This window comes from Aristolochia californica, unplaced genomic scaffold (genome assembly GCF_029961685.1).
Source record: "Aristolochia californica isolate CCGP_79_NKW_82.1479 unplaced genomic scaffold, dmAriCali1.0.hap1 SCAF_2, whole genome shotgun sequence".
In the NCBI taxonomy this organism is placed as follows: domain Eukaryota; kingdom Viridiplantae; phylum Streptophyta; class Magnoliopsida; order Piperales; family Aristolochiaceae; genus Aristolochia; species Aristolochia californica.
In genome coordinates this window covers 7,252,385-7,375,246 of record NW_027181881.1, presented here as the reverse complement: position 1 = coordinate 7,375,246, position 122,862 = coordinate 7,252,385, and the positions used below count along the sequence as shown (strand labels likewise).

General features: G+C 37.5%; 2 protein-coding genes across 2 annotated transcripts in view; both read left to right on the top strand.

Moving 5' to 3' along the window:
• Positions 1-4,829: 4,829 nt before the first annotated feature.
• Positions 4,830-75,870, top strand: LOC137956423 (histone-lysine N-methyltransferase ASHH3-like). Its single transcript, XM_068803911.1, has 17 exons — positions 4,830-4,949; positions 5,670-5,766; positions 6,489-6,624; positions 7,189-7,300; positions 7,530-7,629; positions 11,954-12,088; positions 12,181-12,273; positions 22,252-22,330; positions 22,502-22,673; positions 22,748-22,828; positions 22,990-23,179; positions 23,469-23,496; positions 23,920-24,010; positions 56,559-56,621; positions 56,764-56,848; positions 75,158-75,238; positions 75,323-75,870. The coding sequence occupies exons 2-16, from the start codon at positions 5,749-5,751 to the stop codon at positions 75,227-75,229; spliced, it is 1,455 nt and encodes a 484-aa protein (XP_068660012.1). The 5' UTR covers positions 4,830-4,949; positions 5,670-5,748; the 3' UTR covers positions 75,230-75,238; positions 75,323-75,870.
• Positions 75,871-117,644: 41,774 nt separating this feature from the next.
• LOC137957119 (uncharacterized) overlaps positions 117,645-122,862 on the top strand; it is a 21,072-nt gene continuing 15,854 nt past the window's right edge. The window contains exons 1-2 of the mRNA XM_068804841.1: positions 117,645-117,895; positions 117,971-118,023. Of these exons, the coding sequence (XP_068660942.1) occupies positions 117,805-117,895; positions 117,971-118,023 (144 nt within the window). The 5' untranslated portion in view covers positions 117,645-117,804. The remainder of the gene's footprint in view (positions 117,896-117,970; positions 118,024-122,862) is intronic.

Genomic DNA, 122,862 nt, shown 5'->3' with positions numbered 1-122,862 from the left:
GATGTTAAATTTTATGGCCTTGAATCATGGTGGTTTAGGTTTAGAAAAGAGAGAAAGGAGGGAGAGAAGGAAAATAAAAGAAGTGGCTAGGTTTAATGTTGTGAGAAAGACAAGCCAAAAGAGAAGGAGCTCACTTGGTTGTGCTAGGTCATGCTCTCCTCTATCTTTATTTATAATGATTATAGGGTTTACAAACATTACAATTATGCACTTAGGCCAATAATGAAAGAACAAGAAGTAATAGGCTAGAAATAGTCCAAGTAAACAATGTCTAAGTAAACCTTATAATAATCTTTTTAACATTACCCTTCAAGCTAGTGTGAAAACATCAAATACACCAAACTTAAAACATTAGTGCTCAAGTGGACATGTTGCTACCAAATTTATTCAGATATCTACAAGTTGGCTCTTGGAGGGAATGTAAATATTTCATGCTTTAAGTTTCTCTAGAATAAAATGTGTTGATTTTCAAGATTTTGTGATTTAGCTCATGGAGAAAAGGAGACACGACATATTGGGAGAAAATAGGAGGAAGAAAAATGTTATGGACTTGTGTCTTAATCCTCCCCCTGAGGCTCAATTTATAGATGAATAAAATTATAATATTATTATAATACCCCTAAAACTTAAACTAATTACATCAATTCCATCTCTATGAGATAAATCTTTATTTACCGTCGTGTCCTCACTTGTAGGCTTGTGGGCCTTCTCCTTGGTCTGTGGGTTTGAGCCCATCTTCCATCTCTCTTGGATGTGTGGGTCTTCCTTGGTCTTATGGTCTTGAGCCCATATTCTAACACACTTGAATGTGTGGATTGTTGGAAGATATGATGTAATTAGGGTGACACTTATGTAATTAGTTTAAGTTTTTTGTCTCTTTTTAATTCTTATTAGGGTGAAGGGTATACTTGTAATATTGGTATTCCTGGAATATATAAATAAAGTTGACGGGGGAGGGTGTGAAAGTATCTACCTTAATTATTCTTCCTTTTTCTCAACGTGCGCTCTCTCCCTCTCCTTGGTCTTCTCTTTTCTTTTTCCTTTTACTTCTCCTTCTTTCTTCTATCTATTGCATAACAATGTGATATTTGGAATCCTATAAATGAACATGGTATCAGAGCAGTGATATTTCAGGATTCTAATTATTTTTTCGTGTTTGGATTATGCGTCATGAAGGTGTTGTTATTGTGCTGAAATTTGATGGAGTCTTATTCTGAGAATCGTTTATTCTCTGTTTTGTTTGTTTATTGCTACTCAATGGATGATCAACACAATGATCAATCTATCTTGTTTTTTTCTCTGTCTTTGTTTCCCTTGCGGTTTGGTTTATGGATATTGATTTCCAGTAACCTTATCATCGTGGGTAAAAAAATTAAAAAATAATTTTGCTACGTTATGGAAGTTACAGCAATTACCTAGAATCTTTATTAAGTCATTCTCAGTTCTGTTTTCTACTGCTACTGTTAACATTGTTATGCTTATCATCGATCGTATCTTACTTGGTGTAGGCATTGAATTTGGAAATCACCCGTTGATGCAAGTTTTGTTGTGCTTCAAAGATCTGGATTAACTCCAGACAATTGTGTTTCTGATTTTGAAACTTATCTGAATTTGGTATCTTGATCTTGCTAAGACGTTGGGAAGTTTCCTTACTACTGCTGCTCAATTTGAGGAAAGTATATACAACTTGCACTTACTTCTTATCTCTTGCCTTAAGCACGTTTTTTAGAACTAGTTTTAGTTCTGTAACTAAATATCAACATTATTATTTCACCTTTGCCCTACATACCGATTGCAACAGTAGTGACCAAGAGATATAATTTTTCTTACGTATATTCCAATACCAAGGAAGGCACGTTGTTGTTTCTCCAAACAACAGAAGTTACTCTAAACATATCGATTCTAGCAGCAGAGATTATCTTATGAGAAGCATAAGGAAGACATTACTCTTCTCTGTTGGTATTGCTACTATCTACTGCTTACAACAAAGTTTATGATCAAAGTTTATTTGCTGCTAGCGCCAATCTCTTGAATCTTGTCCACCTTTCTCTATTTGGAAAAGTATTTGACATGTATTTTTTGAAAAAATTTAAATGTAAGTTGGAGCACGAATTTGAGACTTGTATTTTTTGAAAAGTTTTAAATGAATGTTGAAGCTCGAGCTTGGCTCGAACTCGGTTAAAATTATTAGGCTTGAGCCTAGGCTTGGCACGAGCTAGAGTTCAAAATATTTAAATCAAGCTCGGCTATAACATAGGCAGGTTCGGGCTCGACTTGAATCGATGCCACCCCTACCTCTCGGCCTCTCTCTCTTCTCCCTCTCGGCGTACCGTCACAGCGCCGCCTCCGTTGCTGTTGCCCGCTAGCCCGCCGTAGTCTCCCGCCATTATCAGCACTGAGGAAGATGACGTGCACTGTGAGGAAGACAAAGTGTTTAAGTTTTCCTAAGTTAGGAAAAATTAAACTAGCGTCATAAAAATAATAATCTATATTTTTTATTTATTCAATATATTTATTTTATAAATTTTGTATTAAATTAATGATTTAATAGGCATAATTAAAATATTGTTAAAATAAATATTTGATAAATTGTTTTGGTTTAATTATCCCATTTCTATAATTAATTAAACCAATGGTTTTAAATTTTGTAACAATATATTATCAATTAATAATACGCAAACATATATATTATGTTATTGATAAAAGAATATATTTATTTTTTATTATATTAAATTTTTATTACTGTATTAAATTAGTGGTTTTTAATGTTAAAATATATCTTTTCTATTCATAAAAATAATAATCCATATTTTTATTTATAAAATAATTATTTTTATTTATTCAATATATTCATTTTATAATTATTGTATTAAATTAGTGATTTAATAGTCATAATTAAAATATTGTTAAAATAAATATTTGATAAATTGTTTTGTTTAATTATCCTATTGCTATAATTAATTAAACCAATGGTTTTAAATTTTGTGAAAATATATTATTAATAAATAATACAAAAAAATATATATTACGTTATTGATAAAATAATTTATTTATTTATTATATATATATTTATTACTATATTAAATTAGTGGTTTTTAATGTTAACATATATCTTATGTAATTACAAAATTTTTAAAATTTTTATTACATTCACTTATGTTATTTTTTACTTTTTTTATAACTTATTTTAATCACACCTAATTATTATATTCATTTTTAATAAACTGTAATCCTTAAGTAATATAATATAGTCTTTTATTAGTTTATTAATATATTTTAATACTACATATTAAATCACTTATAAGTGTAGTAACCATGCTTATTTTGGTTAATTATCTGTTTAGGCATATGTTCTATTTAAGTATATTACAAAAAATTACTCATTCTCTTGTTTATATCATATTTTTCATTTTGCGCACTAACACTAGAATTTGTTTTCCAGTGCACTTGAACTCGTCTATACTAACACCAAGGATGAGTTGAAGTTGAATCAATTCATTAAAGATGAATTGAAATCGTCACTTCATTTCAAATTCATTATAGACTAACTTCCCTATATAACAACTCCTATATTGGATTCTTCTTTAAATATCTCATTATCCTTTCAAGTGCATGTCAATGAGAAAATTGAGTTTGATGCACAAATTGACTAATAACACTTAGAACGAATGAAATATTTGGAGTAGACTATTAAGTAATTCAACTTACAAACCGGTCTCTGAAATTTTCCATCATCAACTTCATTTCCAGTAATGCACACAATTTTATGTTCAAGTCCATGGTAGTATAAGGGGTCAACGGCCAAATACTCGTCTCTTTAAATAAGTCTAACAATTCAATTCCAACGTTATTATAAATAAGTCTAACCAAGTACGCGAGTGAGAGATTTTTTTTTTTTTCTCTGAGACCCTCATTTGACAGAGCCCTCCTAACATCCCCAACCCGAACCCGATTGTAATTGAGGGAGGGAAAGTGAATACAGAGGGGTCGAGCTTTGAATTCACTTTCCCTCCCATTATGCTTAAAATGGGGAAAAATTAAATATAATTGTATTTTACTTTCCCCCTACACTTACGTTGGATAGTAACGACTTTTGACTTCTTTTACATAACGTAAGTAAAATAAAGAAGGCACTAGGGCTTAAGTGATTCGATAGGATCCCCTCCCCACCTGGCGGTGGTTGACCTAAATGTAACCTGACATAGCGACCTTTTGGGGTCAGAGTAGGATCTCGTTTTATAACACTTAATGACAGAAGTATATTCTTGGAGATATTACAACTTTAATTCATAGATTCATGTCTCTTTTGTTTTAGAGTCAATGCTAAACTCATTATTAACAAGGCAAAGATGAATCTGTCAATTTAGATAATTTTCTTATGGCATTTTAATCCTTGGTGGAAAAAATCGTCCAACTTAGGGTTCAATTAAGTTGTAATCCGTCCCAGGATCCAGATGTCGTTCCAGAAAATGAGCGTAAAGTCGGGTAGTCGTGTGATGGCAGCGTACGGCATACTCTAGATCTGTCCCATTCAAACCCTGCAGCCTCCACACGATCTGGGCGCGCTCTGCAGCAGTTCAGCCTTTACTTGAAGTCGGGACTCGTCAAGTCTGGTGTGCGACCATGACCAGTGCCGTGGTTCGCTTCCCACTTGCTTCTTGAACTTGAAAACCAAAACCCGATCTGGGCGCGCTCTGCAGCAGTTCAGCCTTTACTTGAAGTCGGGACTCGTCAAGTCTGGTGTGCGACCATGACCAGTGCCGTGGTTCGCTTCCCACTTGCTTCTTGAACTTGAAAACCAAAACCCGCTTATCATCCCTCCCTTTCCTTTCTGTGTCTATTACCTTCACTTCACTTCCGGACTGGTCAAGCAAGAACTCCTAACTCCTCTAAGGCCTTCCACCGACGAAGAACGGACAGGTTCAAGATCTTGGACCTGGAGGTGCAGAGTATGTCCCTTCGGCTTGCGTGATACTTTTCCTTTTCTAAATTCTCTCTGTAATTTGTCGAGTTTCTGCCTTTGGTTTGAATACATATCTCTTTTCTTGTCCCATTTTCTTCAATATATTTTATGTCTTATGTTTTCTTGATTGGTGTATCACTAGAAGCTTTGTGTTCGACTCTTGGACTTGCTTTTGTTGTTTGCAACGATTTGGAATTTTTCCCGTGATTAACTTAAACTCCCCATTTCTTTGTAATTTATAAGGAAAGTTTTTGTTTTGGAATTAGTTGCAATTGACATTTATGAGCGAACTGGGTCATGGGGAAGAAAAGTGGGTAACTTTATTTCTTACTCATACGGTTGATTTGATCTGAGACTAAATAAAGTTTAATGTTGATCTTTTCACCTATATATTTTGAAACAGTAGCGATGCAAGAAGCTTCCTAAACAATAAAAATATGATGGTATTTCTATAACTGAGTTATGGAGCTGAACATTGCTGATTTTTCGGGTGCTTTTTTTTAACCCTATTTTTGTAAGACTCTTTGTTCTTTGTCTGTCATTAAACATTGCTCTGCTAAATTTTTTAAATTATAGAAGTATGCTGTCGTCTAGCTCTGTATCAGTTGCTATATCTATGCCCGGCTTATACTGATTTTGTATTTCAACTGTTACGTAAACTGGGAGTCAAAAGTGTAAATATGGTGCTAAACTCTTTCATCTTCAGATTATATTACCAGGTGCTATGGTTTGATGCTCTCGTGTCCTTATTATCTTGTGTAGGTGGCTTTATTAGGTCAAAAGGCATGCCGGCCATGAAAAAGGTAGGATGTATGGTATCTCTTCTTCTTTACTACCTGTAGGAAATGAGAAGAAGCAAAAGTTTCACTTAGTCTTGCAGTCTGTATGCATATGCCAGGCAGTTTATGGCTTTTTTTTTTTCTCTCTTCATCAATACCCTTGCCATAGTTACTATTTACAGGTGACCTGGAAACTGTAAATAGACAGTAGTTACCTCTTTAATGTCTGGTTAATTACTTCAGTAGGTTTTCACTAGTTCTATATTCAAACCTGTTTGTGCTTCTCTCTGATTTAAAAAAAAAAAAGAAGAAAAAACTAATCGTGTTTTCTGACATCTAAAATCAAGATTACCTGGTTACAAAATGGTAATTGTATGATTGAGATGCAGAGACTACTGGCAGCATGCGATGAACAATATAAAACACTTCTTTGTCAACTAGTTGAAGTCCTCAAGCAGTTTCTATTGGTATAATCACTTACCACTGGCAAAATCATAGCTGATAATTAGTTTGAGGGCTGCCAAATGTTACTTCATGGTACTGATACCTTGTCGTGTGATATGTGAAGACTCAGTTGATGTAGGCAATCTTATTTCACTGGTATATTGATTTCAGTTATTTGCTGTCCGAAATGATTTTTTCTTGTTAATTTTGTCTCTACTGAGAGTAAATTTTTGGAAGTTCTTTTATTCTGATTCCATGTTCTCTTGGGGTTCCTGGATTATTCCTATTGCATTGTACATCAGAATCGTGAGCAAAGCAGCCCTGAAGATATGTTCGAAAAGCCATTGCAAGAGCTTGATCCTGCAAATCCTATTGAATTTCAACTTCCAGACTGGTTGAAGAGAAAGAAGCCGCTGAATTATACTACTATAAGGCGAAGTATCCTGCCAAAGGGAACTGTGAGATTCCTATAATTTATGAGATTACTCTATTTTGTTTACAGTGATCTCAATTATCCACACCATTCTTGCTGGATATCTGGTCTGTGATTCAACTGTTTCTTGTTATTACAATTGAGATGTTTATATTTTCTGATACACTTAAGATAAAAAAAATTAGAAAATATTAATGTAACAAATGATTGGAGATTTTGACTTCTTCTTTTTTTTTTTTTTTTGGTAGTATACTTTTAAAATCCTTGTTTGTGATGAGTGTAGAATTGATATGGTGAAGCAGCTTTGTGGTTAAGAGTAAACACGTTGGAATGAACAATTAGAAAAGAAGAGGCAAGAAAATGTTAATTGTCTATAACATATTTTCTGTCAACAATTTTGTTATTGCATGATTTTTTTAATGTAATTTTGATTGTCTTAGGAAATAAAACAGAAAGGCTTGTGGTAATTTCCCTGAGAAAAAGTGATTTTTGTTAGAGTTTCCTATTTATGAGAGTGGTTAGTCACTGCTCATGTCCATCGTATTTGTGGTGGTCTTGACTTTTCAAAGATGTATATCTCACTAAAAGGATAAAAAAGCGTACTGAGGATGATGGCATATTCTGCTTCTGTAGTCCTTTGTCCAGCTCTTCAAGTGTATGTGGGAGAGATTGCCAATGTGGGTAAGCAGCTGTTTTTAACCATGAATCTTCTCTTATGTATTACGAATCCTTCTTATTGGTTCTAAAGCTATCATTCAGATTAATAGCCTTTTGGATATAGGCTATATGCTGTTAGAATCAACTCATATGAAAAGATTTTTTTTTTTTAAAGTACAGACTACCTGGTTCCTTACTTTCTTTAGTATCCATCTATAGTTACATTTGTTTTAAGAGAAGGTGTCTTTTTCAGAATGCTATTGTCTAGCTGCTCAGCGAGTTGCAAATGTGGAAACTCCTGTCTCAACAAACCATTTCAAAATCGTCAAGTAAAGAAGATGAAATTAGTTAAGGTATAGTTTTCTATTAATTTATTTCAGTAGGTATAGTTTTCTTTGGATTGATTTTGTTATTTATTCTTCTTCTTGTTTTTTTAACTTATTTTTTCTGAATTGTGATTATTATTTATTACTCTTTTTTAAAGTGGTTTTATTACTTGATCATGAAGAATTTTTAGTGTTTATGGTTTTGTACCTCTGTTCTTTTTCTATAAGCAGTTCTTTGTAATTTAATTACCTACATAGTTTAAGTTCCAAAAACTATATTTTGAATGTGGGTTAGCTTATTCACAGGTTTTAGGAGTTTGAAATGGGATTTTGACTATATTCTGAATGTCACTGTTTCTAAGGTCATTATTGAAGATATGGGAGTCTTACATGATTCTCACAGAGCCAACATTAATATGGTGAAGTCTTACAAGTATTGAAAAAACAAGTACATGGGTATTTTAGCCATTTCATTTTACCTTTATTTAAATGTCTTGATGTAATCTTGTTATGTATGCCCAATTATGTCTATGGTCCAAGTTTCATGTAAAGAGGACACATAAAATGGGAGATATAAGGAGATTAGGGTTTTTCTTAAGTAAGGGCATATTTGTAATTGTACTCAAAGCATCATTATAAATAGAGGTTGGGGACGTGCACATCCCCCAACGCAGATCATTCTTGAGATTTCCTCTTCTCCACCTTCTCTCCCTTTCATGCTCTTTCTTCAACTCTCTCTCTCCTTAATTGTTTCATAGTATCCGAGCAGTAGATCGCATCTGGGAAGACCTTTCATCAAATTTTCATCCATATGAAGCAAACATCTACATAAAAGAAGGATCTTTATCCAGTTTCTCGGCTATTGGTTGGTAAAAATCCAATCTTTTCTCATTTTTTCTTTGCCATAACCTTAGGGTTACTTGTTCTACTATTCTAAGAACAGATTTTGATGTTTTAAATTGCCCAAAAGAGGGTTTCTTTGCTGATCTCGAGATGCGTACCAAACCCTAGGCCTATCTGTGCTAACATCATCTTCGGCACTTGCTGATGTCAGCCCTCTTGCTGCACTTTTTTGCATTGTTGTTCTGGAATTTTATTCTTGTACTGGATTTCTGGATTTTTTGACTTGAGAACATCATCTATTTGCCCTAATCCTAATTCTACGTGGTGGGGTCCACCTAGGTTGGTTGATTTGAAATCTTTGGAAGGTTTATTTGATCGGTTTGGTGTTTCTATATATCTGTTATGGCTGATTCTAGTGAGGTTTACACTCCGTCTAAAGAATCATATAATCCGGATAGGAAATATATTATGACAATCACCTCTGAAAAGTTGATAATTATCTTACTTGGTCCAAATCTATTAGAATGTACTTAAAGGGCAGGAAAAAGCTGAAATTTATTAGGGATGACCATCTTGTCCCTCAAGATGATGATTGAGAGGCTGAAGACAGTCAAGTAATGACTTGGATTGTCAACAACATGGAATCTACTATTAGATGTTAGGTGATGAATTTTGAAATTACCAAATCTATGTGGCTATCTCTGGAAGCTCTCTATGGCCAAGAGAGCAATCTTTCCAGGCTCTACGAGTTATATACAATTTTTTCTAGCTTGAAACGAGGTAATAGGATTGTGACAAAATATTATAGTTCTTTTTCTAAGTATTTAGCAGGAGATCATTGTCTTTCATCCGTTTACTATGAATGAACGGGAACTCAGGACACATCCAAGTCAACTCCTAGTGGCAAAATTTCTCAGTGTTTTGGGTGCCGATTTTGACAGCATAAAGGCGCAAAGTCCTAGCCTTTGATGAGGTACCTAACCTTTCTACTACCTTTAATAGGGTAATGAGAGCTGAAAAGACCATTGTGCCTAAAGCAAGAAGGATACTAAAGTGGGTGAAGCTATTGTCCTTAATACAACAGGTACACCATCTGGTTCTATTGAAACGTCCAGAGGATGCACAAGGACTGGCAGAAGTAGAGATAGCTCAGGTCGAGGGGATGGCAAATCTGAGCGCAAGTGTGTTCACTGTGAACGCACAAATCACTACTAGGATAGATGATGTATCAAGTTTGGGAAACCAATGTGGGCAAACTCTATTACACACGAGAGTACAACCTTAGGGTCTCAAACTGCAACATCAGTCCCATATGGTGCTCTAGATGAATTACACCAATTAATTTAACAACGACAACAAATTTCACATCGTATGACACATTTCTCCATTCCTTCTGCATCCTTGGCTCATACTACTCCTCCCACAGGTATGTCTACATTCTTAGTGTCCCATTCCCCTTCTTGGGTACTTGATTCTGGAGCTACAAAACACATGTCAGGTATGTATTCACTATTTTCTAACTTAAAAAAGTCTCTCCTCGTTAAGCATATTAACCTTGCTAATGGGTCAATTTCACCAGTATGGGCAGTGGGGAATGTTACCCCTGCTCATTTTCTTTCACCTCAATTTACATTGTTAGTTCCCAAATTTCCTTTGAATTTCCTATCTATCAGGTAGGTTGCTAAGTCCATGAATTGCTCTTTAACCTTTGATCCTACTAATTTTTTTTTAGGATCTCGTGATGAAGAAGATGATTGGTTTTGCTCGTGAGAGAGGGAGACTATACTATCTGCACAACGACAAACTAGATAGCACTTTGCATGCACAACACACAACTCACCTTTTCAGTGGCATCTTAGACTCGACCATCCATCACTTACAAAATTGATTCAAGTAGTTTCAGACTTTCCTTCTAGCATTACTTTTTAGGGCATGTCATGTCAACTGGGCAAGCACCACCAGAGTTCTTTTCCTGTTTATCACATAAGCACTTTATGGAAAGAAAGAAATAATCGGAAATTCAATAGAAAATCTCTTCCAAACAATATTTTGAGCAATAGAATTGTTGGGTAAGTTACCTCCTGGATCCTCATGCGGAAAGAATTTAAAAATCTCAAAGGAACAAACTTACGTAGAAACTGGCAACTTATAGCGGAAATGTCTTACCCTCCTCACCCCTGGCCATGAAAACTTGGTCTCCTACTCCGTTGGGCCATTTCAAATTAAATTTCGATGGAAGCGCCTTGGGCCTGCCGGATATGGAGGGTCATCCATGACTATAATGGAAACCTTCTCCTTTCATTTTTCGGGCTAATTGGCGAATCTGACTCAACAATTGCCGAGCTATCTGGTTTATATAATGGATTAAATCTTTTTCATCAACAAATGGTGGGCCCTCTCTGCGTTGAAGGTGATTCAAAAGTAGTTATCAACTGGTGCAAGAAGTCTTCTAAGCCTCCTTGGCGGCACTGGGATCTTTTTGAGGATATCTGTAATTTATTTTCCCATTTGCAATGTAGCTGGAATTATATTCTTAGATCTGCTAATCACTTAGTGGATTATCAGGCTAAATTAGGTGTTTGCTTCCAACATCTTGTTGTGGAGGAAGGCCTTGTATAGTAAGGTATGTATTTGTACTTTTTCTTCTAGTAATACATTCACACCTTTTTTCTCAAAAAAAAAAAAAAAAACTATATGAGCTTGTCTACTCAGATGTTTGGGGTCCTTGTTATGTGACTAGTTAGTTTGGTCATAGGTATTTTATTTTGTTTATTGATGATTTTAGTAGATGTACTTGGATTTATCTCATGCGAGAAAAATATGAAGCCTTTGATGTATTTCAGCTATTTTGTAATGAAATAAAAAATCAGTTTGTACTCTTTATTAATATCTTGCGTGCAGACAATGACCTTGAATTTATGAATCATAAATTTGACTCCTTTTGTCGGTCACAAGGAATTATTCATCAGACTTCTTGTGTGTTCACCCACAACAAAACGGAGTTGCTAAACACAAGAATCGTCACTTACTTGAGGTAGCTCTCATTATGTTAATTCATATGAATGTCCCTAAGTCATATCGGGGTGATGCTATCCTCCTTGCATGTTTTCTGACAAATAGAATGCTGTCTTTTGCTCTCGATGGTAAGATTCCTATTCAGATTGTATTACCCATTGCATCTCTCTTTGCTGTACTACCTTTTGTTTTTCGGTGTGTATGTTTTGCACATACTTTTAATCCATCCAGGGATAAATTGTCTCCTCGTTTTGTTAAATGTATATTTTTGGGATATTCTCTGACACAGAAAGGGTACAAATCTTATTGTCCATCTACGAAGAGAACAATTGTATCTGCAAATGTTACATTCTTCGAGGATGCTCCCTTTTTTGAATCTTCTAGATTTGAGTCAGTATCTCCTATACCCTTAGTACCTAGTCCTGTTATTCTTATTCCAGTTGATGAATGTATTCATACTTCATGTGACGCTTCTACTGAGATACCACTGCAGGTATATCAACGTCGACGACAATCATCTCGTCCCGCTCCAGACCCCCCACTCCCATCGGACTATGACTCTTCATCGTCTCTTGATCTTGAAGTGATCTCCACCTTCCTATTGCTCTTCAGAAAGGTGTTCGTAAAGGTATTCACAATGTCTCTTTTGATTTTTTATCGGATAATTATCCTAATTTTTCTTTGTCCATCTCTACTTGCACTATTCCTTCTTCAATGCAGGATGCTTTGTTGACTCCTCATTGGAAGAAAGCTATGGATATTGAGATGGAGGCACTAATTGATAGAGGGACTTGGGAGTTATGTGATTTACCTGTAGGTGCTGTCGTTGTTGGTTGTTATTGGGTGTGTACTGTTAAATATAATTCTGGTGGGTCTGTTGAATGATACATGGCTTGTTTTGTTGCTAAAGGATACCCTCTGATTTTTGGTGTGGATGTTTTTGAGATATTTTCTCCGGTTCCCACTTGTCTTTTGTCCACATACTGGTTTCTATTGCGGTCCATCAAAGCTGGTAGTTGCTTCAACTGGATATTAAAAAATGCTTCCTTGTATGTTGATCTTGAGGAAGGAAGTCTATATGGAGCAACCTCCAGGGTATGTTGCTCAAGGGGAGACACATAAGGTATGTCGACTCAAGAAAACTCTTTATGGCTTAAAACAGAGTCCACGTGCATGGTTTGAAAAATTTAGTGAAGTGGTTATGTCCATGGGATTTCTTAGAAGTCACTGATCACTTACTGTTTATTATGAAGAGATCATCTGAAATTATTATCTTATTGGTGTATGTAGATGATATCATCCTATTAGGGAGTGATAAATCAGGCATTAAAGAAGTTAAATCCCACTTGGCGAGTCAATTTTAGACTAAAGATCTGGGTTAGCTAAAATATTTTTTTGCAAGAAGCAAGGAGGGAACAACTCTGACTCAGGGGAAGTATGTCATTGATATGCTTCAAGAGTATGGACTTCTGGGGGTTAAATCAATAGATTCTTCATGATGATCGAAGTCCAGAATTGAAAGATAAAACAATGTATCGGAGACTAGTAGACAAACTCATTTATGCTACAGTTACTAGATTGGATATCTCATTTGTAGTTAGTGTCGTGAGTCAATTCATGGAGCTTCCACATAAGATTCATCTAGAGGTCACACAGAGAATCTTATGATATTTGAAAGGAGTACCAGGAAAAGCTCTCCTCTTTAGGCCTTATAATCACTTGAGGATTGAGGCTTTCTCTGATACTGATTATGCAGGTTCCAAGCTTGATAGAAAATCAACTACTAGCTACTATGTATTTTTGGGAGGAAACTTAATCAGTTGAAAAGTAAGACGCATGTTGTAGTTGCTCGATCCAGTACAAAAGCTGAATACAGAGCAATGGCCTACACCATTAGTAAGCTAATGTGGGTGAAATTTGTTATCCAGGAATTATTTTTCTATCTGAAGGATCTATGACTATGTATTGTGATAACTGGGCAGCAATCTTCATTGCGAGCAATCTAGGGTTTCATGAGAGAATGAAGCACATAGAGGTAGATTGTCATTTCATTTGGATGCAATGATGAAAAAAGAGGTGACCACCCATATGTTCGGTTTGGTGATCAACTCGGTAATGTCTTCACTAAAGCGCTAGGAAAGCGAGAATTACTGAATTTCTGTGGCAAGTTGGGACTTTTTGTCATATAAGCTCCAACTTGAGGGGGAGTGTTGAAAAAAAAAGTACAACGACATTTTAGTCATTTCACTTTATTTTTATTTATGTCTTGATATAATCTTGTTCTGTATGTTCAATTAGGTCTATGGTCCAAGTTTCATGTAAAGAGGTCATAGAATGGGAGATATAAGGAGATTCAGGTTTCACTTAAGGGCATATTTGTAATTGTACTCAAAACTTCATTATAAATAGAGGTTGGGGGATGTGTATGTCCCCCAATGCATATCATTCTTGATATTTCCTCTTCTCCACCTTCTCTCCTTCTCATTCTCTCTCTTCAACTCTTTCTCTTCTCAACATTTTCAAGTCTCTTGGGAAGAAAGTCAGGGTTTTAGTTAGAAGGCGTTTGAGTTATGTTATTTTATTTATTTTCAACTGTTTTATTGTGTTAGGACTATCTTTAAGTGTTAGTTTTTGGGTATAACTGAGACAAAGGTAGTTTAATTATAATCTGATTCTACTTGTTTTATCTATTATAAATAAAGACTCATAGTACTCAATTATAATTAAGTCAGTGAATTATTTTCTTTCTCTAGAAATGATGTGTTTCTCTTTCTTAATCTGGTTTTAGTGTAGTTTAACTTTTTATTTTTCCTTTCCTTGCTTGTTGTACTCAGTTATAACCAAGTCAATGAATTATCTTCCTTCTCTAGAAATTCAACATGGTATTTGAGTAGAGTCTATAAATTGACGTTGTGTCAATTTATAGAGACTGTTTTTCTCTTCTAATAAGGTTTTAGTGTAGTTTAAGCTTTTATATTTCCTTGCTCTAATTTATCTTTTTGCTTTTACCATAGTTTGTTTTTCTTTTTGCTTCCCTTCAACTCTCTCTAAGCTTCCCCACATCTTCTCTCCTAAACATCTTGGCCTTAGCTGGATGTTGGTATTTCTTCTCTTTTGTAACCATGGCAGCATCTTACTTGGCTGCGTGCTATCTACAAACCAAGTTTTATGTCTCTACTATCCTGTTCTTTTACTTTGAAGCCCAATTGTCCAAAGCCGTGTTGTTTTGGTCAAGAAGTCCATCATCTTTGTTAGAATTGAAGTCTGTAGATAGTCTTTGAATCTACAATCACCCCTTTAAGCAGATTCTCATTCTCAAACAATGACTACAACAATGACCATGGCACCATGATTCCCATTAGGCCGACATGACCGAAAGCTGCAAGATACTTACAGTAGTGGTTTTCTACCACTCCAAAGCCGCGTTGTTGAAGAAAGAAAAAGAGGAAGGAGAAGCAGAATCAAAATTTTCTTGACTATGAACCATCTCCGCAAAACACTCTTTAGAATGGTGCTCAGTTGTTGAATCTTATTTGAATTAGAATATGTATGGTTGTTTTCCACTGAAGAAGAAGGAAAAGTACACAAGGACAAAGACAAGACAAACTTTATGTATTGGTGAGATAAGGATTCAATTGAGACAAAGTTGGATAGTGGTTATCTAGCGAACTTACAGACACTTTTCAAAGAGCTATAGGGAAGTCCAAGTTACTTACCTCAAGATTAGCAGAAGAAGAGGATTTCGAATCCGATGAACGAGAGGGAGCTTGTGTTGAACGTTTGGAAGTATGTTTTCTATGCTACACCTGTAGTGGTTTCTCTGTAGGAACAATTGGTGTGTAGGTAGGACTATCTTGTATAAGAGTTGGTGCAATAACTCCTGTAGAAAAGGAGAAATATCTCTAACATCAATAGAAAAGAAGGGGACATTTTCAAAGAATGCCTCATCAACGAATACAAAGGTTTTCCTCATAGTAGGACAAAAACATTTGTATCAAAAAACATATTTTACAGTGCAGGGAGACAATTTATCTGTGCTTGAATCAAGTATGTGCAAAACATACACAACTAAACACTCGTGGAGTCATGACATATAGGGAATTTGATGAGATAAGTAGCTGCATGAGAATTTCCCCCCCAAGGACAGAAGAAGGCATTCCGTTGATAAGGTAGCATGCAGTCATAACTACATCACCCCAATACTATTTTGGGACATTCATATGAAGGAGCATAATACGAGTAACTTCCAACTAGTTGCGGTTTTAACATTCAACTACCCTATTCTGTTGAGGAGTGAACACACAAGAGGATTGATGAATATTGCCATGAGTTTGGCAAAACATATCAAACTTGGTGATTCATGTACTCTAAACCATTTTCAGTGCGAAGGACATGAAAAGATGCATTCCCTTTGCACAACAACTAGCGGGTCATTATTGAGATGTCTGTCCCCTCCCGCGGCCCTGCTATGCAAGAATGGAAACCCCACCCCCTAGCATCCTCAAGCTCAATTTTGATGGCAATACTCTTGGCAATCTTGAGCCAACTGGTTTTGGTGGCTTCACACTCATTTCTTACTTTGGATCGATGGGGATTTCAGACTCCCTCTTTTGAGATCATGGTCCTCCTCTAGGGCTTTATTATTTTTTGTGACCACTTGACTTGCCCCTATATTATTGAGGGCGACTTCAAGGTGGTGATCATTTGGTGTTTTTTCTCTTTTTCTGAGCCTCCTTGTTGTCTTGTTTATGGATTCATGATCCGAGAACATCCAACTCTTTAGCTGGTTCTCTTGCAAAGCAAGGAGCTTCCTCCCAATTGTTTGTTGTAACAGGAAACCTTCTTTGATTGTAGCTCTTCTTTTGCTTAATAAAGCTCATCTCTTTAACAAAATAACAAGAATTCTTAGCTAATCCAGTTCTTTATTTGTGATGGGAGTCACATGGCTAGGAACCGTTCAAAAAGATCGAAGAGGCAGAGTTTGGGATGCCAAAGTTGGAGCAGCAGTGGGGAGCTGACCCAAAGGCGGATTCGTGTGCATTTCTGTACACAATGCAATGTCATGGGCCCAAAAATTATGGACATGCTAGAAGCCGCTTTTCAAGTCAATGGTGCAAGGAAGACTATGCAAAGGTTGGATGTGTGGAGGTGTAGAAGGATTAGAAGGAAGTCGCTGCAAGTTGAGGTGATGCTTGGTTCACTTCAAGTATAGGAAGTGTCGATTCGTGCGTGTCAGAACTGAGCCATGCCAAGGAACCAACCCATGGTGGTCCCAACAGCTATTGTGCACTTGGAGGGTGTGTTGACTATGCAGGCTATAGGCGAGTGGTTATGTTAGTAGAATGATAGGGTGTAGGTAGGGGTGACATTGAGTCGAGCAGAGCTCGAGCCTGCTTATGTTTGAGGTGGGCTTGATTTAAATATTTCGAACTCGAGCTCGAGCCTAAAATTGTAATCGAGCTCGAGCCCAATAATTTTAACCAAGTTCGAGTTTGAGTTCGAGTGAGCCGAGTTCGAGCTCCAATCTACATTTAAAACTTTGTATAAAATACATGTCAAATTGAATTATTATCTATGGCCAAACTAGAACTAGTGTTAACTATTGATGTCAATTGAACAGGAAGTATTGATAAATCAATATTTATTTAACATTATAAATTACAGACCAGTCTAGTTAGTTAATTAGGGTTAAGATTAAGGTTAATTCATTTTTAAAAGGAAAAATTTTAAAAATGGGAGAGTATCTCAACTCTAGGCTTGTAATTTTTTTTGGGTAGCTTCAATGTTTAAATGTCATTTAGTCAAATTGAAGGTGCTACCTAAGAGTTGGACAAGGACTTGCAAACCAAGATCCAAGATTCTCTGTTATTTTGTATAGTTGGACAAAATTCTCTTTCACATGGTTTTTTTGTTGGAGAGCAGAAGATTGTCTTTCTTTGACAAAATGCTTTGAGTCTCTTGCTTCCTCGCGGTTTGTTGGTTTCTTCGATTTAGGGTGTGGGTTTGTCCCTATAAAGACCATCACGCAACCGAGAGAGTTGTTCTTCCTTCCTATCCTAGGCCTCCCTTGAATTATCCGTTTCCATGGATGTTGAAGCCGGAGGATGATTAGGAGACTGCGCCGGTAGGGATTCCTGCAGCACCCAACAGTCTCCCACTAAGCTGCTGCAGTAGTAGGAGATCAGTTAATTGGTATATTGTATTTTTCCTCATTTCACGCTATCAAGCATTAATCTCATCAATTAATTTTCACTTCTGACTGCAAGAGGCAAAAAACCATCTCATGGCGGGTTTTAACGATAGCAATTGTTCAAGTTGCTGCTACGGCAGCACAAGTTCAAGCTCAAATTTTTGAAATGGCTCTCAAGATTGGCATATGGGCGACTGGGATTTAGAGAGTTGGAATGGGCAACTCGGCCTATTAAGGGCAACTGGAATGAGCGAGTTGGAATAGGCGAGTGGGGCCGACTCAACCCGTCCGATCCGACTCAGAAATTAAATCTGGTTACCACTTACCATATGCTTTCGATTTTTTTTATTTTTTTTGTTTTTGCGTGCTGGAGGTCATCTTCAACCTCCAGCCACGCGTAAAGAGGGAGTGCCTCAATGGAGTCCATCGTCGGCCCCCATCACTTGAAAAATTGATTAGCTTACTCACTTCCGCCGGCGACGCCGGCGATGCTGGTTACAAAAATCGATTGAGACGAAGATCGACGAGGGAAAACATCGAATAAAAAACCAAAACTTACATAAAAGGGCAGATTGTAGTCCCGTTTGCATTGCCTACACCAATTTACTTCCGATTTTCCCCAGCCTCGAATCCATTCCCCGAACTCCAAAGTTACCATTGCTGAATCCCCTGAATCCCTGATTCCTGAATCCTTGAAGCTTCGTTAATGAGCCGGCTCGCGAGCTTTTGAACCGAACCATGGTTCGCTCGAGTTTGGCTCGTTAACTTAAATGAGCCCCGATCTCGATCTCGAATTCGATTGAAGATCGAGATAAATCGAATCGAACTGAGCCGGAACTGAGCCGAGCTCGAGCTACTTGTGAACCCGGCTCGGTTTGATGCCACCCCTAGGTGTAGGCCAAGGCATTTACATGCACTGTAGGACAATCATGAAGTGCAAACCAAGGTGCTGTTTGCGCCACATGATAGCTGTTGGTTACAGGTGAAGGCACTGTGTACTTTGCAGCACAGCCATGAAGTGTAGGCTGAAGTGCTGCTCTCATTGTAGCAGCTGCAGGCACAGCTAGTTTCATTTCACCCACTATAGGAGGACTGTGGAGTGCTGGAGCGAGCATCATGCTCATAACCACAGACAGGCAAGTTGTAGACAGATTCACCACTTATATTGCGGGAGGAAGAGGCTTTGCAACCAATGATGCAGCAGTCTGAGGAAGTGCTAGAGGCAGATTTTATGACGCCACAACTCACTTACCGAAGGCCAAAGCTAGGGGCCAGGCAGAAGTGCTGATACTTGATGGGGCAAAGATGAAGGTGATCTGCCGGCAGATTCGATGCGAGAGTTGAAAAGTTGCTGAACCGAATGATGGTTTAAATAATAGAAGCTGGAGGATTGTAGCATGCTGATGGAGCAATGCACAATCACTTTCCTTAGAAGTCTTTGCTGATGCAAATTCTGGAAAATGAGGACTACATGTAGCTTTTGAAGGACAATGTACGGGTGGAGGAGCTAGCTGTACTTGGGTTTGAAGTGGAACAATCTCAGAACCAAGGCACCGAGGAGATCAGGTTTGATCAGGTGCAATAAGAGGTGAAAAATCTGGAGTATACACTGAACACACTGCCGAATGACAATACTTAGTCTAGTCCATTTCTTATTTTGGATGGTGAAGTAAGGAGAGCTCTGATGCATATGGCCGTGAGGATCCAAATCCTGCATGCAATTGTTTTGTTTGATAGTGGAGCTACACACAATTTCATGATGGAGGAGGTTGATCCATTGGGGTTGATTATCCAGCATGATGTGAGACAAGTTAATTTACCGAATGGAGTATTGCGTAGTATTTATGGCCTGTATGGCAAGAAGGAAGGCAACATGGACTTCACACTTTGTCCTGTTGGTGAATTCTCTGTAATACTTGGAATGGATTTTCTAAGTATTGCAAAGGCAACAATTATTCCACATCTAGGAATTTAAACATCCTTGATTCGGTTTGCCCTTGCATTGTGAAGGAAAGAAGTGTTGAATTTAGATGGCAGGAAGGCAAATTTCTGAGATTGAATGCATTGCAGCTCATGTTCAAAGTTGTATCAGCCATGGAAGTTGAATGTGACTCAGGTGAATTTGGGTTACAGCACTTGCCCTACAGGCATGCTCATATTCTTTGACATGTGAGCATACTAGGAGGCTTGCCTGGACGTAGGTGGGACCATTGTGACAAGGAGCAAGAAGGTCGTAGGGTAGAGACGTGGATGCTTGACACAAAGGCAGATGACTGAAGACACACTTGAGTGGGTCACACATTATGGTGATAACTAGCTAGAAGACTTGGGATGGAGGATGTGTAAAGACCACTACCTTCATGAGCTGGAGTCCACTTAAGGCGACATTTGTGAACTGTACTGGGTAGGAGGTTGAGGTGCATGAACACAGAGATGAACGATTGAGGACTCAGCTTTTGCAGAACACGTTGGTGTAGGTAGACGATTGGCAACAAAGGACGTGAGCTTGCTTGGCCATGCTTGCTCATGCGCTTCCAAGCCACAGGTGCACACACATACCAGGTTTCTAGCAGCCAGCGCATGCATGTACGACAACCAGTTGTGTGTGGGTGCATGTAGATGAATGACTGAGGACTAGGGCGTTTGTGGGACGCATGGTGTAGGCAGACGACTGGCAGTACAAAGGATGCCCTCTTGCTAGGCCATGCATGCACATCCGCTGCCAGGTCACAGGTGCACATGCATACCAGGTTGCTAGCAGCCAGTGAATGCATGCACTACAACCAGCTGTGTGTGGATGCTAGTGCAGGAGCACCATGTGCATGTGGTCCTAGACGCTCACCCCCAACACAGTGCACAGGCATGTGCGGCATTGCTGGATGTCTGCAGGCATGGTCCAGCATTGTGTGCCCAATAAGCTGATAGCAAATGGACTCGGCACATTGTCAAAATGTCTGAGAAGGTGACATGAGGTGTTTCTTCAAAAAACAAACAGGTGACATAAGGCATTTGAATTCGTCTTAGGAGGTTTGAATTTGAATGAGGGGTCTATCTAGATTGGGTTAGGCTGACTCATCAAGCTTAACCACTTGATCTTGCCAACTGGATTAACCTCATCTGACCTGGTTTCAATCTACCATGGGAAGGAGATCTCATTGGATGTTGGGTGTTGGTAGCTTGTGGTGGTGACACATGGTCCTTGAGGGAGGATCTTTGCCGACTAAGAGATGTGTTGGTTATGGATTAGGCACACATGGAGGTTATCCTAAGAGTGATTCTAGGAGAGATATGGTGAAGGTTTGCGCCTATAAATGGGTGGCTTTGTACTCTGCGTGTCATAATTTTTGTTTAGGAGTTCTTTTTTATTAGTGTTTTGAGTAAGCTCAAGCTCTTTCTTAGAAAAGCCAGTACAAGCGTTGGGGAAGTCAGATCTAGGCTCGGTCCAACGGTTTGACAATGGGGCATGAAAAAGACTCCTGGTAAACTTACTCTTAGCTCAACTTGCTAGACTAGGACAGCTTCCTAATAGATTATTACTAAACAAAGTACTTTGCTAGATAAGAGACTTGCTATTCTTGGCAGCCTTTTTTCCTGAGGAAATTGCCTGGAAAGGGACATCCCTCTTTTCTTCTAGCTATTCTATGTTTTAAACCTAATCCCACTTACACACACTTAATTTATTAAAAACCCCCTAATATTACTGGATTGAGAAAAGTGTTCGATCATTCCATTTTTTTTATTTTCTTCATCTATTTTCTGTTTGTTATTTAAAATTTCTGTCTTCTACTCTCTTTTTAGTCACTTCAGTCTCTATGTTTTTTTAAGTACTTGACTCTATTCATTACTTTCTGGAGAACACTTTTAGCTCCCTAGTTTCACTGTTTACTTCAGTCCGTTAATTCCAAATAGTTCTAGTTACATTTACTGCATTCGTATTTATAGAAGAATTGATCTTGTTTTCTCTTATCTTTTCAAGCTTTGGGACTCCATCTTGGTTTGGAAAGAAAAGAAAGAGTGATCAGTTGTTAACTGGTGATCATGGTTAGGTTGAGGCATTTGTTCTCCTTTTTCATTTTCTCAATTTGGCACGTGGCATTTGCTGAATAGGAAGCAACTAGTTATATTAATGCTTTCTCATATTATTCCCTGGTTTTCCTCTTAATTATTCTAAAAAGTCTTGGTAGCCTTGTATGAGTGGCTTTTGCTCTCTAATCACATATACATTGAACTGTTGATGGTGTCCACTTATGGGAACTAGCAAGTAAAGCTATTGGAACTGTTATTTACTTTCTAATCAATTGAAGAAACAATTATCAAACAAAATCTGTCCTAACATTGTCCTCAAGTGAGAAAAAGCAAAATTCATTAACATGTTGTATTCACACCACATACATCTGTATTCCTTTAGAGTAAAAATATGGTCACTTAACCCTGGATAACCCTGGATAAACCTGTGTTGACTTGTGGAGGTTTATCAGAGCCATGAATATGTATATACTTGTGTATCTCATGGAAGTTGTCTCAGAGTTATTGATGTATATTTACACATTTAGTCTCTTCATGTACTTATTTTCATAAATCATTTGAAGTTTTGCTTGTAGACTGAGAAATGTGGATACGGACTCGTAGCGGATGAAGACATAAAGCTAGGGGAATTTGTGATAGAGTATGTTGGAGAAGGTGATTACCATTTCAAATATTGGATGTTTATTCCCCATCAAAGCTCATGCTTTTTTTTGTTATTGCTTTTTCTGAGAGTATTTTGTTAATATCCGCTGTCTTTTATTTATTTATTTTTAAAGAGAAGTATATTCCAGGTCATAATGTTTCTTTATTCTTGTTTTGACCCAGTTATTGATGACAAAACATGTGAAGAAAGACTTTGGGATATGAAACACCGTGGTGAAACAAATTTTTACTTATGCGAGATTAATCGTGATATGGTGATTGATGCCACTTACAAAGGAAACAAATCAAGATACATAAATCATAGTTGTCAGCCCAATACTGAGATGCAGAAATGGTTTGCCTCTAATAATTTTTTTTTTTTTTTTTTGGTTTTGCCTTACCTTTTCTCATGCAAGTACATCTTTCTAGGAGGATTGATGGTGAAACTAGGATTGGCATATTTGCTACCCGTGACATAAAAAAGGGTGAGGACCTGACTTACGATTATAGGTACGAGCTTGTACTAGATTGTTTCTGTCTATGACTCAGTGGATCAAGTCCTTGTTTTGTTTTTTTATTTTGGTAATTGTTTTCTAATTTAGATTGAAAATAAGTTTTCTTTTTTTATTTTGAATAAAGATAATAGGTTTTTAATCCAACAAATTCTGCAGGTTTGTTCAATTTGGAGCAGATCAATATTGCCATTGTGGTGCTTTGGGCTGTAGGCGAAAGCTTGGTAGTAAACCTAGCAAGCCAAAGTTGTGTTCCTCAGATGCCGCATTGAAACTTGTTGCTTGCGAGGTTGCAGCTGCAGCTTCTTCTCCAATTATGAAAGCACTTCTTATGCAAAAGCAAGTACATGTGAGTGAGGCATAAAATACCATAAGTGTATGATGTACATTGGCTGTGTAGAATCCTAAATCTTGTTTAATGAATGATGTGCCTACTTCTACTAAAACCTTAGGTGTAATTATTTTTAATGAGAATTGGTTGCACACACACACACACACACATGACTTTATCTGTGAAACTTCACATTAGGAAACCATGCAATTTGGCAGTTGCCAAAAAATATTATTTATGATATTTTATTATTTACCATTCAACCTAAAAGTGCTTTTAAATATATCTTTTTGTTGTGTTAATGCAGGATTACCCTACTCAGAGACTGGATATTGGTATGCATATTTCTCTTATTCGGTAGTTTTCCCAAAACAAAAAAGAAAGAAAAAGGGGAAAACAAAAGCTCTTATTCAGTTGAGGATTGCTAGTATTGGATAAAATAGTTATCTACGGCTTCTGTTATGATGAATTAGCAAGCTGGAGTTTCCAGATCTGATCTTGTGTTAGGGGATTGTCTTCCCCTCAGGGTCTGAGCCCTTTCTTCAATGCATTACCAATATTTTAAAAAAAAAGAAGTTATCTATGACCAATTAAGGTTCTCCTTTTTTATATTAAATTCCCTTGGTTTAAATATTTTGCTACTGCTGGCTGTTTGCAAAGAAAAAATGAGCAGAGCCTTCATATAATGAGTTGTTTTATCTGGAAAATTCTGTTTGAAAGCTTAGTTTTTTACTGGTCTACTTGTTTCTGCTACTTAGGGTGTTCACACCATATTCCTTGTCAAAGACGCGCATGCCTTGATAACTGCATTGGTGAAATGATTCAAATACAGCAACCTGATAAAGATAGGTATGTCTGGAATATCTCATATCTCACTTTAAAACTTCTCCATGTCAAAGGAAATTGTTTTCCTCTAAAGCCGGCATGAGTTTTGAAAATAGTGCTTAAGCAACAAAATAGGAAGAAAAGTTGAGAGAGAGTAAGTGAAAGAGCAAAACAGTTTTGTTGCAAAGAAGACAAGGGTCCCATCAATCCCTAATCTCTTTTATTTACTTACTCTCAGCACTAAACCACAATTACATAATTAACTCTCATATTCGAGCACCCCAGAAGTCTCACTTAGAGTTAACTGATGAAACTCCTTTCAATTAAGAGTAATATAAATATACAAATGGTAAGGACTTAAATAGCCCTACTTCATAACTCTAAACATCCCCCCTCAAGTTGGAGCTGATATTTCAAATAACCCAGCTTATTATCAAAATTGTTGAGTTTCTGCTTATTAAAAGTTATTATAAATACATCTTCAACCTGAGTCCTCAATTTCCACATATGGAGTTGTGGTAGCACCACTTATAACTGTATTTCAAGTAAAATAATAATCCACCTCATTATGATTGGTCCTTCTAGGGAACACTAAATCATTGGCAATGAAAATAACAACTTGATTGTCACAATTCATAAGCATTAGTTTGTCTATAGGAAAGCAAATTTAGCAACCGAGACTTCTACTCATCAACTCACAAGGCTTTTACCCTGCATAATCTACGTAAAAAAAGTCAACAATGTCAACATGTACATCTGGTTTATACAACAAACCTTTCTTGGTGATCCCTTAAGATAACATGATACTGTGTTCATTGCCTCTAGATGGATTTTCTTCAAATTCTCTTTAAATTGTTGTACCACTCTTGCATATGAGATATCAGGTCGAGTAACTATCACATATATCAAATTTCCAAAAATCTCTGATATATATATATATATATTTTGAAAATAATGAGAAATTTGTGAAAAAGAAGAGAAGAATACACAACGAACCAGATGAACTAGCCAAAGAATAAAACCTATATCAAGTGGGATCAACTAAAGGAAATGAATTGCGCACAACCAAATCCGACTAACTCCAGCACTAGCTAGATTGTTTGCCATGGAGTTAGCACTCCATGGGGCATGCCACAATGAAATCTGATCAGAGCTATTGATGTCACGAATCATTCTCTGATATTGTCTTATGTTATCTTTCTTCAACCCCATTACGCATCACTACCTGAAATAACAATGTCATATGCATTGATAATATACTGTATCTGCATTCCTCCTGAGTACAAACACTCTTGGCGCTCCAAATAGTTTATCTTGAAACCAAAGCTCATAACAACTTGATTGAATTTATGAAACTATATTTGTGAAAATATGGAATAAGGGGGATTGAGAGAGGAAGGAGAGAAGAGAGAAAGGGAGAGGAGACGACAGCAATACAGAGATCAGTCTCTCGTGATTAGGATTCTGGTCAATGCCTGATTTCTTTTTATAAATTAAAACATGTACAAGACCTTTATAACTCCAACATTACATATCCTAATTATATGAAACTTGAACTATATAAACTATCAACCACGCTGAATAAGATAAGACTATTCCTAGGAGGTGCAAACAATAAGAAATTACCAAACCGCCCTTCTATAGTACTTTCCAACACTCCTCAAGTTGGAGCATAAATATCCATGAGCTCTAGCTTGTAACAAAAGTTCCCAAATTCTTTTTTTCCTAGTGCCATGGTGAAAATATCTTCTATCTGATATTGGACCGAATATAGGGAGTGATCACTTCCTTCCTCATAATTGCTCCTGAGAAAGTGACAATCCATTTCTATGTGCTTAGTTCTTTCGTGAAAAACTAGGTTTCCAACAATGAATAGCTGCTTGATTGTCACCGTACATGGTCATAGGCCCATTGCTCTATAGATTCAATTCTCGTATAACTGATCTAGCCCACATCTGTTCATTGATTGTATGAGCCATAGCTCTATACTCCACTTTTGGAGCGGGCCACCACTTCATACTTCTCCAACTTATTAGGTTTCCACCTAAGAACACAAAGTAGCCAGTAGTTGATTTTCTATCCAGTTTAGACCCACCATAGTCGACATCTAAGTACCCCTCTTATCTTAAGATGCTAGTTGGGCTTAAAGAACAACCCTTCTCGAGGAGAACTCTTTAGATATCTTAGTCTTCTCTGAGCTGCTTTAAGATGTATTTTTCATATCTAAACCATGAATCGGCTCACTACACTAACTAAGAATGATACACTTGGACGGTAACTTTAGCATAGATGAGTTTTCCAATTAATCGGTGATACATACTCTTGGCTTTAAGTTCATCATTGTTCTCACTAAGAAGACCGTGACCCACTTCTATTGGAGTCTCTACTAGTTTCGCTCCTAATAGACCATTCTTCTGTAACATATCAATGATATATTTTCTCTGAGTGAGTATAAGTCTAACTTTGCTTTGTGCTACTTATATGCCAAGGAAGTACTTCAGGGGACTCATGTCTTTCATCTGAAAATGCTGTGAGAGATAATTTTACTTCTTCAATCCCTTTTTGATCACTCGTAGATAGAATAATATAGTCCACATAAACTAGCAGGACAACAACCCAGATGATCTCTTCATTATAAACGAAGAATGGTCCAATGATTGCAAGAGAATCCATATGACATAATCACCTAGTTGAAGTCCTCAAACCATGCCTTCGGACTCTGTATAAGTCCAAAGATTGCCTTTTCGAGTCTACACACTTTTCGAATCTCCCCTTGAGCAACATATTTAGGAGGTTCCTCCATATATACTTCCTTATTGAGGTCACCATACAAAAGGGCATTCTTGATATCAAATTGAAATAATGGCTAGTCTTGGTTAACTGCAATAGAGACGAGAATGTGTATCGAAGACAGACGACCCACAAGTGAGGTCTCAAAAAATCCACTCCATATGTTTGTGTATAGCTTTTGGCTACCAGCAGTGCCTTATACCGTTCAATAGAACCATCTGCCCTGTATTTGATAGTGTATATCTAGCGGCACCCAAAGGCAGTAGCTCCCGAGGGCAAGTCACACAACACCATTGTGCCTCTGTCACATAATGCTTCCATTTCTACATCTATGGTTGCTTTCCATTGTGGCAATAATAGAACCTCCTGTACAGAAGAAGAAAAAGTACTTGAGGACAAAGACAAGGTACACTTTTTGTACTGGTGAGATTATGAATCAAATTTGACAAAATTCGATAGTGGGTGTCTAGGGACTTATGGACACCTTTCCGGAAGGCAATAGGGTGATCCAAGTCACTTACCTACAGGATCAACAGACGAAGAGGATTTTGGATTCGGCAAGAGAAAGGAAGCTTGTATTGGGTGCTCAGAAGTATGTCTTATGTAGTACATCTATAGTGGTTTCTCTACAGGAACAACTGGGGAGTGGACAAGACTATCTTCTATAGGAGTTGGTGCAACAACTCTTGTTAAAAAAAAAGTATAACATTTGTAGAAAAGAAGAGGACATTTTCAAAGAATGTCACATTAGCGAATACAAATGTTTTCCTCGTGGAAGGACAAAAACACTTGTATCTCTTCTTTGTATGAGAGTATCCCAATAGGACACATTTAACGATGTGGTGAGATAATTTATTTGTGGCTGAACCGAAAAATGTGCAAAACATACACACCCAAGCACTTGTGCAGTCAACTTATGTGTGGAAACTGATGGAGTAAGCAGCTAGATGAGTACTTTTCCCCCAAGGATAGAAGAAGGCATTTTGTTAATAATGTGGCACACAGTCAAAATTGCATCACCCCAATATTGTTTGTCCCTCTAAGGATATCCACATGCCCTTGGTAGTGTTACAATTCTAACCTGATTCCTTAACTAGGCATCCGTGTTGTTAATCAGTCAGTTCATAGCCTGATTGTCCTCGGCTTCCCAGTCGTCATTTAAAGGGACAGGAGGGTCATCCCTAATGAATGTAAACTTCTTCTTAGCCTTCAAGTATAAGTTGTCTGATCTTGACCTGCTCAGATAGTTCTTGCCATTTAGTCTCTCAGAAGCAATCATAAGTGTATAGTTCCCTTATGAGTTCCCAGAATCCCTCGAAGGGGTAATAACCTCATCAGAATCAACCATCGAATTAAGATACAATCCAATTTAACCCTAATTTCACTTCACACATACTTCTACAAATCACAACCATATTAATCTTTGAAGAACATAATGTGGAATGTTATTGCTCAAATGTCCCTCCCTTCTCCACCCTCACTAGGTGGCTGTCTCCCCCCCTCCCCTCTCTCCTGTCGGTCACTTTAAGCTCAACTTTGATGACAGTGCTCTTGGGAATTCGGGATTGGCTGACTTTGGTGGGGTGATCTTTGATCCAGGAGGCACGACTATTATCTCATAGTTTGGCCCACTCGGCATTGAAGAATCGACTACGGCTGAGCTCTCGGGCCTACGCCTTCTTCACGACCTCTGCATATTTCAGAATCACTTCAGTGGTCTGCCTATTATGAAAGGAGACTCGAAAGTTGTCATTGGATGGTGCTCCACCGCATCCTTCCCTCCTTGGCTCATCAACATCATTTTCTTGATATCATGGATATTGTCTGCTCTATTTCATGTACTTGCTCTCATGTGCTTAGATCAGCCAATGCGGTTGTTGACTTTTGTGCTAAATTGGGTCCCTCCCTTCAATTTCTTGTTGTTTGGGGAGACCTCCCTTGATGTATTTTCTTGCTTTCCTTTGAAATAAAATCATCACCGTTTTTAAAAAAAAACTAACCTGACCATGAGTTGTTCAACAAATTTATGGATAGGATACTTGATGGTGTAGACCTATATATACACAATCAACTCAGCTCCATTAGGAGGATGATAAAACACTGAAGTCTTCCTAAACAGCTGAGCTTCCTTCTCCTCATCCATTGCATGTTTCTTCTATGGGTTGGCTAAGGCTTCTTATTTGAGATTTGGGTATATACTATTCAAAGATATAAAGGAACAATATAAAGAAGAGAGACCATAAAACAGAAACAAATTTTTGTAGAAGACAGACCTTAACCCTTCGTTGGATCTGGGTCTTAAGAAACTTTGCCAAGAGGGATATCCATTTGAAGTTGATGGTTGTGATGGAGGAACAACCGTTAGGTTGTTCCACATTTGTTTTTCTTTTGTCTTGTTCACTTGCAATGTCTTTTGAGTCTCAAAAGTGAATTGGGCACTTTAGAATCTAGAATAGGAGGGCAATTGAAGATACATCTAACTTAGAAGGTATGTCACAAGATTTAGAAAAATAAGGAAAATTCTAAAAAAGATGGCATTTGTAGACTTAAAACATTTATTCGCTTTTTGAACCCTTGAGTAACCTGAGAATGCTCACTTGATAGAATGGGAGATAATCTATTCATGGATGGGCCAAATAACGAACAAAACATGTGAGCCGAAACATGAGTAGGAAAGGAAAATAAAATCACACCAGAAGGAAGGCAAATTTTTTTTTTTTTTTTTTTAAATGATGCTGATTTTTATTAAGACAAAAGCTCAAAAGAGAAAATTACAAAGGAAGGAAACCTTCCCAAACAATGAGAGATTTTTTTTTTTGAAATGATACTGATTTTTATTAAGACAAAAACTCAAAAGAGCAAATTACAAAGGAGGGAATCCTTCCCATACAATGAGAGATTGCTGGGAAGTTCCGAATTTTGCCAATTTATCAGCCAAAGAGTTGGCTGATCTAGGAATGAGATTCCAATTACAATGCGTAGAAGATACAATGTCAGCAATACTATCAGTGATGGGCCAATGGCGCCAAGGGGGATGGCTGTCTTTGGAACACCAACTAATAACCGTTTTCGAGTCGCCTTCAATGATTAACTTGCCATGGAGACGACCCCTGAAGATTTGGAGGCCGAACAACAGAGCACTAACTTCAGCTGTATTAGAATCTGCAATGCCCACCGGACCAACATAAGAAAGAATGGGGTCTCCATTGTGATATCTGAATACACCACTTGCTCCTGCTGGACCAGGACATCCAATAGCACTACCATCAAAATTCAGTTTGATGCAGTCGCAAGGGGGAGGATCCCAGACAGCCATTCTAGGAGCTCTGCTAAGGCCAGACATGTGAGTGATCAAATTCCAATTTTCCCGAAGGGAAACCCCCGATAGAGTGGCAAAATCCTTCTTTGTATGAAGCCAACTCGAGATGAGGCCGACGGCATGAGAAGCCGTGTTGTATGGGGTTCTAGCTTTGGAGTTGAATCTCCGGTTGTTCTGCTCGAGCCAAATGCACCATGGAACATGTGCCAGACAGGCCGAAAGAATTAACTTGCCCAGCCAAGGAAGGAGAATTGCTCGAACCATCTCAAAGGTGCCAAAGAGGTCTTGATGTAGCCCCAGTTGGAGCCCGGTTTTCTAAAAGATCTTCATCCAAACTTGCCACGAAATCCATAGTGTAAGAGGACATGTTGGACTGTCTCTTCACACTCACCGCAAGGGGGACAAGAAAGATTGGGGGCAATGAAGCCTCTTTTATGAAGGTTGTCTGAAGTAAGAATCTGTTATCTGATGGCTGACCACACGAAGAATTTGATTTTGCTTGGTGATGAGAGTTTCCAAGCCAGATTTGCCTTGTGCTCATGAGGACTGTAGTCTTGCTTTCTGATATGAGAGTAAGCTGAAGTGACAGTGAATTGGCCATTATTATTGGGCTTCCAAATCAGCTTATCAACTGAGTGCTCCCGGATAATAGTATTACTGAGTTTAGTAAGGAGAGAGCAAAAAGCCAACGATTCCTCATCATTTAATCCCCGACGGAATGGAAGACTCCATGAGTGATCACTCCATGAATCAGCCACAGAGCAAGAGAGGTCGCTTGCCCCGGGAAGTCCTCTGAGAGAGATCGGGGGCCATTGCTGGCAATGTAAAAACACATGAGTAAGAACGAAACATAAAAACACATAGTTTCATTTCTTGAATCCGAATTTAACCTTGTAAGATAGATGGCAACATGTGATTAAGCTAGTGACCCATAGTGAGTATAATATCTCCCTAGAATATTTTAAGGAACTTCTATTTGGAATATCAAATAAATGCCTTTTCTTTCTCTTTGTCACCCTATTTTCTTGAGGGGTGTGTGGACATCAACTTTGATATAGAACACCACAAGATGAACAAAAAATAGTAAATTTTTTATTCAAATATTTGCGAGCATTGACAAAATGAAAACAAATCTTTGCATCAAATTGAACATTTATTTTATTATAAAGTGATTACGTAAATTACATTGGGTTGGTCTTTTTGCTAATAGATCCAGGTGACACAATTGAAGTCATCAACAATTGAAACAATATTGGCAACATTCATTGAACTCCCTTTCTTTGACTTGGAGGTTGAGGATGCGGTCCTGGGGCTCGCTTAGGATAGGACTCAGAGCCCGACGGGTACAAGGGGAATTCTACAGGGCTTGCTGGCCCACCTTGATATTGGATATAATCTCCATGGTTTGAAGGTTCTTCGATCGTGGAATCACATTTAAGAGTGTGGGTGCTTCCCTTATTGCTCTGGTTCCTAAGAAAGCTAGGGTGGAGCACCATCATGACTTCCGACCGATCAGCCTCATTTCAAGTCCGTACAAGATCATCGCCCGCTACCTAGCTCGTCGCCTTAAGGTTGGTTTTCCTTCCATCATCCACTGGGGCCAGAGCGCTTTTATTAGAGGCTGTGACATACTAGATTCAGCTATGGCTACGCTTGAGATTGTGTATCATTTTGCCAAGATGGGTTGGCTGAGGTTTGTCCTCAAGCTGGACCTTGAAAAAGCATTCGACCGGGTTAGTTGGTCCCTCTTGGATGACATTATGTGGCGTATGGAGTTCAGTGACAAATGGAGATTCTGGATCCACAGGTGTATTTCTTCGGCTTCGTACTCCTTGCTCCTTAATGGCACTGTCTGTGGCTTCTTCTAAGTCACTTGTGGCATCCGTCAGGGAGACCCCCTCTCCCCGCTCCTTTTCAACATCATTGCTGAATACCTATCTTCTATGTTCTACTCTGCTTGAAGCATTGGTTGGTTGGAGGCCGTCTCTGATCCGAGTTGTTTTGACATCCCTCTGTTCCAATTTGCAGACGGCACTATATGCTTCAGTGTTGGCATGCTTGATCAGGTTCGCAACATCAAGGCCCTTCTTAGCCTTTTTGAGATCACTTCTGGTCAGAAAGTAAACTGAGGGAAGACTACTATCATGGGATATCATATTGATCCCCCCTGCTTCAGATCATGGCAGACACTTTGGGATGTTCGGTTGTGATTGCTCCCTCATACTATCTGGGCCTCTCTCTTACTGATAGCAGGCCCTGAATGAGATTATGGGCCCCGGTCATTGAGCGGCTCGAGTGTCGCCTCTCCACGTGGAAGGGTTGGATGCTCCCCAAGGCAGGCAGAGTGATTCTTCTAAACTCGTGCCTTGTGGGTATTCCTAACTACTTCCTCTCTTTTCTGCCTTGCTCTGCTTCTATCAGCCGGCGCATCGACATGATCAAGAGATGTTTTTTGTGGTGTGGCATTAGAAATGAGTTTCATTATCACCTTGTCAATTGGGATGATGTATTTATGCCAAAGTGATTAGGTGGTCTCGGGATCAGACGCACAAAAGAAATGGGGCACGCTCTATTACTCAAGTGGTTTTGGAAATTCATCTCCACCTCGGTGGCTTCATGGAAGCCAATGGTTGCTTTCAAGCTTCGACATCTTGGAGATAGATGGATTACTGACTACAACTGTCATCCTCTCTCCTCCATTTGCAAGGCCATGTTCCATCTGCTCTCCACATTCCATGCTGCCATTCAGTTCTTTGTTGGGGATGGCTCCAACCTATGTTTTTGGACAAATTGGTGGTCGGGTGATGGCTCTCTTGCCTCGTCTTATCCACTGCTTCTTCAGCTCAACACTACCCGCGACTTATCTATTTCTGATGCTTGGGAAAATGGCTCATGGGATTTTCATCTTAGACGCGGCCTGATTGATAGTCTTGGTAGTATTAAGGTCCGTCCCTAGATGGTTGATTTGGCTCCCTGACGATAGTGGGCGATTCTCGGTCTCCTCGGCCTATCGCCCATCTAATGGGGACCCAGCCTCCCGCTCCTCACCCGGCAGCCTTTGCTCGGCGCCTCTTAGCCCCGCCCAAGGTGAATTTTTTTCATTGGAGTGCCTATTGCAACTGGATCCTCACTACCAACAACCTTATCAGGCCAGACAACACCACTCCCAATCCTCTGCTCCTCTTCTGCAGGACGGAGGCCGAGACTATTAGACACCTTCTCCTCCACATTGGCTTCGCCTGGAAGGTTTGGACTTACATGATTGACAGTATGAGCCTCAACTTCTGCATCCTGTTCGACCTGAACACCTTGTGCCGCTTCTCCTCTAGGACCCGCCTTCCCAACTTGGGCAAGCTTTTGCTAGCTACTTGCATTGCTTTCGTCCCTTGGTGTCTTTGGAAGGAGAGGAACTCCAAACAGTTTGACTGTGCTTTCCGCTCTGCTGTTGAGGTTTCTTGTACTGCCACGGGGCTCATCTCTACTTGGATCCTCACTTGGAAATAATTCACCTGCCTCTCTTGTGCTCCTACTTGTGGAAGATTATTGCTCAGATGTCTTCCCCCTCTGCTTCCGTCGAGTTGCTGTTTGGGTGCCTCCTCCCACTGGTTATTATAAGCTTAACTTTGATGGTAGCACCTTTGGGAAACCGGGTTTGGCTGATTTTAGAGGGGTGATTTTGGACCTGGGAGGCACTGCCATTATCTCTTACTCTAGTCCTCTCAGCATTAGTCGACTCGACCACTGCTGAGCTCTCTGAACTCCTTCACGGCTTACGTATATTTCAGGATCGTTTCAAAGGTCCTCTTATTGTGGAGGGAGACTCCCAAGTCGTCATCGGATGGTGCTCCACCTCATCTTTCCCGCCTTGGCATCACTGGCAGATTTTTCTTGATATTTTGGACGTTGTTTCCACTATCTCTTGTACTTGGTCTCATGTACTTTGATTAGCCAATTCGGCTGTTGATTTGTGTGCTAAATTGTGCCTCCCCTTCAATCTCTTATTGTTAGGGGAGGCGGCCTCCCTTGATGTCTTTCTCTTTGAAATAAAATTATCAACATTTCAAAAAAAAAAAAAAAAACTAAAACAATATTATTTAAAAAAACAACTGAAACAATATAAAATATCCAAAAAAAGTTGAAACAACATAATGGAAACGAAACTGATTTTCTACTCAACACGGACCTCAATTATGTGAGTGAACTACAACACTATTATTGACTAGAAGGAAACCCCGTCTATTTTATATCCATAGCTGACACGCTTCACAAAAAAAAGTGAAGACTTTGTACTCATGTAGGAAACAACTGATGTAGCTTCTTCAATGACTGATGTCCAAATCGAATTAAATGATTATTACATTAGAATGTTGATCGACCACTCCATCAAGATAATACTAAACCATCCTTCTCATGTTCTCCAGCACTCAACTTCTTCATTTGGAGGTCTTATAAAACACGCATAGAATGATAAAAGATTACAAAACAGTTGAGCTATTTAATTAATTCACTATCTCTAATAAGAAAATTTTATTATGTGGAGGAAGATAAAGGGGGGAACCTTCAAAGAGGGAAGCAAAAAACACAACAAAGGCTCATTGGATATTAATTTACTAAATGAGAAGCTAATTGGAAATTTTGGGACATAATGGATAGAATACAGTGATACACCTCTCATCCGGCACTCATAACCATCAGCCCACTTAACAGACCTGCATGGAGAAGACTCAATCAAGTAAAAGAACTACTCTGGATTACTTGTCATATCATGAATAACTTTAGAAGCTATACTGGAATAAGTGAGAAGGGTAAAAATACTTGACTTAGCCATGGTAGCATTGTTAGTGGAGGAGGATGAAACATGCATCTAGATGTTTGTGTAGATACCTTGGCAAACTACTGCTATCATTTATGAAGCTTCTCCTTGCTCCCAATCACAACTTCCAGTTTAGAGTTCTCTCTAGAAGGATTTTCATCGTCTTACACTGCCTATGTAGCCAATGCAGGCCTGCATAACTTATCCCAAAATTGACCGGAGAAGTGATTGTTTCTTTCATCGGCAGCCGATGCGCTTGCTAAAAACGGAGCTACCCTGTCAGGGAGATGCTCCCCTCTTTGTAATTTCTGTATTTTCTTGTTTATATATATACATCTTTTTCAAAAAAATAAAGTGATTGTTTCTTTCATAGTGGACACACTCTCTTTGTCCATGGCCTCTACCACACCTTCCCCTTACTCTCAACCTCTTATTAGGTACCTTCCTCATTGGCCACGAGGTTGGATTTACCTTCACGAATTACATGTAGGGAAGAAGGGAAATGAGAGAGATTTTGTGCCAAGAAGACTGGACATACTAGAGTAAAAAAAAGAGAAACAATTTATTGTCGAACTGATCATGCCCATAGGGACGCCCCTAAATCAATTTATAGATGAGTTACTATGCTAATTTGACTCAGAAACTTAATTCTTACTCATCTTAAACTGGAAAAGTACTTCTCCTGCTTTACCTAAAACTATGAAACTCACTCTCTCTAGACTTCCTTTAATAGCAAAAGGACCACTTCAGATAGAGAAGTGGTTTCCTCCTAGGACCACCTCTTAAATATGAAAAGGTCCACTTCAGATAGAAAAGTGGTTCCCTCGTAGGGCTCAATTCTAATTTGGAAATTCCAAAGATTTTATTTGACCAAATGCCCCCTAATGCTAATTACAATTTAAAAGATTAATTCATCATTGCCTTTATAGCAATGCCTCTGTCTTTTTTTTTTTTGATAAAGATGTATTAATAAAACATGCATGTCCCTTACAACCAGCAATTGTAGGGTAGCTCCCTGCCTGGCAAGCACATCTGCCGTCGAATTTGCGGATCTCGGAATGGAGTCCAAAAACAAGAAACAATTGAGGTAATTTCTAAAATTTCCCTAAAAGTATCCTAATGCCTCCACAGAGGAGAGGATGCGTTCTCACACCAGCCTATCACCACTTTTGAGTCACCTTCTATATGAAGAGGTCCCCTGCATTTATCTCTGAAGACGTGAAGACCGGAGAGGAGACCAATGCCTCTATGTCTCTATCACACCAGAAGTACTCATTGCCGCCAACTCCCAACATCTCTATCTCTTTGATCACCATCTTAATATCTAATGGCCTGTGTAAAAATTGTATTTAGGGCTGAAGCATCACTTTTGTTTTCAGAGTCAAAGGTGGTGACACTGCAGGTTTGACTTGCAAAACTCTAGCATTAGTGTCCTCAAATGACAGTTCCTTTTTTCCTTGCCAATATTTGAGTTTGAATGGATTCGTACTCCAAGCCTAGCGAATGAAGGAACCATGCTATCCTCACCTTTTCTCTTTGCCTCTGCATTTCTATCTCATCCGTAGTAAAGGATGATAGATCCAAATCTTCTGCCAAACATTGGTCATGCCATCGATATAATCAGCAATAGATGTGTCCTAGCTGCATTGAAAAGAAGAGCTGAGCACATAGATCATTGACTTGACAACTTTTTATCCGAGAAAATCTTTTTGTGCAAGGTATTCCATATTGTTAAGATGTGGCTCCAGATTGTTGAAAAGCCATGATATCACAAGATAATTTTCAGAAGTTCACTTCGCCAACATAGGAGATAATTCCTATCATTGACATCCATAGTTGTAGCCAGAGGTATTTCCACAGCTAAGCCCACAAAAGATAATTCCTATCATTGACATCCATAGTTGTAATCTGTGCAACTCAACCTTGTCAGTAGATTTACTAGATTGTGTGATAGGAGGAATAACTTCTTCTGAATCTACCATGATAGGCACTCATGCAAATCACTGAACACCTTGTGCCCAAACCTCAAATACTAAAAGTAATTTAACAAAAATAGCAGCAAAGAGATCAGTTTCTCCAAATACTAAAAGTAATCCAACTGGATTGGTCTCCAGGTTTGCCTCCCTAGTAACCTTACTACTGTTAGTGAGATGACCTAAGGGATGCAAATTCCTGGTTTGGGAAGGCCCTCCTTTCGGTGTCTTTGGCTTGTCCCTTGGGGCTTACAGATCGAGAGAAATAACAGGTGGTTCAATAACAACTTCTCTACTGCATGGTGTTTTTTTTTTTTTTTGAAATGATGTGTATAAACTATTACTGTGCCCTGCCATTGTTGAAGATTGGAAACCACCTCCTTGTGGTGTGCTGAATCTTAATTTCAATGGTAGCGCTCTTGGTAACCCGAACAAGGCTGGTTTTGGAGGAGTGATCATTGACAGTGAGGGTACAACCCTTATTACGTACTCCAGGCCATTGGGGATAATCTGCTTATTGAGGGGGATTCAAAAGTTGTGTTTTGGATGGTGGCCATCACCCTCGCACCACCCCCCGCCATTGGGCTGTGTTTCATGAAGTTCTAAAAATTTATTCGTTGTTGAATTGTTCTTGGTCTCATGTACCTAGATCTACTAATTTTATTTTTTGATTCCTAGACAAGCATGAAACCTCTCTTCAATCGCTTGTTGCATCGGGAGTGCTTTGTCGCTGACCTGGGGTTTGCTTGTGTTTTTGTCTCGGCTTGCCTTTAATAAAATTCGCCTTTTCTCAAAAAAAGAAAGAAGAAGAAGCAACTAATGAGTACCATAAGACACAATAATATCTTCACAGATCTTAATGTAGCACACTAGTAGTAAACTAAGCAAATTAATCATAACCAACAACTAGGCAGCACATACATACATGCGTGGATAACAATATTGGGGCGGCACCTGATATAACACCTAACTAGGGGCTCGAGTACATCAGAATTGGTCAAACTTGCTCTCACTGTCAAGATTTGCATATTAGATTTTGAGAACGAGAGAGAAAATTAAGGTCAACGAGAATTAAGGAAGGGAAAAGAGAGCAGTTGTGACTCTCTCAAGCATTCTATTTACAATATTTATTACACTTCAAATCATACTTAAATTGAGCTGCCGAAGTCCCAGTTGTTCCCAACTTATTAAATTAAAATATTAAGAATAAAGCAACAACTAGAAGACACAAGGAATCCACATGCTTGCTCCACCCCCCCGGAGCTTCAAAATCTTATAAAATGGCACAATACCCCTCCGAACAGCCCAACACCTTACCACAATCCATACCCCATCATCCTTTGCCCAAGCCCCTTAGCTTCTATGGATCCCAACTCAAGCAAACCTCTGGTGGACACTGATGGAGAGTCCTCCAACAGAGGCTCTGTCACCCCCCTTTCTCCTTACCTACTCCCGAAGAACAGCCAAAAAAAATGCCCTCCCGCTCCTTTTCTCTCACTTATTCCAGAAGAAGAAACAAAAATAGAAGAAGAACATCGCCCCAAAACTATCTTGCCCAACTCAGGATCCTCCCTCTCCTCTTCGACCCCATTGGCTAGGCAACTTCCCTATCATCTCTTGTAGAGAACGGGTCGCAAAAGTGCAACAACATATATTGACCCATTCGGACGGTGTCCCTCCACGTCAGTTGGAGAAAATGTTGGACCTAACATGGGAGTTCTCCAAATACTATCATGACCTCTCATCTGTTATTCGAAAGAGGATATTCTCAACATCATGACGGCATGATAGTTCTCTTGGAACGTTAGAGGAATCAGCTCGCGCTCAAAGTGCGACATCATCAAAGCAACTATTTTTTACTGTAAACCAAATATTGTAATCCTCACTGATACTAAGCTGCAAAATTTTGATAATTTTGTTGCTCGGAGTCTCTGGTACAACTTGGACCCTGAATGGGCAACGGTTGATGTGGTTGGCCACTCCGGTGGCATTCTTGTCATTTGGAACCCCAGTTCTGTTGGAGCCATATCCTCAAATTTCGGCCTTTGCTCTCTTTGTATTCGGTTCCGAGATAGGACTTTGGGCGCTCACTGGGCCCTTGCGGTCATATATGGCCCATCATAGCATGGCGACCGAGCCACATTCTGGGACGAGTTACTGATGCAAGTTGAACAATGGAATTTACCTTGGCTTCTTGCCGGGATTTCAAAGCCACCCTCCATTGCTCCCAAAAAAGCTCCCCCGCAAAAAATTTTCCCCCCACTAGAGAGCTTTTTCGGATCTCATTTGTAGTCTAGAACTTCTCGAAATACCTTTGTTTGGAAAAATTTTTACTTGATCCAATGGACAAAACCCCCTATACTTTCCAAATTAGATCATTTTTTGGCAAATAATGGTTGGCTGCATCTCTTCCCCAACACCTTCGGCCAAGTCCTTAATAAAATTAGTTCTAACCACTAGCCAATCCAAATCAACACTCACCCCCCAGCCTGAGGACACCTTCCATTCCGTTTCGAAAACTACTAGCTTCTTAATGATTATTTTGTCATCCACCTGAAAGACTGGTGGGAAGATTTCAGTCACCACCCAAATCCTGGATGGTTCTTTCCCTTGAAAGTCTAAGCTCTAAAGGTAAAGATCCAACCATGGGCTCGAAGCCTCTGTGCTGCTATTGCATCTGGAAAAGATTCTATCCGGCGCCGTCTCTCTGAGCTTGATCTCATCGAAGAGCAAAGGTCACTCTCATCCTCTGAACTCTGTCCTCGAAATCATTTAAATTCTGATATTTCAAATCTTCTTAAGAATGAAACCACTCACTGGAAGCAGCGGGCTAGATTCCGTTGGCTGACCGACGGGGATGGAAATACAAAATTCTTCCATGCCGTTGCCTCAGCTCGTCAGAGTGCTAACCGTATATCCTCTTTTCATCATGAAGACGAGGAGATTACGGATAGCGTCTCCATTGCTAATGTGCTCGTGAAGTTTTTTTCAGATCTTTATTAAGAGGAGTGTTTCAACCGTCCTACTCTTGATCAGATTGAGTTCAATCGTATCTCTGCCTCAAAAGCTGCTCTTCTAGAGCACCCTTTCTCTCCCGAGGAAATTGATGCGGTCGCACTTGGTCTGCCGAAGGATCGAGCCACTGGCCCAAACGGGTTCAATGGAGAATTTTACCACAAATCTTGGGGAGTAATCAGGAATGATGTCCATGCCTTTGTTAACAACTTCCATCAAGTCGGCATCACCCACAAATCCATTGGAGCCTCTTTCATTGCCCTAACCCAAAAAAAGCCAACTCAAACCTCCCTCAAGATTTCAGACCTATCAGCCTAACCATTACATACAAAATTTTAGGTCGAATTCTTTCCTACCGTCCAGGTCATCCTCCCCTGTGTTATTAGCCCATGCTAAAGTGCCTTTATTCGAGGCCGCAATATCCTGGACTCAGCAATGGCAGCCCATGAACTACTTCACTCTTTGAAAAAATCCAACCAACCAAGAGTTGTCATCAAACTTGACTTTGAGAAAGCCTTTGACCGGGTCAACTGGAAGCTGATTGACCACCTCTTCAGTGAAATGGGCTTCACCACCCTTTGGAGATTTTGGATGAGAAGCTACATTTCTAATGCTTCATATTTTGTTCTTGTCAATGGTAAGCCATGTGGGTACTTTAAAGGTACTAGGGGTATCAGGCAGGGAGACCCGCTCTCTACTTTCATATTCACCCTTAATGGGGAGCACTTGTCTGCCATGGTTCAACTGGCTAAAAGATCAGGATGGCTCTCAGCCCCATCTCCCTGATCCTGCACAAGACATAACCCTTCTTCAATATGTTGATGACACCATCTTCTTCTGTGAAGGCTCTTTAAATCAAATTCACAACATTAAAGCCCTACTTAACCTGTTTGAAATCTCATCCGGCCAGAAAGTCAGTTGGCCATAATCATCTATTACTGGATTTAACATTGAACCAAGCCTGTTGAACTCCATGGCAAACTATCTTGGATGCAAAATTGAGATGTCTGCATGCTCTTATCCTGGGCTTCCCTTGACCCTTGGATTATCATCCAAGTCTTCTTGGCACCCGGTCATTGAGAGACTGGAGGGTGTTTGGCTAACTGCAAAGGAAAATTCCTTTCCAAAAGCTGGAAAACTGGTTTTAATAAAATCCTGCCCCTATGGAATCCCTAGTTACTATTTGTCCATGTTCTGATGTCCTGCTTCTATCAGAGATAGAATTGTGCTACTTAAAGGAAGATTTTTGTGGGGAGGGCCAAATGGTGAAAAAAAATATCATTTGGTAAAATGGGAAGAGGTTTACAAACCGAAATTCCTTGGAGGACTGGGTATTCGTGATACTGCCACTACTAATTTTGCTCTTCTCCTTAAATGGATTTGGAAATTCAACCTCTTCCCTGTCTTAATCTGGATAGCTTTAGTAGTTGCGAAAGCTAACAAGCAATTGGGTTAGTGAACGGAAGGGGGAAGACACTCTTGTCTCTCCCTTGCTTGGGAAAAAATCATCCTTCTACCTTATTTCAAGAAAGTAGTCAAATGCTATGTTGGCAATGGAACCTCAACAAAATTTTGGTCCGATTGGTGGACTCATCATTCCAGCCTCAAATTTAGCCATGAATCTATCTCAATCCTTGCTAGAAATACTGATGCCTCTATCTCAAAAATGTGGTCTGAAACTGGGGGATGGAATTTAAACCGTAGAAGACATCTTTCGGATTCTGAAGCCATTCTGGCTTCCAATCTCCTATCGAGTCTACCGTCAGCCAAACCCAATAACAACCAAGATACTTTGATTTGGACACCTTGTCTAAAAGGGTCCTTCTCCACTACTTCAGCATTCAACTTCTTTTGTAACACATGCTCAGCTCAATCAAACCACCCTGCGGCCACTGCTTGGAATCTCCTTGGCCCGCCGCATGCAAAAATTTTCATCTGGACCGCCTGCTGGAATAAAATCCTCACCTCTGACTCTTTAATCTAGCGGGGAACCCCTGTCTCAGACCCCCCTGTGCCCTTTCTGTCAAAATGCTCTAGAAAAAACCAATCACATTCTCCTATCCTACCATTATGCACTCTATCTGGACCACTATTTTAAACAAAATCGAGCTATAGTACTGCGCTGCATCAAATCTGTCATCCACTATTCTCTCACTCATTGACACTAGCCTCCCAAAGCTAGGAAAGATGATTCTCTCGTGTTGCATGGGGTATCCTATGGGGACTATGGAAATAAAGAAATAGGAGGAAATTCAAATTCAAATCTTCCCCCATTGAAATTCTGACTGATTACATTACGGGCCAAGTAACTATCTAGCTTCTAAACCGAAAAGAATTCAGAAACTTCAACAGCTCAAATTTTAGAGGAAATTGGTAGCTGGTTGCTAGGGAGGAGTTATCCATGATGCAAACGGTGATCTCCTCTTCTCTTTCGTGGGCCCTCTTTGTATCTCTGACTCAACAACAATAGAACTCTCGGGCTTGCTGATCGGAATTCAAACTTTTTCTAGCCAGCTCACGGGCCCACTCTGCATTGAAGGTGACTCAAAGGTTGTCATTAACTGGTGTGCAAACTCCATCAGACCTCCGTGGCGTCACTGGGATATGTACTCAGAACTTTGTGATTTAATTTCCCTTTTGAATTGTACTTGGAAGAACATTCAGGCTAAGGTGGGCATTTCACTCCAACACCTTGTTGTGGAGGAAGACCCTCTTTCCTAGGTTTGGTTTGTACTTTTGTATTCTTTTAATAGTTTATACACACCTTTTTTAAAAAAAACAACAACTTTGACTCTCAACTTAATGCATCTCTAATTTGATTTCCACTTTGCTTCTTTGAACAACTTCTACTTGTGAGACATTGAATAGGCCCCACGATACTTCTTATTTCACATTCCCCCTCAAATTGGAATTTGTAACTTGAGCTTGCAAGAAAAAAATTCTTAACTCGTCAATTGGCTCAATGTTTAGCTTAATTTTGTTTTGCATTCGGTCACTCATTGTTTTTTTTTTTTGAAATAAGATGTGTAAGCTGTATTAAAATAAAAGAGAGATTACAATACCTTGCTAAACAGGGCCTCCTTCCACAACAAGGTGTTGGAGAGAGACGCCTAGTTTAGCCTGGGCATCCGCTAAATGATTAGCAGCTCTAGGTATATAATTCAATTTACAATTTAAAGAAGAAATTAAATTACATATATTGTAATACATATCCCAATGCCGCCATGGAGGACGATCTTTATTTGCGCACCAATTGATAACAACTTTTGAGTCACTTTCAATACAGAGGGGCCCAGAAGGATGGCTTTTGAAAATCCGAAGTCCGTTTAATAATCCAGTTAATTCAGTCGTTGTAGAATCCGAATTTCCAATTGGCCCGGCATAAGAAAAAAGAAGAATCCCATTTTCATCATGAACAACTCCACCAAAACCAGCAGGGCCCAGACATTTGTATGCGCTACCATCAAAGTTCAACTTAAAATGGCCAATAGGGGGAGGGGACCAACTCACCATTAGAGGGGGCCTTGCTGGATAGGACATTTTAGCTACAATGTGCCAGTTTTCTCGGAAGTTTGACCCTCGATGATCACGAAATTCCTTTTGCAATAAAATCCACGAAGTAACTTGACCAATTATTTTTTCAACCAATATTTCTCTAGAAATAAACTTCAGGTTGATTTTTCGATTATTCTTTTCTTTCCATAATGCCCAAATAAGATGTCCCACACAACATGATATTAATATTTTTCCGAGTTTTGGTAGGCTGGTATTTGTGATTGAGAGGATGGTAGAAGGGAAATTATGAGAGGAACAGAATTGGAAACCAATTTTGTTTAAAGGCTGGTCCACACAAAAAAGGCATACTCGCTATGTAGGAGGGTGTGGGTGATAGTCTCTGTAGAAGTTTGACAAAAGGGGCAAAGAAGATCCGGGACATGGGCATCTCTTCGAATTAAGGTGTCTGATGTAAGGGCTTTGTTCCAAAAAGCGGTCCAAATAATTTTTTTTGCACGTGGGGGTGCATGAAGAGTCCATGCAATGGCAGATGGATGATTGATTTGTGGGAGGTTGGAAGAGCATAGGAAGCTATAAGCAGTGGAAGTAGAAAAATTACCTTTCGAGTTGGGCATCCAAATGAGAGTATCTACCGAATTTTTTAGACTTACCGAAGACAGCATAGTAATGAGGTCAGAAGCCACCAAGGCCTCAGAGTCTGAGAGTGATCTTCGGAGATTTAGGTTCCACCCACTTGAATCAGTTCGCAAGTCAGAAATAGAAGCTTCAGTATTTCTTGCCAGATTTGAAATCAAGCTGTGGCTGTTGTTGAAGCTCTGAGTACCAGTCCACCGGTCGGTCCAGAATCTTGTCACAGAACCCGTACCCAAGTAGCATTTTACAGCAGATTTGAAAGCAGGTAATAACTTTACAATTTTTTTTCCATACTGGAGACAACTTATTACATCGCCCACATTTAGTCAACCAACCCAACAATTTATTCGCTTTTGCCGAAACCAATTTTCTCCAAATTAATTCAAGATGTAAGTTAAATTTCCAGATCCATTTAAGTAACAATGCAGAATTTGTAATGACAGTATCCCGGATCCCTAGCCCATCAAGAGATTTTGATTTGCAAACCTCAACCCATTTCACCAGAGAGTATTTCCTTTCACCATTCGGTCCACCCCAAAGAAAATTTCTTTTGAGTTGTTCAATTCTTTGGCAAATAGAGGCAGAACATCGATAAAGTGAAAGGAAATAAGAAGGAATTCCATGCAAACAAGACTTAATGAGAACAAGTTTTCCACCCTTGGATAAGAATCTTCCTCTCTAAGTGGCCAAACGACCTTCCAAACGCTCAATAACAGGATGCCAAGAGCTTTTAGAGGGTAATAAAGGAGATAAAGGTAATCCCAGATAGGTACATGGAGGCGAAGCAATTTTACATCCCAAATATTGGCCTATGGAATTTAACATAGAAGGATCAATATTAAAACCAGTAATTGATGATTTTGACCAACTAACTTTCTGACCAGAAGAGGTTTCGAATAAATTTATTAGGGCTTTAATATGAGAAATTTCAGCTAACGTACCCTTGTACGTTATTGCAGCAAAGAAATATCTTGAGATGGGTCATCAGAGATAGATTGCAGCCACCCAGAAGTTTTGGCAAGACGGACCATTGAGGCAAGATGTTCAGCAATGAGAGTGAAGATGAACGGAGACAATGGGTCCCCTTGCCGAATACCTCTAGTTGGATTAAAATACCCACAAGGTTGACGATTGACTAACACAGAATATGAAACATTCGAAATGCAACTCCTATTCCAAAAATTCCAACGTGTGCCAAATCCCATCATATGAAACAACTGGTCAACAAGTTTCCAGTTTACACGATCAAATGCTTTTTCAAAATCAAGTTTCAGGACAAACCTGGGCTTTTTTGAACTTTTGAAGGTATCCAACAGTTCATGTGCAGCCATGGCAGAATCAAGGGTATTTCTACCTTGTATAAAGGCACTTTGACAAGGGCTAATGATCTTGGGAAGGAGGACTCTCAAACGATTGGCCAAAATTCGTCTAATGATTTTGTAGAAACTCGTGGTGAGACTAATTGGACAAATTTTTTGAGGTAATGCAGAGTTTGCTTTTTTAGGAATAAGGGCAATGAATGAAGCTCCCACAGCGTTGTGAGTGATCTCCATTTGATGAAAATTTTGGACAAAAGCAAAAACATCATTTTTATGACCTCCCATAATTTTTTATAGAACTCACCATTAAAGCCGTTAGGACCATGGGCTTTATCTTTAGGAAGGCCAAGAGTAGCAGCCTCGATTTCTTGAGTACTAAATGGTCGCTCTAAGAAATCCACATCCAAAGAGGAAATGCTGTTATACTTAAGCTGGTACAAAATAGGACGGTTGTAACGCTCCTCAGAGTAAAGGTCTGTGAAAAACTTCACTAAAATGTTAGCCATCTCAGGGTTATCCGTGATCACTTGGTCCCCCTGACAGAGGGAGATGATGCGGTTAACCCTTGCCGAGGCTATAGCATGGAAAAATTTAGTGTTTCCATCCCCCTCAGCCAACCAACGAAATCTAGCTCGCTGCTTCCAGTACATGGTTTCATTTCGTAAAATATTTGAGAGCTCAAGATTTAATTTATTTTTAAGAGACAAGTCAAGGGAAGAAAAAGACCTTTGTTCTTCGAGGAGATCCAACTCAGATCAACGCCGGCATATCAATTTTTTTTGAGAAACAGCAGTAGAGCGTTGACAGAGAGACCATTGGCGGATTTTTGTCTTCAAAGCTTTGAGTTTCAAAGGGAGCGTCCATCCTGGATTAGAGTGGTGATAGAGTTCATGCCACCATCCGGCAAAACTGGAATTGAAACTGTCTGAAAGGTTTCAAGAATTCTCAAATCGAAATGGAGATCTATTCCATGCAGAAGGATGGGTGTTGATTTGGATCGGCCAATGATCAGACCCAATCTTATTGAGAATTTGACCAGAAGAGTTGGGGAAAATTTGGAGCCATTCAGTATTGGCAAGAAAACAATCTAATTTAGAGAAAACAGGAGGGTTATGGGATTTTGACCAAGTAAATATTTTACCAGAGAGGTATTTTGGAAAGTTTCAGACTGCTGACAAGATCAGAGAAGGCTCGCGTATTGGAGGTAGTCCGAATGGCAGGAGGGCTTTTTTCGGAACTATGGAGGATGGCATTGAAATCCCCTGCATGGAGCCATGGCAGGTCCCAAAGTTGGGCAAGGAGTTCTTCCCAAAAGGATGCACGAAGGCAGTAACAAGTTGGCCTATATATGCCAGCCAAAGCCCAAGAAATCCCCAAAGAACGGTCTCGAAATTGAATTCCAATGGAAAAAAGACCAAGGTAAGAAATTACAGCTTCAACAGATTTCGGGTTCCAGAGAACAAGAATACCTCTAGAATGTCCAATAGTATCAACTTTTGCCCATTCAGGGTAGGGATCATACCATAATTCTTGGGCAGCAAAATTATCAAAGGACTGTAGTTTGGTTTCAACCAAAATTACAATACTAGGCTTGGATTAAAAAAGGATTGCCTTGACGATTGCCCGTTTGGAGCGCGATCCAATTCCTCTTACGTTCCTGGACAGAACAATCATTTCGAGACTGGAAGGGAGATATCCTCCTCTGGACTGAGGAGACTGTCGTGGTAAAATTTGCAGAATTCCCACGACAATTTGGTAATTTCCTCAAACTCATGCGGCGGAAAATCTTGCTCTTGCTCTTTGACGAATCGGATAAAGTCCATTTGGGCGAAGTTGGCCAGATAATCAGTTTTTGGAGGGGGAGCAATGGACGGAGGGGAAATCGGAATGCAAGGCTTTCTCGGAGGGATTTTTTTTTGTTTCTTTATTTTTTCGTCTTTCTCCTTCTGGAGTAGGTGTGAGCCAACGAAGTGATGGGTGGTTTTTTCTTCAGACTTTTTTTTAGGGGGATTGGAACAATTGAAAGGGGGAAGGAGTTTTTGTCTTTTGAGGTTGAGAGAGGGTTGAGGGCTTTGTCATTGGGGTTTAGAGAGGAGACGAGAGCCGTTCCTTTGGAACTAGAGGATTCCATTGGATGGCGGGACTTTGGTCTGATGGTTGCTAAAGGGGTAGGACAAAAAATGGGGGAAGGGAAGCTATTTATACAATGCTGCAAAGCTCTGTTTGGCGGGGTGAGACAACCTTGCCATTAAATAGGGTTGGGAGAGGCTTTGGGGTTTGGGCTCCATTGATTACCTGCTTTGTTTCGGTCACTCATTGTTAATAAACACAAATTCTTCATCCTTCATTCTCACCTTTGGATGTCTTTAGAAACCTTGACTATGGTCTGCAATTCTGCTCAAATACTTACCACAATTTCTAGAAAATTTTGAACAAACTTCATTGTAAGCCATACTGGGCATCAATGTAGGCTTTTACAGACACCACCAATAGTACTTTGTACTTATCCCCCCTTAAGCTGGGGAACTATGATTCGCAGAGACCCAGCTTGGATAGACACAATATGAGTGAGAAGAAATCACCACCCCAAAACAAATGACAAGACTTCATACACCTGTAAAACTAGTTCTAAGTGGGTAAGAAGACAACTCTAATGCCAAGGTGGTTGAACTTACTCGTACAGGCGGTAGTAAGAGTCTACCCACTATTAAGGGTAGTACAAAATCACCAAATATTGAGGGTGGAGAACAAATTAGCTCGACTTGACTCAAGCTAGATTTGACACACTTTTATAATGTCAGATAGTGGGTTTGTAGGCGTTGCGCTGAAGTGCTGGAAAACACTAGACTATTATGTTAATGGATTTTAGGAAGCCTGTCACTTGTAATAACTTCATGTCAAGTTACTCGAACTACACACTTATGCAAGGATGGAAAGAGAGTAATTGACTATGATTGACTTAACAGTCATAGTTGACCAGACAAGTTCGGCACAATGGAGGATGGCATACTAACATTTTGACCGCCATATAACGCAACAAGAACACCAGCAATGAGGACAACTAAAAACTAAAGGAGGGACAGAATCTCACTGTGGACGAAACAATTGAAGATTATTGGAACCAGCAACAAAATCTATCTCAGCCTTCCTGTTTGACCTGTGGTAGAACTGCACCTGAAGTTAATAATTTGTCTCCTCTCACTGTCACTGTTTCAGAAGCAGATTAAAGACATGAAATCATATAAGAAAACAGCACCCTCACAAACTTGAACTTGAGGAGGAAATAATGGGCAAACAGAGCAAATCCTTTTAACTAGAATCCAAATACCAACTACCCCTGAAAGAATCAAGGAAGTAATTCCAGTCCAAAGACTGATTTTCTTCCGGCAAGTAACCAATCACAATACATGCACACGAGAGCACCACAAATAAATTGATTGAGACCAAGTGGTTCTCTTTGATGCATCCCAGTCAAAACCACTGGTGCCGAAGCCAAACTCAAGTAGAAGACCAGCTATGAGGAAAAGATGGTAAGGAGAAGACTTACAGAATTGGGAACACTATTCTTCTGCCAACCAGGTTTTCAAATGAAATAAGGAGAACTTACTCATGGTCGTGTGTCTTCTACTTCATAGAGAAACAATGGTTTCAGACTTGCAGTTGGACTCAATAGTGATCGGGATTTGTCCAGCAGGAGTCCTAGCAGAACTTTAAAAAAGAAAAAAGGATTTGAAGAGGGGGTTGGTGTTCAATCCTTCATGACTCCACAACACAATAGCTCATCCAAAGAAACAGAAGTGGCAACCCAGAAAACAATTGTAGACAAACAACCGAAGACAAAAAACATTTCTTTGTTAACTAAGAAAAAACCTCTATCAAACCTCAGCACACAGAGGAAGAGGAATCCAAGTTCTACCTGCAGAAATTTTCACGTCAATGTTTTAGGCAGATAAAAGGAGATACAAGAAAGACAACAGCGGAGAAGACAAACCGCTTTTCAGAAAAAAAGAAAAAAAACTCTTCCTTCTCTTCAGCTGCTTCTCACTCAGAAGGATTCTTTTATTGACAATGCCCAGAAACTGTAGTGGGTCAAATCAGTCCAAAGAGCAACCTACTGGATAGATCAAACACGAGCAACCTGCTGGATATATGCTCAGATCTCGTGCATAGGAAAGGGGGGGGGGGGTGTGGAACATATGTAATCAGCAGGGTTGAACTAGCAAAGCAGAATATCTGGCCTTTATGGCTGAAGAACATGAAAGGAACTCACCAAAGATTCTGGCCAAATAAATAAATAAATAAATACAAAGAGGAACTCAATTACAGAAACTGAAAAAAGTTGAGAAGAAAGAAGGTTGAAGAGAGAGAATGAGAAGGAGAGAATGGAGAAGGGAAAATTGAGAAAGTGAATGCGTTGGGGGACCTGCGCGTGCCCCAACCTCTATTTATAATCAAGGTTGAGTACACTTTACATTATTGCCCCTTACTATATCTCCAATTCTGCATTTCCTTTTCACATGAAATTTGGTCCATGGACATAGTTTGACTTATAAAACAAGATTACATCAAGAAATATAAATAACGAGAAGGTAAAATGACCAAAATGCCCCTATTTTTCTTTTTAACACCCCCAAGTTGGAGAGTATATGTCGAACAATCCCAATTTGCCACAAAAGTTCAGAAATTTACGCTTTTCCGGTGCTTTAGTTAAGATATCGCCGGGTTGATCACTAGACCGAACATATAGTGTAGTTACCTCTTTCCTCATTATTGCGTCTTAGATGAAATGACAATCTGCCTAGATATGTTGTGTTCTTTTATGAAGATTGGATTGTTTTAGAGAGAATATTGCTGCCTGGTTACCACAATACATAGTCATAGGATCCTTCTGATCGAGGCCAAATTCCTAGACAACTGATTTTATCCGCATTAGCCCACTAACAGTGTAGGCTATTGTTCTATATTCAGCTTTTGCATTGGACGACAACACTATTATGCTTTTTACTTTTCCAACTACCTTGATTTCCTCCCAGAAATACGTAGTATCTAGTGGTTGATTTTTTGTCAAGCTTGGATCCTGCTTTGTCACTATCAAAGAAAGCCTCAATCCTCAAGTGACTATTAGGTTTGAAAATGAGACCTTTTCCTGGTGCTCCCTTTAGATATCAAAAGATTCTTTCTGGTGAATCTTATTTGGATGCTCCATGAATTGATTCATTGCACTCACTAAAAATGAAATATCTAGTCTAGTAACTATTTCATAGATGAGTTTGCCTACTAGCCTTCGATACATTGTTTTCTCTTTCAGTTCTGGACTTTGATCATCATAAAGATCAAGTCCTACCTCCATAGGTGTATCCGCAGGTTTAGCCCCCCAAAGTCCATATTTTTGAAACATATTTTCTTTGAGTCAGAGCTTTTCCTTGCTTCTCACGACCTCTATACCTAGAGAATATTTCAGTTGATCCAGATCCTTAGTTTGAAAGTGATTCACCATAATGGGATTTGACAATTTCAATGCCTGGACTATCACTCCCAGATAGGATGAGATCATTTACATGTGCCAATAAGGTAATAATTCTGATGGTCGTTTCAGAATAGAATAATGAGTGATCACAGTGACTTCTACGAAATCCCATGGATATAACGACTTGACCAAAATTTTCAAATCAAGCTCGTATACTCTATTTTAAGCCATAAAGAGCATTCTTGAGTTGACATAACTTATTTGTCTCCCCTTGAGCAACATATCTTGGAGGTTGCTCCATATAGACTTCTTCCTCAAGATCACCATAAAAGAATAACATTTTTAATATCCAGTTGGAACATAGACCAGTTTTGATGGACTGCAACAAAAATAAGTATACGAACAAAAGACAAGCGAGCAACCGAAGAAAAAGTCTCAAAAACATCCACACCCAACGTATACCCTTTGACAACAAGACGAGCCTTGTATCATTCAACTGATCCATCAGAGTTATATTTAATAGTATAGACCCATCGACATCTAACTACAATAGCACCCGGAGGTAAGTGACATAACTCCCATGTCCCTCTATCAATTAATGCTTCCATCTCAACATCCAGGACTTTCTTCCAATGAGGTGTTAATAAGGCATCCTACATTGAAGAAGGAATGGTGCAAGTGGAGATGGACAAAGCAAACACGATAATTATCAGACAAGGAATCAAAGGAGACAAAATGAGATAAAGGATGGTGGTTACCTTTGCAAACACCTTTTTGAAGGGCGATAGGAAGGTGCAAATCACTTACCTCAGGATTAGGAGACGATGAAGAATCATGGTTGGGTGTGAGTAGGGGGTCTGGATCAGAATGAGATGGTTGCTGTTGGCGCTGATATACCTACAGTGGTTTCTCAGTAGGAGCATCTTGTGAGGTTGGAGCACATTCATCAACTGGAAGAAGAATAACAAGACTAGGTACAAGGGGTTTAGGTGGAACCAACTCAGATTTAGAAGATTCAAAAAATGAAACATCTTCGAAGAAGGTAACATCAACAAACAAATGTTTTTCTCAAAGACGGACAATAACATTTGTATCCTTTTTGTGACTGAGGGTACCCTAGAAATATACACCTAATAGACTGTGGAGATAATTTATCCTTGGATTGATCAAAGACATGTGGAAAGCATACACACCTAAAGACCCAAAGTGACATTGGAAACAAAGGTGTAGTAGGTAAACTAATTTGAATAGGAATCTTGCCATCAATAGTAGAAGACGACATTCTATTGATAAAAAAACATGCAATAAGAGTATCATGACCCCAATAAGGCTTAGGTACATTCATATGAATCAGCATAGTGTGAGCTTCCTCAAGTAAATGATGATTCTTGCATTCAATTCTATTTTGTGGGGTGAACACACAAGAAGTCTGATGAGTGATTCCTTGTGACTAATAGAAAGAGTCAAAATTACGATTCATAAACTTAAGACCATTGTTTGTACGCAAGATATGGATAGAAGTTGCAAACTGATTCTTCATTTTATTATAAAATAGTTGAAATACATAAAAAACTTCAGATTTTTCTTGCATGAGATAAATCCAAGTATATCTACTAAAATCATCAATAAAGGAAATAAAATACCTATGACCAAACTGACTAGTCACACAAGACAAGGTCCCCAGACATCTGAGTGGACAAGCTCAAAAACTTTTACTTTTCTTATGAGATGAAACATGAAAGGAGTTCCGGTGTTGCTTGCCCAACTGACATGAATCACATTAAAAGGTAATACTAGAAGGAAGATCTGGAACTACTTGAATCAGTTTCGCTGGAGATGGATGACCAAGTCTAAGATGCCACTGAAGAGGTGAATCAACTGTATGTAATGCATGTAAAGTATTGTTTGGATTGTGGTTATCCATATAGTATTATCCCCCTTTATCACGAACGGAACCAATCATCTTCCTCGTCATGAGATCCTGAAAGACACAATGAGTAAGATAAAAAGTTAGAGAACAATTCATAGACTTAGCTACCTGAGTGATAGACGGTAGAGTTAAAGGAAAATTTGGAACTAACAATTCAAATTGAGCGGAAAGGAAAGGAGCAAGAGTAACATTTCCCATTGCTTGTACTGGTGAAACAAATCCATCAATAAGACTGACATGCTGAATGAGAACAAACTCCTTTAAGTCAAAAACAGTGAGGACATACTTGGCATGTGTTTTGTAACACTGGAATCAAGGACCCAAGATGGGGGAATTTGACACTAGAGTGCAGACATACCTGAGGAGTCATATGTGCCAAGGATGTAGAGGGAATAGATAACTGAGCCATACATTGGGAGATCTATTGATGCTGCTATGAGATTTGTTGTTGTTGTTGGATTAATTTTTGTAATTCATTTGGAACACAAGTGGGATTGTAGTTTTAGACTCTGGTGCCTGTACCTTCATGTATAATAGCATATGCCCACATAGGCTTACCAAATTTTATCCAACATCTATCTAAGCAGTGATTAGTGTGTTCACATTGAACACATTTGCGCTCAGATTTACCATCTCCCCAGCCTCATCGTCTATCAGAATTATCTCTACCTCTACCAATCCCTGTACGTCCCCTGGATGTATCATTAGAGTCAGATGCTGTAGCTGATGTATTAAGGGCAATAGCTTCCCACTTTTGTATCTTTTCCAGCTCTAGGCAAAACAGTCTTTCCAACTCTCTATGCCCTATTAAAGGTAGTAGAGAGGTTAGTTTCATCCGAGCCGAAATTTGTGCCTTTATACTGCCAAATTCAGCACCCAATCCATCTAAAAATTTTCCCACAAGAAGTTGACTCTGCGTAGTTCCCTTTCATCCGTAGTGGAAGGATGAAAGACATTAATTTCGTGCCAGATACTCAGAAAAGAACTATAACAATTTGTCACAATTCTATTACCCCTTTTAAAGCCACAAAAACTGTATATAATTCATAAACCCTAGATAGATAGTTCTCTTGTCCATAAAGAGCTTCCAAAGATGGCTACATAGCATTGGCAATCTTTTTTTTTGTTTTTTTTTAAATGATGATGGCCTTGGCAATTCCAAAATTCATAACTTGGTTCTTGATATTAGATTTCATGTTGTTGACAAGCCAAGTCATCACTTGACTATTTTTAGTCTCCCAATCATCATCTTGAGGAATAGGGGGGTCATCTCTAATAAATTTCACCTTTTTCTGGCCCTTCAAGTTCATTCTGATAGATTTGGACCAAGTAAGGTAATTATCACCATTCGACTTTTCAGAGGTAATAGTAATAATATCTTTACCATTCGGATTATATGATTCCTTTGTTGGAATGTAAACTTCACCATAATCAGCCATATTAGATATATACGAATACCAAACATATCAAATAAACCTTCCAAAAAGTTCCAAATCAACCAGCAGCTCAAGTGGGCCCACAACGTAAAATCACAACTAGGTCAGATATATGATATGCGTAGATAAAAGATCCAGATAATCCAACAAGGGGATCAAATTCAGAAGATACATTGTACTAGAACCTGCACTATGTTGATGTCAGCAAGTGCACAAATGATATCAGCAGTCAAAGTTCTGGAACTTTGGCGCACACCTCTAGATCAGCATAAAAAAGTCTCTTTTGGCAGTTTAGAACATCAAAATCTGTTCTTAGAATAGTAGAACCAGCAATCCTAGGATTTTGGCAGAGAAAAGGACAAAAAATTGAATTTTTACTAACCAATAGCTGAAAAATTGGGAAAAGATCCTTGATGTTGACGTTTGCTTCAAAGAGGTTAAAAGTTTTCAAAAAGACTTCCCAAATGCGATCTACTGCTCTGATACCATGAAAAAATTGAGAAGAAAGAAGCTTGAAGAGAGAGAATGAGAGGGAGAGAAAGTGGAGAAGAGAAAATTGAGAAAACAAATGCCTTGGGGGACCTGCATGTTCCCCAGCCTCTATTTATAATCAGGGTTTACAATTTATAATATTGCCTTTACTTTAAGTGAAAACCATAATTTTCTATATCTCATATTCTACTTGTCCTTTTTACATGAAATTTGGTCCATGGACATAATTTGACATGTAGAACAAGATTACATCAAGAAATATAAATAACGACAAGGTAAAAATACTTAACAGTAACGGGACAAGGAAAACAAGTGCTGGGACCAGAAAACACTAATGTGAAAGAAGTAGAACGTACCATCATCGTCATCATCGTCATCATCGTCATCATTATCATCACCATCTTCTTCTTCTTCTTCTTCTTCTTCTTTGATAACACTAAAAACACTTAACACTTACAGGACAAGAAAACACCAACTGGAAAGAACTAGAACTTATTTTTTTCATCTTCTTCATGTTTGGAATGTTGCTTATCTTGGCTTGTCAAACATTCTATTTATAATATCTATTAAACTTTAAATCATACTTAAGAACTAAAAAGACAAAAGGAAACATCTAGATGCTTGCTTAAGCAACTTTGACTCTCAGTTTCCATGTGAGTTTTCTTCTTTGAACAACTTCCACTTCCATGAGACTTTGCTTAGATTCCACAAGACTTCTTTCACGTGACACAAAAGAGGAAAGAAAGGAAAAACTTGAGGTTGTGTAGGACTAAAATTTTGAACTTTTACTCCAAAACTGGTTGGGAAAGGAAGAATGTGGAGACTGACTGCAAAGATCTTTACCAGGTGCTTTATTTCTGTTCTGATATCATGAATACAGTGATTAAGCAGCAAAAATCAGAAGGTAAATTGATAGAGAATAAGAGGAAGGGAGAGACATTTTTGTATCAAATGAAGATAAGGGTCTATTCAATCTCTAATATCTTCTATTTACCTTTTTCCAACACTAGCAATGGCAATTACATAATTATTGCTGTTATTCCAGCATCTAAGAAATCTCAAACCGACAAATCTCCTCTCAATTAACAGTAATATACATAAATCATTTTAAAAAAGATATTAATATACATAAATCATTTTAAAAAAAGAGTAATATATGTAAATCAAATACTAAAGAGTAAACTACCCTTCATAACTCTCCGCAAGTGTTAAAGTATTAGAGGGCATAAGTTTGGTCATCTTCAAAAGATAACTATGGTTTCAAATTTCTTAGTGAAATAAGGGTTTTCGTCAAGTTTGCCCTGTGTGAGTATTAGAAAGATTGAAAGAGGTGTTGGAAGGGGAGAAAATTACAAATTAGTACTATTGGAGGACTTTAATTCTAGAAATGCCAAAAATATCATCTAATTTCAAAATTTTCATCTAGTCAAGAAAGAAGTTCAATTTGCATATAAACATGTATATGTGATTGCCTAAAACATGTTTTATATTTCGTATATCTTTTTTTATAATTTGATGGAATCATGTTCTCCATTAGTGTAATCATCCTAGACACCTGAATTTACAGGATATAAGTGTGTTTTTGAAATACTTTTAGTTACCCTCTCCACCCTCCCTTCTCTTGTTGCAAGATGTGGCATTTCTGATACCATGGAGCCTCTTAAAAAATCGTTCTTGTCATTATTTTATTGTCTTAGTTCCCAGATATCATTGTCATGTTGGTCTCAGTTAGTTTAGTCTTGCTCCATTTTTTGGGGTGAACTTATATTCTCTAATTGCTTTGTCATTTGAATATTTGAATATTCAAGATTCTTGAGAACCTTGGATGCTTTTTCTGGCATCTAAATCCTTTGTCTGAATCAATCATAGAATTTTTCTAGGTGCTATACGGGATACATATCACATTTCAATTGCCGCTCCAAGAAACACACTGTAAGGGATCCTTTTCTTTTGGTCACCTTTCCATGAGATATGCAATTGCTGCACTGACAATTTACCTTTCTATAAGAAATGTGATTACTGCACTGACAAAGGAATGGGGTAATGCAGATTACTGATATTAACTTTGTGGCAGATTGTATTTGAAGATAGACGCAAGGAAACTCTGGACCTTTCAATGGAGATCTGGGACTTCCTCTAACCTGCAGCTGTCGTGCAAGGTTCCTACAACTGTTTCGTTAAATAATGTTTGTCTTCCATTTTTGTTTCTGCTTTTCTTTGCCAGAGCAGTTCCTACTTTTGAACTGTTTCTTCTTGTCCGTCCGTGCATGTTTGTTACCTTAGTTTTATGGATGATTCTTGTTAGGAAAATATGCACCTTGTGAGCTGCTTAGGTGGAATTGGAAAGTTGTTGCCGTTGCAATTTCATTTGAAAGGAGCATGTGTGCTTACAATATATATATATTTTGGTAGTGATTAATCTAAGGACATGTCTCTAATGATGATTACGCAATTAGTGTGTGTGTGTGGGGGGGGGGGTGGAGGGAGGGATGTTAGTGCTCTTACCAAGTGAAAGTGAATAACTTATTGGTGTTAGTGCATTGGAAAATACTTTCCGGTGTTAGTACCCAAAATGAAAAATGTAGTGTAAACAAGTAAATGAGTTACTTTTTATAATACACCTAAATAAATCATATACCTAAACAGATTATTAACCTAAACAAACATGGTTATTACCCTAACAAGTAATTTAATGTAGTGTTAAAATATATTAATATTCTAATTAATTAACTAAGATCCATCAGGAACAATTGGGGTTATCTTGCCCAGCTCCATACAAATTCTAAATCCCTGGTTGTTTTTGAGTGGACCCCGTGGCCTGTTGGACCCCTTAAATTAAACTTTGATGGCTCCTCCCTCGGCAACCCTGGTCTAGCTGGTTCTGACGGAGTGGTTCGTGATTCTTTTGGGAACCATATCGTTTTTTTGGCTGGCCCTCTCGGTATTGCGAATTCTTTGACGGTTGAGCTACACGGTCTTCTTAATGGGCTCCGTGTTTTCCGCGATCACTATGCTGGGCCCTTTCACATCGAGGGAGACTCAAAGGTGGTGATTTGCTGGTGCGAACGAATTCAGCGTCCCCGTGGCGGCATTGGGACACCTTTTCGAAATTATGGAAATTGTTAGTTTGTTTGATTGTTTTTGGTCTCACATCTCAAGATCAACAAATTTTGTGGTCGATTGTTTGGCCAAGCAAGGAGCTTCCTTGCAATCTCTCGTTGTTAGGGGTTAGTTCCCCCTTTTTTCTCCATTTCTTTTAATAAAATCATCCTTAATAAAAAAATTAATTAACTAAGATATTCATTAGTAAATTAAGATAGATTGCAGTTTAGTTTAAATTAATACAATAATTACATGTGAAAATTAACCCGTGCACTAATTAATTATAAAAAATAGATAAATAAATTTTTAAAAAAATAACTGTAATTAATTTAAGAAAGAAATAAATATAGTATTTTATTAATTACATAAGATAGATTTTTACATCGTATTGATCAAATGCTTACTTTAACAATATTTTAATTATCACTCTTAAATAATTTAATATAGTAATAAAAATAATTAATATAATATAATAAAAAAAATATTATTTTATTAATAACATAAGATAGATTTTTACGTAGTATAAATTAATAATATATTTTCAAAAAATTAAAAATCATTAGTTTAATTTATTATAAAAATAGAATAATTGAACAAAAACACTTGATCAAATGGTTACTTTAACAATATTTTAATTATCACTCTTAAATCACTAATTTAATATAGTAATGAAAATAATAAATAAATAAATAAATAAATAAATAAATATATTATTCTATTAATAACATAAGATCGATTTTTACGTAGTATACATAAATAACGACGTGAGGGAGGCCGAAAGCGAGAGGGCAGGAGGGAGTGTTGATGCGAGAGAAAGTGGATGAACCAGGATTTTGGTGGGAATCCTGATTCACCCACTTTACTCAGGAGCGAGTCCAAGTGAATGAACCTGGTGCGCACACTAACGCGTTTGGGTCAAGTGACAGTGTAATCACTTACACTTTTACTTGACCTGCACACGCACTAACACAACCTTAGTGGATTTCTTTTTTTCTCCAAGTTTGCTGAATGTTGTGGTACTTGTTTAGTAGCATAGGCTAGTTCTTCCTTGTGTTTATTGAAGATCGTGTTGATACTTTTCAGCCTTCAAATCTTTTTGAAGGTTGATTTTTAAGAAAAAAATGGTGTTTGTTGGATAACCTAGCCTAGCAAGTCTGCAACATACTTCCTTTGTGATAACAATTGTGTCCCAAATCTTGGCTGAAAAATCTGCGACAAACAGACTATTTCTCCTCCATTGTCATCACCTCCAAAAATTGCAAATCTAAACATTCAATTTTTCCTCCTATACCTATATTCCATCTCAGCTCAAACACTGAATGATTGTCATGGCTTCTTTTATGTCCATAGTCTATAACTACCTTTCCTAATTTGTCAAGATATGGCTAAAAGTCCTGGCAAATGCCTTTCTTAATTTTACCAACTTTCTTGATTCCTCTCAAGTGACAAAAATAAGTGGTTGTTCCACATACACTTCCTCCTAGGGCTACAAGTGGGTTAAATCAAAATGGGCGTCCAAACAATCTAACCTGCAACCCATTGTGGATTGGGGATAAAAAAAAATTAATCGAAACTACTGCGGGATTGGATAAAATTGCGGGACTACAAAATCCACTCGCAATCCATTTTTGTGCAGATTGGATTTTGAGTAGATAATATTGTGAACTGTTTATTTTGATTCAGGATAATTGTTGTTGTAAAGTTCCTGGTTTTCTTCTGTTCAAAATAGTAATTTTCTATATATATATATATTGTTTTATTCATCCTGACATTGAAAACCTAGAACATAAGCTACCTGTTAGTGCACTGTGTAGGGAAAGTGTCTCCAAAAGCATTAGTGCACTGTGTAAGTGGAGAGTGAAAGTCAATTACATAGGTAAATCACTTTCACTCGACGCTAATCCTCCAATGAGCCCCTACATCATTGTCATTCATCTTTTCCTTCCACTTCTCAGCCACCATAGTAGCCCCTTCCGAGACACTCCCCGCCACAACTGGCATATACTCGGACGTCGGAAACAACTCCCGCATTGGTCAAATGTCCCCGTCTTCCCATCCTTTTGTGAGACAGAGTCCTTCAAAGCGTCCATAACCAATCTCCGTCCTCAAAACCGGCAATTCCTTCCGTTTAGCCACAAGAAACTTCCACAAAGCGGTGGAATCCATTCTCCAATAGTGTGAGCTTCCCTATCGATTGTCCCTCTCTCGACGCTCACTGACGCCTGGATTTTCCTTGCCGACACTCTTTGATGGATTTTTCTTGCTGACGCTCGCCGGTGGAATCCATTCATCTTTCTTGCCGACGCTCGTCGAAGGATTTTTATTAATGGATTTTAATGGAAATACTCATATTATTTTATTAATAAAATACCTTATTTATTTATTTAATATATTCATGACTTTTACTATTATATTAGATTACTAATTTAAGAGTGATAATTAAGATATCGTAAAAATAATAATTTGATCAAGTATCTAGAGTAAACATTTTTGTTTAAGTATTCTATTTTTTATAATTAATTAAATTAATATTGTTTTACTTTGTAATTATTGTATCAATTTAGACATTAAGAGTGATAATTTAGAGAATGTAAAAGTAAGAACTTGTTTAAGTATTCTATTTTTATAATTAATTAAATTAATAATTTTTTACTTTTTAATTATTGTATTAATTTAAACTAAGCAAAAATTTATCTTATTTTATTAATAAAATACTCTATTTATTTATTTATTTATTATATTTACGACTTTTAATAATATATTAAATTACTAATTTAAGAGCAATAATTTAGAGATTGTAAAAGTAAGAATTTGTTTAAGTATTCTATTTTTATAATTAATTAAATAAATTTTTTACTTTATAATTACTGTATTAATTTAGACTAAACAAAACTCTATCTTATTTTATTAATAAAATACCCTATTTATTTATTTATTTATTATATTCAGGACTTTTAATAATATATTAAATTACTAATTTAAGAGTGATAATTTAGAGATTGTAAAAGTAAGAATTTGATTATGTATTTAGGCATTATAAAAGTAACCATGTTTGGTTAGGTATATTATTTTTTATATTTAATTAATTTAATATTTTTATTTAAAAAATTTAAATTGTTTATCTTATTTTGTTAATTAAAAATTTAAATAAACGATCTTAATAAAGTTAAATCTATCTAAGTATTTTATTGATAAACTCATTCTCCACTTTCCTCTAAATTTGTTATTGTGCACACTAACACAAAAAAATATTTTACACTACTTTCTATTGAGCTCACTAACACAAAAAAGTAATTCATTTTCACTTTTACTTTCACTAGGTAATTCACTTTCACTTTCCACTGCATTTTCAAAGTTCACTAACCCCCCTTTAATTAGGAGTCACTTTTCACTCAAATAGAAAAAAAAAAAAGATGACAAAGATACAAAACCACTCTTTGTGTGGAAATGTACAACCCAATTCACCAAAAATAAGAAGTAAACAAAATATACTTTATCATCCATAAATGAGGGAAGAAGAGGTAGCTGGTTCAGTAGTTTGAGTTTTGGGTGAAAAAGGAGGGAAGATTTTGGTTACCCTAATGCAGTAATACTTGAGATTCCTATCTGTGCTTAAAAAATCACTCTCGTTTATGCAAATTTGATTGGTGTATGGCCAGTTGTCATTCATCGATCATATGGTACTACATATATAAGATATGCACCTTGTGATAATGAATATATAATATATAAATAAATCAATCATAAAATATCTGTGGAGCTGGTCACATATCTGTGTAGTGGATTGGGTTTCAAAACTTTAAGATCTGCTTTGATCCATTTTAAGTTGTGAACTCTATTAGTTTGGTTTGGGTTTTCTTTGGGATACATCTAAATATATATATATATATATATATATATATATATATATATATATCGTAGACACAAAAAAATGATCATCAAAGTTGTTTACCTGATCAACGGTTGCAATCAATCCCAAGACAAGGGCCATCACACAAGAAGAATTGGGCCACCGAATCATGATTGGGACATATTGAATGGTCTAGATTGCGCTTGGGTAGGCCTAAAATTGTGAATTTGAATCATAGGTCGAAGTCACATTTGGTCAATAGTTGATCAATTGACCAAAATCATCAGGTCTCGGCAATTGATCATCAGTCACTAAGACAAAGGTCAATTGACATCAAGATTTTTACGCCTTGATCTCTATGACAAACAAATGGTCAAAGATTACAAGACTCAATGAATGGTCAATGCCCAAGTTACAAGTCTTGATTGATGGTCTTGATCAACGGTTAAGATAAAATTGAACGTTTTGGGTCATTATTAGAAGTAAATTGGACACTCAATTCTCTTTGGAGGTCTTTGGTTAAATCTAACGGCTTAGATTTTATAGACCCATCTTTCCACGAGGGGTGACACTTGTGAGACATGACATGGTAGGAGAATGCTACTTAAGGAAGAAGGTAGCAATATTTCCAATCCCATATGAAGGTACGTGTTCTCTTCTCTTGTGAGAGAATAGGTTCTAACAAGTGTCTTTTTCTTTGGATGTCAAACAAGGGGAGAAGGAGAGGAAAAGGTGGTGGTTGAACTACCTTCATCACTCTGTAAATATAGGATGCCCATTGGGTGTGAAGGGGGAGGGGGGACGGAGAAGAGAATTGTTGGAGAAAATTGGAGAGTTCATGAGGGCAAACTTTGCTGCAGAAAAAGGAAAATTTATCAGTCCTACCAAACACTGTGCCTTGAAACTTTTCCCGAAGCTTTGTCAGAATTTTGTTGTGAAAGTAGTAACAAAAGCCATTTTGTTGCTACTATGCCACCCTCCTTGATCTTGCCATCAATAATACAAGGTCAAATTTCCTCGTCAATCTCCAAGTGGAGGCTCACCATAAAATTTTAAGCTAAAGCACTGACAAGTGCACGTATGGAGATTGATTAAAGGAGTGTTAGAAAATCAGCTCATGGCCATTTTGGTCATTTCACCTCATCATAAGATTTATATTTCTATGTTATCTTGTTTTGTATGTTTAATTATGTCTGTGGTTCAAGTTTCATATACGTAGGATATGTAGAATGGGTGATATAAGGAGTTAAGTCATTAAGTGTAAGTGAGGGGCATTTTGTAATTACTTTAATCCACTTAATTAAATAGATATGGGGGTTGTGCACGACCCCCAAGGCAGATCATTCAAGATCTTCTCCCCATTCTCATTCTCTCTCCATCTATTCCTCAATCTTTATTTTTTTCATGGTATCAGAGCAGTAGATCACATCTGAGAGCACTTTTTTGTTAGTTAACACCATTTTTTGAAGAGGACGATCACCTAGAAGAAGAATTTCTCAAGTTTTCTGGTGACTGGTCGGTAAAAACTCAAGTTTTATCCTCTTTCTCTGCTGTAACCCTAGGGTTACTGGTTCTACTGCTTATTGAGCAGTTCTCTATGATTTAATTGCGGTATGAGGGTTTATTGATTTGTTCTTGGGATGTGCACCACCTACACCTATCCCATTGCCTGCATCACTGTAATCTAGGCTGATGTCAGCCTTAATAGAAGGGCTTTTGGGATTGTTTTTTCTCAATTCAAAGTTTATGTTGATTTGAGATGATTGAAGTGTGCACATTGAACTATTACCCTAACCCTAATTTTTGAGGTGAGGCCCACATCATTGATCTACGAGAAATTATTTGGGAAGTGAAATTGTGGTGATTTGTGATTTTACATTGCTAGTATGGCTGATTTAGTTGAAGTATATACTCCATCTAGAGAGGTTGTTGGGTTTGATGGGAAATATACCACTGTTATTACTTTTGAGAGATTGACAGGACCAAACTATATGAATTGGACAAATCAGTCAAAATGTATTTGAAGGACAGAAATTTATTTGAGATGATCCTCTAGTCCCTAAAAATAATGATTGGGAAGCGGAGGACAGTGAAGTTGTGAGTTGGATTGTTAACAACATTGATTCTACATTGAGAAATTAAGTGATAAATTGTGAGACTGCTAAAGCTATGTGGATGTCCTTAGATTTTCTGTATGCTCAGGAGAGCAATTTGTCCCGGGCATATGAATTGTACACAGATTTCATTGGTCTGAAGAGGGGAAATAAGTCAGTCACCTGTCTGGCCATTTGGCAAGTGATTAATGTATATCATCCATTTACTACAGATAAATGTGAGTTACGAAAACAGCAGAATCAGCTGCTTGCGGCAAAATTTCTTGATGGTTTAGGTGCTGAATTTGATGGGATTAAAGCCCAGTTACTAGCCTCAAATGCAGGTTGAGACAACCATTGTACTGAAAGGGGGTAAGGGTGTTAAGATGGTGGAAGCAACTGCATTTAATACTTCGGGTTCTGTTTCTGTTCTGCAGATTCTTCTAGAGGCCATACAGATTCTGGCAGAGGGAAAGGTAGAGATGGCTTAGGTCATGGTCGAAACCGAGATGATCGTAGGGCTGAGAGGAAGTGTACTCGTTATGGGTGAACCAACCATTACTCAGATAAATGCTGGATTAAATTTGGCAAGCCAGCATGAGCTAACTCTACTATTCATGACAGCAGTGGGAATATATTTGAAGTTGTGACTCCTGTTACTTCGGGGGGCCCAGATGAGATTACTTTAGCAGCAGCAACAGATTGTGCAGCGTATGGCTCAGATTTCAATTGCCTCCCCTTCAACATCTGTGGCTCATGCTTTTGTTCCTACTACTACCTCGGCCAACTCAGGTATGTCTTTTTTTTTTGTGCGTCCCTCGTTTACTTGGGTTCTTGACTTAGGGGCTACCATATTCAAGTATGTCTTCTTTTCTTGTGCGTCCCTCGTTTACTTGGGTTCTTGACTCAGGGGCTACCATATATCAGGTGTGTCATCTCTGTTTTCTAATGTAAAGGAATCCTTGAGTATAAAGTGTGTTAATCTAGTTGATGGGTCTGTTTCCTCAGTTTAGGGAGTTGGCACTATCACTCTTGGATTTTTTTTATCTCCTCAGTCAGCCTTACTTGTTCCGAAATTTCCATTGAATCTATTGTCTGTCAGTCAATTAGGTAAGTCTATGAATTGTTCTTTGACATTCTATTCTACTCAATTGTGTCTTTCACGATCTCGCGACAAAGAAGACGATTGGTTCTACTCGTGGGAGAGGCGGATTGTGCTATTTGGAGAGCCACTTGCCAAATAATACCCTACATGTTCTACACTCTGCAACTTCACCTCTACTGTGGCAGTTGCAGTTAGGTCATCCATCGTGGGCAAAACTCTTTCAAGTATTTCTAGAATTTCATTCTAGTGTTTCTTTTCTATGCGAGTCGTGTAAACTGGGCAAACATCATCAAGTTCGTTTCTTGTCTCACATCAGAAGACTAGTCAACTATTTGAGATTGTCCACTCAGACGTCTGGGGCCTTGTTCTGTAACTAGTTTGTTTGGTTATAGGTATTTCATTCTTTCATAGATGATTTTAGTAGGTTTGTGACTGACAAGCTAGCTAAATTTGGAACCTCCTAGCAATCTCTTATTGTTTGGGACGGCTCCCCTTCCTTGTAATTTTGCTCATTTGAGCTTTTAATATAACTTAACACTATTTAAAAAAAATGATTTTAGTAGGTGTACTTGGATTTATCTTCTTAAAGAAAAGTCTGAAATTTTTTATGTATTCCTACTTTTTTACTATAAAATAAAGAATCAGTTTGCTGCTTCAATTTACTTTTTGCATACAAACAATGATCTTGAATTTATCAATCACAAAATTTACACTTTCTATCAAAGTTAAGGGATTATTCATCAAACTTCTTGTGTAATTTACTCAACAAAATGGAGTTGTTGAACATAAAAACTGTCACTTGCTTGAAGTAGCTTGTATAATGATGCTCCATATGAATGTCCCTAAATCATATTGGGGTGATGCTATTCTTACTACCTGTTTTCTGATAAACAGGATGCCGTCTTCCGTTCTTGAAGGTAAGATTCCTATTCAAGTCTTGTTGCCTTCTATTCCGTTGTTTCCTGTGTCTCCTAATGTGTTTAGTTGTGTATGTTTTGCTTATGTTTTGGGACCGTTCAGAGACACTGTCTCCTCGTGGTCAAGTGTGTCTTCTCAGGGTATTCTCAGTGACAGAAGGGATACAAGTGTTTGTCCATTTACTAGAAAAACATTTATATTTGTTGATGTTACATTTTTTGAGGATAAGTCTTCTTCTCCTACTTCACCAAATGTCACTATTAAGAAGCCATTTCAGGTGTAGGCAAGTCCCCCCTTCTCAGCCTTTAGGCTCCTCTCTCATGTCGGGCCATGACTCTGATTTGTCTAAGGATCTTGAGGTAACTGATTTACATCTTCCTATTGCACTTCAGAAGGGTGTCACAAAAGGTACTTGTTGTTCGTTGTCTCATTTAGTTTCCTTTAGTTTCTTGTCTGATAGTTACAAAAAGTTTGCCTTGTCTCTCTATGCTTGCACTATTCCTTCTTCAGTGTAGGATGCTCTCTCTTTTCCCCAATGGAAGCAGGCCATGAATGTTGAGATAGAAGCTCTATTAGATAGAGGAACCTGGCAGTTATGTGATTTACCTCCAGGGGCTACAATTGTTGGCTATAGATGGGTGTCTACAATTAAGTATAAGCTAGATGGATCCATTGAGAGGTATAAGGCTCGGTTGGTAGCTAAGGGGTACACACACACTTATGGTGTTGATGTTTCTAAGACTATCTCTCTCGTTGCTCAATTACCATCTGTTCATATTCTGGTGTTGATTGCAGTGAATTAGGGGTGGTCCTTGTGTCAACTAGATATAAAAAGCGCTTTCTTGTACAGTGATCTAGAAGAAGAGGTTTATATGGAGCAACCTCCGGAGTATGTTGTTTAAGGGGAGATGCATAAAGTATCTAGACTCAAGAAAGTTATTTATTGCTTAAGACAGAGTCCACAGGCTTGGTTTGAAAAATTTAGCCAAATGGTGATGTCTATGGGATAATCTAGAAGCCATTGTCACCACTCGTTGTTTGTACTGAAGTGGCCATTTGGGGTTATAGTATTGCCAATGTATGTTGGGGTTATAGTATTGCCAGTGTATGTCGGTGACATTATATTGTCTGGTAGTGATATTTCTAGCATTGAAGAAGTTAAGTCCCGTTTAACAACACATTTCTAGACTAAAGATCTAGGATTATTGAAATATTTTATGGGATTGAAATGGGAAGAAGTAAGGAAAGACTTGTAATGACATTGCGGAAATATATAATAGATATGCTATAGGAATATAGAATTTTGGGGGCTAGACTGGTTGATACCCCAACGGAAGTTGGTCATGATCTGCATGATGATCAGAATGCAGAATCGAATGATAAGTTAACATATCGGAGATTAGTTGGTAAGCTTATATATGCAATAGTTATTCGACCAAATATCTCATTTGCAGTGAGTATAGTAAACTAATTTAAGGAGCATCCACGTAAGGTCCACCTGGAAGCTGCGTAGAGAATCTTGAAATTCTTAAAAGGGTCACCAAGAAAGGATATTTTCTTTAATCCTATTGATCATTTGAAAATTGGAGCTTTCTCTGATGCTGTTTATGTTGGTTCCAAACTGATAAAAGTCAACTACTAACTATTGTGTTTTTTTGGGTGGCAACTGAATCGGTTGGAAGAGTAAGAAGCAAAATGCGGTGGCTCGGTCTAGTACTGAAACATAATATCGAACAATAGGTCACACTGATAGTGAGTTGATGTAGGTGGAATATGTATCACAGGAGTTAGGTTTCTATGACTAACCTATGACTATGTTTTGTGACAACCTGGTAGCTATCTTTATTGTCAGTAATCTTCTTTTTATGAGAAGACAAAACATGTAGAGGTGGATTGTCATTTTATGCGGGATGTTGTGATGAAAAAGGAAGTGGTCACCCCATGTGTTCAATCTAGAGATCAACTTGGAGATTTTTTACCAAGGCTTTGGGAAAGAGTGAATTTCTGAACTATTGTGACAAGCTGAGTTTTATGGATATATATGCTCCAACTTGAGGGGGAGTGTTAGAAAATCAGCTCAGGGGCATTTTGGTCATTTCACCTTATCATCGGATTTATATTTCTATGTTATCTTGTTCTGTATGTTTAATTATGTCTATGGTTCAAATTTCACGTACATAGAATATGTAGAATGGGAGAGATATAAGGAGTTAGGTCATTAAATGTAAGTGCGGGGCATTTTTGTAATTAATGTAATCCACTTAATTAAATAGCGATGGGAGTCATGCACAATCCCCAACGCAGCTGATTCAAGAGCTTCTCCCCATGCTCTTTTCTCTTTCTTTTCTCTCTCCATCTCTTCCTCAATCTTTACTTTTTTCAAGGAAAAACTTAATAGATAGGACCCTGACAATTCACACTTTGTAACTTCCTTTTGTTGCTGTATGTATAGTTGTGCCTCTTCTCAGATTGATCACTTTTGTATGTCGATATTTTTTATGTTAAAGTGGCTAGTCCGTGAAGATTTGTGACCATAAGTACAACAATGAAGGATTTTATATACATCTTTTTCCAAAAAAAAAAAAGAAGGATTTTCAAAGTCTCAGGAGGTTAGGGTCCAATCTCCGGACTAAGTTTTCTGATTTGCTAGTTTTTGTCAGTTCTGTCGTTGAATGAACAGTTGGATTTGTCTTCTTGATTGGTTGGTGGTATGAACTTGCTACTATCATCTGTGTGATGTGTGACGACACAACTTTGATTTTGTAAATGTGTGACTGTCCGAGGAGGGTGATAGAGTAGTACTAAGATGGTTGCTTGTTATCACTTATTTTTTAGAATTTCGGTATATCATTAGGCAGGATAGAGGACTTGGAGTGTTGGTGGGACCGAAAAAGTTTCCTTCTTCCTGCAGACAAAGATTCTTTTCACTAGCTCTCCTATGTTCTTCAACAAATTATCTTTTCCCTCAAGTTTCTTCCTAAGCCTAATAGGTGTCGTCTATTTATAGAGTGGTGGAGGTGGTTCAACCATCCCACCTTTTTTTTTCCTATTGCTCCCCTTCTCCTCTTGACACATCCAAGGGGAGAGAGATGCATTTCATGACTAGTTCTCCTTCCTTGAGAAGAAGATATTTGTCATCTTATAGGATTTGAGATGGTGCCGTGTTCCTTCTCTAGTAGCATTTTCTTGCGATGACATGTGTTACAAATGTCACCCCTCTTGGAAAGGTGGGTTCATAGAATCTGATCTACTAGATTTAATCCAAGAGTTCTAGAGAGGATTATGAACGTTCATGTTTGGCTTAATTTTAACCGCTAATCAGGTTTTGATCATTGATTAAGACTTGTATATTTGATTTTGACCACTGATCGTGGACCAAGTCCATGCTATTTTGAAATTTTTAGTGCGATCAAGACTCTTGACTTTAACTATTGCCTTACTGGTAGCCAGATCCTTGTGAGCTTGATTGTTGATTAATTATTGGTGGGCCTTATAATTTAAATCTTTTGATTTAATATCGATTAAAACATGACTATCCATCAAAGCTCACTATTTGAGGCCTATTCAACTACAATCTAGACCATCCATTACATTTCAGTAATAATTTATCTGTTCAACTTCTTTTCTGTGATGTTCCCTTGCTTTTAATTCAACCACAATTGTTGATTGGGCCTTGTAATTTTTAAGACTATGTATATATATGGATAGATACAGATATATAATGAGAAAAGGGATATGGACCTAAGTCCACATAAGCTTTGTTACATCCAATTCATCTTTACCATCAAACTTGAATTGAATGACTTAAAAATTCTACTTTTGTATACTATTCTATGGATTCATTTTGATTTTGAATTTTTAATGATAAAATGGAGATAGTAGCATTCTTGTAAATAAAGTAACTTATATATATTGCCTATGAAAAATTGTGACCATACTCTAATCCAATCCATTAATTTGTGGATTGGATCAAGTTTTATGGATTGGGAGATGGTCAGGTTGCAGATTAACGTGATCCATTTGCAACCTTCCTCTACAAGAAGACACATCCAATTGTTATTATTATTATTGTAAATGTATGAGATTGAAATGAGGGAGAAAAGAGAGAAAGAGAAGAGAGGCTGCTCCACATGAGGGGTTGAACTTGATTCCTAACAGCTTTATATCACTTAAGGAAAAGAGGGACAGAAATGACATAAATGACCTTTAATACATGTGCCCATAATACACTGAATATGAAGTCATAAAATAAATGAAGAAGAGGACATACTTATAGACTAACTTCCTACACTATTGTCTGACCACTGGTAGTAAATAATATTTAGGAGTAGGCAGTTTAGGTGTAGGGCCTCTTTTGTGGCTCTACAAGTGGATAGTTTTAGGTGTAGGCCCTCTTTTGTGGCTCTACAAGTAGATAGTTCTTAGGTGCAGGCCCACATATGAGTACCTGCTCTGGTACCATGTTAATTGGGTCCAAGGCCTATCTCAAAATGACTAGCCAACTTAGGAAACCTCTTTTCCAGCTAATAAACTCAAGATTTTTGTACTCACTAGTCTATGTGGGACTATTCTTTAACAAATAATATAAAAGATAGAATTACTAAAATACCCCTGATCATATTTATAAAAAATATTACTATTACTATTATTATTATTTTATTTTTTTGATTATGGTGAAATGACTTCCTATTGATACTATGACAAATTCTTATTTATAATCATAGAGGATTTGTGGATTGGACCTTTGGTTTGATTGTTATATGGGTAAGGTTTTCATATGAGGTCTTGGGTTTTAAGGCTGATTGGAGAATACAATCTAGTCTGTGTGTAATCAGCACTCAAAAAAAAAAAAAAAAAAAGATGTAGCTTACCCAAGTAACAGGAGAAAATGTTTTAAATTGATCTGCTCCATAGGTTCATGTATACTCATTTCAACTAGATGGACTTTTCTTATTCTCCAAAAAAAAAAATAGATGTGATTTTAAAGTTCCTCAATGAAACCATCTAGGTGATGCTTATAGTCAACACCCATTTACATCATACTACATCTCCACTTTGTAGGTGACAACGAAGAGTCCCTTTTTATGCCTAGATAGTAAAAGTCTTTTGTCGTGCTCCCTTCCATGTTGGATGCATTGAAGAACAAGTATAAAACTTAGGGATGAACTTAGATGATAGTGACAAAGCAAATGATGATAGGAAGAAGGCAAATGGTCAAAAGATACAAATTTTGAGGTTGGATGATGGCTTGATGACCTCTTTTTAATGACATGCTAAAATAACAAAATTCAAACCTAAAATACAAAAAAAATCAAGTGTATAAGCTGAGCAAAATCATCATTGCATAAGAGGGTGGGAGTTTCCTAACAAGGTGGATAGAGCCCAGCTCCATTTCCAAAATGCAATAGGTAGATCTTGGTGAAATGTATTAAAAGTTGTTATCTTGAGTTAATTAGGTTTTCTTTATTTGCTAGAAGAATATTTTATTATAGAAAGTAGATTCTTAGGATTTGTTGGTTGCAAGGATGTGGGTGTAATTTTGAATATTATTTTAAATAATAAATAGAGAAGAGGGTGTGTCTAAACCCTAGCCTCTCCCCAACATTTTTTTTATTGCAAAATCGGCGTGGTTTCAAAGTAGGTCTCAATCTATGGGTTGATCTAGTCACCACATATAGAGGTAATGGATTCTTCATTGTTTTATTTGTCAATCTTCTTGGATGTTTTCCTCAAATAATCCTCTTCTCGATCTCTGCATTAGTAGAAGCCTGAACTCATCTTTTCTTCATTGCCATATTGTCAATCTCGACATCTTTGTGAGTTTGGTTCGTGCTCATAGGTGGCAAAGAAGAGGGGTGATGAGAGGAAGAAGAAGCCCTAGGACAACTATTCTGAGCTTCAAATCTACGATTTCTCTCTGCTCGAACCCTATGTCCCGAGTTCCTAGAGTTTTCCCTCATTTCAAATTGCTTATAAGCCGTTGCCTTCTTTATCTAGCAAAGATACTCATTGAATATCTGCTGGTGGGCATCTGCTTTTTTCCTAGTGAGGGCAGAAAATATGGAAAAAAACTCCTTTTTCCTGCAATGGTTGCCAACTAAATAATCTTGTACTAGGGAATGGAATTTCCGATGCAAATCTGGCATCATTCCACAACGCATGGATCCTAATCTCAGATCACATTCTCCTTTGCGGCAGATTGTCTTTCTTGTTCAGGGAAAATGTTTGTGGACGGGAGTTTTACTTGCAAAACGTGCTTGAGAGATTCCTCTTTCATTTGGCCAGACTTCAATGGAATCCCATATTTCAATCCCCTCTTCAAAGGGTCAATTTGATTTGATGGAAGAGATTTTGTAAATTAGCTTGCTAAGCCGTGTCTTCACCCAGTTTATACGATACCTTTATTTGGTTGCTTTAGATAGTGTGGACGAAGGATTGTTGAGAAGCCTTTGAAGTTGCTTCAACTCGTTTCTGATTTGAGGTTGAACTCAGTTGATGAGAATGGCTCACCAAAGGTGGGCGAAGATGAATCTTGCATTTCCTAGTCTAAACAATGCTCATCATTGAGGGCTGCTCATGATCAAGTTTGCAGCCATATTCAGATGTTCGTGAATGGTGTGGAAGAGTCAATATAGACTTACTTTCGTGGGGAATGAGAGTCATTAAATCATGGATTCATTGGAGAAAGGAGCGATAAAGGAGGGTGAAGAAGCCACATCTCAAAGTGCTGGATTCTCTTAGCTTTTCATCTCTGGTCCATATTCTGGTGAAATTTTCTGGTCAAGACTGATCAATTTATGATCTGTGTCACAGTTGTGTTGCTGGTCAATGTTATTGTCAGTTATTTGCTAGTAAATTTGTGGTTAATCATTTGGTCAATTTCGATAATATTCTTTATTGATTCTTCCACTGTGATCTCATATTGATGTGCAATTTGTATTTATCATGTGGTCCCATATTATGTGTGTAAAGTTGGGTCCAAGGCCCATCCCAAAATGACTAGCCACCTTAGGAAGCCTATTTTCTTGCTAATAAAGTCAAGATCTTTGTACTCAGTAATCCATGTGGGACTATTCCTTAACACTCCCCCTCACGTGTAGACCCTCTTTTGTGGCTCTACAAGTGGATAATTTAGAAGTAGGCAGTTAAGTGTAGGCCTTCTTTTTTGTGGCTCTACAAGTGGATAATTAAGGTGTAGGCCCTCTTTTGTGGCTCTACAAGTAAATAGTTTTTAGGTGCAGGCCCACATATGAGTACCTGCTCTGATACCATGTAAAGTTGGGTCCAAGGCCCATCCCAAAATGACTAGCCACCTTAGGAAACCTCTTTTCCAGCTAATAAACTCAAGATCTTTGTACTTAGCAATCCATGTGGGACTATTCCTTAACGATGTGCTCTTTGTATTCTTGTACTAATGTGCACTTGCGCCTATTTCAATATGGGTTACCCCGTAAAATTTTCTAATTCATTGGATTTTATCTTTTCTCATTCTCTCAATTCCATCTCAAATTGTGAAGTGGACTTTCTTATTTTATAAGTTTCAATTAAAATTTTCTTTTTTTGGAACTCTCTTTATCTGTTCAAACTTGTAAATACTTTGTGGTTCGAGTTTTATCTCGAGAATTTTTTTCTTGTGTTTTGGAAATTGAGTGTGTCAAATCCCTTTTTTTGAGTTATCAAGTCTATCTTTTTATTTTGGTGTTTATCGGTGATTTTGTCTTTGATGACTTAATTCTTGGGTGACTGGTTTTTCTACTTAGTTCTTGTTATCACTATTTTAAGTTCAAACTTGTATAATGTGTTAGTTTTGATTTTTTTTTTTAATTTGTGACACCTATATTTCTCCATCCTTTACTTGGTTTGTGTCCTTTAGTTGGAGTTGTGAGTGTCCTTTTCTTCTCTAGTATTTATTTTGTGAGAATCTTATCCTCTGAAAGGAATGAGGGCGCATTTATGAGATAACATTATTTTCAACAAAATAGAAATTGTAAGATAACATGTGGTAAGATTGTGTCACCCACCCTAGAAATGTTTGGAACTTTTATTTGAAACATTTATTTTAAGAATGACTTCAAGTAGATGGTGTTTTTTTTTTTCTCTTGGCTACTCCCTTTTGTAGTGGAATATGCACAAAAGGGGTTTAATGGATAGCACCATGAGGAGTACAATAGTCACTCTGTTTTCTTTCATATTCTCCAGAGTGTTGTCAGACTAAAGCACAGAGATAATTAAGATCACGTTGAGATTTATTTCTTCTTAAAAGGATTTTAGTGTGAAATTTCATGAACATAGAAGAACCAAAAAGAGAGAACGTGGGAGAAGGAAGAGCTGAAAAAGAAGAATTCACGTTGAAATGTGGGAAGGGGATGAATCAGGGTTGCCCTTTGTCTTTTATTTGTAACTTGAAACAATTATAAAAGACTAATATCCGTGCTCCCCTTACACCCTTGGAAATAAGAGTCTATAAGAAAATAATATCCTAAAAACCTAAGTAAATAAAATTACATCTTCTAACATTTAGTACATACAAAACTCTTTTAAGTCAGGTTTAGGTCACCCTGATATAAATCAACAGTGAACCAATACTTGTACTCAAATTGACTCTCAATCTGACAAGGACAGAAAATTTTTTACAAAACTTTCTGACATGTTTTTCAAGCCAATAGGTTTAGGTCACCCTGGTATAATCATAGTAAAACAATACTTATACTCAAATTGACTCTCCATTTGACAAGGTCTCTAAACATGTGAAAGAGTAGACTAGAGGGAATACTGTCTATTATTTGGGAGGATGACCTGTACTGTTTACTAAGTTCACACGCAACAGTTTTAGTGAAATGCACAAATAATCGACAACAACTAAATAATCTTTACTAGATAAGGATGACCAAGCCAAAGATGTTACACCTAAGAAAAGAAGAACAGAGAATAAAAAAATAAGAAGAGAAGTGAGGGCAAACATGTTAGAGTCTGCAAATTGATCTTAACCCATTTTGTTAAGACAATAAAGTTGTTACAGCAATTTTACCGAAATAGCTTTAAACCCAATTGTCCTGATTAAAATACCCTTTGTTAGAAATTATTTGTTTTTCGACACCACAGCAGTTGCTGTTAAATAAAGGTAGTATCTGGATATAGTGTGAGGAGGACCTAATGGTTGGTTGATGTGGAAAAGATGTCTTTGTGTGCAGTTTTGCTGGCCAAGTTAATATAAGTTGACTTGGAAACTGAGTTTTAAGTGACTGTTTCCTAATCTATTAGAATTCTTATTGTAAATGAACATCTTTGTCTGAATTTACTGATCTGGCCATAATTCCTCTTATATATTTGACAGAAAATTTGATGACATAATTACGGATGAATTTCTGATTTGCTAATTGGGTCTCTTTCTTTCCGTTAGGTTGTAAAGTGGCTTTCTGCTGTTGTGTCAATTGTATCTGACATCTTAAGGCAGCAAAGCAGAAGCGTCTAACTCCATTATGTATGCACATGCCTTCTTCACTATGATACCTTCTATTGCTTTTGGTCAAGAAGGTAACAACTGAATTACTGTCTCATTTTGCAGGTACCTTTAATATTGTTTCTTTAAAAAGATGCAGTAGCTTTTTTCAAAGTAAATGTCCATCGGCTGTTACTGCAACTTATTGTAACAATAGCAAGCGATTTTGAATCATAATTACCTCCGGCTTCTGGCTTAATATTTTGTTGTATTTTATGTAACATACCCTTTTCCCTCTTTTTTTGAGGCATGAAGCTCTATTATATTCTTTCAATTTTAGCAATCTTTTTGATAGCTGAAGAGCTTATACAATGTCTTAATTATTATTAAGAGTTTGTACTCTTAATATTAACTTGCAGTAGAAAGAACAAAGGAGTTTATGCAATCCGCTTAATGCTGGGATTGGAAGCTATTTCAACCTGTGAGAAAGGGATGGGATCCTACGAAGTACGCTGCCCCGACCCTCTGCTGTTGGTTTGGTTTCCTGTGATAAAGCAGGCAATTGTTTATCCATGTACACAAATTATTACCTGTTTCAAAGTTTAAGAGACTGCATAAACAACGGGTGATTACCTGAGTAAGGTGTTCTCGACGGGTGATAAAATGATAAATGGTTTTCCGAGATCTCTCGGAGACAACTTGTCTATGCTGTGTCCAGTTAATCACCTAGGTGTCTCTTTTAGCTTTTTTTTATATTATCTGTTTCAACAAGAGTTTGGAGGGCTTTCTGAGAGATACATGGTCAACTAGGTATTGTAATTAGAAACCATTTCGCCTATCAGGACAAAGGCAGAAAATTGGAACTCCTTTTGAGAGGGACTAATCATTTTAAGATTTCAGTTTTTATCTTAGACCAGGCCTTATGGGTACCATCGAACATCGTTCGATTAGCCGGTAATGGAAGGCTAGAACCAATAAACAACCAGCCAAAGAACTGGCAAGTGAAAACATAGAACAATATATATCACAATAGCCTAAGAACAAGATTAACAAATCACTGATATTACAAGGAAAAAAAAAACCCAAGTCCACGTAGAATAAGAGACCGCATGCATGAAACTTGCCAACAAAGCTAAATTCGGGTTTTGAGCTGATTGAGAAAAAAAGAAAATTCACACCTGATGTGATATATTAAAATGAAAAAAAAGTGAGTAGACTGCACATACCAGTAGAAGAAACGTTAATCATGAGGATGAAAGTAGTGTGAGATGCTGAACTGAACTAACTGTCTTTGTCTTGATTAAGAGTGATATCTATATCGTCTACAATATGAAACGATAAGTTTTACATGAAGAGATAAATACAATATGGGTACTTGTTTTTTCATTCTTCTGTGATTATTTTTATTGTTCTCGTTAGTTTAGAATTAGGGCGTTTAATTCCTATCAATAAATATCTTAAAATTCGTTTGACAAGTACCCAGTGCTCGTCTATCGGTTGATGCATAAATTGAGACATCTTATTTAGAGAAAACACCTGTAAATGTGTACAATTTCTCTTGTAAACTATTTCATCATTATAGTGGATTACTACAGCAACAGAAAATAGGACGTAGTCTCACCTTGAGGCAAACATGTATAAATCTTGTGTGTGTTATTCGTGCTTGTTTTTTCCTTCTTCTACAATTATTTTTATTGTTCTCATTAGTTTGGAATTAGGGTGTTTAACTCCTATCAATAAATATCTTAAAATTCGTTTGACAAGTACCCGGTGCTCGTCTATTGGTTGATGCATAAATTAAGACATCTTATTTAGAGAAAACACCTATAAGTGTGTACAAATTTTCTTGTAAACTATTTCTTCATTATAGTGGATTACTGCAACAACAGAAGATAGGACGTAGTCTCACCTTGAGGCAAACATGTATAAATCTTGTGTGTGTTATTCATGCTTGTTTTTTCCTTCTTTTGCGATTATTTTTATTGTTCTCGTTAGTTTGGAATTAGGGCGTTTAATTCATATCAATAAATATCTTAAAATTCGTTTGACAAATACTCGGTGCTCGTCTATTGGTTGATGCATAAATTGAGACATCTTATTTAGAGAAAACACCTGTAAGTGTGTACAATTTATTTTGTAAACTATTTCATCATTGTAGTGGATTACTGCAGCAACATAAGATAGGACGTAGTCTCACCTTGAGGCAAACATGTATAAATCTTGTGTGTGTTATTCGTGCTTGTTTTTTCCTTCTGCGATTATTTTTATTGTTCTCGTTAGTTTAGAATTAGGGCGTTTAATTCCTATCAATAAATATCTTAAAATTCGTTTGACAAGTACCCGGTGCTCGTCTATTGGTTGATGCATAAATTGAAACATCTTATTTAGAGAAATCACCTGTAAGTGTGTACAATTTTTTTTGTAAACTATTTCATCATTATACTGGATTACTGCAGCAACAGAAGATAGGACGTAGTCTCACCTTGAGGCAAACATGTATAAATCTCTTGTGTGTTATTCGTGCTTGTTGTTTCCTTCTTCTGTGATTATTTTTATTTTTCTCGTTAGTTTGGAATTAGGGCGTTTAATTCCTATCAATAAATATTTTAAAATTCGTTTGACAAGTACCCGGTGCTCGTCTATTGGTTGATGCATAAATTGAGACATCTTATTTAGAGAAATCACCTGTAAGTGTGTACAATTTTTCTTGTAAACTATTTTATCATTATAGTAGATTACTGTAGCAACAGAAGATAGGACGTAGTCTCAACTTGAGGCAAACATGTATAAATCTTGTGTATGTTATTCGTGCTTGTTTTTTCCTTCTTCTGCAATTATTTTTATTGTCCTCATTAGTTTGGAATTAGGGCATTTAATTCCTATCAATAAATATCTTAAAATTCGTTTGACAAGTACCCGGTGCTTGTCTAATGGTTGATGCATAAATTGAGACATCTTATTTAGAGAAATCACCTGTAAGTATGTACAATTTTTCTTGTAAACTATTTTATCATTATAGTAGATTACTGTCGCAACAGAAGATAAGACGTAGTCTCACCTTGAGGCAAACATGTATAAATCTTGTGTGTGTTATTCGTGCTTGTTTTTTCCTTTTTCTGCGATTATTTTTATTGTTCTCATTAGTTTGGAATTAGGGCGTTTAATTCCTATCAATAAATATCTTAAAATTCGTTTGACAAGTACCCGATGCTCGTCTATTGGTTGATTCATAAATTGAGACATCTTATTTAGATAAAACACCTGTAAGTGTGTACAATTTCTCTTGTAAACTATTTCATCATTATAGTGGATTACTGTAGCAACAGAAGATAGGACGTAGTCTCACCTTGAGGCAAACATATATAAATCTTGTGTATGTTATTCGTGCTTGTTTTTTCCTTCTTCTGCGATTATTTTTATTGTTCTCGTTAGTTTGGAATTAGGGCGTTTAATTCCTATCAATAAATATCTTAAAATTCGTTTGACAAGTACCTGGTGCTCGTCTATTGGTTGATGCATAAATTGAGATATCTTATTTAGAGAAATCACCTGTAAGTGTGTACAATTTTTCTTGTAAACTATTTCATCATTATAGTGGATTACTGCAGCAACAGAAGATAGGACGTAGTCTCACCTTGAGGCAAACATGTATAAATCTTGTGTGTGTTATTCGTGCTTGTTGTTTCCTTCTTCTGCGATTATTTTTATTGTTTTCGTTAGTTTGGAATTAGGGCGTTTAATTTCTATCAATAAATATCTTAAAATTCGTTTGACAAGTACCCGGTGCTCGTCTATTGGTTGATGTATAAATTGAGACATCTTATTTAGAGAAAACACCTGTAAGTGTGTACAATTTCTATTGTAAACTATTTCATCATTATAGTGGATTACTATAGCAACAGAAGATAGGACGTAGTCTCACCTTGAGGCAAACCTGTATAAATCTTGTGTGTGTTATTCGTGCTTGTTTTTTTTCTTCTTTTTCAATTATTTTTATTGTTCTCGTTAGTTTGGAATTAGGGCGTTTAATTCCTATCAATAAATATCTTAAAATTCGTTTGACAAGTACCTGATGCTCGTCTATTGGTTGATGCATAAATTTAGACATCTTATTTAGAGAAATCACCTGTAAGTGTGTACAATTTTTCTTGTAAACTATTTCATCATTATAGTAGATTACTGTAGCAACAGAAGATAGGACGTAGTCTCACCTTGAGGCAAACATGTATAAATCTTGTGTGTGTTATTCGTGCTTGTTTTTTCCTTCTTCTGCGATTATTTTTATTGTCCTCATTAGTTTGGAATTAGGGCGTTTAATTCCTATCAATAAATATCTTAAAATTCGTTTGACAAGTACCCAATGCTCGTCTATTGGTTGATTCATAAATTGAGACATCTTATTTAGATAAAACACCTGTAAGTGTGTACAATTTTTCTTGTAAACTATTTCATCATTATAGTGGATTACTGCAACAACAGAAGATAGGACGTAGTCTCACCTTGAGGCAAACATGTATAAATCTTGTGTATGTTATTTGTGCTTGTTTTTTCCTTCTTCTGTGATTATTTTTATTGTTCTCGTTAGTTTGGAATTAGGGCGTTTAATTCCTATCAATAAATATCTTAAAATTCGTTTGACCAGTACCCGGTGCTCGTCTATTGGTTGATGCATAAATTGAGACATCTTATTTAGAGAAAACACCTGTAAGTGTGTACAATTTCTCTTGTAAATTATTTCATCATTATAGTGGATTACCGCAGCAACAAAAGACAGGACGTAGCATCACCTTGAGGCAAACATGTATAAATCTTGTGTGTGTTATTCATGCTTGTTTTTTCCTTCTTCTGCGATTATTTTTATTGTTCTCGTTAGTTTGGAATTAGGGCGTTTAATTCATATCAATAAATATCTTAAAATTCGTTTGACAAGTACCCGGTGCTCGTCTATTGGTTGATGCATAAATTGAGACATCTTATTAGCAAAAAAAAATTATTAGGTCAAGTGATAGAGAGATATTGTAGGCTATCAACTACTTCACGAAATTGAGATGGATTAGACAGTGGAGAGCCTGAGGTCATGGTGGGTGATGAAGAGTTCGCTCGCGATGGCGTGAGAATAGGTTTAACATCTTCCATATGAGTCATTTTGAGCACGTCTTGGATATATATGTATTGAGAGAGTAATATGTTATTGCTAATTGGAGTAACCTTTACTCTAAGGAAGTAAGCAAGAGTCAAGATCTTTCAAAGAGAAACGATGAGTGAGGCAATAAACAAATTGAGAAATATGGTCATCACTATTACCAGTAATAATAATGTCATCAACATACACAAATAGAAATAGGACATGCTTGCCAGTATTGAGAGTAAATAGGGAAGTATTAAAGTGAGAATTCTTGAAACCTAAATCCATAAGAAATTGACGCATTTCATGATACGAAACCCGTGGAGCCTAATTGAGACCATTAATAGTTTTATGAACTTTTCAAACATTGGTTGGATGTTCTGAATTAACAAATCCTGACTGTTGTGCCATATAAACATTTTTTGAGAGCTGGCCTTGAAGAAAGGCATTGTTGATGTTGACTTGATGAACGGACCAACTTGTTGACTTCAATACCGAGTACAAGTCTCATGGTGGTAGGCTTAACAATTGGGCTAAAGGTCTCATGGTAATCCATACATGGACATTGATGAAACCCTTTGGCCACAAGACATGCTTTGAATCTGTCAATAGATCCATCAGAGTGGCTTTTGATACGAAAGATCTGCCTACAACCAACAAGATTAGCTATACCATCATGATGAACTAATTTCCATGTCCCATTACGACCAAGAGCATCATATTATTCAAGCATAGCTCAAAGCTAGTTATGATCTTTGAGGGGCTCAGTCATAGAAGTAGGTTCAAGGGCGGTTTGGGATGGTAGATGGGTGTGAAGATTGAGTTTGTGAATTGGTTTGCAGAATTTTGTTTTGGCCCGAGTGGTCATGTGATATTGGGTGAGTTGTGGGGTGGTAGATTGTGTTTCGATGGACAGATGAGTAGTATTTGGTGATGGTTGAATGAGTCATGGTTGCTGCTCAATTTTTGTTTGATGTGTTGGTGCCGAAGAGGTTTGTGGATAACTTCATAAGGAGTTATGGCTTGTGGGAGCCCTTGAGGTGGAGTGTGAGGAGTCGACTGTGGTGACAAAGTTGATGAGATAGTGAGTACAAGTGGAATCCATGTATCTATAGTGGTGGAGGTGGGACGAGGTAAGCGAATATTAAGGGAGTTTGTATGGGAATATTGATTCTACAAACTAAACTTGACGAGAAACAAACATTTTTTATGTAGATAGTTCAAAACACTAGTAAGCACATTGAAATAACGAGTATCCAAGAAATATGCATGGTTTCGACATTTGATCAAGTTTGTGAGATGTATATGGACGAAGCCAGGGATAGCATAAACATGCAAAAATTTCAAGTCTAGCATAATTTGGCATTTTGTGGAAAGTAGTTAATGGTGGAATGATGTTAGGAATTAGTCGCTCTAATTCCAAACTAATGAAAACAATAATAATAATCGCAGAAGAAAGGAAAAACAAGCATGAGAACAAAACATGATTTAGACAGGTTTGCCTCAAGGTGAGACTACATCTTGTCTTTTCGCCACTGCAGTAATCCACTATGAAGATGAAATAGTTTACAAGAGAAATTGCACACACTTACATGTGTTGTTTTTCTCTAACCTCTCTGAGTCGTAACTAATGCTCCTTGGATGATACAAACCTAATAGCGGAGCCCCAAATATAAAGAGGAAGATAGGGAACCCGCGATATAAGAGTAAAATTCCCAAATTGCCTTTATGAAACAACAATTAATATATCATGGACCAGCCAGGGGCTCTGCCCCCACACCCCTGGGAGGGGCGCTTCCCACCCCCCTTCCAATCCCCACGACGATCTTACCGTGAAGGTCAATCCGTGTATTGACTCAGCGTAGGGCATTAATTAGGCTCCACAACTTCATAGATGATAGATTGAGTGGTTTATTAAATAGACAACAATGGCAAAGGCATGGGATCTAAAGGTAATTGAAGGGAAGCATGAGAAAGTAGGGTGAGACCAATTTCAACAATGTGATGATGTCTTCTTTTTGGTATGGGTGGAATGGTTATGTGAAAGATGCCATTTAAAGAGAGATAATTTTTTAGGCCCATATATTCGCCTCCATTGTCTAAATAGTGTGTGATAATTTTTCTTTTAAAAGTAATTCTACAATGACTTTGTAACGGTGAAAAACTTCATGAACTTCAAAATTTCTTTTGAGTGGACAAAACCTTATGCATTTAGTAAAGTGATCAACAAAAATGATATAGTATTTGAAACCATCATATGACAAATAGGAGAAGTCTAGACATCATAAACGATAATTTCAAGTGGTTGAGAGATAAAAGATGATGTACAGAAAGGCATCTTATGACTTTTACTGCTAAGACATGCATTACATGAAATATATTTTGGCATAGGAGTAGAAAAATTAAATTGAGAACTAGAAAGAATGTGTATCAAAATGGGAAGGGCATGATGATTTGATCGGTGTTTCTAATTGGATGATGTGGTTTTGATTTGAGAGAAGACAAGGATTGGAGATGACTTGGATTTACTAGTCGGCCACTCATACACTCCATCTCTAGTGCTGCTTGTCAAACGAATTGGCCCCATGCGAAGATCCTTCACATGAAAGGAAAATGGTAAAAATTCAATGGAAACATTATTAGTAGTGCAAAATTGAGAGATAGAGATTAAGTTTTGTTGCATGGTCGGTATGTAAAGGACATCATTCAAAGTAAATGTAGTAGTAAGAGTTGGAAGAGATATAAAACCAGTTTGAGTGATGGAGAGACCAGTGCCATCACCAATCATAACATCATCAGAGCTAGTATAGGGCACATGAAGAGATAAGTTGCTCAAGTTTGTGATGACATGGTGAGATTATTCACTATCAAGTAACCAAGCGTGATTGTTGGAGTTGACGTTAGAAGCATAATGAGTTCGTGACTACTATGATGTTGTCGAAGTATGAGAAGTTGGAAGCTCAATTACACGAGTTTGCAAGGCACGGACGAGCTTGTTGTCTTGAAGGAGGCTAATGAAAACTATCTAGCAATTCCTCAAGAAAAAGTGGATTGATAGACAAACTATCATGTAATAGACTTAAATTTGAGAAGAAAAGCGTATACTTAGAACAACAAGTAAAACTTCTACCTCTCAAATTCACACCCAAGAGGAAAGTTGAGAAGAACAAAACAAAACAAAACAAGAAGTTCTCTTCGATTCCTCACATTAGATGCCACTATTGCAACGAAATGAGTCATTATGCCCATATTTGCAAAGTCAAGAATGAAAAAGGCATCAAATAAACTTGGGTACCCAAATCAATCGAAAAGGTTGTGGTAACCCAAAAGAACTTGGGCAAACAAGTTTGGAATCCCAAATCATGTATTATCTCAATTTTCATCCCAAAAAGGAACCCAACCTGAAATGGTTCACTAGGGGATAAAGTTTTGTGATGTAGGTATGTCTCCGAGCCAAGACAATGAAAAATGTTAGGATTTTGGATGGTGGTTGCTTGAGGAACATAACCGATGATAAGAAGAAGTTCATTGAACTTAATCCAAAAGATGGAGGTCATGTAACTTTTGGGGACAATAACAAAGGTATCATAAAAGGTGTTGAATGAAGTACCCCATGCTTGAAACCTCGAGCAAGATGAAACAGGGAGAAGAGAAGGGAGAGAGAAGAGGAAAAGAGCAAGAGAGAGAGAGAGAGAGAGAGAGAGAGAGAGAGAGAGAGAGAGAGAGAGAGAGGAGAGGAGAGAAGAGAAAAGAAACTTTAGGCTAGAGAGAGATTCTTCCACGAGCTGAGAAGAGGGGAGTTTGATTGAATTCTTCAACCAAGATCCCTATTTATACTATTTCCATTACATATTTAGGGAAACTCCTCAATCAATTAGGATCCCTAATATCCCTAATTACATCAATCATAATTAATTAAATTACATCAATTAATGGAAGATAAATCAATTAATTTAATCAAGAAAGATTACCAAATATTCCAACTCAAGTGATTAGGATTCCAGCTTGTGATGACTCATCATGCCACCTTATGTGGTGATTCATCATGCCAGCTCGTGTGGTCATGGTGGGTTTGGTCCCACCTTGTAACACCCCCCCTCAAGCTGGGGGTGAGAAAACATTGTAAATGCCCAACTTGCTGCAAATGATGGACAAGATCTTATGAGTGACTGGTTTGGTGAGAATATCTACAACTTGCCCTTGTGAGGAGATATGTTTGAGAGATAATATGTCGGCTTGGAATTTCTCTTATATAAAATGGCAGTCCACCTCAATGTGCTTTGTTCTCTCATGGAATACTAGATTTGAGGTGATATGTATAGTTGCTTGATTGTCGCGAGGTAGATACATAAGCGCTTCTTTATAGAATCCTAGTTCAGTGAAAATTGATCTGATCCATAGAAGTTCACTAACTGTGTGTGCCATGGCCCTGTATTCTACTTCTTCACTTAACCTTGCAACTACATTCTACTTCTTGCTTCTCCATGTAACCACCTCTCACCATTGTACAATATCCCGAAGTAGATTTTCTGTCATCCGGGGATCTAGACCAGTCTACATCTGAGAACCCTTCTATGTTGAAGTGACCATGGTTCTTATAGAGAATCCCTCTTCCTGGAGCTCCTTTCAAATATCAAAATATTCTTTCTAGTGCTTGCCAATGAGTAAGTTGTAGTTTGTGCAGGTATTGTCTCACCACACTTACTGCATATGATATATCCGGCCTTGTTACGTAAAGATTGTTGAATTTATGGAAAAGAGAAATACTTCATTGACTTCATTAACTTATTATACTCAGAGTATATGAACCTCTATTTATAATAGAGGAAGGTAGTAGAGTCCAATTAGAATAAAACTACATTTGTCCCAATTACACCCAAACTCTAACACTTAAAGATAAGTCCAAGCATAAGTAAATAATTCAATATAAATAAAAAAAATAACTCAAACTAGAACTCTTCTAGGACGAGACTGTAAGATAAAGTTTTTTTTGTGAGTCCTTCTTGATCTTCCAACTTATGTGATAAGGATGCCAACTCATGGTAATCATGGTGCGTCCTACTTCTTATGGGCTTGGGCCCATCTTGTGGGCCTTCCTTAGTCGTGTGGCCTATAATACTCTTAGATATGTGGGCCTTCCTTTGTTGTGTTGGATGAAGCCCATCTTTCAATACTCCCCCTCAAGTTGGGGGTGAAAGAACATCATGAACTCCCAACTTGCTACAAATAATGTATAAAATCTTTTTGTATAAAATGGCAGTCCTCCCATCTTTGAACACTCCCCCTCATGTTGGTGCTATCTTCCATGAGGTCCATCTGGCCAATTCAGGGGGATATAACATTGATGTAATAATAATTTCCTCCATCATGGTTTCCCAACTGTGATATTTGTTTTACAGGGCCCATCATGGTTTCCCAACCGTGATTTTTTTTGATAGGGTATCCTCCGTCATGGTTTCCCAACCGTGATATTTTTTGACGGGGTCAAATAAATGATGATATGAGAAAGGATACCGATGCCACCTTTTCTTCAATAATAATGTCCTCAAAGAGACATAATAGTTGCAGTTGAATATTACATGACCATCTTCCAACTCATATAACACGAACCAAACTAATAAACCTTGTAGAAGGACCCATGAAATAATCATAATCCGATATAAATATTTTTTCTTAGATGCAGAAGCTTCATCTTTTGTGCTCCCCCTTTCTTGAATATTTTGGTCACATAAACTTATCCATAACATATGGAATAAAATATCTATTTCTTTTACTTTTTCTACTTTTCCCCCTCAGGCTGGGATGTAATGGTAGTGATCCCAGCTTGAACCCAATATCATAGATGTAGCAATATGCCCAAATAACAAAGATGTATAAATAAACCCTCAAGCTAGGGAGAAGTGAGATATTTTCCTTATATATCAATGCAAAAAGTGATGCAAAACAATGGGCATAAATTCGGATTTTTCAGTACAACAGAATACTAGCATGACCTTTGATTTTTCCAATGCGAATATATCTCTAAATATAGATCAAATTGACATGAAATTATCTCCTTATAAAACTAGAATTAACTACCTTTCATCCAAGTATAACTTCTCTTCATAAAATATAATTATCAAAAGATAAATAATCTAATAGATTTCGGTCTCTGTCATTTGGCCAAACTATGTACTGTTTCTCCTTTTATTCCAACATGACCATTGACTCTTCAAATATCAATATCTTCTTATAAAAACTCAGATAGAGAATTGGTTGAGTAGGTAAGAAAATAGACTTACAGATCTTTCTTTTGATATAGTTCTCTATATAAATTCTCGTTCTTTATAGCATAAAATACCTCGAAAGTTGAAGCTTTCTCCTATTGCTTGAACCTTTTTTTCAATCTGACCTTCGTTGTTTCAAATATCGATTTCTCTTTCTAGATAAATCCAATTGAAAATTGGTTGAATATGTAAGAGAATAGACTTACATATATTTATTTATATATATATCCTTATAAAGTCAAGTTCTTATAGCAAAAATAGCTCAAAAGTTGAAGCTTTCGCTACAACTCAAACCTCTTTTGCAATCTGACCTTCACTCATTCAAATATGGATTTGTCTTTGTAGATAAATCTGACCTTGGAGAGTAGACTCAAATATATTTCCTTTAATATATAATTTTCAATATTAAGATCTTAGTATATAGGTAAAAAACGCACAACAAGCTATGTAGGGACTGAAAAAAAAACTATGAACCTAGACTTAGGGTTTAGGGTTTAGAGAAAAGAATCACATTACCTTTGTGGATTGACCACATTAACTCACAGAACCTACTCTGATACCATGTTGAATTTTTGGAAAAGAAAAATACTTCATTGACTTCATTAACTTATTATAATCAGAGTACCTAAACCTCTATTTATAATAGAAGAAGGTAGTAGAATCTATTTATAATAGAGGAAGGTAGTAGGGTCCAATTATAATAAAACTACCTTTGTCCCAATTACACCAAACTTTAACACTTAAAGATAAGTCCTAGCATAATTAAATAATTCAATATAAATAAAAGACAATCATAACTCAAACTAGAACTCTTCTAGGACGTGACCAAAAGATAAAGTTGCCTTTGTGAGTCCTTAATCTTCCAACTTATGGATAAAGATGTCAGCTCGTTGTAATCATGGTGGGTCCTATTTTTTATGGGCTTGGGCCCATCTTGTGGGCCTTCCTTGGTCGTGTGGGCTGGAGCCCATCTTCCAACAGAGATAAATGAGTTTTCCCACAAGTCTTTGATATGTTTTGATATCCACATCTTCTCCACTGCCTATAGATAATTTTGTATTGGAAACCATAGGGGTTTCTGTTGGTCTACGCCCCATCATTCATGTCTCCTCCAGTAGATCAAGGACATACTTCCTTTGAGATAGTATAATCCCATGTTTGGGTTGTAGTACTTCAATACCCATAAAGTATTTACGTAGTCCAAGATCTTTTGTCTTAAATTCTTCACATATCTTTTCCTTGGTTTCCTGAATGCTCTAGAGATCACTACCTGTAAAGATAATTTCATCAACATATACGGCTAAAATCACTTTCCCTTTAGGTGTATCTTTGAGAAACACAAAGTGATCTACGAAACCTATGTGAAATCTGGCCCATATTAGTGCATGGCTGAATTTATCAAACCATGCACGAGGAGATTGTTTCAGACCATAAATAGATTTCTTCAATTGACATACCAACTCACCCTCAACCACAAATCTAGGTGGTTGTTGCATATAAGTTTCTTCCTTGATATCCCCATTGAGGAAAGCATTTTTCACATTAAGCTGATAGACTGACCAGGAAGAATTAGCAGCAAGAGATAATAAGATACGTACCAAGTTCATTTTGGCCACCGTAGAGAATGTTTCCTCATTATCAATCCCATAACACTGTGTATAGCCTTTGGCAATGAAGCGGGCCTTAAGGCGAGCAAATGACCCATCCAGATTATGTTTAACTGTATAGACATACTTACAACTGACATGTTTATTTCCTTATGGAAGAGGAACTAAAGCCCATGTCTGATTGTCACTGAGTGCCTGCATTTCTTCGTCCATTGCCACCTTCCACCTTGTATGTTTCAAAGCCTCTTGATAGGATTGTGGGACAAAGATAGGGGAGATATATGCCAGAAATTGACAACATGAAGAAGATAAACTATGGTGAGACACAAAATTGGATATGGGTGAGAAGTAGAGGGCCTAGTGCAAGTTTTGGGTTATTTTCTTAAGTGATGGGTCGAGTATCATATTGTGGTCCAAAAGGAATAGGAGAAGATGGACTTACCTCGATGGCATCTATAAATTCCGCAAGTGTGGTGTCAATCAGTGCTTCTGGGGGTTGAATAGTTTCTGTAGCACAGAGCACAACCGATTGAGGATACGCTGGTACAAAAGAGAGACCTGGAGAGGCATTATCAGAATAGTATGAAGATTCTTCAAAAAAAATTACATCCCTTGACACAAGTAAATATAAGCCTTCTACATGCAAGAGTATCCTAAGAAGATACACTTGACAAATTTTGGATCAAATTTACTCTGTTGTGGGAGGTAATATGAACAAAGCATGTATAACCGAAGACTTTCCAGGGAAGCGAAAAAGGATCACCATGTGGAAACAATAAGGAACATGGGGATTTATGATCGAGAACGGAAGATGGTAGCCTATTTATAAGAAAACATGTAGTAAGGATGGCATACAACCAATAAAAGTATGGGACTTTCATGGTATACAATAAGCTACGAGCTACCTCAAGAAGGTGATGGTTCTTCCATTCTGCTACACCATTCTGTTGGGGGGTGTAGGCACAAGATGTTTAATGGATAATGTCATTCTCTTGAAAAAAATGGTCAAGATCTCTGGAAGTATATTTTTTGGCATTATAAGACCTAAGTACTTTGATTTTCTGACCAAATTGAGTGACAACCATAGCATGAAAAGATTTAAATATGGATGGTATTTCAGATCACTCTTTAAAAAGAAATAGCCATGTGGTACGAGCAAAATCATCAATAAAGATAATAAAGTATTTGACTCGGGAAATATTTGAGACGCTCAAGGGTCCCCATACATCTGTGTGGATCAATGAAAATGAAGCAACACTTTTAAGTTCTGAACGAAGTGAGTATGTGGTCCTCTAGTGTTTGCTCAGTTGACAAACTTCACAATTTAAACTTAACCTATCCTTAAATGTAGGAAAAATAATATGAAGAGGTTGTGTGCATGGATATTCCAACCAATTGTGCCATAGACTTGTCTTAGTTTCATTGGTTGAGACAAAATTTATTTGAGGCAAGTCCAGGTAGTAGAGCCCCCCTTGTTCATGGCCTCCACTGATTACTTGCTTCATTATAAGATCCTAAAACACACACGAAATGCGTGAGATGGTAATTGAGCAATTGAAATGTTGTGTTTGCTGACTAATAGGTAAAAGATTCAAGGGACAGGTAGGAACAAAAATAATATCTGTGAGCGGAAGTGATGGTATAACAGAGGTGGATCCTTTCCCGAGAACTTTAGTTTGGGAATCGACGACTATGGTAACAAATTTATTCGAGAGATAAGGGGAAACTGAGTGGAGTAGATTTTTGTTACCTATGAGATGCTCGGAGGCCCCTGAGTCAATTATCCAAGATAAAGAGGAGGAAGTGGCATAGAACATACCTGAAGCAGTGGTGGTAGCAGCATTGGAGGGGGAAACTTGGAGGAGAGACCATCAAAGTTTTCATTTTCTAGAATAAGTCATACTCATCATTGGTAAGGGTTTTCTTTTCTTTTGGTGGGGTAGATTGGTCATTGGTATCACTTTCTGAGGCTTGATTAGCCTTAACCCAATCCGATATGCCATTGATTTTAAAACACTGATCTATAGTGTGGCCATATTTCCCACAATGGCTGCATTCCTTGCCATCTATCCTGACAAAACTATTCCTTCCACCTCTTCCTCGTCCTTTTCTATAATTTCTTCTAGAACCTCGGCCGTGATAGGTTAATGTTCCCTTATGCCTAGAGTACATAGCGGATGACACTGCAGTAGGAGAAGGAGAAGAAGAGTTTGGAATACAGAGTAATGTGGCACATACATCACCAAAGGTGGGAATCGTAGAGGCGCTAAGGAGTTGAATTTTAGCAACTTTGAGATATGGCTTAGTGTTTTCTAGGCAAATGACAGTGGCTAAGGCTTCCTTTTGCTTGTCTTGGAAGAGACATTGGTGGAGGTAGGCTGAGCTAGGTTCCATTCTTGAAGAAGACCTCTAAAATGAGTCAAATATTCATGAATATTTTCTCCTTGTTTAGTGTTGAACATTCCTTGGAGAATATCATATGGCTTGTGTAATTTGTTGGGGCTAGAGTACAACTTAGCACATGTCTTCCAAATTTGTTTGGTGGTGTTGAGATGAATAAAATTGTTGGAGACAAGTTCTTCCATGCTATTGATGAGCCAACTAATTACCAAAGTGTCATTTTTAACCACTTAGCATAAGCATCATCTTCTTCATCAATGGGTGGCCCATGTTTGGTGAGGTGACCAAGTAGGTCCCTTGTTATAAGGAATCGATGAACTGATGTGGACCAGCTCAAGAAGTTTAATATCCCTCACAAGGGTATGATAGTAATCTTGAGAATATCATTCTTGTTACTCATGTATTCTTCAACCATATGAGGCAATTTAAGGGTAATAATGTACTCAAATTTGAAGTAGCCTAAGTAAGCAGCTTGGAGATTCAAGTGCAGCCAAGGCTAGCTTGGGTAGATGGGAGGAAAACATGAGCTTATCAAGTCTTTAGGCAAGGAGGGCACCCTCAAAATTTTTTTTAATTAATTCTGTACTCGTAGAGAATAACAAAAATCAATCAATAAGCATGAGATCAAGTAAGGTAAGGTAGCATTTCTGAATTATATCTTTCCAAGATCATTCCAAAAATATATTTGACTCCAGCTTGGGATAAATCAGTCTAGATTTAGTTCCTCATGAATTAGGCAAGATATGATTGATAAAAAAATCAAACAAAATCAGGCCTAATCAAGAAGATATTGTGAGATCTTCAAAAACAACAATTTTTCTTCAAATGGATTGGTGTCAACTAGACTTTCAAATGACCACTTATTTTATTATTTTGTGCTTGATTCATTTTATGTAAAACAGAATATTCTATTCTTGATTTTCCGAAAACAATTGGCCAAATTGTGGCTCTCAAAAAACTCACAAAACCGAGTAGAGTTCTTCAAACAACTCGTTAATGGAGAAGCTTAATATAAAAGTAAGTGATTAGATTTATGGAATCCAATGGATAAAAAACCACTCATAATAGGCTCAAGAATATTTTTATTCATCAGAAAAATCTTGTTCCCACAAAATTATAACTTTTTATGCAGAAAATCTCAACATAAACCGATTTTTACCCAAGAACTTGGAAACTAACAAAAGTGCATTGGTAAACTTCTAATCTGAGTTGCATAAATCTCAATAACTTCATAAAATGTAGACAAAAATAAGATCATCTATGAACCATCTTCTAAAGATATGAAAATGAAGAGCAAGAAGTAATAATAACAAGAATGAAAAACTTATCTCTCAAGCTTCAATCTTGCTTCACAAAGAGCCTTCTATGAGTAGCTTTGATCATAACTTCTTAGAGCATTCTTTTGAAGTGGGGATCCTAAATTTGATACTCTGATACCATGTTGAATTTAGGACTCCATGATTGAAACCTCGAGCAAGATGAGAGAGAGATAAAAAAATGAGCAAAGAGAGAACTTTCCATTGTCCATCCAATGATAATAAAAATAACATTGTTAGGTCCCGTATGCATACCTCATTGGAACTCTCCATTGTTTGTCCAAAGATAGTAAAAATATCATCTTATATTTTGAGGGGGGGGGGGGGGGGGGGGGGGGGGGGGGGGGGGGTGTTTCCTAATGGAGATCTGTCAGTTAATTCTCCTTTATATATTTGGTCATGCCCGTGATTGTGGAGTTGAGTAGATTATTCAGAGCAGTTGTCTGAATTGAGATGGGTGCTTTCTTCACATAGGAAGAAATTTTAAAACTGTGAGGCCCAATCTCCTCAAATCTCTAGGATTGTGTAAAAAAACTTCACTAGAAGGGGATGCACGAGCTCCTCTCTCTCAGATAAGCCTTTGTAAGGCTGGAAGAGCTCTTCAAAGTCCTCTATTTCTCTCTCACAAAAGGAAATATCGACTTTCGTTGGTTCAACAATGCTCTTTGGGGCAAAGTAGAGAAATACCTTTCAATTTGAGTCCGAATATTAAATTACTCCCTCCAATTTGGAATTTCCTTGTAAATGTCATTCTCTTTCCTTGAAGTCTTTTTCTTTGCCATGACCTTCATCCTATCCCGTTGATTTTCAAGATTCCATAGCCTTGAGATCTTTGATAATGAAGAAGAGAAGGAAGAAGAAGAAGGGAGAAGAGAAAGAAGAAGAAGAAAGAGAGATGTCCAAGGAGATAGAGAACACAAGGGGAGAAAGGAGGGGGAAGATTAGGGTTATGGATTTGTCCAAACCTTCCTCCTTAAGCTTTATTTATAGATACTAAAAGTGACAATATTACATATATACCCTTCACCCTAGTAGGAGAATGAAGAGACAAAGAACATAAGATAATTATAACAATGACACCCAAGCTTGCCTATATCTTCTAACACTCTCCCTCAAGTTGGTGGTGAAAAGACATTATATATGCCCAACATGCAATAGTGAGAACCTAGAAGTTAATCGACTTTGTGAATATATCAGCAAGTTGTCTGTGAGTTGAGACGTGCTAAAGACTTATAATTCCTGCTTGCAACTTTTCTCTCACAAAGTGATAGTCTCCTTCGATATGCTTAGTTCTCTTATGGAAGACTGGGTAGGAGGCAATGAGGATTACAACTTTGTCACAAGAAAGTTCCATCTGGCCTTTTTGTTGAATCCCAATTCCGCTAGAAGAGATTTAATCCATAGAAGCTCACTTACCACATGTGCCATGGCTTAGTATTTTGTTTCAGCACTAGATCTTGCAACTACATTTTGTTTTTTACTCTTCCATGTAACAAAATTACCTCCAACTAGAGTACAACATCCTAAAGTAGATTTTCTTTCATCTGGTGATCCACCCCATTCCGCATCGGGAAAAATTTCAACATTGAAATGACCATGATACTAATATAGAAAACTTTGTCCTAGTGTCTTTTTCAAGTACCTAAGAATCTTCTCCAATGCCTGCCAATAAGACTTCTGAGGTTTATGCATATATTGACTGATCACACTAACTACAAGGGAAATATCTGGTCTAGTCACAATGAAACAAATAAGCTTTCCAACTAGCCTCTAGTACTTGCCTACATCAACTTCTTCTCCCGAGCCAACTCTTAATTTTGTATTTGTCACCATAGGGGAGTTAGTAAGGTGACATCTCATCATTCTTTTTTTTTAAGAAAGTCAAGAACATATTTTCTCTATGATAAGATAATACCATGCTTGGACTGAAGAACCTCAATACCAAGGAAATACTTAAGGTGTCCCAAATAATTTGTCTTGAATTCATTGCATATCTTGTGTTTGACTTGACTGATGCAATTAGAATCACTACCTTTCAAAATAATATCACCCACGTACATAGCAAATAGTATCACACCTTTCTCAATATTCTTGGCAAATACAGAATGGTCCATAGAGCATCTTGTGAACCTGAATTGAAGCAATGCATGACTAAACTTGTCAAACTAGGCCCCCGGAGATTGCTCCAAACCATATAATGATTTTTTTAGGTAGCATACCAGATCCCCCTCAACCACATATCCAGGTGGTTGTTGCATATAAATTTCCTCCTTAATATCGCCATTGAGGAAAACATTCTTCACATCTACGTGAAAAATAGTCCATCAAGAGTAACCAACAAGAGAAAATAAAAGGCATACTAAGTTGAGGTTGTTGGTTGGAAAAAAAGTTTCCTAATAATCATTCTCATAACATTGTGCATAGCTTTTAGCCATGGAGCCATCCAGATTCTGAGGTTGTTGGGTGGAAAAAAAGTTTCCTAATAATCATTCTCATAACATTGTGCATAGCTTTTAGCCACGGAGCCATCCAGATTCTGTTTGACAATGAATACTCATTTACTGCCCATTGGCTTTTTGCCAGTCGGTAGGGGAAGAAATCACCACATCTGAATCTCATAAAGGACTGCCATCTCTTTATCCATTGGTCTTTTCCATCCTGGATGTTGTAGGGCCTCCTGATAAGATTGAGGAATAACAACAAAATAAAAAGAGGCAAGAAACTGACATGGGAACAACTGATGGGTGGATAAAAAATTAGCAATGGGGTGAGAGGTAGATTGTCATGTTCATGCCATAGGCTCTTTTCGAAGAGAAATCGGTCGGGTTTGAAATGGAGAACAAAAAATAGGAAGTGGAGAAGGAAAAATTATTAGAAGAGAAGATATGGAAGACTCTTACATGACTCTTACAATAAGAAGTCTCACAGAGCCAAAATTATTAAGGCGGAGTCTTATAGGAGTCTCACAGAAGAGTCTCACTTTAAAGGTGTTTTAGTTATGTTAGTCTTCTGTTTATGATGAATTATTTTATTATGCTAGGACTTATCTTTAAGTGTTAGACTTTGGGTATAATTTGGACATGGGCACTTTTATTGTAATTGGACTCTATTACTTTCCTCTATTGGAAATAGGGGCTTACATATTTAGATAATGTTAAGTTAGTGAAGTTCTTATCTTTTTCATAAATTCAACGTGGTATCAAAGCAAGTTTTGTGATTTGACTTAGTCAAACAGAAAGATAATGTGATCCGTTTTTTATCTATCATCTCTAGTAGTTTACGTTCATATTCTATCTTTTTTCTCTATTTTTAGTCCCAATATTCGTTATTTCTTGGTGTTATTACCTCCATACTAAGATTTTCACACTGTAAATTGTATATTAACAGAAATACCTTTGAGTCTACTTTCTAACGCAAAAAAAAAAAATTCAATTGGAATTTTCTACAAAGAGAAATCAATATTTGAATCAGCAAAGGTCAAACTACCAAAGGGGTTTGAGTACCGGAAGAAAAATTAAAATTTTGAGCCATCTTATGCCATCAAGAATGAGACTTTATTGGGAAAATTATATATCTGAATAAATACATGCATGTCTATTTTCTTTCCTATTTTCTTATCTGAGTTTTCTAGAGGGAGATATCGATCTTGGAAGTGTCAATAATCATGTTGACCAAAAAAATAAAAAGTACTCAGTTCGGCCAGATTATAGATTCCAAATTCTATTTGATTATTATAGATTCCAAAGTCTAGTTTTGTACGGAGAAATTTCTTGTCAATATGATTTATATTTAAGGAGATATTCACATAGGAGTCGACAAGGGTCTAGATGAAAATGAAGAGAATCAAGAGATTATAAAATATTTAAGAACAAACATTTTTATGTCTTATTAGATATCAAATTAAAGATATTTGAGCCTAGTTTCTTGTGTTAGGAATTAAATGCCCTGATTCCAAACTAACGAGAGCAATAATAATAATCATGGAAGAAGAAAGCAACAAACATGAAAAACACAACAAGATTTATACAGGTTCGCCTCAAGGTGAGACTACATCCTGTCTTCTACCGTTATAGTAATCTACTATAAAGATGAAATAGTTTAAAAGAGATATTACACACACTTACAGGTGTTGTTTAACTCTAACCTATCTCGGCCGCAACTGATGCTCCTCGAATGAATGATAAAACCCTAATAGTAGCACCCTCTCAATTATAAAGAGAAAATTAGGGCAACCACTATACAAGAGAGAAATTCCAAAACTTAACAATCTCCCACTTGGAGACTATCCATCATCAATATCTCCTCTACTGTGGCAACAACTTCTCAATCCTCAGAGAGAAGTCCAACTGAAGTTGTACACAACTTCAGTTGCTCAATCGTAACAGTCTTTGTCAACATATCAGTTGAATTCTAACTTCTTTGAATCTTCTCCAGTGCTAATACTCCACCTCAAGAGCCGATCTAATGAAGTGGTAACGCAATTGTATTTGCTTTGTTCTGGCATAATAAACAAGGTTCTTTGCTAAATGATTAGCACTCTGACTGTCACAATACAACACGTTCTTCCCATGCTCTGGACATAATTCTTCCCAAAAAGACTGCAACCGTACCATCTCTTTGTTGGCTTCGATTACAACAACATATTCTGCCTCAGTAGTAGAAAGAGCAACTATCTTCTAAAACTTAGAGACCCAACTAACTGTTGTACCATCCAATATGTATACATATCCAGTGGTATTTTCCTGCCATAAATGTCTCCAGCCATGTCTTCATCTACATAACCTTGTAATCCCAAGTTTGACTTTCTGAAACATAAGGCAGAGACTGCAGTACCTCTCAAATACCTGAGAATCCACTTCACTACTTTTCAATGTTGTTTACCCATATTACTCATATATCTGCTCACAATTCCCACTGCATGAGCTATGTCTGGTCTAGTGCATAGCATGGCATATTTGAGACTGCCAATAGTAGAAGCATAAGGCACATTGCCTGTGTGGGCTAGTTCCTGCTTTGTAGAAGGTGACTGCTCCTTAGTTAGCCTAAAGTGACTAGCCAAAGGAGTACTCGTTGGTTTTGCATCATTCATGTTGAATTTGCTTAGCACCTTCTTCACATATTCTTCGTGTGATAGTTTCAAGACATCAATATCTCTAGTAATCCTCATCCCAAGGATTTGTTTTGTAGCACCCAACTCCTTCATTGCAAAATTTTTGGACAACTCCCTTTTCAACTTATCTATTTCTTGTTTGCAAGCACCTGTTATCAATATGTCATCAACATATAGCAATAGAATGATGTTGGAGTCATCAAGCTTCTTCACATAACAACAATAATCTGTCTCGCACCTCAAGAAACCATTACTACTCATAAAGGTGTCAAACTTCTTGGAGCTTGTTTAATACTATACAAGCTCTTTTGAAGTTTTACACTATTTTTTCCTTTCCTTATGCTTTGAAACCTTGTGGTTGCATCAAGTAAATTTTTTCCTCCAAATCACCATGAAGAAAGGTTATTTTTACATCCAACAGCTCTAAGTGAAAGTCTTCATTTGCCACTAGTCCAAGCGTTGTTCTAATAGTAGTCAATTTCACTACTGGAGAGAAAATCTCAGTGTAGTCAATGCCTTCTTTTTTTTAAAGCCCTTTACCACCAGTCTTGCCTTGTACCGCTTACTACCATCTTGTTTGTCTTTTATTCGATACTCCCATTTATTCTGCACGGCTTTCTTCACTTTTGGTAACTCGGTGAACTGCCATGTCTGATTGGATAACAGTGAATCCATCTCATCCCGCATGGCCAACTCCCACTTGATTGATTCATCAACTTTCACTACTTCCTCATAACTCTCTGGTTCACCTTTAACAATCAAAAAAATTGTTGGAAGATGGGCTCCAGCCCACACGACCAAGGAAGGCCCACAAGATGGGCCCAAGCACATAAGAAGTAGGATCCACCATGATTACCACAAGTTGGCATCCTTATCACATAAGTTGGAAGATCAAGAAGGACTCACAAAGATAACCACAAGTTGGTTGGAAGATCAAGAAGGACTCACAAAGATAACCACAAGTTGGTTGGAAGATCAAGAAGGACTCACAAAGATAACCACGAGCTGACATCTTTATCTTATGGTCATGTCATAGAATAGTTCTAGTTTGAGTTATGTTTTTCTTCTATTTATATTGAGTTGTTTAATTATGCTAAGGGTTATCCTTAAGTGTTAGAGTTTGGGTGTAATTGGGACAAAGATAATTTTATTATAATTAGACTCTACTACCTTCCTCTATTATAAATAAAAGTTCATGTACTTTGATTATAATAAATTAATGAAATCAATGAAGTATTTCTCTTTCCATAAATTCAACATGGTATCAGAGCAGGTTCTATGAGTTGACTTGGTCAAGCCACAAAGACAGTGAGATCCTTTTCTCTAAACCCTAAACCCTAAGTCTAGGTTTGTAGTTTTTTTTTTAGTCCCTACAATCGTAGTTTGCTTTGCATTTTTCACCTCTATACTAAAATTTTCATATTTCAAATTATATATTGACGGAAGGATATTTGAGTCTACTTTCCAAAGAAAAATTATAGTTTCCAATTGGAGTTATCAGCAAAGATGAATCGATATTTGAATGAGCAAAGGTCAGATTGTAAAAGAGGTTCAAGCAGTAGCAAAAAGCTTCAACTTCTGAGGTATTTTATGCTATCAAGAACGAGACTTTATTTGGAGAATTATATATCAAAAGAAGTTTTTATAACTGTGTTTTTTATAAGGAGATATTGATCTTGGAAGAGTCAATGGAAATGCTAGAAAAAAAGAGAAACAATGCTTAATTTGGCCAAAAGACAGAGACCAAAATCTATCAGATTATTTATCTTTTGATAATTATATTTTATGAAGAGAAGTTATACTTGGATGAAAGGTATTGAAGTCTAGTTTTAGAAGAGGAAAATGTTATGTCAAACTGATATTTATTTAAAGATATATTCGCATTGGAAGAATCAAAGGTCAAGTTGGTGTCCTGTTGCATAGAAAAATCCGAATTTAAGCCCATTGTTTTGCATCACTTTTTGAGTTGATATATCAGGAAAATTTTTCACTTCTCCCTAGTTTGAGGACTTCTTTATACACCTTTGTTATTTGGGTTTATTGATTCATCTATGATATTTGGTTCAAGTTGGGATCACTGCCATTACCTCCCAACTTGAGTGGGAGAAGTAAAAGAAGTACAAGAAAGAGGTATTTTACTCCAAATGTTGTGGATAATTTTATGTGACCAAAATATTCAAGAAAGGGGAAGCACAAAAGATGAAGCTTCTGCATCTATGAAAAATATTTATATCGGATTATGATTATTTTATGGGTCCTTTTACAAGGTTTATTATTTTGGTTCGTTTTATATGTCTTGGATGATGGTCATGTTATATTCAGCTACAACTATTATGTCTCTTTGGGGACATTATTATTGAGGAAAAGGTGGTCTCGGAATCCTTTCTCATATCATCATTATTTGACCCCATAAAAAAATATCACGATTGGGAAACCATGACGGTGAAACTTATTATTACATCTATGTTATACCCCATGAATTGGCCAATTGGGCCTCATGGAAGAGAGCACCAGCTTGAGGGGGAGTGTTGGAAGATGGGAGGACTGCCATTTTATACAAAAAAGATTTTATACATTATTTGCAGCAAGCTGGGAGTTCATGATGTTCTCTCACCCTCAGCTTGAGGGGGAGTGTTGGAAGATGGACTCCAACCCACACGACCAAGGAAGGGCCACAAAATGGGCCCAAGCACATAAGAAATAGGAACCACCATGAGTACCACGAGTTGACATCCTTCTCACATAAGTTGGAAGATCAAGAAGGACTCACAAAGATAACCACAAGATTGTTGGAAGATCAAGAAGGACACACAAAGATAACCACAAGATTGTTGGAAGATCAAGAATGATTCACAAAGATAGCCACAAGATTGTTGGAATATCAAGAAGGACTCACAAAGATAACCACGAATTGGCATCTTTATCTTTTGGTCACGTCATAGAAGAGTTTTAGTTTGAGTTATGTTTGTTTTCTATTTATATTGAGTTATTTAATTATGCTAAGGCTAATCCTTAAGTGTTAGAGTTTGGGTGTAATTGGGACAAAGGTAATTTTATTGTAATTGGACTCTACTACCTTCCTCTATTATAAATATAGAGGTTCATGTACTCTGATTATAATAAGTTGATGAAGTCAATGAAGTATTTATCTTTTCCATAAATATAACAAAACTATAATTCAGCATTGGGGAGTACCTCTGTGGTGGTTTGCCAGTTCTGGCAGATCTCCTAAGTTCAGTCACAGGAATGTTCTGATTTACTTCTGGGGGTATATTTTCCTGGTCTTTTTGAGCAATATTCTCCATCTAAATAACTAGAAGATATTTCAACTGACTCACTTAAGACTTCTTGGCTTCATCACTTGTGCTCTCTGACTTTGTTCTCAACCTATCTTTATACATGACACCTTCTTTGCAGATCATGTCCTTGCTCTTGATAACTTACGACTTTGGTCATCCCAAAACCAATAACCCAAATTGGTACCACCATAGCCAATGAAGAAACATATCTTAGATTTAGCATCAAGTTTACTTCTAACAGTAGAATCATTATGAATATAAGAAACACAACCTAAAACTTTCAAGAAAGAAAGGTTTACCTCTTTGCCGCTCCAAATCTCTTCTGGTATTTTGCAATCCATTGGCGTTGAAAGACCTCTGTTGATCAAATAGGTAGCGATGCTAATAGCCTCAGACCAGAACATCTTTGGCAATCCTGCATGTAATATAATGCTCCTAGTACACTCATTCAAGGTCCTGTTCATCCTCTCAGCTACTCCATTCTATTAAGGCTTTCCAGGAATGATGTTCTTCATCTTAATTCCATTATCAGCACAATACCGCTTGAAATCATCATCTATGTATTCTCCCCCTTTATATGACTGCAATCACTTCACCTTCAAATCTGTCTCATTCTCAACCATTGCTCTCCATCTCTTGATTGTATCAAAGACATCAGATTTATTTTTCAGAAAATAAATACATATCTTTTGGCTTACATCATCAATAAAGATCACATAGTAGGTAGAACCACCAAGTGAAGTAACTATCGAAGGCCCACACATCTGTGTGAACCAACACCATTTTTTTTTTAATTTTTTGCTCCTTTCCATCCTTAGAAAAGCTAACCTTTTTCTACTTGCCAAAAATACAACCTTCACACAAACCGTTATTTATAGTTTTTAACCCTGGTAGTTTCCCTTTGGACTGAAACACTTTCACTCACTTCTCACTCATGTGACCAAGCCTATAATGCCACAAATTAGAATCAATAATAGCATCAGCAACTGCAATTGTGTCTCTGCAATTGGAAGTGATGTAAAGAGTTCTAGTTTTAACTCCTCATGCAACAACCATGGCACCCTTAGCGACTTTCTAGGCAGCACCATTAAAAGTTACATTATGACCTTCATCATCAAGTTGCCCTACTGAGATCAGATTACACATTAGTTTTGGTACAGGTCTCACCTTGTGAATTTTCCGTAATGACCCGTTTGACATCCTCAAACTGACATTACCTATATCGACGATATTCAAAGGTTCTCCATCAACAAGATACACCTTCTCATGATCTCTAGCAACATAATTCTCCAACATCTCATGATGTACGGTGGTGTGAAAAGAAGCTCCTGAATCCAACACCCAAGAGTTAATAGGGCTATCAACCGACAAGAGTAAGACATCTTGTACCTCTTCAGTAAACCGCATTTGCAACATCGCTTTTCTTTTCATCCTTCTTCAGTGCTCTGTAGTTCTTCTTTATATGACCAAACTTGCCACAGTTCCACATTCATGCCAAATTTGGACTTGTTTCTACCATTCCTTGACTTCCCTCTACCATTGCCCTAGTTGAAATTCCTCTCAAAGTTCCTGCCCCTAGTATCAACATTTAAGGCAGAATTAGATCTCGATGATTCTTCAGAGCCCTTACTATGAACTTCTTCCACGAGAATGGTATCCCGAACTTCATTAAAGATCAACTTCCCATTGCGTACAGAGTTGCTGATCACAACCCTCATAGGCTCCCATCAATTTGGCAGAGATGCCAAAAAATTAAAACATGAATCTCATCATTAAATTTAATTTGAACGGAGGTCAATTGATTGACAATCGTGCTAAACTCATTCAAATACGATGCCACGAATATATTTTTTGTCATCTTTAAATTGAAGAGTTTTTTCATGAAATGTATCTTATTATTTGCAGAAGGCTTCTCATACATGTCGGACAAAATCTTCATTGATGCCACGTTGTGAGCAACGTTCTTCGATAGTGTTAACTGGACTACTTCAATACCTGTCTATCGAGGAGATTCCAATCATCATCTTTCATACCTTCTAGTTTTATATCCTGAAGTGGTGCATGCAGCTTTTTAATGTACAGATAATCTTTGATCTGCATCCTCCAGAACACAAAATCCATACCATCACACTTGTTGACTCCAAGTGCCAATCCTTCTCCGCCAACCATCTCTCTCAAAGCTCTGATACCACTTGTTAGGAATTAAATGCCTTAATTCCAAACTAACGAGAGCAATAATAATAATCATAAAAGAAGAAAGAAACAAGCACAAAAAACACAATAAGATTTATACAGGTTCGCCTCAAGGTGAGACTACGTCCTGTCATTTGCCGTTGTAGTAATCCACTATGAAGATGAAATAATTTACAAGAAAGATCCCACACACATACAGGTGTTGTTTATCTCTAACCTCTCTCAGTCACAACTAATGCTCCTCAGATGAATGATAAATCCTAATAGTGGCGCCTCCCAATTATAAAGAGAAAATTAAGGCAATTGCTTTACAAGAGTAAAATTTCTAAAGTGCCCTTAATGAAACAACAGTTAATATATCGTGGAAAAAAACTTTGTAGCTTGAGAATATGCCAGTTAATGCTCATTCACTTCTTTACTCATGGTTTGGTGGGGCTATTTATAACTTCCCCAACTCAAAATAGAAGTTATTTTCCCATTGGAAAAAAAATAGACCATTGGCTAATCGATCACTGGAAAGTGATTGATCGATCAGTTGATCATAATGGCTATTTTTTGTCAGAAAATGACTTATTAATCGATAGATTGATAGATAAATATGCAATTGTTTATCCAGAAAAGTTAATTTGAGTGATCATGGCCAGTTGTTGATCGATCAATCGAGATTCCCTCTAGTTGTGTATAACAAGTATGATCGATCGGTGTACTTTCATTTGATCGATCATGCTTGAAGTCCCTTAGAAGGTTTTGACTGATTGATCAATCTAGAGGGATGATCGATCATTACATGTTAATTCAGCTTACCTGGACAGCTTTGATTGATCAATCTCTGAGGGATGATCAATCATGCGTTATAATCTGAAATGGCTATGCCTTGGATGATCGATCAATTGACTATGGTTCATCTATCATGCTTTACATTTCTGGCCTACACAATTATGGATGATCTATCATTCCAATACCACATAAAATGTATATATTTATAAAGCATGGGAATTTATTTCTTAGTGCTTTAACCTGTTTCTAACTAATATGTATGATGATTCTAAATATGTCTATATACAAATTATATACGCAAGCTACGATCTCACAAGTACTTATGGACTAGGAGTTGGAATACTCTCATTGACTGAGTTTAAACTTGTGTCTTTGATGCTTGAAATTGAGTCTTCTCATTGTCTTCTTCCTTATGGGTGCTTATTCAAGAATTGTCCTTCAATTTGGCTTGCAGTCTTCATTTTGGCTTGGAAGCTTTAGACCTTGAGATGCTCATGAAGGTTAAGTATCTGAAATATTAGATATACTAGTTATTAACTCAATTAAGTTTTTTTATTATCAAAATCAATGTTGTGTTAGGAATTAGACATCCTAATTCCAAACTAACGAGGGCAATAATAATTATTGCAGAATAAGAAATAAGCAATCACTAGAACAAACAAGATTTATACAGGTTTTCCATAAGGTGAGACTACATCCTGTCTATCGCCACTACAGAAATCCACTATGAAAATAAAATAGTTTACAAGAGGGATCGCACACACTTATAGGTGTTGTTTTTATCTAACCTCTCTCAGCCGCAATTGATGTTCCTCAGATGAATGATACAACCCTAATAGCGGTACCACAAATATAAAGAGAAAATTAGGGCAACCTGGATACAAGAGTAAAATTTCCAAACTGCCCTTAATGAAACAACAATTAATATATCATGGACCGAGCAGCTCCACCCCCACATCCCTGAGAGGGGGGCTTCTGCCCCCTTCCAACCCCTATGATGATCTTACTGTGAAGGTCAATCCATGTATCGACTTAGCATAGGGCGTTGATTAGGCTCCCCAACTTAACATCTTGAACAACAAACCGTTTGTGATTTTGAGCTATATTGTCAGATATATTGATATCCGAAGTATCAAAGGTCAGTTATGCTGAAATCTCTCTTTTTCCTAAATTTTTACCCTATTATCTCTTCATTTATTGACGTTAATTGAGTTTCCTTTTCTCCTAAAATCTGATTTTTTATCCATATATATCTTCTAATGAGAGAGTTTTGGTCCAACTTAATCAATCCATGATATGCTCATTCAAGATTGCAATATCTTGCATCAATGTTGTTTTTAAGTTTAGTGTTTTTGTTACTTGGTTGTATATCTTCCGCATAGTTAATTCCGAAAAATTTTGATCACCCTAAAAAACGTTATACTTGGTCAAGTTTAGTAATTTCTACCATCATAGTCTCCCTTAGTTTTCCCAAAAAAAAGTTCACATTGGAAGTATATGTGTTGCATAGTCGCCTCCTTTTAGTTAAAGTTGTTTTCCTCAAGTATTTCTTCAAGTTTATCATCTTCACCCAAGAGGTGATTTATATTTTAGCTACCCTTAAAAAGTGACTAGTCTCTTTTATAAGCCCTAAAATTGGGTTAGTTTTTCGTCCTTTAAAATTGAGCGAAGTGTGTTCAGACTATGACCATTTTGACTGGTGTATGGAGCTTTGTTGTACGACTAGGAGTGATTTTCTTCTCCCATATGGTATTTTGTCCAAGTTGGGTCTCTATGTCCGTTTTATCCCTAGCTATATGGGGACAAGTAAATAAAAAGTACAAGAAAGAGGTCTTTTGTTCCAAATATTGTAGTAATTTTTATGTGAAAAAAAATATTCAAGAAAGGGGGAACACAAAAGATGAAGGTTTTGCATCTATGAAGATTTATTTTTTTATGGTAACGAAAATTAAAGACCAAGAATACTTTTCATTGCAAGTTGAAGTTATAAACACCTTCGTGAGGGGGAGTGTTGAAGAGAAAATATGGAAGGCTCTTACATGACTCCCACAATAAAAAGTATCATAGAGCCAGAATTAATATGGTGGAGTCTTACAGGAGTCTCACAGAAGGAGGTCTCACAAAAGAGTCTCAATTTAAAGGTGTTTTAGTTATGTTAGTCTTATATTTATGTTGAGTTATTTAATTATGCTAGGACTTATCTTTAAATGCTAGACTTTGGGTGTAATTGGGACAAGGGTACTTTAATTATAATTAGACTCCATTACTTTCCTCTATTATAAATAAGGGCTCATGTACTCAGATTACATCAAGTTAGTGAAGTTCTTCTCTTTTCCCTAAATTCAACACTTACCTCAGAGGCTTTGGAGACTCTATAGGTGTAGTGTCAGCCAATGCTTCAGGGGGGCAAAGAAAGTACGACACAACGGCCTTGAACAGTTGAGTCATCAATCGACACAATAGGCTTAGGAGACTCATTTTTTTGTAGAAAAACCAGGTGGGGGCACTGGTATATGAATAAAATTGCAAACAAACATCTTCTTCTTGTGAGAAGGATTGTAACACACATATACTTTCTAAGTACAAGAGTAGCCCAAAAAATATATTTAATTACACTAGGATCCAATTTAGTAGTATGGGGATGTAACATGAACAAAATAGGTACACCAAAAAACTCTTCAAGGAAAAAAGAATGGCTCATCATCAGGAAAGTGATGAGAGTATGATGTCTTATTACCAAACCCGAAGAAGGCAACTATTAATAAGATAACAGGCCGAAATAATGCATGTGGCCATTAGAAATGAGGCACATGCATATGATTCAATATAGTACAGGCAACCTCAAGAAGGTGTCTATTTTTTTGCTTTCATTCACATCATTTTGTTGTGGTGTGTAGACACAAGATTTTTGGTGAATGAGGCCTTTATCTCGGTGGCAAAAAGATTGGAAATCCACGAATAGATATTCCTTGACATCATCTGGGCGAAGGATCTTTCTTTTAATAAGAACAGCCATGTAACCCAAGAGAAATCATCAACAAATGTAATGAAGTACCTAGCACGGGAAACATTAGAGATATTCATTGGTCCCCTCACATCAGAATGAACTAAAGAAAATGGAGCAACACCTATGGTTTCACCTCAAGGAGATTAAGTACTTCACTTGTGTTTACTTACTAGACAATCTTCACAATTCAGATTGAAAATCGAATGCAAGGAATCATATGTTTGAAGGGATGGATGCCCTAACCTATTATGCGACTGGAAAACCGTATGATGGGCACTAGATGTGGTGAATCAAGATAATAGAGGCCCCCTCATTCACGACCTCCACCAATAAACTATTTTGTTTTCAGATCCTTGCATGTACAAGAAGTAGGGGGAAAAGAAAAAGTAAAGGAACAATTAAATTTCTTTGTTAGTTGACTGACGAATAAAAGATTTAAGAGAAACTCTGGAATAAAATGGGCGTCTTTCAAATGAAGGGTAGGTGTAGCAAATGTGGACCCCTCTCCATGCACCTTGGTTTGGGATCTATCTGCTATAGAAACAAACTTGTCAATCTAACAAGGAGATTTAGAATACAAGAGGGTACCATTACCTATCAAGTGCTCATAGGCCACAAAGTCAATGATCTCAGATGGAGAAGTTGTTGAAACCATACATGTTATAGTAGTAGGTGCACTAGCAAGAGAAGGGGCCTCACATCCTGGGGAAGATTGATTGGCAAAGGACATTGTGTTTTATCTTCTAAAATAATTCAAACTCCTCTGTAGAGACAGTCTTAGTTCCTTTGGGGTGTTTAAGAGCCATAAATAGCATGCATGTTGTTATATAGCAGCAGATAATATTTAAATAATGAAAGTCCTTAGTGGTGATTAGGACACTTGAAATAATCTAAAACTATTCAATTATGATTCAGGAAGCTTGAACCAAGTAATAAGCCGCTAGTAGCAATTTGAATGAAGTTTAGCAGAACAATACTCACTTCTGTTGTTGCAACAAACCAAAACTCAACCGAGTTCCTTATTCTACTGCAAGTATTTCTTCAAGAAAACTGAGTTGAACTCAGGTTCTAAAAGTAAGCTAATCGTCAAAATCCCTGCAAGGTATCTAATCTCATGTAATTGAAAGGAAGGTTGTTGGGTTTAAAAAAAATGTTTTTGTCCATGTTCTTGAGTAGTAGATGTTTGGGAAAAAAATGAGCTATATAAGTTGTTGAGTAGACAAGCTTGATGTTGTATATTATATGAACCTTGTGGGTTCCAAGAGCAAGCAGCAATTGAGGATGAGCAGCCATGATAAACAAGTAGCAACTATAACAGCGTCTAGACTAAGCAAAGCCTCTCGAAAAATGAGGAAAAAATGAGGGTGCTATGTCTCAGCAATAAAACAAAGTAGGAATAATTGTTAAGTAATTGTCTTCTATTTGGATAACTGATGGTTGATGCAAGTATTCTTCAAAACAGAGAAGAGATTGGGTGAATAAGATTCTGGAATTCAATTGGAGACCATCCTGAAATTGCAGCAACGTGTCCTGCTAAATAGACACATGCATCTTGATGTAATATTCCAATCTCAAGTATGATAATTCGAAAATTGCGTGGACATCCTCTGATAAAAAACAGAATTGTCCCAATGTCAACTTATACTGGAACAAAAACTTTCCAAAATGAGAGCTGTATCCAAGCTTATTTCTCTAAAAAAACAAGTCTAAGAGTCTTCAATCTATATTAGGAAACTCCTTCAAACAACATGTGTTAAACTTCTAATTTGTGTCTATCAAATAATTTCCCCTTTTTAAACTCAATCATACCAGTTCGAAAAGGCAATATCAAGTAAAAATATATAAGTTGTTATTCACTGCCTTGCATGATAAGAACCAAAATCATAATCTGTTATCTAGGAATCAAAATGCATACTTTCTGAAGCATGTCTCAATGAGTACAAACTCTAGCAAGTTTACAAGCAAGATAACGGTAAGATAGCAACAAGATAGTAGTACCAATGCCAACAAGTTTCCAAATTCATCAAGCTTTCATTTTGGGTCCACCAGGAGTTTCAAAAAACTTCTTCTCAAAGGGAAGAAAAATCCTTCTTTTGCTACTTCTGAATCCGGACTCCTTGCCTTGTTATGTATTAGAGACAATGATGCCCTGCTGCTTCCCTTTCATTTTTCAGACATTATTCAGAAAAAAAATGATACTAATACTAGATGAAGTAGATGTAGATGAAGCAGATGCAACCTTATCAATACTAGATCCGCATACCGACTCACCGTAGGGCATTGATTAAGTTCCATAACTTAACATGTTGGAGTCAACCTACAGTCAACACTCAATGCTTGTTTTTTATTAACCATATGCCCTCCAGTGTGCTCAAAGGTGCAACCCCCTTCTCCAAACTGTTACTTGAGTCAGTTGCCTTCCCATTGGCGCCTAAGGTATTTGGATGCACATATTTTGTTTATCACTTAGGGCTTCTCCAGGGTAAATTCCTTTATTGGGCTGTTAAGTGCATTTTCTTGGAGTATTCAGAAGATAAAAAAAAAAAGGATATGTGTTACTCTCTGTCCTTGAAGGAAAAAAATTATCTTGGCCGATGTTTCCTTATTTGAGCATCAACCCTATGTTTCTAGTAGCTCTCCTCTTGGTTTCTCATTATCTATAGGGATGCTAATGCCACTTATTTTAATGGATTATGATTTTCAAACTATGGACTAGCCTTCTAAAGACCATATCTCTACACCCATTGATAAGTCACATATGGAGTCTTCAGATGATCTCGGGGTATATTCTCCTCCATCTCCAGTAGTTTTTGGACCATTTATGAAACATATGGTAAGAGAGTTAAAATCCAATTAAAAACATGAATTGTGAAAGAAGACAAAAGGAAAAACGAGAAACTCCTATTGTTTTTTCTTCTTCTTCTTCTTCTTCCTCCCCTTCTTCTCCTTTTCCATCTTAGATATTTTCCCGCTCTGATACCATGTTAAAATTCAGGATTCCATGATGTATAATCAAAGTATAAGAGAATTGAGGAGCGAGAAGAAGAAGGAGATTTGTGGAGAGAAGGTTTAGGAGGAGAAGTGACAAATTTGGAGAAGGAGAAAGATGCTGGAGAATTAGGATTGTATACTTATGTCCTAACTCTCCCTCAGAGGTTCAATTTATAGATGAATACAATTACAATATTACAATAATACCTCTAAACTTAAACTAATTACATCAATGTCATCTTTATGAGATGACTCTTTATTTACCATCATGTCATCACTTGTAAACTTGTGGACCTTCTTCTTGGTCTATGGGCTTGAGCCCATATTCCACCTCTCTTGGATGTGTGAGCCTTCTTATCTTATGGGCTTGAGCCCATCTTCTAACACACTTGGATGTGTGAGCCTTCCTTGGTCGAGTGGGTTTGGGCATGTCTTCCAACACATTCTTTTTAGATATTATTAGTTAACAAACAAAAACTTCCAAGGGTAGATCATGTGATACTTTTCTAATATTATTTATCAATAACAACAACTCAAAAAGCAAAGGAAATAATTCTACTTAAATTCAAATCTTTGCATGCAGTAGGGTACCAACGTGACCATTGATTCTTCTAATGCAGATATCTCCTTAAATATAGATCAGATTGACGTGAAATTTTCTCTTTCTAAAACTTGATGTAAATAAATTTTATACATTATAACTTCTCTTCATGACATATACTTATTTTGGAATAAATAATCTAATAGATTTTGGACTTTGTAATCTGTTAGGAATTAGATGCCCTAATTCCAAACTAACTTAGGAATTAGGTCGATCCATGTACCGACTTGGTATATGGCATTGATTAGGCTCCACAACTTAACAATCTCCAACTTGGAGACTAATCCATCATCAATATCTCCACTGCAGTAGCAATAACTTCTCAATCCTCATAGAGAAGTCTCAACTGTAATAGTCTTTGTCAACATATCAAGCGGATTCTGACTTCCTTGAATCTTCTAAAGTGCTAAGACTCCATCCTCTAGAGCCGATCTGATGAAGTGATAACGCATCTGTATGTGCTTTGTTCTGGCATGATAAATAGGATTCTTTGCTAAATGAATAGCACTTTGACTGTCACAATACAACACATTCTTCCCATGCTTGAGACCTAATTCTTCCTAGAAGGACTACAGCCATAAACAACATCACTTCAACAATTATTTCTTTTTTAAAAAAATATTATCTGGTTTAAATTATGAAGGATGTCAATTGAGCAAACACTAGAGGACAACATACTCTCCTTGAGTAGAAATTAAAGGTGTTGCTCCCTTTTCCTTAATTTACTCTCATGTATGGGGACCATTGAGTGTCTCAAATATTTCACAAGTTAAGTATTTTGTCACATTTGTAGATGATTTTACTCGAGTCACATGGTTGTTTTTGTTTAAAGAAAGGTTTGAGAGTTTTTTTTATCTTAAGTCCTTTCATGCCATGGTACAAACTCAGTTTGGTGAAAACATACAAGTTTTTCATTCCACTAATGCTAAAGAGTTCCTCTCTAGTGAATTTCAATTTTTCAGGATCAGGGCATTATCCATCATACATCATGTACCTACACCACTCAACAAAATGGTGTAGCAAAAAGAAAAAAAATAGACATCTCCTAGAAGTAGCTCGTAGCCTGCTCTATTCTATGAATGTGCCCTATTTTTAATGGCATCACGCTATAATTACGACATGCTTCCTTATTAATCGGCTACCTTTATCAATGCTTAAACATAAATCCTCTTATTCATTGTTATTTCCTAATGAAGATCTCATCTCTCTTCCCTTAAAATTTTTTGGATGCACATTTTTGTTCATGTCACATCCCCCCAGAAGTGGAAGCTTGATCCTAAGTGTCTTAAGTATATCTTCTTGGGTTACTCTCGTACCCAAAAAGACTATGTTTGCTATAATCCTTCTCTTTGGAAGGTGTTTATCTCTAGGGATGTTAATTTTTTTAGGACACATTTTTTTTTCTTCCAAAGATGCTCCTACGGGACTATCGTTGGTTCAAACAACTCCAAGACCTATTGTGCCACTTGATGTTGATCTCCTTCAACCCCCTGAAGCAACGACCGATGCCACAGCTATGAAGTTTATGGATACCTCCGAGGTAATACCATCTTCACCTATCATCTTTGGCTCACAATTTGATACTAGGCCCATAGTTATATGAAAGGAGCCTAAGACTTTCACTAGGCCCTCCAATTCTCATTCTATATGAAAAAAAATCTCATCGTCGATTGTCTTCTCCTTGTTGTCAATTTTTTGCATCCATCTCCTCTTTATCTATCCCATAGTCATATCAGGAGGCTCTGAGACATCTAGGATGGAAGGCAGCAATGGAAGAAGAAATAAATGCTTCATATGAGAATCAGACATGGACTTAGGTTTTACTTCCTTTCGTAGAAAAATCTGTGGGTTGTAAATGAGTTTTTACAATCAAGCACAATCCTAATTGTTTTGTGGCTCGTCTTAAAGTCCACCTCATCGCCAAAAGCTACACTCAGTGCTATGGAGTTGATTATGAGAAAACCTTTTTCCGGGTGGCCAAGTTAAATTTGGTATACATCCTATTATCACTTACTCCAAATTCTTCTTGGCAAGTGTATCAATTCGATGTGAAAAATACTTTTTTAAATGGTGATATTAAGGAGGATATCTATATGAATCAACCACCTGGTTTTGTGGTTGATGGGGAGTTGGTATGTAGACTGAATCACTATATGGCTTAAAACAATCTCCTCGGGCTTGATTACACAAACTTAGCCAAACTATGTTGCAGTTTGGGTTGCATAGATACTTTGTTGATTATTCTGTATTTGTCAAAAAACACCTTGAAGGGAAGTGTATTACTGACAATTTATGCAGATGATATTGTCTTAACTGGTAGCGATGCAAAAGGAATACAAGAAGTTAAAGTGAATATATGCAAGGAATTCAAAACAAAAGACCTTAAACTTTTGAAATATTTTTTGAGTATTGAAGTCTTCCAATAAAAACAAGGGATTATCTTATCTAAAAGGAAATATGTTCTTAATCTACTAGAAGACACAGGAATGATGGGATGTCGACCGACAAATACTTCTATGGATGATAACACCAAGTTGTGTGCAAGATCCAACAAAGATGTCTATGTAGGAATATATCAGAGACTTGTTGGAAAACTCATCTTATAGTAACCATAATAGATTTAGCATATGTTGTAAGTGTGGTTAGTCAGCACATGCTTAAAGTACAAGTTATTCACTGGCAAGATTTGGAGAGAATCCTCTGATACTTAAAAGAAGCTCCCGAATGAGACTTCTATATAAAATGTCACGTTCTTCTCAACATTGAAGGATTTGTGGATGTTAATTGGGTTGGATCACCTGATGACAAGAAGTCAACCTCTACATGTTGCACCTTAGTTAGAGGGAAATTGGTTACATGGAGGAGTAAAAAATAGAATGTGGTTGCTACATCAAGTGCTGAAGCAGAATTTAGGGATATGCCCCATGCGCTCAGTGAGCTTCTCCTCGCTGAATTAGGGTTCTACAAAAAGACCCCTATATAACTCTATTGTGACAACCAAGTTTTTATGGTCTCTGACCATGGACCGTGTAACCCGACAGAAGGAGAGCTCTGCGTCTAGCACAGGTTCAACACCAGGGTGTTGTGGACGTCATGGTCTTCCTATGATTTCGAATTCTGGGTGAAGTAAGTGAGGAAAATGAGAAAAGGGAAGTGCTCGGGATAGAGGGGAGGAGATGGAGGATAAACCGGTTCTGAGGGAGACCGTAACCTATGGCTCTAAGGGAGACCGTAACCTGGTTCGTTGAAGGAGAACCTGTCCTATTTTCTAATTTTATTTTCATTCCCTTTCTTCATTTCATTATGCCCCTTTAAGCTGTTTGTTGAGGCTCAATATTTACAATGACGCCATTAAAGCTTACACGCTCAAAGAGCTGAAGCATACAACATAAATATTAAGTAGCTACTGCAAAATAGATTTACCAAAAGTGCCATTATGGCTTGCACGTTCAAGAACACAAAACACACGTGATCTGCCTTCAACTGCGACGCCTGTGAATGACTCGTTCGACTATCGAGTCTATAACACAAGTAGTCATCCACATTACTTTAAATCCAGTCTTCCATGAGAGAACAAAATATATTGAGGTAGATTGCCACTTCATATGAGAAAAAATTTAGGTTGGCATTATTTCTCTCAAACATATTTCATCTCAAAGACAAGCAATAGATATACTCACGAAACAAGTCACATCCAAGATACAAACCACTATGTGCAACCAGATGGGTATCTACGACGTTTTCTCTCCCCCAGCTCGAGGGGGAGTGTTGAAAGACATCTCAAAGGGACATTAAGGTAAATACCTTCCCTACATCAAAGAGATGGCAAGGGGTATAAATTGGTGTCCTTCTCATAAAGATGGCACAAGGGTATAAATAGAGAAGATAATGTATGTCTACTTAATCGAGTTTGCTACTAATAGATCTCTATAAATAGAGAAGATGATGTATTCTACTTAATTGAGTTTTCTACTAATAGATCTCTACCTATTATTATGGTGTGTGCTTCTTGAGGAGCACACATGAAAGAAAGAAGTTTGAGTTTGATGGAAATGTCTAAAATATCTTTTGTTTCATATGATTATCAATCAACTAGAAAGTTATTCTATGTATTAATCCTTGCATCCACTACAACCAGTGGACTAACAGCCAATTTTGATATGCTCGGAGATATCATTATTGCCGAACAAAATGCCTACATTTCATTTGCGGGTAAAAGGGTAATTGAACAAACATTGAATAAGACAAGGACTAGATCATTAAGTCTTTTCCTTTTGAAAGCTTATAGCCCTAAGGAAAATGTAGCCATGGTAAACTTTCTTCAAAAACTATAAATAGAGACTCAATGCAAGGGATAAATCATTAAGTCTACTCTCTTCTCTCTCAAACCCTCTCTCTCTGCCCATCTTCATGGTCATCCCTCTCTTCTCTTCATGCGGATAATACAAGTGTTATCTAGATTGCTGCCAACCCTATTTTCCATGAGTGCACCAAACACATTGAGGTTGATTGTCACTCTATCCGCGACACTTTGAAGCGCCGGGTAATATCTCTTTTGTACATCTCTTCAGATCTTTTGAGGGGGGATGCCACCATATGTTGGAATGTATATTAGATAGGTTTTATGTTAATATTTGTTGTATAATTTATTTCATGCACATAGGGTAATTAGAAAGGGTTTAGTTGGGTTGGGTTGCATCATATTGAGCCCATGGGTTGTAATGTAATTAACCTAACCCTAAGTTTAAATAGAAAAGGAGAGGAGGGGAGCAACACTCCCATTTTTCCTGCCTCCTTGGTGTGTTCTTCCTCACGGTGAAACCAGAGCTTGAAGCACTTCTCTCAGGTTGTTCCCTCGGCCTCTGGTGGTGGTGGTTCTGTCCACCAAACTCAGAGCTTAGAGGTCTTGGTGTAGGTTGTGCCGTCAGCCTCAATTCATGGTGGTTTTGTCCATGAAAAACCATAGCTGGAAGCTCAGGTCTTGGCTGTTCCGTCAACCTCCATTTGTCACTTCCTTGGGATTGAAGTTCTTCAATCCAGACATGGTATAGCCCTATCATAAAAAAAGTATGTACTTGATTTGTTGAAGGAGATTGGGATGCTTGGATGCAAGCATGCAGACACACCTATGGAACCTAACGTTAAGTTGTGTGCATGAACTAGTAGTGATGTTGATGTTGGTTGATTTCAATAGTTACTTGGGAAGCTGATCTATCTCACAGTCATAATACCAGATATTTCCTATTCGGCCAGTGTCATCAACTAATATATACATCAACCACAACAATCACATTGGGATGCATCCACCTCTGGTTATCTCACAGACATAATACCAGGTTGAAGGCTTCTATGTAAATGTCATGGTCATACAGAAATTGAAAGCTTTGTTGATGTTGACTGGGTTAGGTTCCCTGTTGACAAAAAAATCCACCTCTGGTTATTGCACAACTATTGGGAGCAATCTAGTCACTTGGAGAAACAAAAAACAAAATGTAGTGGTTAGATCAAGTACGGAAACCAAATATCGAGCTATGACACTTGTAGTAAGTGAATTGTTATGATTAAAATCATTCATGACGAGCTTGGGTTCCAGATAACCAAGCCTATATAGTTTCACTGTGACAATCAGGAAGCAATCCATATTGTGACCAATCTAGGATTTCATAAGAGAACCAAGTACATTGAGATAGATTGTCATTTCATACGAGAAAAACTTCAACCCAAAATAATATGTATGTAATATAATCCCTTAAAAGAATCATTTGGCAGACATCTTCACAAAGGCTATGTCTATGAAGTGACTCACAGATACCTACTCCAAGCTAGGAATATTTGATCTTTTCTCCCTAGCTTGAGGGGGAGTGTTGAAGTAGTTTGCGTGGTATTCTATGTAATTATGAGAGTGAGTGCCATAAGTTGTAGTTAATAGTTAGTTTATGTGTTCTTTTTTATTATTATATATTAAGGCATCCATGTCCCTCCTATATAAATAAGAGAGGGGGAGGAGTTCATACACGTGCTCTCTCTTAACCCCTAAAGTTTTTTTCCTTAACTTGTGCTCTTGCCTTCTCCTTTTCATCTTCTCTTTTCTTCTTCCTTCTTTCTTCTTCTTTCTTCTTCTTCTTCTTCTCAAACCTAGTTGTCCATGGATTAAACCCTAAAATCAACTACATTGAACTAATGTCAACAAAGACTTCTATTACGTGTCATCAAATCAAGATGCATTCGTCCACCAGACTTTTTGTAGTGCTTTTTTCTCTTCTAGTCTTTGTGCATTTTGCTTGTCTAGTCATTCAGGTGAACGAATTCAAATAGAGAGTTCTTGCTCTCAAGGCACCAAGTTGAGTTTTAGTTGGACAATCAGTCTTCATTATTGCTCTTTTGTGACTTTTGCATGCTTTAATTGATCTATCAAGTCACTCAGATGGGTGTATAGCCAACTTTCTTTCCAAGCGACTTTTTTTAACATAACGCTCATTTAAACACCATAATTATTACTTAAATATTTGTTATCACCAAAATTAACTCTAGGGGACCTTCTTGCCAACATTTTGAATGGCGCACTTTGTTCAAACATTTGGCTTACCAAGCATTTGTTTTTCTACTAGTCTTTCTATTGGAGTGCATTACTTAAACATTCTCCTTTATTTCAACACTAAGCTTTATGTCAGACTTTTAATTGGAGAGCCTTGTTCGATCATTCTCCTTAGTTTGATCCTCACATTTTTTGGTGCACTTTCTCTAGAGAAACTTCGTTCAAGCAACCACTTTTGGTCAAACATTAGTGTTGCATATTTTTTTTTTCACTTGAAATTAGTTGTTCAAAAAACTCTTTTAAGGCACACTATTAGATTCAAGTTATTTGTTATCATCAAAATCATATTAATGAAGATCTTGAGACCAACATTAGGAGTTAATTAATTTTTTTTAAATTTTAGAATTTTTAAGGTTTAAAACATAATCAAAATGGTAAGACAGTGAAGAAATTACTTGAATCTTGAATGAGGCAACACCCTTAGAGCCTAGAACTTGGAGGCAAACTTATTGCTCTGCACTAGTGGTTTTTTGCAGCCAAGTGGAATTTGAGGTATCTCATTAAGCTTGTGGTTAGCAAAAATGTCACTCTAGAGATCAACACCCAAAAAGTGTGAGAAGCAATGGTCAACTTAGACCAGCCACCTCGCCAATTGGCTTTTGCCTTGGCATGAGCAAGGTCATGCCCTCTCTAGCTTGAGCAAGTGAATTCATGCACGTAACTCATCATGTGATTAGACATAAATAGAGTGTACACTTATTTGGTAATTTTATCTGATTACTTATGCTATTGTTTTATCATTTATTTAAATACAAAGATAACTTTGTGATTTGTAACCATTCTACATGTAAATATGAGCAAACGGTCTCTCTCTATTAGAGGATGACATAATGATAGCCTCGATGAAAACTTTGGGCAACGATATTGGCCTCTTGAGTATTGACCCCTTGACCTGACCCACACTTCCCCTGGTTTTGGTTTGATATGGTTTGATCCATCAGAGATGGATCTAGTGAGTTGTGTAACCATGTATATAATAGGTTTTTGGATAATTATAATTATGTTTTACATGATTACATAAAATGTGTATCTATTAAGTGGGCGGCCTCGTATTTGTTTTTAAATGGCTGGGTTTGGGTTCCGTTAAGACGGTTCAATTAGCCCGTTAAACGACGATATGCCAATATGTTTTGTGTACATGAAATGGGCCCATATTGTTTGATAACAGCAAACAGCTCTACTGCAAACCCTAGACCTGCTATTCGCTTCAAGTTTGAACTTGGAACCTTGAAGAGAGAGGAACGGCAAAGTCTCCAAATTGCTTACAAATAATCTACTGGCAGAATTCCATCTGAAGGGTACAACAAAACGAGGCACTAAGATGACGCAGAAAGCTACTCTCTTCAAAGGGCAAAAAAAAAGGAAGACTATCCCCCCGAGTCGCCATGGCAAAGCCCCCATTACTCGAAAAGGTATTGTTCACTTTACTCTCTCTCTCTCTCGCTGTCTCTCCGCTGTTTTTTTGAAGAATTTTCTGATAATTGTAGGAAAGAGGTTTGTGAAGCCGTCCAATATAACAAAGGAGATGGACATCGATAGGGTAAGTGTCGCCATTCTTTTCCCCCTCTAATTTCTTGAACAGCTGCAAGTTACAATGGTTTTATTATAATCAGATTAAAAAATATTACTTTATGAACAATCTGCTGTCTGCAGTACCTTTTTTATGTGCTCTGAAATAAACAACAAAGTTAATTCGGGACACAAATGATTTTGATTTGAGTTGGCGCCATGCATATTTCAGCGATTTAGAGTAGATATCCTCGTAGTTCATTCCTTCTTACCATGACAAAAGCAGGAGTTGAAGTCTTGATTAAAACTTTCAACTCATATGTTCACCGTCATCTATAATTAGCTGATGTTGTTATCCACCAACCAAAAAGAGAAAAAGAAGTAGATATGAATAATTGTTAGTTACGTGACAATTCTCTTACCTTCTACTCTTCTCGTATACAGTACATCATCCATGACCAATGTTTACATTCTCTGGATTTAGTATTTTAATCTCTGGGGATGTGTCTAATCCATTGTGATTGTTGAAGTCTTGATTCTTGAATTGTATCATGTTGTATCATGATCTTTGCAATCTATCTCTAGCCCAACTTAAGTGATGACCTCAAGAAAACTCAGAGATCTTGGCTGCAGTGCTTTGTGATAATTCGCGTTACGACTTTTTAGATATACGCCAGTTTACCTGGATAGATTGCTGAGTTAACTCATTTACATCAACTCTGTTGTCTTTTTTAGTTAAAACTAATTTGAAGACAGTATTCTGTTCCTATTTTATCTTTTGGTTGATTATTTATCTTAGTATGCATTCGTCCTTTTTTTTACATTTGAATTTTCTATCAACTAGTTCTTGAAAAAGGAATATCTTTGATTATGCATCATGTTGGATTGGACATGAGGAAATTCCATCTGCAATTTCTATTAAATGTGGTTTCTGTAAATGCTAAGGTTTGAGGTACTCGATAGGGGTGCATATAGACAGGTTAAGCAAAAACTGCCCTAAGCAGGGACAAGGTTTACCCTCCCATGGGGTGGTGATGGAGTGAAGGAAGAAAAACCTGCACAGATGGGTTTTTCCTAAACCTGATTTGTGGTATCTTAATACTATTGTTGAAGAACAAGGGGCATTTGGTCATTTTAATTTATCTTTATTTATATGCCTTGATGTAATTTTATTCTGTATGTCCAACTATGTCTATGGATCAAGTTTCATGTAAAGAGGACACATAGAGTAGGAGATACAGAAAGATTAGGGTTTTCACTTAAGTAAGGCATTTGTATAATTGTACTTAAATCTTATTATAAATAGAGGTTGGGGGATGCGCACGTCCCCCACCTCAGACCATTATTCACTCTCTCTTGTCTTCATCTTCTCTCCCTTTTGTTCTCTCTCTTCAACTCTCTTCTTAGTTTTTTCATGGTATCAGTGCAGTAGATCGCATCTGGGAAGACTTTTTGTCAAGTTTTTCATCCTTTTGAAGCAAACATCTACATAAATGAAGGATCTTTATCCAGTTTTTCGGCTATTAGTTAGTAAAAATCCAATTTTTTTTTCTTTTCTCTCTGCCAAAACCCTAGGGTTATTGGTTTTACTGTTTTAAGAACAGATCTTGATGTTTTAAACTGAACAAAAGAGGTATTTTATGCTGATCTCAGGATACGCGCCAACTCCCAAACATGTATGTGCTGATGTAATCTTTGACACCTGCTGACATCAGCCCTAGTGCTACTCTTTATGCACTGTTATCTTCTGGAATTTGATCCTTGTGTGGATTTCTGGATTTTCTGACCTGCACACATCATCTATCTGCCCTAACTGTAATTTTACGTGGTGGGGCCCACTTAAGCTGGTTGATTTGGAATCTTTCGAGGTTTTGTTTGATCTGTTTGGTATTCTTTTAAATCGTTTATGGCTGATTCTAGTGAGGTTTACACTTTATCTAAAGAATCATATAATCCGGATGGTAAAAATATTATTACTGTTACTTCTGAAAAGTTGTATGGTGATAATTACATTACTCGGTCTAGATCTGTTAGAATATACTTCAAGGGCAAAAAAAAAAAAAACTGAAATTTATTAGAGATGATCCTTTTGTCCCTCAAGATGATGATTGGGAGGCTGAAGATAGTTAAGTGATGACTTGGATTTCGGGTTATGAACTTTGAAACTACCAAAACTATGTGGTTGTCTTTGGAAGCTCTATATAGACAAGAGATCAACCTTTCTAGGGTTTACATGCTATATACAAATTTCTTTGGCTTGAAACGGAGCAATAGGACTGTGACAGAATATTATTGTTCTTGTCTGAGTATTTGGTAGGAGATTAATTTCTTTCTTCCATTTACTACGGATGAACGGAAACTTAGAAAAAAACAAAGTTAGCTCCTAGTGGCAAAATTTCTAGATAGTTTGGGTGCTGAATTTGATAGCATAAAGGCACAAGTTCTAGCCTCTAATGAAATAGCTAACCTCTCTACTACCTTTAATAGGGTAATGAGAGCTGAAAAGACCATTGTGCCTAAAGTTGGAAAAGATACCAAATTGGGTGAAGCTACTTCCCTTAATACATTAGCTATAGCATTTGGTTCCACTATGGGCTGGTAGAGGTAGCAGCAGATATAACTCAAGTAGAGGCCGAGGAAATAGCAAATTTGAGTGCAAATGTGTTCACTCTGGATTCACAAATCTCTAGTCGGATAGATGTTGGATAAAGTTTGGAAATCCTGCGTGGGTAAACACCATTACACACAGCCCGAGGGTTTGAAACTACTACATCAATCTCACCTGGTGCTCTAGATGAATTACAACAATTAATCTAGCATTTTCAAACTAAAGATCTGGGTCAACTAAAATCCTTTTTGGGCATTGAAGTGGCAAGAAGCAAGAATATTTGAGGGTTTAGGACAAATAATCAAATGGGCAGAAGACACAGCTGAGCGACGTAAAATGGATGTTGCAATGGCTTTCGTTGCTCCATCCTCCTGGTGGTCTGAAAAAATATTTTTGGAGCTAATTTGCGGCGAATATTTCGTCTGGCTCGAAGTCTCGTTCGGCGAAGTTGGAATTTTTCACTCACCGAAGCATTGCCGGACACAAAGGGGATGACCTCTCACTGAGCCTGAATCATCTCCCAACCCGATCAACTCAGGCATTAACCCATCGTGCCTAGACGACTCCACCTCGCTAGCGAGTTCCGAGTCAAACTCGTTTTCAAATTTCAACTCCTCAGGGAGCGTTTCAAGATCCAATCCGTCTGACGATATCTCGATTTTCAAAGAGGTACCACCAATTTTAAATTTAAATGGCGAATCCCAAGGTATGCCAGTTGCCCCCCCCCCCCCCCCCCCCCCCCCCCCCCCCCCCCAAATTCAAATTCAAAAGGTGAATCCCGAGGATTAGCTGGCTCCCTAACAACCAAACTTAATTTTGCTCTTCCTGATATTTCAAAGGTCGCTCGCTTCTCGAGGCAAATCTCAAAATGCACGTCAGGGATTCCCTTATCCCCTCCTGTTTTTTTGCCAGATATCCCCCAAAATTTTACTTTCCCAAATCCCGATACCCTTATCCCCTCCCATACGTTTTCCCCCAACTCTATGTCCTCTCCCGTCTTTTCGTCAAATATCACCCCAAAATCTACTTTTTCAACTCCCGAAATCCCATCTTCCAACACTTCCTCTTCAACTTCTCCCATCCTTTCGTCAGAAATCTTCTTAAAATCTACTTTTTCAACTCCCGAAACCCCATCATCCCACACGTCCTCTCCATCTTTCCACACATCTTCACCAAACCCAAAATTTCCAAACCCCGAAACCCCTACATCCCCGAAATCACCCTCTCGCTTCTCAAACCTGACTAATCCCCTCTTTCGAAAAAACCTCCCTCCTACTGCTTTCCCTCATCGTCCCAAAAGTCTTCTTGGAGACCAAAATCCAGAGACCTGCAAGTTGCTGGTTTCAAGCGGATCATAGGCCCCAAGAAATACCCCAACTCTCGAAACAAATTATTCTCCCTCGCCTCTTCCTAAAATCCAGCTCAACCAAGTCTACCATATTTTCCGTTCCGATACCAAGTGTTCTTCCAGGAACCTTTCCCCTCTCCCCAAAAGATCAGAACCAACGACACCTCCCATTTCGTCCCTCCATTCATCTATGGAACCCGAAATCCCTGAACATACACATTTCTTAAACCTAGCGCCAATACAACTCAACAAACCGGTCTGTTAAGTGCGGAAAGCCAAGTACCTAACCCATTAGTGGTGGACGGAACCACCCAGGTGGACGCAACCACCTAGCTCTGACACCATCGTTCCCGTTCCCGTTCCCGTTCCCTACCGCTTCACCCGGGATTCGAACGCAGAACGTGGTGCCCAGCTCTGATACCATGTCAAACGCCTAGCCAATACAACCCAAAAGACCGGTTTGTTAAGTGCGGAAAGCCAAATACCTAACCTAGGTAGACCAGGGATGGACAAAACCTAACCCAGGTGGACCGGAACCACCTAGCTCTGACTGTCCCTGTCATCGCTACATATCAAAGAAGACGGCAACGCCTGGAGACAGAGATCAACAAAGGAAGTACGTCCTCGACCAACCTCCAAATGCCTGATAGACATGACAGTCCTCAGCTCCCACCTCCCTCACCTGGTAGACCTGATCGTCTGGTGGAAGAACTCCAGGTCGAGTGCCACAAATATGATGACGAGACATGGCAACAAATGATGAGTCTCTCGCGTCTTTTGGGAGTAGTTTACAGAGGTCAGTTGCTTGGAGACAACACGGGAGTTCTAACACTCGATTCCAAATGATTGTGTTATCCTGGAATGTAAGGGGTATTGGTGGCTTTCGGAAGAAGAAAATGGTTTCAAATTTTCTC

Excerpts from the sequence above, each read along its gene's own strand:
- LOC137956423 (XM_068803911.1), top strand. Across the intron at positions 22,829-22,989 it reads GACCTGACTTACGATTATAG|GTTTGTTCAATTTGGAGCAG; the intron begins GTACGAGCTTGT and ends CAAATTCTGCAG. Across the intron at positions 56,622-56,763 it reads GCCGCTCCAAGAAACACACT|ATTGTATTTGAAGATAGACG; the intron begins GTAAGGGATCCT and ends ACTTTGTGGCAG.